The sequence below is a fragment of the Eleutherodactylus coqui genome, chromosome 3, assembly GCF_035609145.1.
Source record: "Eleutherodactylus coqui strain aEleCoq1 chromosome 3, aEleCoq1.hap1, whole genome shotgun sequence".
NCBI classification, from domain to species: Eukaryota; Metazoa; Chordata; class Amphibia; order Anura; family Eleutherodactylidae; genus Eleutherodactylus; species Eleutherodactylus coqui.
Genome location: NC_089839.1, coordinates 201,892,994 through 202,017,003, shown reverse-complemented (window position 1 = coordinate 202,017,003; position 124,010 = coordinate 201,892,994). Strand labels below are relative to the sequence as shown.

The window sequence follows — 124,010 nt, the reverse complement described above, 5'->3', positions numbered from 1 at the left end:
ACTGACTATAGAAAATTTATGTAGATTTCTTGCTGCAAAAAAAACAAAACATTTCTGCTGCCATCTTCTGACAGCCATAAGTTTATTTTTCCATCAACCTAATTGTGTGAGGGCTCCTCTTTTGCATTGGAAATGGGGTGACTAAAGAGGAGCAATTAAGAACTGTATTTTATCTTTTTTTGCGATGTTCACCGTGTGGGGTAAATACTTTGCGCTACTTTGATAGACTAGACTTTTATGAATGCAGTGATACCAAATATGTGTCTGGGTTTTTTGTATTTGGATTTTTTTTTAAATTTTTTAATGATATGGGAGGGGGCATCGGGGTATGTATGAAGAGGTCATGGGGCGATCTCTCTTCATACAGCGTGGGAGTCAGCTGTTTATTACAGCTGACACCCGCGGGCAATAGCTGCAATCGGCCGTACGGCAGATCGCGGCAATTAACCCTTTAAATGCCGCTGTCAATTCTGACAGCAGCATTTAAATTCCCCGAATGTTCGGGGGCCCCATACGGCCCTCCCTGCGGTGGGATCGGAGGAGCCGTGCAGGTGTCTTGGCTGCCGGGGGGCCTTCTGAAAGGCCCAAGGGCTGCCTTGGGAGACTGCCTATCAAGCCATTCCGTCTGCAGGTCGGTCAGCGGCAGTAGCCGCTGACCTCTCACATCAGCATGGACACTGGCAGCGCAGTGCAGAGTCTGTGACTGCTTACCTCTCCCTGCCAAGATGACAGGTCAGCGGTCACAGACTCAGCAGCAGCTGCCACCACCAACTGACCGGAGCTGTAAGCTGGGTGAGTAAAGCCTATGGAGATGCTGCCTGGCCAGAGGTCAATAGGGAGGTTGTGATTGGCCTCTGACTGCAGCATGCCTGGGACTACTCTGGCCACTATGAACTCATCCACATAAGTGTAAACGCATTTGGGTCGTGTAAATTCGCTGCGTATTCGCGTGACCAAAAATCACTTACGCCCATGTTTTTCGTTCACTCTGGTGTGTTTTAAAAAATAATGCAGACAGCAGGTTTCCTGCATATTTGCCCCCCCCCCCCCCCCCATTCACTGTAATGGCCTGTTGCCCTGTATTTTTTTCATTCAATTGCATATTATGTGCAAAAAATACACTCAGGTGAATGAACCGATTGAAATCAATGGGTTCTATTTGCTGCGTAAGGCACATGGAAAAATTGCACACGTAATAGGCTGTGCAGATATGATCATGTGAACAAGCCTTTACTATACAATTACAATCAGCAATTTAAAGTGAACCCCATAAGGCTGATGTGGCCCTCGGTGAAAATGAGTTTGACATCTCTGATCTAGATGATTGTGTAATACTCTTCTGTATTGAAGCTCAGGAATCGGATTCCTTGGTTCTGAATGATCGTCTCACTAAAAGATAAGGTTAAATTAAAGATTAGAAAATAGGTTGTCTTGTTTTATTCAAAAACGGTGCCAATCTGTTTTTAATTTCTGAGTTGTAGATTTTTCATTTATTTTTTTTTTTCTTTTCTACTTTCGGTACATGACTATGCAGCCGGCCTGAGTTGCAGCCCATTTATTTACACTGGGCCATTCAGACGTGCGTTTTTCACACACGTGTGCCGCTCAATGTACAAAAATTTGGCGCTACATCCAGCACATTGGTTGTCCCATTGCTGAAAAGTGGTACATCTGCATACAGGCCTATAATGCTTATCAGATCAGTTCCATACAACCATATTCTATTAAGATGCTCAAAGCCATGCCATTTGAATAGTCCCTACAGCTTGTGTGTGTGTGTGTGTGTGTGTGTGTGTGTGTGTGTGTGTGTGTGTGTGTGTGTGTGTGTGACCTGTCCATCACATCCATAGATGCTCCATTGGGCTCATGTCGGGTGAACGTACTAGCCGCACCATTCATAAGAACTCTTCAGAATGCTCCTCACCAATTCTGGACAACTTGGGCCTGATGGCATGATGCATTATCCTGCTGTAATATCCCATCATTGTGGGGGGACATGAAGTCCATGAAGGGCTGCAAATGGTCGTCACCAAGCAGTGAAACAGAGCGGGCATCGGTCAATGATGTGTTTAGGCAGAGCAGTACACCTAACCAATGCCATGAGTACACACCAGTATGGAGCCTCCACCAACCTCCACAGAGCCTTGTTGACAATTGAGGTCCATGACTTCATGGAATCTACACCACACACTAACACGACCAGCAGCCCGAAACAATTGGTACTGTGACTCATTGGACCATGCCACATGCTGCCAGTCCTCTAGGGTCCAGTCAGTAACCTCACAAGCCCACATGAGGCGCTGTGGAAGCTAAGGAACTCTGCACTGACCAGCGGGATATACGTGTGCCGCCTCCTGCACTGAATGTGGATGTGATTTCTGCCGGGGGCGTTTGTCTGGTCACGGTGACCACGCTAGCGTGGCGCCGCTGTTTGCGAGTATTAAGCATTCCGAGTACACACGACACTTTGGGTCAAAGAATGATAAATGCCCGCACAACTTCGCAAATGGCATTTCCCACCCGTCTGGCACCTACTATCACACCTCGTTTTAACTCCAATAATTCACGTTGCCTCGCCATGAGCCCGCTGGCCAGTGTTCAACCTCACTCACAAGATAACACCTCACATCTTATACAGGTGAGGGCGCTCCTGAGCATCACCTGAGGTAACGCCACTTCATCATCAACCTACATACTGCTATCCCAGGACTTTTGGCACGTCAGAGAGCAGAGTGTATTACGAACGCCGACCACAGTAACCCTAAATTATTACTATTTGTTCCCCTCTCTCCCTGTTGGCCCATGATGTGTGAATATATATGCAATAATAAAGCTCTTCCAATATAAGAATAAGATGTCACCTTCAGTCCGCTCCTTTATAATAACCCATTGTGCCCAGTAATTCAGGTCATCTTCGCATGGCGGTGTGCCGACAAGTTGTTGTATAAAATATTTACCCTCGGTTCTGCTTGTAGTCTACACACAAGGATATTTCTACACTTGGATGCTTACAGTGTCCAAACGGAGCTGCCAAAGTGGGCGCACAATAGTGGCTTTTGATGAAAGACTTGGTATCGCCAAGATCACTGTGAAATAATTGTTTTACAAGTGTTGGGGTTTTGGTCGCACCTGTATGGTATCTTTGTTGTGTCACAGATCAGAGGGTTGGCACGATACGTGCAATTGGGTAATAATACGGGTGGCACACTGTATAAATACCTGTGGCATGTGCTGGCGGACTTTACATAGGTGCCTCGTAGCTGGGATTACCCAACTGTAGCTGGGAAGGTCAATACGTGATGGAAATCATTTGCTGCAAGGTAAGTAAGCTTTTGTTTCAGTATATAGGAGGCTCCAGTAGGACTACAAGTAACAGCATGCACAAAATGGATGTGAGTCAATATCTCTGCGTTCTAGAGCTTTGTCAGTGTGACCTGGAATACCAGAGTAATACCCCATTTAGACACAACGATTATCACTCAAAAGCTGTCTTTTCAGCGATAATTGTTGTGTCTGAACGCGCGGCCATCGTGCAGTTTTCATTAACGATTCGCTCATCGGTGTCTTTCAGCTAGCTAAAAGGCAACGATGAGTTTTATCAGCAACGCGCGCTGAGTATTATTTTAGCTGGTATCCAGCTGAGTGCTCCGAGAACACATCAGGGGTATGCAGAAGACAGCACTCCAGCTGTGTTCTGCATACCCCACTCAGAGCTCTCAGCTGGATACCAGCTGAGCGCTCCGAGAACACAGCAATTCTTGGAGTGCGTAAATGCACACAACGATTATTGCTCAAAAGATTGCCTTTGAACAAATCTTGAGCGATAATCGTTGTGTTTAAATGGGCCTTTAATTGCGGTCTTATCTCAGTTTGTGCACTTTCACACGGCCTAGGCTAATGTTTGTGCACCCGTTCAGACGACACTGGCCCTGGCACATACACGCCAAGCCCGCGATGCCGTTGGACCTCACCCTCGCAGGCTCACCTCCTCTCCTCCCGTCCATCTGTTTGCAATGGGAGGGCGCGGAGCTAAGCTCCCGCCCCTTGTCCACAGCCAGCAATGGGAGGCAGCGGGATGGGGCAGAGCTTAGATCCGCCCCCATCCCCTTCCATTGCAAACAGACTGAGGGGAGAAGAGAGGAGGGAGAGAGTTTAGCAGTCACACTGCTAAACTCCCTCTCACCTCCCTTCTCCGGCCGCTGTCATTGGCTCCCATAGGAGCCCATGCAGCGGCCGACACATTCCGGCTCGAGTCTATCTTTGTGGGCCGGTGTGAAAGCGCTCGGCACTATATTGGCCGGCCGGGCGCTTTCACGCCGCGGGAATACGTCCATGTGATCTGATGTATTGGAATCCAATGCATCAGATTGTAGCGTATATTGGTCGGCCGTGAAAACGGCAGTGGATGTATGCTTGTGTAAAAGAGCCCTCAGAGTCTATTTACACGGGTGATTTTTTTTTATGCCTTGCGAGATGCATAGAAATCGCAAATGGGATAATATACACAAGCGATTTTCTTTCTTGCAGTGATAGACAAATTGTAGCATGTCCCATTTTTGTGTGATTCTGTTCAAGAATCATCCACTATTTCGTATGTGAGCCCAAAAAAATTGCAATGCACTCGCACGTAAATGCATTTTTTTTTAAATTTTTTTTTTCATGCAAGAGCGAAGCGTTTTTCTATTTTAACTATTGGGACAAATAATTAAACTACGCAACTTTTTTTTCACATGCATGAAAAACGTGTGCAAAACTCACAAAATGCATCACAACCACATGTAAAATCGCAGGTTTACGAGTGCAATAGGGTTCCTCCACACGGGCGTATGTGTTTTTGAGCGGTCCTCAGCGCAATGCATATGCTTTTATGCACGTGTATCAGCATATTTTACAGTCCTTTTAGCGCACACAGGGCATGTTTATTTGCGCGTGACAGATAAGCACATCTATGCGTGCATTTGCACATCTCCTATAGACTACTATGGGGAACCTTGGCACGCAAGTGCACACAACAACAGAGTAGGTCCTATTGCTTTGCATGTGCAAAATTGGTAAAACGAGAACAAACCAATTGAAATCCATGGATTCTATTTTCTGCATATTATGTGCGTAAATTTTATGCATGCAAATACGCCCACGTGAAGGAATGTTTAATGGAATGTTATGTCCACTAAAGACAGATGTTCTTGTCATCCGTGTGGCCTCCGTATTTGGTCCATGTGTCAGTTTATTTTTTGTGTGCCATTTGTTTTTTACGTCAGCAAAAAATCAACTGAAACGAGCCCAATTCTTTTTTTCTGCATCTTTTTTAAAATATGGACAGCAGAATGATTTGATTTGTGTATTTCTGTTTTTTTTCATCTTCACTGACCTAAAGGGGCAAGTTTTGTCCATAAATTGCATTAGAACAGTGCTTTTCTGCACGTGTCTGCATATTTTACTGTACATTTTCCATGCACAAGGCATGTTCTTTTGCGCACGGTACACAACCATGGCCCAATTAAATGGCTGTTTAGTCTATTGAGTTCCAGAGGTGTTATTTTTCCAGCGGAATTGGACAGCGTATTGTGCATCTTTTTGTGTATGGTGCACAAATTTTTGCACCCGCTCATATGAAGGAGCCCTTAGAGAGTGCTTTCCAAAGAAATGCTATTGATGATCCTCAGGACAGGACTTGGGACCTCAGGTGATCTGCTGATTGGACGCCTGCTTTCAGCGCCGCTATACACAGGTATATGGAGAAAAAGCTGATGCTCCGTTCCCTGTGTAGTGTCCGGCACTTGAAACTGCAGGTGCAGGTCTCATTGAAATCAATTACAGCTGCACCTGCAGTTACACGCTCTGACCAGTTTATTGTGGTGTTGACAGTGGGCGCCTGATCTGTTGGGGTCCCAAAACATGATTCTCATACGATCAACTAGTGATGACCTGACATGAGGATAGGTCATCAATAGCATTTCCCTGAAAAATCCCTTTTAACTTTCCATTGGCAAATATCCAACTTGATCTACAGTTTTATGTATACAGCTTTTATGCAGCCCTATGTGTTTCTATAGTAACAGACAACAAACAAGCTCTGTGTAGTCTGACCCTTCATCTAATTTGCTTTGTATCAGTCCCCTAATTCCTACTAACATACATTTAATAGGTTATTAAGAAGTAGGGAATAGACAGAAGGCAATATAAGTCTGCAGCATCAGCCGACACAACTTGTTTGTCGTCTGTTACCATGTAAACCCATAGGTCTGTATAAGAGCTGTATACACAAAACGGTAGATTTTTAATTTAGATAATTTTAAAATTTGCTTAGCTTCAGATGCACTATGGCAATACAAAAAACTGGTGGTGATGGTGTACAAAGCCTATAGGTTTTTCTTCGATACAGCACACTTCCTATTCATAATGGATTAATATACTAATGAGATTTTCTTTCTTCGACAGTAAAGCCATAGAGCTCGTTGTCCTTGGCTGCTCATGTCTTAAGCCTTTGCCCTATTATAGCTAGATAATGATGACAGAGGACAAGAAGTGCGCTGTGCACAGGCAATGTTACCCTGCGGAGCAGCAGGTCGTAAGTGAAGCCGACCTGGATCGAATAGCTCCAAGGACCAGTGTTGTAAGACCACCACTCTGGAGAAGATTCACGAGCCAAATACGGTGAGCAGAACACGTTATCTGTCAAGCTGTTAACATCTCTATCCATCTTTTTGGTGGAAACTACTACTACAGCTCTTATAGGATATGGCTGGCTAGGTAGTGATACATCTCCTGCCCCATATATATGTACTATGAGTATTTGCCATTCTGGGGCTCAGGAAACCTGGGTGACGAATGGCGAGGGAGCCATAATGGTGGTCACTCAGAAATTAATGTGAATATCTGTTCTGTTCTTCAGATGTTCTCAAGCCACAGCCAGGTCCTTGCTGCTGAAGTACATCCCTGTCCTGCGGTGGCTTCCGCGATATCCGATCAAGGACTGGATATTGGGGGACCTTATTTCTGGATTCAGCGTTGGGATCATTCAGTTACCGCAGGGTAATTGACCTATAAATCATAAAGACCGTTTTACTTCTGTGTATGTTTTGTGTAATTCTTGTGTGTCTTTGATAAACTGATCACTTCAAAGTCATTTCCTTAACTCCCAACCACTGCCGGCCGCCACGTACTTTTGGACCAAGGGGTGGTCAGGCTCAGTTCTGGAGATAAAGGCATGTACTACCTCTGGGACCTACACCTATCAGACTTTTATGGTTCATGATATGACATAAAAGTCCTAGTTGGGAATATTCTTTTAAACGTGGACCAACCTCTTTAAGATGGGAACAGATCTTAAACAAAAATAAAGAAAATCTTCGGGAAAACGCTTGTCTATTAGGAGCTTTGAAATATGTCCATGAGACTAAGACCTTAGACCGCACTCACATCTCTGTTCGGAGATCTGGCTCAAAATTTTGGCTAAAATAGTGCATGGTATGCTATTTTGGCCAGGAAAGTTTTAGGTGGCACGCTGGAACCCAGACAGACTTTATTATAGTTAATGAGGTCCATCTGGCGCCATTTGGGTCCAGCATGTGGCAGATTGCTTTTGGAATCTTTGTACCTGGCATTGAACAAATGGGTTAATTAGCGCTTTCGCTCCATAGGAGGATACGGGTACTCCAAACGTTACATAAACAAAAAGTCACACACCAATAACCGCTACCTCGGTCCCAGCATTCTGCAACGTGTGGTTTAATGCAGCGGGGTTCATCTCCTCTCTTCTCTCGGGGTGACAGGGCACTTTGTTCTGTACAGTGACTAACATCTTAGTAGTAAGACTCCATACTCAAACGTCGTATTCCATACTATTTTTCCAAGGTCCACACCATCACTACCTCACGTCTATCGCACCGTGGGTGCCAGAGTACATCCTAAATTTTGGAGCTCCGCCTCATTTTACATCTCTCAATGGCGCATAGCACTGTTAACCCCGAAGTCACATCACACGGCATCCGAGTACCATGATATGTTCTTTAAGGTCCCAGTGAAAACAATGGGCAAGGTGTTCCGAGGGAATGCCCACAGATAGAACGTGCTGCAATTTTTTTTTCCCTCATAGCATCGGTTGTATGGATGAATACATTCAAAAAAATACATTTCATATTAGTGTGAGTTTTGTGCTCATCGCATCACTCAAAACTTGTGCGAGAATATCGCTCGTGTGAATAAACCCTAACTCTCATCATGTGAACCTTTTAACCACATCATGTCAGTCCCAGCAATATTAAAAACTCCAGTCCATAAGCATCCATCCTAATCCCTGTTGTGTGCGCACACTAGTTGTCGTGTTGGACCGGTCATACTCCACTCCTGCAGCTTTTACTGTTTCCAGGGCCACAGTATTGTCAGTGGTTTTCAAGAACCGAGTTCTCAGCGGGAAGGGAGACTCTCTCTCCTTCCACGCAGTCTGTTTTGGCCCCCAAGTCATCAGGGCAGTTCTGGTCATCTCTGCGGCACTAGGGTCCCCCGCACTGTGTCTGACACACAGACACACCTCTTTGTCTGGGACTGAAGCTTTGGCGCAGCTCCAGCCCTTTTATATGGCCCCTGCAGAGCGCCAGAATCTCCCATGCTTGGCGCTAGGAAGAGGGCGGGGCTTCACACCTGCGAATGTTCACATGAGTGAGGGTATCTTCTCCCATGCCTTCGTATGGGCCCCTTCTACATTTTCATTGTTAGGCTCCAAGAACGGGGCCAAACAATGGAAATGAAAGCACATATGTGAAAGTGGCTTGAAAAGGACCCTCGGGGCCTGGAAGAAAAAAAGATGGCCGCACCGCTTCTTTGACTACCTGATACACACTGTGTATTAGTAAGCATCGTTAGTATGACATTACGCCTGCTTTGATTAATCAATGCTGCCCATGTGATCAGTGCCGTCTAGTCAGACCAGCGTGTAGTATCTTAGACTACCAATACATACTAATACACAGTGTGCATCAGGTAGTCAGAGAAGCGATGCGGCCATCTTTGTTTGCCCAGACCCGCAGGGTTGTTTTAACCAGAGACCTAGAGTAATGCAGACTGCTATTTCCATGTGTAACCTCTTTATACGGTATTCTCTTTTAGGTTTGGCGTACTCGCTCCTGGCTGGCCTGCCCCCCGTCTTTGGCCTGTATACATCCTTCTATCCTGTATTTATATACTTCCTCCTGGGCACCTCTAGACATATATCTGTAGGTGAGTCCTGCGCTGTGAATCAGGGTGCGACAATCCGCTAATATGACGACAATATGTATATTGTAATGGCTTGACATTGGTTATCATGTAACCGGCAGCACATTCCCCCATACGGTCAGGGAAGGTATACGGATACTTACATAATAATTTACACCAGAGATCTTGAACCTCAAGCATTCCAATTGCTGCAAAACTACAACTCCCAACAGGCACAGGGCATGCTGGGAATTTTAGTTTTCCAACAGCTTGAAGGTGAAAAGTTGAGGATGACATAAAATGACCAAAAACGTACAGTCTCATCTCTACTGTTCCCTGTTATCAGCTATGGGTGACATTCACACATAGTAGGTTTTGGTGCAGATCTGCACTACAGTATGTGTCAAAATGTGCTATTTGCGTTCACAGTTGGTGTGCGAAGGGATTTGTAAGCTAGTTAACTGAGGGATGATTTGGCAGCCAAAGGTTCCATTTGGATATAAAGGAATCGAATTTTCAAGTGTGGAAAATTTGCAGCAATTTAGCTACATGTCAACATATCTCTAGGCCGGTGTCACATGGGCGTAAGCGTATTTACACATACACTTGTGCAATGGGCGTTGCATATTAGCAAGTGCATGTTTTACGTCTACCTTTTGCGTGCCTAGTTGTGTACAATTTGACATGCAACCATGCTCCCATTCATTGAAATGGGCAATTAAGTTAATTAGTTTAATATGTGCCATTTTCATTTGCAAATGTGCTTATATGAATAAACCCATTGAAATCAATGGGTTATATTAACTGTGTATTGCACATGCAAATATTGCGCACGCAAAGCACTGCACAAAATACGTTTGTGTGATACAGGCCTAAGGGCTTATTTACGAAGCCGTAGGCGTTTTTACGCGCACAAATCTAACGTTCAAATGGCAGGGGTCCGGCGCATATTCGCCGAGGCCGCAATGCCATTGGGCGGGGGCAGACAGTTGAGCTCTGCTAAACTGTCCCCCTTCGCTGTCTCTCAGCAAGTGGAGGAGGCGTGATGGGGCAGGAGCTAGTGTGCTAAGCTCCCGCCCCTTGTCGCAGCCAACAATGGGAGGGGGAGGGATGGGGCGGATCTTAGCTCTGCCCCCTCCCAATGTAAACAGCCGGCAAAGGGCGGAGAGGCGCAGGGAGGGGGTGGGATTTTAGCAGTCACGCTGCTAAACTCCCTCCCTCCTCCCTTCTCCAGCAGCTGTCATAGGCTCCCATAGGAGTCTAATGCAGCCGCCGCTGGCGTAAAAGTGCTCGGCCGAAATGCAGTATCTTGGCCGGCCAGGTGCTTTTATGGCGTGGAAATACACCCATGTGAACTGATGCATTGTAAACCATCAGAGGGGCAGCGTATATTGGCTGGGCGTGAAAACCCAGACGATATACGCCCGTGTGAATCCAGCCTAAGACAGAGGCTGAGTGTAGCGACCCTTATAATTCAGCTGCACTTTTATAATGTGCCATTTTTAGGCTTAGTGACCCTTTAAATTATGCAGGAAGATACATTATGTTAATTGACTCTTTTATATCACCCAGGTACATTTGCGGTAGTGTGCGTCATGATCAGCAGTGTGACAGAGTCTCTTGCGCCCAATGAAAATTTTATGCTTGACAATTCAACTTATATAGACACAACTGCCAGAGACGTGATGAGGGTGGAACTCTCTATGGCTCTGGCTTTTCTTGTAGGACTGTTTCAGGTAAGATATCGCTATTCAGTTATTCTATATGCTAAATTTGCAGTTATGCATTTGAGTGTACAAGCACCACAAAGTTGATTATTTTTGTAAATACATTGCATTATTTATTATATAGTGATCCTGAGTTACATCCTGTATGTTACATCCTCCAGAGCTGCACTTGCTGTTCTGCTGGTGGTGTCACTGTGTACTTACATTAATTATCATATCCTGATCCTGAGTTACATCCTGTATTATACTCCAGAGCTGCACTCACTATTTTGCTAGTGGAGTCACTATGTACATACATTACTTAAGGCCCATTTACACACACAGATGACTTTTAAAAGATTGTACTAATAGGCACTAAAGCATAAAGTCCTAATAGGCACTAATTTCTATTAGTACTCTATTGGCTTTGTTAGCATGCAAATGAGCCTCTGGGAGCTGTTACACAACTCAGCAGGAGGTCTGAGCTCTGTAATTAGCTCCATTGTTCATCCATGGACTTCCCGTGGAGAATTCAGCACCATGGACAGCAGACACAGCATGAGGTCCTGCTTATCTAGTGTTCTGCCAGTGGGATTGAGAACTGAGAACAGCTGTAACAATATTATCAGCTGTAATCAGCTCTCCCTGGGCAGAACACATTGTGCGGTCCTGCTTATCAGCTGTTCTGCTGGTGGGGATGAGAACTGAGAACAGTTGTAACAATGTTATCAGATGTAATCAGCACTCTGCAGGCAGAACACAGCGTGCGGTCCTGCTTCAAGCAGAACTAAAAACCGTGGCTTGGACGAATAGTGAGAGATGGACACATTTAGACCCCATTTACACTTAAAGATAGTTACTCAAAATTCGCTCAAACGATAGTTTGAGTGACAGTTTTCAGTGATCATCTTTGTATACTTTATAGTAGCTAAGTAGCTACTATAGAATATGCAGCCAGAGCGGGACACAGCTGCGGCCAATAACAAAACAATACAACTGTTTTGCATAAGCAAACAGCTCAGTGTCCCTGCTGTGAATTCCTAGTGAGAAAGTAGCAGAGAGAATCTTATCAGCGCAGCCGGCTGCGAGAACAGCCTGCTCCACTGATAACAGCTGATCACTCAATTCTAGCAAACTAGAATTCAACGATCAACCACTCGTGCACAAAAACTGCACAATGTCCTTGCATTTAGACAGAACAAGAATCAAAGACAGCTTTGAGCGACTCTCATTGTGTCTAAATGGGCCCTTAGACACAATGATTATCGCTCAAAAGACGGCTTTTGAGCAAATTGTGAGCGATAATCATTGTGTCCAAATGGGCCTTTATTCTGTACTGATCCTGAGTTACATCCTGTATTATACTCCAGAGCTGGACTCACTATTCTGCTTGCAGTTATTGGAAAATAGCCAATAAGCTCATTGTCAGACATACCTCAAAGACTACGCTTCTCAAAATGTAAAAGCACTGTGCAAACATGCATCAAGAAAAAAATGCTAGATTTTAGCTCTAAAGCATGTAAGACTGTGAGTGCAGCTCTGAAGTATAATACAGCATATAATTCAGGATCAGTATAGAATAAATAATGTATGTGCACAGTGGCTCCACCAGCAGAACAGTGAGTGCAGCTCTGAAGTATAATATAGGATATAATTCAGGATCATTAACCCTTTCCAATCTAATTTGTATCCTGGTTTTCCTATGGGGCTTACTCTTTTTCTGCCATTATACAACAGCGCTATATGCTGGCTAAAGCCAGTACTGCAAGAGGTGACACGTTGGATAGGCTCCGACAGCAGAGGCTGGCAATATACAGTAAGAGAACCCCAATGGATGTCTTCCAACATCGGAGCTGTACAGCTTTAAATCATAATGTCTTAAGAGGTCAGACAGTGGATTGGAAAGGGTTAAAGGATAAGTAATGTATGTACACAGTGACTCCGCCAGCAGAATAGTGATGTATTGTGTATTGATATTCATTAATGCATATTTATACCTAAGGTCAGTACTGATTTCTTAACTTTTTTCTCCCTTCCATAGATAGCTCTGGGTGTCATTCAGTTTGGGTTTGTAGTCACCTATCTCTCGGACCCATTAATAAGCGGCTATACCACAGCGTCTGCTGTCCATGTGTTAGTGTCACAACTGAAATACCTATTTGGCATTCGCATAAGCCAGAAGACCCAGCCATTATCATTAGTCTATGTAAGTTACATGTGGGCAGCAATTTCATTTTATATGTCTACTTTTTAGCTATCTCTGTCTGTTAGATTCGCTACCCAATTCCTTGGTTAAACGGCCACTCTGGCAAAAACACATTCTTACATTCATTCTCCTTCCCAACCTCACCTGATTGCCTGTCACACTCTGGAAGTCTCCTCTGTATATTGCAGTCACTTTCATGAAGTGCAGACCCCATTTTGTGTGTGAGATTTTTTTACTTTCACTTTCAAATCTAGGAAAACTGTACCATCTCTGCCTGCTGGGGGGAAATTTAATTATCATTGCCTTCTATATTTACCTAAGTAAGCTACAGACCATAAGTCCACATTTAGAAGGCTAAACTGTGATCTCCTCAATTATACCTGTGTGATCAACATTAGTAACTGTGATAGGAGTGCTTATGTCCCTCCCTAGACAGTTGCTGTGGTAGGGTCATGTAACAGCATAATACAGATTGAGAAACTGAGTTTTTCAGACAGCATAACCCCAAGTAGATCTGAGCAGGGCAGAACTGAGGTCACATGACCATCTGATGAAAAAGAGGCTGGGAGTTTCAGATATAAAGAAATAATGAACCAAGGTAATGCTAGCTCACATATGTTCTGTGGGTCTAACTATATAATGAATGGAAATAAATTACTTTAAGTAATAGCTGTGCCACCTATGATGGAAAAGTAACACAAAAAGTCGAAGAACAACAACAAAAAATTAAGTGGGTGGAGTCTTCTAACTATTTCCTAATGCTATAGCAAGAGGGGCTGGGCTGTGACAACCTCTTGACAGATTCAATGGAGAAGACCATGGCACTGAAGTCTTATTTGTTTTCTTCCCTTGTGTCTAGACCATCATTAAGATTTGCTCAAAAATGGCAGAAACAAACATCGGCACTTTGGTCACCAGTATCGTCGCAATCATCGTTCTCCTGCTGATGAAATTCTTGAATGAGAAGTTTGCTTCCAAACTTGTGATTCCAATTCCAATTGAACTGATCATGGTAAATATAATTATATAAACCACCCAGAAATGTAAGTTGTTCTCCAGTTTGATATATTTTCATATTCCCATTTATATCTGGTTCTGGGAAAGTTGGATGACAACTCATATGGCTGTCATTGCAGCTCATTCACGCCCTAACACCCATCATTCATGAGGTGCTCAGCCAATCACAGGCAGCTCTTGCTGAATGAATGACTGGCGAGAGCTGCCTGTGATTGGCTGAGCGCCTCAGCCAATCAGAAGCAGCTCTTTCACCAGGCGGGGATTTTAATTCTCTGTCTGCTGAAAGAACTGCATTGCAGAGCCGGGGACAGTGCAGAGAGGACACGGCTGAGCCCCGGCAGCTGAAGAAAGGTGAGTATGTGTTTTTTTTTATTTTTCACACTCGTTTGCCTTGTTTTTCAGGGAAGGGCTCATATTTAAAGCCCTTCCCTGAAAAACAATTATGGGGTGCCGGCAGCTGGATCCTCTACCGCAGCTGTCATCTTTGACAACTGCAGTAGGGAATTCTTAATTCCCTGCGGGGATGAAGAAAACATCTGCCGCATGTGGCAGATGTGTTCTTTATCTCCGCGGGGGGCACGGCAGCAGCGGACAGGTAAGTATATGTATATATATATATAATTTATTTTTTTTTTACACTAAAATGGTTGTTTTTCAGGGAAGAGCTTATATTTAAAGCTCTTCCCTGAAAAACAATTAAGGGGTACTGGCAGACCATTGCCTTTAATGGAGCCACCAGCAGCAGCCGTGGCTCCTTTTGAAGGCAATGAGCGCACCTGCATACACGCGTGATTTTGCGCATACGGGGGTGCGCACCTATGTACACACCTATGTACGCACAAACACACGCTCGTGTGAAGCCTTGCTAATACTGCGCCGAATGATAACATTGCCATAGTGTGTCAAAATAATAGCACCATATAGTGACTGATATAGAATTAGCATATTGTGGCCAAAATATTGCAATATTTTCAACTACCCCCCCAAATAATACTGCCACACGGTACAATCCAGTGTCCAAAAGGCACAATACCATATCCCAAATAACAGAAATGAAACAATTCTCACCGTTGTTGAGTCTTGACGCAGCAAGGGTGACCTACAAATGCAAAAAGGGTTTTGAGGGGATCTGGTATCAGCAGATAATTGAATGATCTGTACCAAGGTTACCTGTTGCTGAGGTCACACATGTAAGAAAAAGTGCCCCATTTGCCCCTTCTATATTTTCGCATGTTGACCAGTAAACTATTGTTAGTTATCAACCGTTATTTTTTGAGAAAACAGTAGAAAACCCCGATGGATCTCCTAGTTCCTGCAATCTTATAAACTTCTCACAGAAAGATGGCTGCCATTCTGTGCAGATGCCCATGGCCCCTTAACCCCTGCGCCCTAGCTATAAACATTTTTCTATAGAGAAAACCATATAATGATCTAACTAGTAAATCTTAACATTTTCAGCTCATTGTCTCCACTGGAATATCGTACGGTGTTGGACTATATAACAAGTTCGGGATTGAGAGTGTCGGACACATCCCTGTTGGGTGAGTAATACCGTATATAAATATTACAGATAGTCACAGTTAAATATATTTTAACGGAAAGGTAGATAAATAGGCCATAACAGTCCATTGTAGGAAACCCCTTTAAGTTGTCTGTCTGCTGCCAGCACTAGGGGGAGCTCATTACATAGGGAGTAAAACAGCTACCATTGAACTCAGCTGACTACTTGGCTCAACTTAACCCCTTAAGGACCAGGGCTCCTAAAGGAATAGACACTTTTTAGGGATTTTACCCATGTAGTGGTTTTACTGACCTATTTTTTTGTGACATATAGGGCTATTTTTGTATCTTTTTTTCATTGACTTTTTATTCTGTTTTTTAGTTTTAGTTTCAACAGTTTTTATTAAGAATTTCACAAATGTCGTACAGGTGTATAACATTCTTACAACCCCACACAGGGGGCTGATTATTATTGCCATCTTAGGGTACACTGGTTTTTAACAAAACAACATACTCCTAATATGGAGTAATAGGAGGGGGTAACAAAGGTTATAAAACAGGGGGTCAGCAAGGATCCATATCAACTCTCCAGTGTATAAGGGCCTGTTTTTTAGTTTTATTAGGGGTAAAAGGCTAAAAAAAAGTGCTTTTCTTTTAAATTTATAGTTGTTTTTCTTTTTACAATTAGTATAGTTACGCTAAAATAAAGTATGGGAATGAGTTCCTTATTTTGCTTCGGACATTTTGATCTATCATTTGCATAGTTAAATTGAAGGGTGCATACGGGAACGGGTTTCGCTGGCATCGTGGCGGGTCTTTTTTTTTATGTATATATTTTTATTTTATTCAGTATTTTTTTTAAATTTATGTAGCTTTTGTAACTTTTTTTTACCATCTATGACCCCATAGCATCATATAAGACCTTTGGGGGTCATGCACATTATATTTCTTTTTTTCTTTTATTTTATACATATCCACTGTAGCTGGGGCATCCATATGAGTCCTAGTTACAGGGGAAAACATTCCCCTGTAGTGACAATAGTCAGTAACACAGCTGATACGGGTCTGCTAGGACCTACTCTGTGGTTTGTCTTTTCGTTCTTTGTTTGCATCTGCCTAGCCTTAGTTCATTATTCCGCTTGCTTGTTTAGTTTCTTGTCTGAGTTCTAGTGCCCTCTTGTCCTCAGGAATAGTGGTAGGCAGGGACGTTAGTAAGGGCAGTTGACAGACAGTGGTGTCTGGTGTTGAGGGTCAGTGGTGTCTGGTGTTGAGGGTCAGTGGTGTCTGGTGTTGAGGGTCAGTGGTGTCTGGTGTTGAGGGTCAGTGGTGTCTGGTGTTGAGGGTCAGTGGTGTCTGGTGTTGAGGGTCAGTGGTGTCTGGTGTTGAGGGTCAGTGGTGTCTGGTGTTGAGGGTCAGTGGTGTCTGGTGTTGAGGGTCAGTGGTGTCTGGTGTTGAGGGACAGAGGTGTCTGGTGTTGAGGGACAATGGCAGAGAAATACGTAGAGATGGCAATTCACTGGTTGTTGTTTTGGTTTTATTCACTTTGCCCCAATCTCCACTACCAGTTTCATCTTCATTGTCATCATTACCGTCTTTCTCATTATCTGTCTCATCACCAAATAATGAGTTACTAATGTCATTTGTGTTTATGGTGTTGATACGTGCTTCATAATATTATTTCAGGCAACGCCCAGTTGTTATGCTATTCAGCTCTACTGTAAGTCCTGGAAATACTGTACCTGAGTACTGGGAGACACAGTTAGTGCTCAGGAAAGGTGACTGCTAAAAATGAAGCCAAGTTTTGCCATTTAGCATCTAGCTGGCGTTCTTACATTTAGATTGTAACTAACAGAAGAATTTAATGAGTTGCAATTGCTTACGGTAATCACTTTCAATAGCGCCTTATCATATCATCTTCTTTAGCCTGAAGGTCCCGATGTTACCCGACTTCAGCTTGTTAGCAGATATTGTTGGAAACGCCTTCACCATTGCGGTGGTAGGCTACGCCATAACCATTTCTTTGGGGAAAGTATTTGCCTCTAAGCACGGTTACAAAGTGGACAGCAACCAGGTGAGCCATGATTGTGATTGCTGGCAAGTATGTGTCTATGAACAGCCCCACAGGTCACATTCTGGGGTGATCGTACATAGTATAATGTGCGTGGACTTTCGGCTCCCCTGTGGTAACTATGTGTTCTCTTACAGGAGCTCATTGCAATCGGCTTCAGTAATCTTATTGGCAGCTTTTTCCAGTGTTTTGCCATTAGCGCCTCTGTGTCCAGATCTCTGGTTCAAGAAAGTACCGGAGGAAACAGCCAGGTGTGTCATCTAGTTCTATCTGTCCATGGGGAAGGTGGGTGACCACCAATATGGCTGCCATTACAAATCACCCACCTGATGTAAAATTACAACTCCCAGCCTACCTTCGACAGCCGGAGGTTACTGTATCAGGACAGGCCGGGAGTGATGGTGCTGCAACAGCTGAAGGATCACAAGTTGGGGATCAACCCTTTAGGTTGGCATTACATGGGACAACTATCACCTGAATAGTCGTTGAAGTGTACGAATGACTGTTTATGTAATTTTACACAGAGCGATTGTCGTTCAATTTCCCTATCGCTGAAGAAATTTTTGGGAGAAAAAACATAATTTCTGCCATTTTTTTGCAGCATTAATCATGCAGCGTAAGTGACATAATATTTTTTTTATGCAGGCTTATACGCTTACAACGATACCAAAGTCGTCAGGTTGTTTTGCCTTTTCTATTTTCGCACAATAAAGACCCTTTTATTTTTTGGAAATATTTTTTTTTTTCACTTCGTTGCATTCAAAGTCCCATGACTTTAGATTTTTCTATGGATGAAGCTTTGTAAGGGCTTCTTTTTTGCATAACGAGCTGTCATTTTTATTGGTATCATATTAGGGTACATACGGCTTTTTTGATCAGTTTTATTGCATTCTTTTTGGGAGGCAAAATGAAAAAGAGATGCATTTTGCTTCCAGTTCTTAGGATCGTTAGGAGGTTTGTTTGTTTGATTTTTACACTTTTTTTTTTTTAATGTCCCTTCAGAGGACTTGAACAATAAAAGCTCTGATCGCTATCATAATGCATTGCAGTACCTCTGTAGTGCAATGCCTTATCTATCATAATAGCCATCATAAGCCATAACAGACCAGGACACCAGTGTCTGTCGTCCAGTTGCCATGTCAACTCAACGGCCCTCTGCAATTACATTACGGAGTGCCCTCTGCGATTACATTACGGAGTGCCCTCTGCGATTACATTACGGAGTGCCCTCTGCGATTACATTACGGAGTGCCCTCTGCGATTACATTACGGAGTGCCCTCTGCGATTACATTACGGAGTGCCCTCTGCGAATCCTTTACGTGCCGCGATGTACATTGAGCAGGGGTTAAGAACAGGGATCGATACTCTCATCGATCCCCGCTGTTGCGGTGGAAAGTCAGCTGTCAGTCACAGCCATCTCCCGCTCTGGGATGGAGCAGGCTTACTTATGACTTTTAACCCCTGTAGGGGTTAAAAGTTTGATCCTTCCCCAATACATGCTCATTGGTTGCCGAGTCCACTGAATGCACATAAATACATACAAGCGGTCTTCGACTGGTGTTGGTACAGTGAGTGTAGTTTCGCAGACCAGCATGGACTGTTCTGTCAAGGATCCCTCGCACGTATTTATGTGTTTCAGGAACCAATAAGCATTACGAGGAAAGGGAAAATATCTATAAAAATAACTGCAAGAGCCAATCAGAATTTGGTGGGAAAAGCACCCTGAACAAGCACATACCTTCATACCAAGTTGTTGGCTGGTGGTTGAAGGACAACAATTACCTATTTACACCAGATGATAATGATTAGTCTACCAGTGACTATTTTAAGTAAGCTAAAATTAAGCGACTAGTGAAAGAATTCTCGCTTGTTATCCGGTTGGTGGTCATGTTTACACAGAACCACTGTTGCTTACATTCGCTCTCTTAGGCCACATGTCCATGGGGACAGATCCGCAGCGGGATGCATTGGACACCCGCAGGTAATTAAATACCTGCGGATGTCATTTTCCCCTGAGGCGCGGACTGTGTGTGCAGGAAAACACCGGCAGCATGCTCCATTTCAGTGCGGGTCTCCCACACGGACTGCTCCTGCAGGCTTCTATTGAGGCCTATGGAAGCCATTCGGATCCGCGGCACACCCACAGCTGAATTCCTGCTCTCCGGCGCGGGAGCGTCGGAGAGCAGGAGTTAAAAAAAAAAGAGTGCACTGCGCATGCGGAAGGCACGCTGCCAGCGTGCCGAGCACATCTGCCGGGCCGAAGAAAGAAGATCCGGCCACGACGGAGAGCAGATCAGCAGCGTCCGGACAGGTAAGTAATTCTTCTTTTTAGGCCTCATGTCCGCGGGAAAGGAGGGACCCGCTGCGGGCTTCTGCATGAAGAATCCGCGGAGGGCCTGATTTTCCCCGTGGACATGAGATCTTAAACAACTATTTGAATGATAGTTGTCCCCTGTAAAGCCGCCCTTAGGCTACAATATCTTGTATTAGGTCTTAATTCTCTTCCTTATCCTCTATTATATATGTCCAGGTGGCCAGTGCTATAGCTTCTTTCGTCATCTTCATCATCATATTGCGAGCAGGGGAACTTTTTCAAGACTTGCCAAAGGTAAGAATAGTGTCACCTTACCTCAGTCTTTATAGTGAATCAACATTATAACCTCTCAGGTCCTAAGAGCCAGATAAACTAGAGTTATGGGCTCAAAACACAGGGGGCACCGAGTCTGGGGATGTGACTGTCATTATCGCCTTCCTCCCTGTTCTCTTCAATACTTGTGTGCAAATACACTGTCCTCTCATTATGGACAGTGTGTGAGGAGTCTGCTCAGTGCAGCGAGTGGACTGCAAGGGAGACAGGTGAGGCATATAAGCATAACAGTCATATCTCCGGGCTCAGTGCTCCAACTCCACCTTAGCTTATGGGGATCATAAGGCATGACAGATTCCCTTCAAATACACTGTACCACCAAAAGTAATTGGAATCTTAGCAAGAATCATAAGTAGTATTTATTTCCATATGGTAATACTTAGTGGGGCTCCTTCAGTCCTAAGGACATTGGATACTCTCAGTGGTATACTTTCTACTAACATCTGATACACTTCAGATGGTATGTCCCTCCATCCATCCTGTAAACATCTGTTGAGTTCTCTCAAAGAAGATGGATGCTGTTCATATTTCCTGACATCCCAGTTTGTCCCTAAGATATTCAGTAGGGTTCAGTTCAGGACTCTGTGCAGCCAGTCCAATCGTGGAACATCCATATCCTCAGAACCAACGGAAAACAGTGTTGGGTTTGTGACAAGGCGTGTCGTCTTATTGGAAGTATGGCTGACCATTCCCAGAGTATTGCCACATTGTTTGCAGCACATTATTGTCTAGAATGTCAGGGTACACCTCTGTGTTCATGGTTCTTGTCACTACAATCAACGGACCAAGACAATGGCATGTAATACATCCCCAGAACAATAATAGAACCTCCATCATATGTAACTGTTGGCACAACACACTCAGGCAGGTGGTGTTCTTCAGGATCCTCCACACCCAGGTACCTCCATCTGATGTAAAGATGGAGTAGAGTGATTTGCCATTCAATAGAACATTCCTCCATTGCTCGACTGTCCAATGACAACGCTCCCTGCACCATTTAGACCAGGCGTTGCATCTCTCTTCATGCTAGACTGCTTGTGTACAGCGGCATAACTCATATATCCAAAAGCACGCAGTTCCTATCACAAGCTATGGCTGACACCTCCAAGGGTCTACATCTTATGTAGCATGGTTTAGGACACGTGACATGCTAATAAGACATGATCCATTCTACTGATAGGGGTCTCCAAATACGTTTGGTAGGATAATGTACCAGTCCCCTAATTGAAAGTTATCACAAATATTCCCTACATCTATTAGAATGGTCTGATAGTAACATTCACGCTTGTACAACTGCTCAAAAAGGTAGATTTCCACGTGAAACCCCATTCCACCAGGTCACTCTTCCACAGACTGGATATAGATATTGCTGCACATATCTGTTAGTAACTAGAGATGAGCGAACGTACTCGTAGTCAGTTACTCGAAAAAAGCGGTGCTCGAGTGCGAAATCGCCCTAAACGAGTACGTTCGCTCATCTCTATTAGTAACACATTACTGTACAATTGCTTTAAAGCGTACTTGAGTTTTCAACAAGTTTTTAAAATACTCCAGGTTGTCCTTCCCTCTTATTTGCTGCTGTTTGCACCCTGTTTTATGTCTATAAGTTCTGATTTTCAGGTGATCTTTCCCCTTTTTCTTTTGCCCTGCTATTTGCAATTCACTTTCAAGAAGGGAGCGTGGAGGAAGCCTAGCATTCTCCCAGTAGTTCACTGTCATGACTTTCTTATCCTTACTTTCCATGCTGAATTGCATGGTTTCTGGTCCAATCAGCAAGGAGGCAGTTTCTGAATGCCCGCCCCTCTGCTTTTCCAGGATGATTTAGGAATTCAGAGACATTCTGGCCAAATGCTTAGTAAACCCACTATAATGTGTTTGTGGGTGTGTAATGTGTTCACACACACAGACACACATCCACATGCTGTAACAGCAAGAGAGGCAAAGATTGTGGAGTTCGTTATCACAGTGCCTACAGATCTGTCAGCCTGTGAGTGCCCGAGACCTGCATGTGAAGATAGCCCCTCCCTATGTTGCTATGGAAATGTCCTTGTGTCCTTGTTACTAAGGATGCTGTGTACCTAACAGAGTGCATTGCAGAGAAGCTGAAAGGGAGACCCCTACTGGCAGCAACCTCAAACTCAATTTACAGTGATAGAGCAACAACATTTTTAATGCAAGTATATCACAGAAATGATGAGAGTAACACAAGCTAGTAGAAGTTAGTGCCCCTTTAAATAATAAATCACATTATGGTCTGATTACAGATGTTCTCATTCAGACAAGTGCTTGCAGATTGTAGGGTTTGCAATTACCCAACTAGCAATCACCTAATATCCAGTTGTTCATGGAATCGACTACCCAAATCTGCTGCAGAGACACAGATGTTCTATTTCTCCTTTTATTTTAGGCCATTCTTGCTTCCGTCATTATAGTCAATCTGAAGGGGATGTTTAAACAGTTCTCAGAAGTCAAAGTCTTATGGAAAAGCAACAAAGTTGATCTGGTAAGTATGGAGTATGCATAAGTCAGGATTACCCAGCAAAGCCCTTGAATCCTCACCCCCTTTGTGCACTATGGAAGTTCCTGCATACCATTACCACTACTGAAAATTGGTAGTAAGTAGAGATGAGCGAACCTACTCGGCCACGTCCCTTTTTCGCCCGAGCGCCACGATTTTTGAGTACTTCCGCACTCGGGCGAAAAGATTCGGGGGGCGCCGTGGGTGAGTGGGGGGTTGCAGCGGGGAGTGGGGGGGAGAGGGAGAGAGAGAGGGCTCCCCCCTGTTCCCCGCTGCTACCCCCCACTCCGCCACGCCTCCCCCCGCCCCCCTCCGAATCTTTTCACCCGAGTACGGAAGTACTCGAAAATCCCGGTGCTCGATCGAGTAATTACTCGAAACGAGTATATTCGCTCATCTCTAGTAGTAAGGCTTAGAGAAGATTGGATAAACATGGCTGCTTTCTTGCATGTACAGCGACACTCCTGTCAATGGGTTGCATCTGGTATTGCAGCTTGGTTCTGTTCACTTCAATAAGGTTGAGCTGCAATACCAGACACAACCCATGGACATGTATGGTGCTGTTCTTGAGAGAAAGCAGCCATGTTTTTCTACTCCCAGACATCCCTTTTAATCATTCTATAGTGCAGTGGTCTTCAGCTGCTGCATAACTACAACTCCCAGCATGCCCTGACAGCTGCATTCTAGTATTCCAGCAGATAGAGAGCCACTGGATGAAGACTACTATTATAATGAAATATTATGTAACTTTGTAATCCAGTCTACTTTCAGTTTCAAACCATTATCAAGATACTGGTTTGCTGTCAGTGAATGGAAACAACGCTGACCTAAACTTTGAGGGTTTGGTACAATTATATCCAAGTCTAGATAATTCTCTGTGGTCTGAAGAGCCCGGACCCCAGACTGAAACATATTACTTGCTGTGACACATTGTTATATATCAATTTACTTACTCCTTTTTCCTTTTTGTTGTAGATTACATGGTTGGTGACATTCGCTGCCACAATTCTGTTCAATATGGACATTGGACTGGCAATCTCTGTTGCATTTTCCTTGCTGACCATTATTTTCAGGACACAGTTGTGAGTAGTCTATGATGAGCTAGCACAGTGCACATAATGAGAATGCAATTGCTATGAGGCCTTAATGACGGGGGGTTGGTACTGAATGCCTTCCCAGCTTCTCATAACTGTAACATAGTGACTTTCTACAATGACCACTAGGGGGAGTCCAGTGCATACAGACTCATACAGCTCCCATTGAGTTCAGTACCAGCTGTACAAATCCATATGCAGTGAGCTCCCCCTAGTGGTGGGTGCAAAAATAAAAAAAGCAATATATCCTTCATCAAATCATAAGGACAGAGCTTCTCCTATGTAAATACCTTATGAAATTAAGATTATAAAGGATTTTGGACCTAAGAAAAAATTATGCATTTTAACTTTTAATAAAACTATATAGTGCATTTGGTGAAGCTCTCAGGAGAGAGGCGTAGGGATCATTCTGCGTTTTGTTGTACAGTTCATCTATTATTGATCTGTCACATGGGATGAAATCATTGTTGCTGTTTCAGATCGAATTACTCCATTCTTGGCCAGGTGTATGAAACCAATGTTTACAGAGATGTGGCCAGGTGTCATCAGGTAACGGCTGCTTGTACCTTTACGTCTGTATAACTTCCCACAACTGTCATATGAGCAGATGCTGATAAGTCCTTGGCTCTGACCACAAAAAATTGACATGGAACAATGACATTTCACAGTTATTCTACATAGTCCCTGCAGATATCTATGCACTTCTGACTGCGGTGTTACAACTTTTTTAACACATGCTGATAGAATTCCTTTGATTGGGAAGCAAACCAAACGTCAACCTCTGCAATTGTGTAAGAAATGGATGCAAATTAGGTTGCCTTCAGGTGTTTCTTCAAAGTAGGAAACAAAGGATAGTCGAAGGGAGCCAGATCAGGCGAATAAGGAGGATGATCTAGCACTTAGAAGCCCAGGTCAGCTAGTTTGCTCCAGGTGATGGTCGCTGTGTGGGACATTGTACAGGAACACAATACCTTGGGTCAACTTTCCACTTCTTTTTTACTTCAGTGTCTGCTTCAATTTATCCAGAAGTGTTGTGTAAAATACAAATAGGGTAGTAGACCCTTTGGAAGATTGTCCACAAGGAGTATCCCATCTTTATCCCAGAAGACAGATGCCATCGCCTTGGATAACGACTTCTGTACTCTGAACTTCTTTGGATGCGGGGAACCATTGTGGCTCCATTCTTTTGACTCAGATACATAAAAATCCATGTTTCATCCATCGTCGTCAGTAGAAACAGGAAAGCATCCTGCCAAAATTGAGGAATTCCCCAGCAGGCTTGCACTCTGGCAGGCTTTTGGTCTGCTGACAAACATTTCAGGACCCACTTGGCAGACACCTTCTTCATGTCCAGATGATCGTGAAATATGGACACAATTCTTTCTCTGGAAATGTTTAGAGTCCTGGCTATTGTCTTAGCAGAAATTTGCCAGTCTTCCAGAATCCTGTCATGGATAGTATGGTTTCTAGAATGGTCACCACTGAAGATCTCCTGGAACGATCTTCATCATAGGTGTTGAAGTGGCCGGTTGTAAATCTGGGAACCCAATTTTTCACTGTTAAGTATGAAGGACACTTATTGTCTAATGTTTGCACCATGGTACCATGAATGTCTTTGGTCAATGTCCCTTTCAGAAACAGGAACTTCATCATCGCTCTGCTCTCCTTTGCAGTGATATCTGCTGCAGCCTCTGCCATGTTGTCTTCAGACCTGCAGAACTGAGAATGGCGCATGAGATCAGGCAAAAAATTTGCTGACAAAGTATTACAAAGATTGAGATTTCAAATACTATAGCTTTCTTTGGTGTGAAAAAATAATGCTTGGAAAGCCAAGTACTTATCAGCACCCCCTTGTAAAATACTAGTCTTATTCTTTGCTGTAAAAGCTATCGCTACAAGGAAACTGTTAGCAGGATATCAGTTGATGGATCTTAAAAATTGTCATTTTTGTTTTACTTACTGTTGGAGTAACTACCCAGAATATCCAGTCATATGAGGCCCATAAACTAAACTTATGGGCTCATAGGAGCGAAAACTCTGGTTATGGGATGTGAGTTTTATACTTACCTCCTCAGCATTCTCCCACTGCCAAGCTACTTCTGCTGCGTCTGGTGGACTATATAGGCACGTGCAAAGGATGAGAAGACTAGTGTCCACTCATGGGACAAAACCGAGACACACAAGGATAGCAGATCTGTCATCAGCTGCTTGCTGACAGTTTTCATGCAGAAAAAGTAGATTACAGCAACTGTATATACTGTCCTACCATAAATTTAGTGCAAGCTCCTGTACACTTGTAGCAGCTACAATTTATACATTTATGTTTCCATTTTACAGGCTAAGGAGATACCAAAGATAAAAATCTTCCACTCTTCCTCCACGGTCTATTATGCCAATGCAGATCAGTATCTAGAAAGCCTCTACCGGAAGGTAAAAACAGTAGGGGGTTTTAAAGGAACTTTTCAGTTTTAGGTCTATAAAGCATAAGGGTATTTTCACATGGTGGAAATTCTGTCACATATTTGACCGCATGGATTCCGCATCAAACTGCCACCAAGTCTGCGCCCTATTACTTTCAATGGGAATCCAGACCACAGTCTATATGGCACAGATTCTTTCCACATGTGGATTAGAAATCAATATGTGGAGAAAAGAAGAGTGACTTGTTACTTCTTGACATGAAATCTGTGTCTGGAATTCCGCATGTGGATTTGACCATTTGAAAGAAGCTAAATCAAATCTGCGGGTATACATGTGCATAGCCACGGCAGCAGTCCTTGACTTAACCAAAGGCTTCTTTCGGCGGTTTTAACCCTTTCCAATCCACTGTTTGACATCTTCTACATTCTGATTGAAGCTTGTACAGCTCCAATGTCAGAAGACATCCGACAGGGTATTCTTACCATCTATTGCCAGCCACTCCACTGTGGGAGCCTCTCTGGCGCACACTCACTGGCTTTAGCCAGCAGATGGCCCCGTTGTATAACAGCAAAAAGAGAAAGCCTTTTAGGAAACTCTGAATCTTAAATTGTATTGGAAAGGGTTAAAGGAAGAATCTACACAGACAAATCCAACAGATGCCATCATGTGACTGTATCCTCACAACTGTGCCATGAACAGTTTATCAATTTTCTAATATACTTTGGAGGGAAATAATAAAACAGTTTATACCAGAATTCTGACGTTCAAAGGTCACTAATTTTTGTGTGACCCCCACCCTCTTCCCAATTGTCCCACGTACGCAAAAATTTGCGACTCTTCTGCCACCCTTGCCACTTTTGTAAAACAAGAATTGGGCTTGGTAAGAGAGGCACGTCTCGTCAGATTCACTATAATTTACACCAGACTTGTCTAAGACTGGCATGTAAAAATCGGTCTTAGGGCGCATTCAGACGACCATATATCGGCCGGGTATTCACGCCGGCTGATATACGGCGTCTCTCTGCAATGAGAGGAGGCGGGATGGGGCAGGGCTACGTTCTGATAATTAGCCTCGCCCCATCTCATTGAAAATAGTGCAGAGGGGTGGAGAGGAGGCAGAGAGGGGGTGGGAGCTCAGAGCACTGCTCCTGGCTCTTCCAGCCTTCTCCCCCTGCAGAGAGGGACGCCGTATATCGGCCGGCGTAAATACGCGGCCGATATACGGTCGTCTGAATGTGCCCTTAGGCTGGCTTCACATGGTTGTATTATTGCATGCAATACACAGAGAATAGAACCCATTAATTTCAATAGGTTTGTTCACATTTTCAAAATTCCTGCGTATTTTGGTCACGCAGAAGAAAATGGAATTTGCTCTTTTTTTCGGCGTATTTGCGCATCAGAGGTCCCAATATAAGTCATTTGGGGTTGGGGGGCACAAATGCACAAAGAGATGCATGAAACACAGAGCAATTCCTCTGGAAAAAGAACACATCTGGAACTCATTAGGACTAATTAGCTAGTTCAATCAGTGCATCTTTGTTTGCAGCACACAAATGAAAATGTCTTATGGGTGCAAAAAGTACAGTAAAATTCTGTTCATTCCACAAAAACGCTACGCTCATGCACGCAAATATGCATACGCTCGTGTGAAGCCGGCCTTAGATAAATGTATCTGTTTGCTTTTTAACTCCACTCTATTTTTAAGATATATTTTGTGTCAGCGAATGGAAACATTCCTGTTTACATTAGCAGATGAAACCTCACCCTGTCCAAATGACACCAGTGCAGGGCTTGTTACAATGTATCAGAGCCCTAAGGTTGCATTCACCCCCTCTCCACCCCTCTGCACTATTGGCAATGAGAGGAGGTGGGATGGGGCGGGGCTAAGTGCTGGGAATTAGCTCCACCCCCACCCCGCCTCTCCTCATTGAAAATAGTGCAGGGGGGTGGACAGGAGGCAGAGAGGCGGGCGGGAGCTCAGTTTCTGCTCCTGGCTCTTCCATCCTCCCCCCCCCCCCTGCAGATGAGGACGACGTATATCGGGGCTGATTTGCAACAGAATATCTGCAGCAGGCGTTATGCTGCAGATCGGGAGTGGAAAGCCTGCTGTCAAACCCACACTATTTGGTGTGGATTTTGAAGCAGGTTATCACGTATTTCTGTGCGGAATACACTCCCTCCTGGAGAAGAGGTGAATTTCACAGTGGAAGCAATGATAAAATTGACATGCTGCAGAACTGAATTTCACACCGCATGTAAAACTCCGCAGCTTGTGGATAAGATTTTCCAAATGTCATGTACTTTGCTGCGACTGTAAATATTGCGGAATTGCCGTTCGGAGAGTCCGCATGGAAATTCCGCGACAAGTCCATCCCCTCTGGACCCCTCATGTAGCAGTTTGTGCCGCACATAGTTTGACCGCGAATAACTGTTTTGTGATGCTGTTTTCGATGGCGCAGCTTGTACAGGAGTAGCATACTGAAGCCGTGTGCTTCATCTACTACATACAACGAATATATTGAGGTGCACTATTAGGGCTTATTTAGACGACCGTATATCAGTACGGTTTTCACACCGAGCCGATATACGGTGTCCTTGTCTGCAGGGGGGGGGGAGATGGAAGAGCCAGCAGCAGGAACTGAGCTCCGGCCCATTGCCACTATTTGCAATGGGAGGGGCGGGGTGGAGGCGGAGCTAAGCGGCTGTACTTAGCTCCGCCTCCGTCTCGCCCCCTCCTATTGCAAATAGTGGAAGGTGGAGAGGGGGCGGGAACTCAGTTCCTGTTCCTGGCTCTTCCATCCTCCACCCCCTGCAGACAAGGACACCGTATATCGGCTCGGCGTGAAAACCGAGCCGATATACGGTCGTCTGAAATAGCCCTTAGGGACAGCATTACTGCCCTACAAAACGCAGGAGTAACTACACTGATTACAGCCAGCAACTAGACGTCTCCGTTCAGTGACTAAGACAATCAGCTACCAGCTCTAATCGGTGTAGTTCCTCCTGCGTTTTGCAGGGCAGTAATGCTGTGTGTAATAGCACCTATGTATAAAGTAAAAACACTAAAGGCTCTTTTACATGGAACTACCAACATTGAAAAAAATCGTTCAAACCAGCAAAAATGAACGATAATTGTTCAGTCTAAACGCAGCTAACGATTGAACGATGAACAGTAAATCGTTCTCTTTCCATTCATTCATTTTATGCAGGTCTAAAAACCATCGTTGGCTCGTTCACTAATTGTTTGGTTTAAATACCGATTGTTCAGTCCCTCTCAGTCACTTATACAGCGAATGTGAACGACTGAACGATTTCTCGTTTAAACGATGTATTTGTCCATATAAACAGGCTGCACGAGCGAACGCTGACATCCTTGGCTTGTTCAATTGAGAAATCTGCTTGTCTAAACGGACCCTAAAGTGTAGCAGAATTAGAAAAGTTACAAAACAATCTATATGCACAAATGGATGATGAACAGACAGGCTTAAGGACTCAACATCCATCTGCTTGCAGGCTCTAATAAAGCAAGTCATGTGACATGGCTGATGTCTGACGTGTCTCCTCTTATAGTGCGGGGTAGATGTGGAGAAGCTGATCGAGAAGAAGAGGAAAGCCATAAAGAAAAAAGAGAAAAGGGAGCTTAAAGCAATGAAAAAAGCAAAGATGGAGAATGAGCCCAGCAAGGAGGTGCAGGTGGGACCACAATGTGTATTTATCAGTCCATTGACTATTGGGGCTTATTCAGATGGGTGTTATTTCATCCATGTGCTGTCTGTGTGTCCAACCAACTACACACAGACCTGTTGCAGTCAATGTGACCATTCAGACGTGGGTGTCTTTCCAGAAAAATTACAGCTTGTCCCAGTGTTGTAACATGAAGCTCCTAATGCAAAACCTGTAACAGGGCCCCCAACTATAATGCTTTATGCATAGTACTGGGCTCTCTATATGGAGAAGGGAGGCCTTATGGGCCCCCCCAAGTGTCCTGGGCCCGGGTGCAACAGCATCCCCTATAGTTACGCCAGTGGCTTGTCCTATTTTGGTCTGATTTCTCGTATGACAGTCACTCATTCAAGTCAATGGGTATGAAAAAAAGAAGTGCACATGGAAAACTTGTTTTTCATAGATTATTGCTAAGCGGCACTAGAAAAAAATGGAACTTTTCCTGTGTGAGATGACACATGGAAGTAAAAAGAAAAAACAGATACATGCAACGTATGCAGATGACACATTAACATGTACTAAAATTACAATAGGTCCATTTTTGGCGTACCTAAATCAGACATTCTTACCTTAATATGGCCTCATATTGCAAATTAAACTAAATCTGACCATAAGTTGACTTAAGGGGTATGTATACTTTTGCAATTTTTTTTTTTTTATTGCTCTGAGTAGTCACTGATTGTTCCCCCTCACTGCTGATAAAAGCAGAAAATTGACCCAGAATGAATTACAATCCTCTGTAAAAGTAGCTTTCTCTGCTCTCTGTCCTCCAGATCTCCTCCACACTGTTCTACACCTCCCATCACTGTCATACAGCCCTCTGTAATAGTAGCTTTCTCTGCTCTCTGTCCTCCAGATCTCCTCCACACTGTCATGCTCCTCCCATCTCTGTCATACAGCCCTCTGTAATAGTAGCTTTCTTTGCTCTCTGTCCTCATTTCCTCCAAATCCCCTGGCAATTTTATACAGCCCACTGTAACAGCTCAGTAGAAAGGCAGCGAATGCACGTTCATAACAGGGTAGCCGGCTAGAGGAGGAGCTGAGAAACATCCCATCAGTTAATTCTGACAGAAGTTGCTGATATTTCTGTCCGCTGGTCTGCAGCACCTTGGAAAACAATACAAGCATAGAAATCAAACAATCTGAAATTTTTAATGAAAACCAAATACAAAACGTCTTCATTTCCAAAAACAGAGTGCAAAAGTAGCCTAAAACATCTACAATCTTATAAGGACAAGTGCATTAATCTTATAATGGCCATTCGAGGCTTCTGTATTAGCCTAGATGCATTGAAGCTATTTAAAATGGCTGCAAAAGTATTCACCCCCTTTAAAAATCAGATTGTGAACATTACCAGTGATCCAAAGCTGGTCTCCAGAAAGTACAAGCTGAGGCGGATGTTGTATGACCTGATGTTAGTCATGATGCTGCTATCAGGTTAGGACCAGATGACAATTTGTGTCACCCCCTATGTTGCAAGTCAATGGAAAATCATAGTACTGCTGCATGAGAACTGTGCAAAAGAAGTGGGAAAAATGTTAAAAATTTTAAAAAATGGGAAAAATCATTCACATTTTGTTAACATTTTCTGGTGTACATGCATCCTCTCCTATTGTTCTGTCTCCTTTCTCATAGATGAAGGGACATGACAACTTCGCCTTTGACCGCCTTGAACTTGGAAAACTTGACTATGAGATAGAAGAGGTAAAGTTAAATGGCCGGTGCTCAGTTTTGCTGAAGTCCTGTATGCTAAAAAACTAGTTTCACTCTATATTATAATATACTAGAGCAGTGCTCTCAATGTGCTGAGGAACTGCACCCCCCACCATGCTCTTCAAATGCATGCTGGGAGTTGTAGTTTCCTTTACAGTATGAAATGATGCATAGTGCCTAATCTGATGAACACCTTAAAGCCTGTTTTTTTGTTTTTTTTATACTCGTCTAGAACAAGGAGCAGGATATGACGGGTGCCATCATAGTAGTACCAGGCCATGTGGAAAATGAGGAGGGTGGTGAAAACAGTGTCCTTCGGTTGCTCGGTCTGGAGAAGCCACATTTCCATTCGTTAATACTGGATTTCTCTTCGGTGAATTTTGTAGATACGGTCTGCGTCAAAGTTTTAAGAAAAGTAAGTGCGATGAATATCGATGAGGTTGTAAAAAGAAATTGCTTAAGGGTATGTTTATATGTAGTGGAAATGATGTGGATTTTCTGTGGCCAAGTCCACTGCATTTCTGCATCCAAAACAGAGTCAAAATCCATACCATCACTGCAGATTTTGACTCAAAATCAGCTGCGCATGCGCAGCTGATTTCAGGAGATATCGCGCTCCCTCTCACCTCCGAAGTCTTTGGTGCCTGTTGAACGAAACACCAAGAGTGCAAACGGCCTGTAAAAAGGTGCGGGACCTACACCCATCTTGAGTTAGAGCCATCATCGTCACGGCCACGCTGAATGGGGTGCTTTTGAAAGAGCAGAAATAATCAAGTGCCCTATGCTATGCTTTTTCCATGTTAGGCCTCCCTCACACAGGTGTTTGCAGAAACGTAGATTTTTTCAACGCTGCATTTACTGAAGATTCCGCCCGGTTTCAGCAGCGTTTTCAGCACAGTTGAAAGCGCAGCCAAGGTAGCTGATAAAAAAAAAAAATCAATACTCACCTAGCTGGTGAAGTCACTGTCCCCGGCGCTGCTGTCGGGACCTTGTGAAGCCGGGCAATTGCTCTGATTGGCTAAGCGCCGCTGAGTGACATCTGGCTGAGCCAATCAGAGCCAGCACTGGATGTGTCTAATCACAGCCATTCAATGAATGAATGGCTGTGATTGGACGCATCCAGAGCTGGCTGTGATTGGCTGAGTGGGAAGTCAGTCAGCGCATTTTTTTTGTTGGAGGCGGGGATTTCAAATCCCCCTCACCAGAGAAAAAAATCTCCAGCGACATCACCTGTAAGGTGAGTATTGTTTTTCTTTTTTATTCAGGTAATGTAGCCAAAGATAGAACATGCAAAAGTGCAGCGTTGAAGATGCTGGGTTTTCAGCCTTGTGTGAGCAGCCCCATTGAAATCAATGGAAGCCTTGTACAGCATTTAGCGCTGTGCTGCAAAAAACATGCACTAAACGCTGTACAAAAACACCTGTGTGAGGGCTTAGTCAGACGGGCGTTTTTTGCCGCGATTTGCGCATGCGCATGCGTCCGGCGATTTTTTTAAAACCATTGCTTCGCAATGGTATCGGACACATGAGCGCTTTTTATGCGCTCGTCCGAAAAATTATAGAACAAAAAATCGCAGATCGCACCTATCTGCGATCTGCGATTCCTGTTCGCTTCTGTATATGCGCTCAATGGGGCCGGCGGCAGCAGCGCCGACCCCATTGAGAACATATAGAAGACAAATCATTCTTCTCTGCCACAGCTGTAACAGCTGTGGCAGAGAAGAACGATGTTTGCCCATTGAATTCAATGGAGCGGCAATACAGCCGCTCCATTGAAAGCAATGGGCTGCCGGCGTGCGCGGGGTTAATTGTCGGGAAGGGGTTAAATATATAAACCCTTCCCTGCAATTCATGCTAAAATGTGTTAAAATAAAAAAAAATTGTATACTCACCTTTCCGCTGCAGCCGGAGTCCAGCCGCGGCCGCTGTCAGTTCTCCTGAACTGCTTCTCGGCACTATTCAGCCGGCGGGGCTTTAAAATCCCCGCCTGCTGAATGATCTGCTCTGATTGGTCACAGCCTGACCAATCAGAGGCCGGTTTCACTCACACACCCATTCATGAATTCATGAATGGGTGAGTGACTGCTGCCTCTCAGCGCTGAGCCAATCAGGGGCAGGTCTGACTCACATCCATTCATGAATTCATGAATGGGTGTGAGTGAGGCATGCCTCTGATTGGCTCAGCGCTGAGCCAATCAGGGGGCAGGTCTGACTCACACCCCCTTCACACCCACTGCAGGACGGCTGCCCGGAGCTGCAGGCAGAAGGTGAGAATGCAATTTTTTTTTATTTGAACACATTTTAGGATGGATTGCAGGTAAGGGCTTATATATTTAAGCCCTTACCGACAATTCATCCCGGGCTCGCCCGCAGCGCATTGCTTTCAATGGAGACGGCTGTATTGCCGTCTCCATTGAATGCAATGCGCTGGACAGCTCCGGCCCGTTTCTAATGAAACGCGGCTAGGAGCAGATTTTCGGGCGATTTGCGGGCGACTTGCGCGCACCGGTCACGCGATTTGCGGATGCGCATCCGTCATGCGATCCGCAAATCGCGGCAAAAAACGCCCGTCTGACTAAGGCCTTGAGGGAGGCCTTAGTCAATGCGTGTTACACAAACAGCGTAGCACAGCAAGTTACACTGTCTCCGTAGCTCGCTGTGCTATTCTATTTGAATAAGTCCCATTGACTTTTATGTGAGCTACAGAAAAAATGTAGCACAGGGAGCTCGGCTATTTCTGTCATCCTAACCTAATCAGTGGTTTTCCTATCTTGGCTATGTTTGGCCGATATGGGAACACCCCTTCTGCACATCAGGCTTTACACTACTTGGGTCAGGGACTGCTGAGGTAGATAGGTTGTTGTCTTTCCTATAGTAACTCAAGGAGAACCAGGAGTGTCAGAACAGATGCCAGGGATTGTCAGATGCAATCCCACTGCATTTATGAAACTATACAGGACCTGGAGGATTAGGGAAAGTCCTGAAATCTTTGCTGGAAACAGAATAAGGATAAGACCTGACAACCATGTTCATACAGTCTAGAACCAGGATTTGATCTGCCAACATTATTCACACTGTGAGGACACAGGCCAAGGCTAACAATGTTATTTACATAAACCAAACTCACAGGAGGAAATACTGGCCAATTGATTACCAATAGATTCTTGTATAGCTTGTATTTTCCATATTCCCTACACGTTAGATTTTTTCTGGCGGAAAACCCCCGTTTACAGATATAAAACCATATTTGTCGGCTGCACATCTTCCCATATGAACGATTGTTTGTCATACATAGTCTGAATCAGCCTGTATAAAGGCCGGTTAGAGAAGCACTGAAGTTGTTTATCGCTGCTCATCTACCATCACAAATTGCTCCATGGAACAGGACTTTAATATACATATTTTGTTTGTGTGTTACGAGTGTATTTTTTACATTCATAATACGCAGTACTGTGACCCCGTAGACTTGCATTGGGGTATTCAGACATATGTTTCTCACTCCTGTGGGAAAAAAAATCGTAGCATGTCCTATTTTGGTCCCAATTTATTACATACTTCCAAAAAAAATATATATTCTCATATATATACAAGACCTGGGACCCTTACTCATACAGACCGGAGAAAGACCTGACAACCTTATTCATACAGAGCGAAACAAGACCTGACAACATTATTCATACAGAGCGAAACAAGACCTGACCACCTTATTCATACAGAGCGAAACAAGACCTGACAACCTTATTCATACAGAGCGAAACAAGACCTGACAACCTTATTCATACAGAGCGAAACAAGACCTGACAACATTATTCATATAGAGCGAAACAATACCTGACAACATTATTCATACAGAGCAAAACAATACCTGGCAACCTTATTCATAAGGGCTGGAACAAGACCTGACCACCTTATTCATACAGACCGGAACAAGACCCGACCACCTTATTCATACAGACCGGAACAAGACCCGACCACCTTATTCATACAGACCGGAACAAGACCCGACCACCTTATTCATACAGACCGGAACAAGACCCGACCACCTTATTCATACAGACCGGAACAAGACCCGACCACCTTATTCATACGGACCGGAGCAAGACCCGACCACCTTATTCATACGGACTGGAACAAGAGCCGACCACCATATACGGACCGGAACAAGACCCGACCACCTTATTCATACAGACCAGAACAAGACCTGACCACCTTATTCATATAGACCGGAACAAGACCTGACCACCTTATTCATACAGACCAGAACCAGACCTGACCACCTTATTCATACAGACCGGAACAAGACCTGACCACCTTATTCATACAGACCGGAACAAGACCTGACCACCTTATTCATACAGACCGGAACAAGACCTCACCACCTTATTCATACAGACCGCAACAAGACCTGACCACCTTATTCATACAGACCGGAACAAGACCTGACCACCTTTTCCATACAGACCGGAACAAGACCTGACCACCTTATTCATACAGACCGGAACAAGACCTGACCACTTTATTCATGCAGACCGGAACAAGACCTGACCACCTTATTCATACAATCCTTCCTTTTTTGCAGATCTTTAAGAACTTTGCTGAAATTGAAGTGGACGTGTACCTGGCTGGTTGCAATGGTAAAATGTTAGGGAAATAATACTAATTAAGGGTGACTACCCACTAGCGTTTTTTTTACTGCGAAATTCGCAGCGTTTTTTTTTCTGCAGGGGTCTTTGGGCTATGGGACATGTAAAGCTAAAATCGTGATCGTGCAAAATCGCGATATCGCGGTAAATCGCGATTTTAACATTACAAGTCCCATAGATCCCTGCAGAAAAAAAAAACGCTGCGAATTTCGCAGTGAAAAAAAACGCTAGTGGGCAGTCACCCTAAGGGTGCGTTCACGTGTTGCAGAAATACTGCGGATTTGTTGCGGAAAATCTCAGTGGATCCGTAGGTTACTTACAGTACAGTGACTGTAAAAACTGCAACGTCTGAATGCACCCTCAAGCTAACTTCACATAGGCAAGCGCGATACAGGGTCGTGAATCCCGTCCACATAACACGTTCTTCACCATGTGAAATGGCAAGGGATGCAAGGCGTTTTCATGTGAAAACAGCCTTGCATCACTTCGGGAATGAAGGGATCTACTATTTCGGCTGTCACAGCCGCAGGCAGAGGATCGTGGAGTTTCTCCCATTTCTTTCAATAGGGCCGGCGCTACTGCCGCTGGCCCCATTGGAGGCAATTGGGCTGCAAAGCAAGATCACGCAGCTAGATAGAACATTTTTTACACTTTTTCTAGCCTTGTGCAAATTTTAAAAAATTTAAGTTTTTAGCCATCATTCTGCACTCAGTACCACAAAATGACAAAGTGATAACAGAATGTTTGAAATCTTGGTAAATAGTTTTAAAAATGAAAAACTAACATTTTGCATTGACATAAGTATTCACACCCTGTACTCACTACTTAGGTGAAGCACCTTTGGCAGCACATTCACTTTGGTCTTCTTGGGTATGATGCCACAAGGTTTGCACACCTGGAATTGCAGATTTTCTGCCATTCTTCTCTGCAGATCCTCTGAAACTCTGTCAGATTGGTTGGGGGCCGTCTGTGGACAGCCATTTTAAGGTCTCTCCTGATATGCTCTATTGGGTTTATGTCAGAACTCTGTCTGGGCCACTCGAGGACATTCACAGAGTTGTCCGTAAGCCCCTCCTGTGTTTTCCTGGCTGTGTGCTTAAGGTCATTGTCTTGTTGGAAGGTGAACCTTCTGCCCAGTCTGAGGCCTCTTGTGTTCTGGATCAGGTTCTCATTATCTCTGTACTTCGCTCCACACAGCTTTCCATCAACCCTGACCGGTCTCCCCTCCCCCAGCATGATGCTGCCACCACTAGGCTTCACTGTAGGGATGCTATTGGGCAGGTGATGAGCGGCGCCTGGTTTCCTCCACACAGAAAGCTTAAAATTAAAGCCAAAAAGTTCCATCTCGGTGCCATCAGAGCAGAGAATCTTGTTTCTCGCAGTCTCAGAGTCCTTTAGGCTCTTTTTGGAAACTCCAGGCAGCTTTTATGTGTCTTACTGAGGAGGCTTCTTTTTGGCTGCTCTGCCATAAAGCCCAGATTGGTGGAGGCTGCAGTGATGGATGACCTTCTGGAAGTTTCTCCCATCTGTAGATAGTAGGATCTTTGGAGCTTAGTCAGAGGGACCATTAGGTTCTTGGTCTCCTCTCTTACAAAGACCCTTCTCCTCCGAATAACTTAGTTTGGTGGGTCGGCAGCTCTACGAAGAGTCCTGGTTGTTCCAAACTTCTTCCATATAAGAGATATAGAGGTCGCTGTGCTCTTAGGAACTTTCAGTGCAGCAAAAAATGTTTTTGTCACCTTCTCCAGATCTGTGCCTCCACACAATGCTGTCTCTGAGCTCTACAGGCACTTCTTTCCTCTTTGTGGCTTGGTTTTGGCTCTGATATGCATTGTGAGTGGTGAGACCTTATATAGACATTGGGGTGTCTTTTAAAATGACGTCCAGTCAACTGAATTTACTACAGGTGACTCTAATCAAGGTGTAGAAACGTCTTAATGAAGATCAAGAGAAATGGGAGTCCGAAGAGCTAAATTTCGACTGTCATACCAAAAGGTGTGAATACTTATGTCAATACAAAATTTTAGTTGTTCATTTCTTTCAATTTATAAAGATTTCTAACATTCTGTTCTCACTTGGTCATTATTGGGTATTGAGTGCAGAATGATGGGAAAAAACATGTTTTTTTCTTACATTTGCACCAGGCCACAACATAACAAAATGTAAAAAAAAAGGGAAGGTCTGAAGACTTTCTGAATGCATTGTAAATAAGTAAATCAGTGAGAATCCCTGTTGGTTCTTACATCAAAGTGCAATACTTTCTATTTATCCCAATAGCAACTGTGATAAAGGGGCTGGAGGATGGGAACCTTTTTAATGAAGACATCACCAAGTCTCAAGTCTTCCCCTCCATCCATGAAGCCGTCACCTATCTGACAACGTACCAAGATCACATCTCCATTCATGAATCCACTGTGAGTTAAACAATGATGAGGCTTAACTGGCTGTATATATGGGGTATATAACACCACTTCGTGCAGGGAAATTCAAAGAATTAATCCCAATATCCTTAAGTCACAGGAAGCTGAGATATGAGATGCTGTTTGCAAATTTGTGACAGTATAGAGTTGTTTTAGTTATTGGAGGGTAAACTGTGGTCACGGGGGATGCTCTATCCCAGACTAATAGGGACTCTGTAGGGTCAAGAACCCGTTATTTGTACTCTCACTAGACTACCTGCAGCAATCGTTCACAGAACAGTAATGGTGGGTACACAGCCACCTCGTCACTCATCGGAGTGCAGTCACATATGACCATGCCTCCCAAATGTCCTGGGTCCAGCGGGATCGTCCCAGATTTCAGGCACTGTCCCAGTAAGCATGCCACATGTCCCCATTTCAACTGTCTCTGCGTCCTTGGGAAACAAATGCAGTTGTATACAATGATGGACAAGGAAGCTCAGTTGTATTTTCTACCTGCTCATCCTAGCCAGGAATGTGGATGAAGGGTCCAGAGAGAGGAGAGGGATACACTGCACACAGAATTCACTCAGGGGCATTATTAGTGTGAGGGCAAGGCACTATTACTGGGCATGTTTGTACAGTGCCAGTGTGTAAGTCTTAGGGCTTCTTACATGGACGTATTTGGACCGCATATTATCACTACTACGTAGTGAATAGAACCTGTTGATTTCAATAGGTTAGTTCATGTGAGCATATTTTTTCATGCAATATTCGATCGCTTGAGAAAAAATGCAGCATGTCCTCTTTTGGTCCACAGCAATAGGCCATTGAAGTTTATTGGCCCAGCGCCCTTCTGTGTACTTTTTTAGCGTGCGCAAATGCACACTGTATTTGCGTGCACAAACTCACAGGAGCAGGCGTAATGCGCGGGCATTAGCAATTTTAGGTCACGTAGATACGCAGTGTATTTACGCGACATAAATATGCTTATGCCCATTTGAATGAGCCCTTATTCTGTAACGCTGCAGTGTTTTAGAATAAAAATACTTTGAAGCTCGGAGTCACAGGGGTAGCGCCATGCTGGCCTCTCCCCATCCGCATCATCTAGAGTGACAGCTCTCTCCCCATAAACAGGCTGCCACCCTAGATGATGACTGAAAGAGGCTGGCATGGCGCCACCACTGTGACTGAGCTTCATTCTTCATAGTATGTTTATTCTAAAACACCACAGCGTTACAGAATAAGGGGTCATTCACACGGGCGTAAGCATATTTTGGTCGTGTAAATCCAGTATGTTTCAGAATCGGACACAAACAAGCACAGTGTACATACCTGTCCGGGGTTTCTGCTGCCCGTGGTTCATGCAGCATGAATCTGGTGACAGATTCCCTTTACCATAAAAAAAGTGCTGCAGAGCAAACAGTTGGCCCTATTTCTTTTCATTGAAAATTGGGAGGTATGCATGACTGCTGGATTAGACTACACAAGGTGTGTTTGTTTGTTGTCTGTAACCATGGTGACACAGGTACTAGTGTAATATGTCTCCACCAAAATAATGAGTGGAGATATAGGTTGGTTAGTTGTGAGTGTAAGGAAACACCCCCTGCTGCTGATTGGCTGCCACAGACGTGCCCTCCTCAGCTCGGTCTCCTGGCAGCTGCATGCTACTAGAAGTGGCTCCGGCAGTCCAGCAGCGGCTGCTACTGGTCCTGGCATCCAGCTAATGGGCGCCTTACAAGCGGCTCCGGCAGTCCTGTACCGGCCGCTACTGCTGCTGGCTGGCGAGCTCCTGGAAGCGGCACCTCCACTGCCGCTGCAAGCGCTGCAGCTCCTCTAAATGGCTCTGGCAGTGTTGCTGCGGCCCTGGCCACCAAGCAACTGGAAGCCGCTCCGCCAGTGGCTCTGTGGCAGGTCCTGCTTCTGCCAGGCCAGCTCCTGCAAGCGGCTCCAGATGGCCTTCAGGGAGGGGAGGGAGCACTGAGCCAGCCAGCGGCTGCTGGAGGAGCTGCTGTGGACATCTTCTCCAGCCACAGGACCCCCATGGCAACAAACACACACACCCTGCAGGGAAGCTCTGGATCCTCTGTGCCCTCACTGCTACCAGACAAGGACGGCAGCCAATCCGGAGCTTTGGGGCGTTAACACGGCAGCCAATCCGGAGCTTTGGGGCGTTAACACGGCAGCCAATCCGGAGCTTTGGGGCGTTAACACAGCAGCCAATCCGGAGCTTTGGGGCGTTAACACGGCAGCCAATCCGGAGCTTTGGGGCGTTAACACGGCAGCCAATCCGGAGCTTTGGGGCGTTAACACGGCAGCCAATCCGGAGCTTTGGGGCGTTAACACGGCAGCCAATCCGGAGCTTTGGGGCGTTAATACGACAGGCAATCCGGAGCTTTGGGGCGTTAACACGGCAGCCAATCCGGAGCTTTGGGGCATTAACATGGCAGCCAATCCGAAACTTTGGGGCGTTAACACGGCAGCCAATCTGGACCTTTGGGGCGTTAACACTGCAGCCAATCCGGAGCTTTGGGGTGTTAACAGGGCGTTACCTGTCACTCTGTAGGTCTTCACCCATACTTCTGGTGTCGACATATTACACTAGTATCGGCTACACATTAGCTCTGCATAGGAGCTGTATACACAAAATAATAGAGGAGATTTTTAATAAAAACAAAGTTGCTAAATTTTTTTTTGTGCTAGATCTCTTTGTTGCAAAATAAGATAAAACCAAATGCTCCCACCGATCAGGGTCTGTGACTATTGTGAACTCCTATAAATATCAGTTTTCTGTCTTACAGGGATCCCCAGATACAAGACTATAATCCATATGACTGATTAACGAAGCAAACAACAATCACTGTGTGCTTTCAGGGATGTCTCCAGTCTACAAGGAAAAGTGCCTATAATCTATGATCCATGCATCGCGCTGCCCAATCATCTACTACTCAGAATGTTTCTGCATTACCGTAGGTGGTGATTTTGGACACATCTATCGTTTATATCAATCCTCTACTTATCCCGCCTTGTGTTACACTGATGAAATGTACAGATCTGTAAATAAAGTCTCTTATTCTTACTCTGGAGTATTGTTTTATCTTGTAATTACCCTAGAAGTCTGTGTTGTCGTTTGATGATCCTTAGCACCAAATTGAAAACTACCACTTAGAGGATGGCCCAAAAAAGCAAGTTAAGGCTGCATTCCCACGAATGTATATCGGCTCGGTTTTCACGCCGAGCCGATATACGTTGTCCTCATCTGCAGGGGGGGGGGGGGAGGATGGAAGAGCCAGGAGCAGGAACTGAGCTCCCGCCCCCTCTCTGCCTCCTCTCCGCCCCTCTGCACTATTTGCAATGGGGAGAGGCGGGACGGAGGCGGCGCTAATTCTCGCAACTTAGCCCCGCCCCGCCTCCTTTCATTGCAAATAGTGCAGAGGGGCAGAGAGGAGGCAGAGAGGGGGCGGGAGCTCAGTTCCTGCTCCTGGCTCTTCCATCCTCCCCCCCCCCCCCCCCGCAGATGAGGACGACGTATATCGGCTCGGCGTGAAAACCGAGCCGATATACGTTCGTGGCAATGCAGCCTAATGCTGCTTTTACACTGGACAATTATCGTTTGCACTAGCGAATAAGTGGGTGATGTCATCATCAGATCATTCTGCTAATGCAGCCTGTTTAGACAGGCAGATTCATCGTTGACTCGTTCATTCACATTCATTACTTTGTTAGCCTTTAGAAGGTATCGTATCTACAAGATTCCGTGGTTTCTCTTACTGAGAACAATCCCATTTTGCTCTACTGGCTAACACGGTACGAAACCCCCTTTTTTCGCATTCACTATGTGAAACCATAAACGAGAAGTGATTAAAGGGAACGACAAATGAAAGAGCAAACGATTTTTAGTCCTGCAGAAACTGCATGAAGAACGAGATGCGAACAAGTCTCGATCGTCGTTGGCTCATGTTCCATCTGAACAATTATCATCCACTTTCGTTCCTTCTGTCGAAACGCACCTGAAGGCTACATTCACACAGGAGAGTGCGCAATATTGGCCTAAGAAACTGAGTGAGTGCCATGCGATGTCTTTTAAGGTCCCATTGAAAACAATGGGCAGGCCGTTCCACGGGAGCGCCGAAAGATAGAACATGCTGTGATTGTGAATAAGTCCATTCAAAACAATGGAGTTCATATTTGTGCAAGTTTTGTGTGCCTCGCAATGCACAAAACTTGCGCAAGATTCTCGTATGAATAAGCCCAAACCCCTATCCATAGGATAGAAGATAACTTGCTGATGGTTGGGAGTCTGACTGCTGGGACCATACGGATCCCCAGAATGTAGCTGCATTGCATTATGAAGTGAGGGCAGCGATGGTCACACATGCCTGCCACCGCTCTAGTCATTTCAATGGGACTTCTGGATGTAGCCGAGCACTTGTAGTCGGTCATGTTCGGTGGTTTGATTGGAATGAATGGAGTAGTAGTACACGATTGCCATTGCCTTCACTCAGGTACCCTGTTCTCAGCAGTTGGACCTCTACTAATCAGCATGCTATCCCCTATCCTGAGATTAGGGGATAACTTGCTGTCATTGGACAACCTTTTGAAGGGGTTTTTATCTATCATGTACATTTTATGGCCTATTACTAGCATTGTAATGCTCCTTTTACACCTAAGGAGAACCTCACGATTCTTATTTGCCCCAGTGAACGAGCCGATTGACGTCAGCAGCCTGTTTAAACAGGCAAATCATCGTTAGGAATCGTGAACTTCTCGTTCATTTATCGTTCAGTGTTTCACATTCCTATGGGAAATGTAACGAGAAGCCAGCGAACCGACAATTATTTATGCCGGCTGAAACTGAACGATGAATGGGAAGCGCACTATTCTCATTTGCTGTTGGCTGCGTTTAAATTGAAAGATTATCGTTCACTTTTCTTCGTTTGACTGATTTTTGGAACAATAATTGTTCTGTCTAAATGCACCCTAAGGGCTCCTTCACATGGCCGTAGGCGTTCTTACATGTGCCCGCCGGCGCAATCCCCCTCCCCCTTGCCGGCTCACCTCCTCTCTCCTCCCCTCTGGCTGTTTGCAATGGGAGGGGCGGGGCTAAGCTCCCACCCCTTGTCTGCAGCCAGCAAATGGAGGGGGCAGAGCTTAGTTCCACTCCCTCCCATTGCAAACAGTCATGCTGCTAAACTCCCTCCCACCTCCCTTCTCCGGCCGCTGTCATTGGCTCCCATAGGAGCCTCTGCAGCGGCCGACGTATTCCAGGCAGAAAGACAGTTCCAGGACTATCTTTGCTGCCCGGAGTTATATTTTCTGTCTAGGCGCTTTTACGCTCTGCCCTGCTCACTCCAGTAACACACCGATCACCCGAATCTTTGCGGACGAGCGGGCAGGTACTCGAAAAGGACACTGCTCGCTCGAGTATCTGTCCTTAACGAGTATGTTCGCTCATCTCTAGTTATGAATCACACTGCTCATCTCTAGCGGTGAATCACACTGCTCAATCTTCACATCAGATGACTGTACTTGGGTGTGGAGGACTCCTGGGGAACACCGACTCCCTGAGTGTGTTGTGCCAACAGGTAAGTACGGCGGAGGTTCTGTTATGGTCTGGGGATGTATTACGTGGCACGGTCTCGGTCCGTTGGTTGTAGTGATAAGAACCATGACCATGGAGGCGTACCCTGACATCCTAGACAATAATGTGCTGCCAGCAATGTGGCAATACTCTGGGAATGGTCAGCCATACTTCCAATAAGATGACACGTCTTGACACAAATCCAACGCTGCTCTACATTGGTTTGAGGATATGGATGTTCCACGATTGGGCTGGCTGCACAGAGTCCCGACCCTATGGAACATCTCTGGGACGAATTGGGTCATCGGCTCAGGAAATATGAACAGCTTCCATCTTCTTTGAGAGAACTTGGCAGATATTTGCAGGATGGATGGAGGGAAATAGAAGCTGAATATCAGATGTTAGTATGCCACGGAGAGTATCTGATGTTATTTGTTATTAGGGCCAAAGGAGCCCCACTAAGTATCGTCATATGGAAATACATACTACTTTTGCTCAGGGGTCCATTTACATTAGTGATTTTTCTTCCATGGATGGGTTCTATGAAATACAATAGCTTGCAGCTTTGTGGCGGAGTTTAACAGATTGTCTATTGGAGGCTAAAAACCACCTCTTCAGAAATCCAGGCTCCTGATATGTTTTTCACCATGCTTTACACTGCTGCGCTGACTGTTCAGATTAGCTGCTGTGATCTGCAAGAAAGCACCAAAGAGTAATTATCAGGTTCCCGTCGCATAGGGAAATGAGCCTCTATAATAATAAGGGGGCAAACTTCTAATTACACAATATTACACTGCCTGACTTATAACTGCAGTCTGGTTCCTAAAGAGTCGCACTGTCACAGACAAGTCACATGGTCCAGCAGATCACGTGCTTCCAGCAGCTCATCACCTAGCAACGGCTTCCAGGCATTACTTCCGGATGTGTTACCAATCACTGCTTCCATTCCGCCTGCAGTACGGAGCGGAAACACGTGACAGATCCGGGCGGAAGTTCATCCATGGAGCGTGTGTGAGTATGACAAGCCTGGCAGTTGGTAGATAAAATGAGAATTTCATTCAGTGGCCGATAATTGCATGCCTGCAGGGGAGACCGTCTGCATGTAAAGTCAGAGGAGCTGCTCTGGGGATGTTTAGGGACAGTTCAGAGCAGATTAAGGCTGTTCATGTTTGCAGCTGGTCCCTGTGGTTAGAGCATGCTGGGACTTGTGGTTCTCCCTGTCCTAAAAGCCGCTGCAGGCTGATAAAGTTATAATGTAGCTCTATATGTTGCCCCAATGTAGTAGTGGTCAACCTGCGGCTCTAGACGCTACAAAACTATACCGCCAAGGCTGTGCTGGGGACTGTGGTATAATAATCCTCTAGAGCACATATGTCAGACGCAAGACCCGCGGGACGAATCCGGGACGCCAAAACGAGGTCTGGGTGAACAAGGACTGGCTCTCCATAGCCAGCGCTTGGCAGAGAGGGCGACACCAGCAAAGGGAGAGGGTGCCATCATGCAGGCAGTCACGCGCCATACACCTGTGTTTTTGTTTTTTTTGTATTTCCTGTGCCGTCACTTAGCGATGATCCGTAAAGCCCACAGCCCAAATGCAATGTAATTGTGTATAGGCTGCGGGTATATACGTATATAGAGAACAATGGTCTTTATTTCATGTATACACAAGGCAAAATAGAACATGCCGCGTTCTATTTTGCGCTTGCAGATTACACAATTCCGATACACTAATGTGAGCAGAACTGCGTAAGGCAGTGTAATTGCCTGTAAGCTACCGGGTATCACGCAGGCGTACAGAGCCCACGTAATACACAATTCCAATACAGTTATGGCAGCCCGGCTTAATACCGACCAAAATGGGATATGTTGTGTTTTTGTTTTTTTTCCACTTACGTAAAATACCTATGTGAAAAATCTCTGTTGGATTACCTCAATACAAATCAATGTGGATTAAGATGCACATATTATGCACGTAATGTGAGTGATACTGAGCGCAAATACGCAGTTTATAAGGTTTCATTCACACGGGCGTATTTGCTAATGTGACCATCGGTGAAAATGAGTTTGACTCCCCTGGTCTAGAGAGTCTAATGTTGATGATCACAGCTCTAGAAATGCATATTGTAAATTAATGGACATTAAAGGGGTTGACCAGGATTAGAAAAAAATGTCTGCTTCCAAAAAATGTGTCCTCAGGTTGTGTGTGGTGTTACAGCTCAGCCACGTTCACTTCAGTGGAGCTGAGCTGCAGTGCCAAACACAAACCATGGACGGGGTGGCGCTGTTTTTGGAAAGAGATCTGACTTTTTTTTTTCTAATAATCCTTCATAAGCCTTTAGGTTAGGGCTTCATGGCGATGGCCACAGCATGGATCACTGATCCCCTGACCTCACTTATTGAAGTCAAAGAGGTCGCAGAGAGACTTGCGTGTTGCCATGACTGGGAGGTGCTGATCATAAAAGATCAGCTGAGATCGATTTTTGTGTGTGATCCACGGGTCACAGTCCTATAGCTTGTGAGTCAGACTGCGACCCAGTTGACTTCAGTGAGAATGCGAGGTCGCAGGGCTACACAACAATCCATGCTGTGGTCAAAGTTGCTGTATAACCCTAGCTTAAATATACCAACAATGTGCGGTATATTCTCTTTTGGAGAAGCAACACTTCTCTGCTTCAGGTTAAGGTTTCACATCTGTATCCAGTTTTACACTATCCTACCAAAAGTAACTGGACATCTGATCAAGAATGAAAAGTAGTATTTATTTCCATATGGTAATACTTAGTGGGGCTCCTTTGGCCCTAATGACATCGGATACTCCCCGTGGCATACTTTCTACTAACATCTGATACACTTCAGCTGGTGTTTCCCTCCATTCATCCTGCAAACATCTGGCCAGGTCTCTCAAAGATGGACACTGTTCATATTTCCTGACCAGACATTCCAGTTTGTCCCAGAGATGTTCAGTAGGGTTGAGGTCAGGACTCTGTGCAGCCAGTCCTACATCCTTATCCTCCATCCAACGTAAAACAGCTTTGTATTTGTGACAGGGCGCGTTGTCTTATTGGAAGTATGGCTGACCATTCAGAGAGTATTGCCACATTGTAGGCAGCACATTATTGTCTAGAATGTCAGGGTATACCTCTGTGTGCAGGGTCCTTATCACTACAAACAACGGACTGAGACCATGCCATGTACATCCCTAGACCATAACAGAACCTCCACCGTACTTACCTGTTGGCACAACACACTCAGGCAGGCGACATTACCCAGGTGTCTTGGTAATTGCATATAGGCGCGCGTATACACTCAGCAAAATATAGCATGCTGCTTTCTTTTTTGGCTCGCGTATTACGCAATTCCAACATGCTGATGTGATCTGACCCGCGTAAGCAATGTAATTGATTGCCTGTGAGTTACTTTGTATCACACAGACGTACAGCACCCACATAATACGTGGTAATCATACACCCGTGTGAGCCCGGCTATAGTCTGTGATCTCTTGCAAACAGGGCCCTCACCTCGATTATTCAAGATGTGCATCAATTTAATAATGTATGTTAGGACTTATTTTGTGCATTTCCCTACTACTAAAGTGCTGTGGAATATGTTGGCGCTATACAAGTAGAGATGATTATTAATACTAGGTGGCGGACAATTCGTGGATACGACCATCTAGCTTCTCGAATTCCAATAATGCGCCCCGTTTTAACTGTTAACTGGGTGAAATCTTTTGGATTGAGGCCGCCTGCAGACGAGCGGAAATCCCACGGCGGGATTTCCCGCGGGATTTCCGCCGCTCAAAGCCTGCATAGGATTGCGTTAACAAACGCAATCCTATGCAGACGGCCGCGCGAAATCTCGTGCAGCAAACAAACTGCGGCATATCCTATTTTTGTGCGGGGCTTGCAGAGCCTCGCACAGAAACGTCACTCACGCAGCCGGCGACTCCGGTCTGCGCATGCGCCGGCACATGAAAGAGCCGGGGCCGCCGGGCGCGGGTGAGTACGCGCTCATTCCTGCAGGCGCTCGGGTCGGGTCCCGCGGCGAGAATTCTCGCCGACGGATCCGACCCGCTCGTCTGCAGGCGGCCTGAGGCATAGAGCAGTCAATAAGCTCTACACAAGCGGAAAAAGAGGTCCACAGTCAGGAGAGAAAGAGGGGGGACCCCGATTTGTCACGAATCGACTACTCAGAGCACTCTTACCGCTGTCACCGCTTGTCACGGCAGAGCCTCAATCGATCACTCTGGCGGATTGCAAGTGCAGAGTCATTCGAATACAGGTGGATTTGTACCCAGCTTTCCCAGGCTTCTGTACGCATGCAGAACGAAAGTTCAAATCACCCCTTGCTCGGTCTAATGTCTCCTTCACTCTGCAATACCCACACACACTCGCTACGACCACCAGCTTTTATATCACAGGGAAGCTGGAGCCCGGACTAGGAATTATAAGCACAATCTTCAGAGTTATGGTTTGTTCGTTGGTTTGACTAATAAATTGCAGATTTATAAAAAAAAACAAAAAAAAACTAGCAGTGCTAAATAAATACAGAAAAAAAACGTTACAATGGAGGTAAGGCTTACAGGCATACACAACAGACAGTATTTCAAATAAAACAAGGAGACAATATACAAAGATACCAGATTTGGGATATTCAGCCCAAGGTTCTGTTCTTGCGGAGTCACTGAAGCAAATGGGAAAAGTCTTGCGCCATAGCGTATCTCTGAAGTCTGACAATAGGGGTTTGGTGAGCCCCGAGTTATAAAGGATTCCCTAGAACACATCTCCCCCCACCCCCCGCCTCTCTGAGGTCATTTAGAGAGAGGTGGGTTAGATGCGTATGTCCTCCATTTTCTCTTAATAAAATATTGGATCCAGTGAGTCTGTGGGAGCCATCAGAGGTGTCACACCTCTCTGGCAGGGGGGTAATTAACATCTCCCTGCCACTGCCTTAACTTTATTGCCATCCAAACAAAAAAGTCCCTAAGGCCACATGGTCATCAAAGGCCTGGCAGTTGTGAGGGAGGGGGGAGAGAAGGGTTTAGGATGTCAGTTCAACTTTCCCAGTATCCTGAACAGCAGCAGGATGATACTGCATCAATCCTTATACCACATCCACTACACACAAGGAGCCTCCAAGAGCCTTTTATAGGCCAAGGGGGGGACCACTTTTAGGGCCTCAGGTGACATGACTGATCATCTAATCACCACAACTCTCATAATTTACATATCTGCCCGAGATATAACTACATGCCGGGTTTTGCTATAAAATGACAACTCCTAGGGAATGTTTTTTTTTATTTTTTGTTTTGTTTTACAAAGTGTGCTATTGGTAGGATAGTGTAGATTGTCAAATCAAGGTGATGAATCTTAATAAAATATGTATATTTTTTAACTTCTAGACTAATGGAGCAACGCAGGAAGAACCATCTGAATGTGATTCCATGTGGCTTCTCTGTATGACCAACATGGAGTCACAGTTGTTGGTGGCCCCAATTACTGCACTGGAGTTTGTGGGGGATCATCTTCTTGCTGGTAAGTGCTAGTGGATAATGTTTAGTTAATTATCTAATCTATCTGCCTATCTCCTTGTAATCTAATTATATGTAGGTAAATCTGAGTCCTTGAGTGGTCGTCTTCCATCCAGTTCCTAATTAAATGTACTCTGCCATATTTTATTACATCTGTTTATAGGAAATTTGGGTGACAACAAATATGGTTGTCACTGCAGCTTCCATGGATGTTGGCACTCAGCTTTCCCAGAGTCCTGACTGGCACATCTGCCTACTTATGTGGTTACATATCCTCATTCTGTATTGCTGCATGACTAAGGATTTCATGTCTGTGTTTCTTTCTGGATGATAGCAAATATGGCGGCCATATAGCTGAATGACAAGACTGTTTAGCTGTACAGCAGCATATCCCACTGCTGTATTGCTCTATAACTAGACAGGATTGCTATTCAGAAGCCCATAAAAGCTGACAACCCCTGTGAGCACTGTAATAATGATCATACAGTTGTACTAATAAATGACATTTTGTGTCTGATTTTCTAGGTGAAGGTCCAAATCTGACCGTGTATAGCTTAAGAAGCACTGGCTTGACCCCACCAAGGCTTAAGGAGAATGTTCTCGCAGGTTACACCATTCATGGGATAAAGACTTTCGGGTCAGCAGATTCGGACCCCTCTATCTTGGGTGTGTTTGGAAGTAAGGGTCTTATTGTCCTGAATTTCAGCAGCAGAAATCAGGAAGTAAGATTATCCAAAGTGTGTGAGCTTCGACAGCTTCATGATTGGATATGGGACGTTCAGTGGCTTGGAGATGACTCTCAGTCTACCGCTTACCTTGGCATAGCCTTGGGGCACAATTCTGTAGCTCACTATGACTATATGAAGGGTCAAGTCCTGAAGGAAATTCACTGTTCGGAAAAATGCATCTTGTACTCTGCTCATTTTGTGGGAAGAACTTGGGAAGATCTCATTCTGATCTCCGGGACTGTGTTCAACCAGCTCGTCATATGGGTAATGTCTGACCAAACCAATGAAGATGGAAGAGTAGAGCCTCGAAGGAGAATTAGCGGGCATAATGGTGTCATTTTCAGCATATGTTATGACATGCAGAGAGGTATTTTGGCTTCCGCCTCCGATGATCGCAGCCTCAGAGTGTGGAATGTGGTCAGTCTTACTGACTGCAGTCCAGATGTCCAATGTCTCCTTGTGTTGTATGGGCACCAAGCGCGCGTGTGGTCAGTCAGACTTCTCCAAGACAACATCATCAGTATTGGCGAAGACTCTTCTTGTATCGTGTGGAGCTACAATGGTGATATTATCCATAACTTTAAAGGTCACAAAGGTCGAGGCATCAGAGCTATTGCCATCCAAGACCACCTTGGTTGGGTTGCAACAGGTGGAGCAGACTCTGGTATCCGACTTTGGCAAATTAAAGAAAAGTCTTCACCCTATAGCAATCTTTCTAAACTAAATTTTGATTTCTCGAGCAACAATGGGGCCCCAAAGGCCATAATGTTAGCAGATCTCAATTGCCTTGTTATAATTACGGACTTGGGTTTTATATACACTTATAATTTTATTAGTAAGCAATGGACCTTAGTACTGGAGGATAGGAACTATAAGTCATATGGTCTCCTAGAGGTGGTCAAATTGGCTGACTCCACATTATGTGCCATCGGTAGCATAACAGGCAACATTAAGATCTTCTCTCTTTCATCTTCTCGAACTTGCAAGGAGTTCAAGCTCCATGAAGGTAAAGTGCATAGCCTGACTTGGGTGACCTCCTCTTCATGTTTGTCTTCAGACACGTGTAACCTGTTTTCTTCGGGTCCTAATGGGTTATTAGTTTGGCTTGAAGTCACATGTGTGTCTGGAGATATCATATCTGTCACAGAGAAGCGTAGGTTTCTTCTACCCACCTGTAAGCAGAGATGGCACACCTGCATAGCATTTGTGCCCGAAGAAGGTTTGGTTGTGTGTGGTGACCGCAGAGGTTCATTGGTTGTGTTTCCAATGAAGCCTTCCAGTGAACGCATGAAGGATGAATTGTCGCAAAGTGCAAACAACCCTCAAAGTTGTAATCTTTACAGCCCAGAAGAGGCAATCCATGTTCTCTTTGGCCTTCATGGCAAATTAGGTGTAACATCGGTTGCGTACCATAATGGCTTTGTGTACAGTAGTGGTCGAGATGGATTTTACCGCCAGTTGAAGGTAGAAGGACCCCAGTTGGTCGTGCTCCGCAAACTTAAGTCTTGCAAGGGGATGGAATGGATTGAAAGAGTGTCCTTCACATCTGATGGAGACTTGCACATCATTGGTTTCCACTCCACTGACTTTGTGGTGTGGAGTACGAGAACTAATGAGAAGTTACTTTGCATCCCCTGTGGTGGAGGACACCGGTCTTGGAACTACAAGAAGGAGGGTCAAACTGTAATGTTTGCCTACATCAAATCTGGTGATATATTCATCTACCACAGTCAACCGAGCGATAGATTCCAGAATGTATTAAAAGAGCCCTTGCATGGTAGAGAACTGACTTGTGTTAAATATGTGGAAACAATTAAGATGTCCAGCCAGGATCATCTTGACATCCTTATTACAAGCAGTGAAGACACCACCGTTAATGTATGGGCCTTCAGTGGAAATTCCAAACGCCTTTCTTGCCTTTCGACCATAAGTGACCATCTCTCCAGTGTGAAAACTTTGGCTTTAGCCAGGGCTAAACATCAAGATGGTGTCCTCTCCGCTCTACTGTTCACTGCTGGGGGTCGAGCTCAGATTGAGGCTTATCGGTTGTTGATCCAAGCGAAGGAGGATCATGCTGACGTTATGTGTCAAGTCATCCACTTATCTTCCCACCGACTGGATGAACACTGGGATAGATTGAAGAATAAACACCGGATGCTCAAAATGGATCCAGAAACGAGGTAACTGGCAATGAGGTGGTATCGTCCTAATAGAGGGTCTATTATCTGTACAGGGTTGTGGGTGCTATGAGCTCTACAAGCATTCAGTTAAACGAGTCACCTTCTCATTGTAATAGGTCAGTCTTGATAAACTCTAAATAAATTTGGCCCATAGCCTATTACTTTGCCAGTGTAAAGGACCCTCCCCCATCTATCAAAGGGAAAAGATAAAACATTCCCAAAAAGATGTACATTGAGTTACCAATTTATTAGAGCCCGGCCCTCTCACGATTGGCGCTTCCCTGTATGGAAATTCTACCTGTGACCCCGGAGTGCAGCATAAAATCACGTGACAAGTTTTCCACATAATATGCTATGGAAAAACTTTTTTTTTTCTGCACAAGAGTGAAAATCAATTGCGATATTTATTTATATTTTTTTCTGCTTGTGGGGGAAAAATCGCAGCAGACGACCAGTTCCAGCACCATTTAGTCTAAGAGAAAAAGAAGGGCAAAACTCCAAGGGGGCAAAAAAGCGTAAAAAATTGTATCACTGAGTAGTGGAAAAATATCACCTTGTCAAATGAAGTCAGATTTCTGTTGCAGTGTGCTAGTGGGAGGTCAGAATTTGGAGCAAGTAGTGTGAATTGATTACCCCTTTCTGTCAGACTGGTGGAGGTGGAGTAATGGTGTAGGGGGCTTTCTCTTTCTGCCATTATACAATGGTGCCATCTGCTGGCTAGAGCCAGTACTGTGGTATGGGACATGCTAGTGAGGCCCCTGATAACAGAGCGGCCAGTAATATACAGTAAGAATACCCTGCCGGACGTCTTCCGACATCAGAGCTGTACAGCCTTCAATCAGAATGTCTTTAGACGTCAGATAGTGGATTGGAAAGGGTTAATGATGCATCAGTTTTTTCCTTAATTTCCAGTTTCATGTTCTTTTATTATCTTTTTGTCAGATACTTGGCAATCACAACAGTGGATGAGATCCCAGAGACCATGAAACCTGCCTCATCTTGTGTGTATGTAGCCGCTGCCTGCAGTGATGGATCTGTAAGGTACGTATATATATATGACCCATTGTTAATTAATGATGAGACTCCCATCAGTTAAGTATTTAAAGGAACCTATCTGCAGAAAATTCAGTTTGAAACTGCCACCATAGTGTAATGCATCATGACTCAAGCAGGTCACACATGGTTGTACATAAAAGGAGCCTTTTAGCACCACCATAAATTCTTACTTTGTTTGCGTGCCTAATATGCAAATGCCCTGTCTCGAATCAAGGAGGCGGTGCCATGATCCTTCAGAGTCAGCACCTCCCTGCAGTAACGCAGCCTTTCCTCTCACTCGCCGCCTTCTCCTGTGTATTGATGTCAGTGCTGGTAGCACTAAAATCTTGCAAACACACCGTGAGCCCCTCTGGCCGCATCTTCCAGCACAGTGGTTTTAAATGAATTTTTCTGCTAGCAGGTTTCCTGCCAGGTTTCTGCCACCAGCTAAACTTTTTAAAGTACGCCTGCTGTCACCACTAGAGGGCGCTTACTGAAGACAAATTTTATTATTGAAAACAATAGAATCTATTCCAATCTACGGTCAGTGAGCTGCCACTAGTGATGACAGCAGGCAGCCGGGATATTAGCTTTTAGGCCTCCTTCACACGGGCGACAAAGTAGTGCGATTTTGTAGCATTGCTAAGATTCTACAAAACGCATGTATGAGAAGCCCGTGGTTTCCTATGGGTTCCTTCACACATGAGATGTTTTGTAGCATGCTACAAAACGACACACAAACCTCGCAGGTCTGGCGATATGCCCGCGACACGCGAGGTTTTGTAGCCCATGTTTCTCTATGGAGCCTTCCTCTCTGTTGCATCGCATCGCACGAAAACGCGGTTTGCATGCGATGCAACTTTGACAGTAGCAGATGCTACAAAGTCGCGTGATTTTGTAGCGTCACATGCGACTTTGTAGCGCTACAAAATCGTGGTATTGCTGGGAGAAAATCGCAGCGAAATCGTACGGTGGAGCGATGCGATATCGCTGCGATTTTCTCGCAGCGATGCAGTGGCGCCCGTGTGAAGGAGGCCTTATCTCTGTGACTCCTATAGATGTATAATGCCCTTTAAACACACTTTAAATGTTCAGTACAATATAAGATGCCCTAACAAAGAGAAATGCAGTAGTTGCGCCTACAGTCTGTATGGGAGAGCTCATGTTGCAGTTCTTTCTGTCCGTCTGGACTCATTACAAAATAATTACTTCAAAATAGGCGGAAGAAGCTGCCACTTTAGCCCGCATCTGATTGGCCAAGAGCACTCAGGGGGGTAATTAGCATGTTGTGTTTCTAAGTTTTCAGTCCCCAGAGTGGACAGTTGGGGGCTATGTAGCTGGTTCAGGTACCATGCTGTATTTCTGATTATTAGGGCAGAAAATCTGTATTACAGTAGACTTGTTATAATGGTTCCATATATACCAAAATATGTCATGCTGTTGTTTACTTTACTTGATGGTTTTTATGTTCCTGTAGATTCTTTGTTATGAGTGAGAGTTCCCGGCAGATGATATTGGTAGCGGAGTCCTTCTACCACCAGCGCTGTGTACTGAAAGTAGAGACATTTGTCCATACGAACGGCAATGATTCAAGGTAAAACTCCTGAGTGATTGTTTGAGTAAGGCCAGTTTCACACAGGTGCATTTATGTACCCATAATACAGACAAGTGTTCTGGTCCGACTGCAGATCTACTAATCCAGATGCAGACCATCATAGATCCTTATGGTGCTATGCATTCGGGTCAATAGACCCGCAGCCAGGCCAAGACATTTGTCCATGTTATGGACACATAAATGCGCTCGTGATTGCAGTAAATGAACTTTGCTGCGAGAATCCGCAACAAATAGAGCACATTGCAGATTTGAATATCTGCCATTTTTATGCTGTGGATTCTTTTTTTCTGCTGTAAGAGAATGGAGTTTCTTAAATTCTCATTCACTTACATCGTACTGTACATTGCGGCAGAATCTGGGGCTCACATTCTGCAACCAAAATATGCAAGCTCGCCTTAGAGGGTTGACTCATCTGGAAAACCCCTCCTCTACATGAGGACTGGCAACCGAAACCCCTAGTGATAATCAGAGAAAGCAGCAAGCGATCATACAATTCTCCTGCAGTGGCCACAACAGGTGAAATGCGGTATTACATGGTCCCAATTGAATTGAATAGGTGCCCATGTCATACAATGGTTGTTGGGTCCTCCAGAGTGGGAGCTACTCTGTACTACGGCTTTTGGCTCTGGTTAATAGACAGTGGACTCAAGCACAGATCCTCTTCCTGAAAGTTACTGATCTCCTCCTGCTTTATTCCCCATTCCTAATTTATCATGTGATGTTTGTATCACTACTATAGTGTGATGCCAGATTAATATGTTTTCCCAGAATCATGCTGTGCAGTGCTGCTACTGATGGTCGCATTGCATTATGGGATATATCGGCTACAATACCCCTTGCTGATAGAATGCTGGAGAAGGATCATCCAGATTGTCCTCTGCAAGGTGAGTCTCTATATGTGATACATACAGTGCTTTATTTATGCCAGTCATTGGCATTAAACTCCTGCATGCTGGAGTCACTTTGCAACCTGTTTTTTTTTTTTTTTGTTATTATGCATCATTTTCTCTGAATGCAGTGTAAAGCATGGAGGATTTTAGTCAGATTGCAAGTTTTCCATGATGGTTGCAGCAACCCACGCAAATCTTAGACTCATCATAAGGGCCCTTTTACACTGGATGATCTGTCGGGCACAGATATCCAACAGATCGTCCCAATGATAATCATTCCTGTGCCTTTTCACAGGAACAAGTATCAGTGAAATGGAGGTGGAGCCGCTGGGGATTGTTTCGGTCCACCTACCTCCATTCACAGTAAACAGGCAGTCGTTCATAAATGCACAACTGCCTGTTTACATGGGCCGATCCGTCGTTCAGTTTTCTGCATGCAGAAACTGAACTACAAACAGCAAGCAAGCAAATCCCTATTTGTTGTTTAGTCGGGGCATGTACACTGAATGATAATGATGGCATGTGAATGAATTATTGGCCCCTGTAAAAGGGCCCTAATAACCAGATGACGAGTTAGCTCTGATAAAGCAGATTATAAAGACAGCTGTGACAAAGGTTTATGTCTTTCTGCAGGAGATTGAATAGGGCAGTTAGGGCGCTGGTCTTAAGTAGTGTTATTGTAGTGCACACCTGTTCTCGTTGGCGAGGTAGTGCCAGCATATTTGTACCAGCGTACATTGGAGAGGCTCATTACACATTTATTAAGTGCTGAGTGATTTCCCCGGGGTTAGAACAAAGGGAACACTTGATCCATGATAGGTAAGCAACATAAGGCTATGATCAGGAGCGTTCTGTGTACCCGGCATGTACTGTGTCTGAACCCCAACTCTTAGGATCCAGACGGACCAAGAAATGCTGAAGGAATGCTGTCAGTTTACACACGCAGATTACTGGTTTAAGTTTTACATCATTCGCACGTTCACTTGATCGTTCAGTTGTTCGGTGCACTGTAACAGTGAATGTGAACAACTGGCCAATCGCTGTTTACATGAAACAACTTGCGAATGATGATTTTTATGCTTGCGTAAAAGGAACGAGAAGCGAACAAATTGGCGTTCGTCGTTCAATAATTGACCGTATTTACACTGAACGATTATCGCTCAAATTTACACGATCCAACGATTACTTTGAAGGATAATCGTTCCATGTAAAATGGCTCTTAGGCCGATTTCACATCTGTGCTGGAACCTCCATTCGGAGGCTCTATTGCAGATCTGGCACAAAATGCCAGAAGAAAAAGAGCTGCCTGCAAACGCCCTTGTGAGGGAGGCCTAAGTGTCCAATTTATCTGCAGTGCCCCCACAGGACAAATTAAGCAGTACAGTGTCCATTCACGTGGGTTGTCTGTGTAATGCAGGACAGGACAAGTCCTCCAGAATATAAGTTGCTCTTAAGGCCTCATTCGCTTGTCAGAATGACAGCATGGATTCTCTGCTAAAATCCCATATCAGAATCCGTGTGGTTTCTGCATTCCGTTATTCTCAATGGATATCTGTACCATCATTCATCTGGCGCGGATTTGAAATTCACATTGCGCAAAAATATGAATTGAAAAGCTTTCTGCATATAGATATATATTTGTCTATACTAAAATTAATATATAGACCTATGGTAGCACAGGGCACCGGCTTTTGGCTTGGGGGGGAGGGGAGGCACAGGCAAATGTAGACTGGGGACAATCACGTACCCTTTGGATCTGCATGCCCAGATGATCATCTTCTACGATGTGGCAGTGTCTTGTGTAGCTAAACGAATCCTCCTCTTCCTCCTCCTGGTTCTATCTCTTCTCCTCTTATTTAGTTCTGCTACTGTATTTATATTATGAGCTTGGTTCTGGTGCTGTATTTATGTACTGCGATTACTTCTGCTGCTGTACTTTATGGTATGAGCTTGGTTCTGGTGCTGTATTTATACCATGTGTTTAGTCCTGGTGCTGTATTTATATACTGAGCTTGGTCCTGGTGCTGTATTTCTGTTTAGAGCTTAGTTCTGGTGCTGTGTTTATATACTTAGATTGGTTCTGGTGTTGTGTTTATTTACTGTGCTTGTTTCTGGTGCTGTATTAATAATCTGTGTTTGGTTCTTGCACTGTATTGATATTATGTGTTTGGTCCTGGTGCTGTATTTACGTACTGAGGTTGGTCCTGGTGCTGTATTTATGGTATGCGCTTGGTTCTGTTACTATTTTAATTCACTGAGCTGTTTCTGTGTGAGAATGTAGTTGTCTGAGCAAGCAGAATACAGGCAGACTACATATCAGTACAATATTTATCACTTTTTTCTCTTATGACTGGGATGGGGGTCGCCGGAAAAAAATTCAGCATAGGGCAGGGTGGCATCTAGCCTAGTGCTGGCACTGTATATATTTCATAATTAATTTAGCATAAAACCCATTAGGAGATAAAGAACAGATGATGAAAAACTAATGAAACTCTTGTTCCTTACAGATCTGGGTCCGGTTTGCTTTACCATTCCTGCTCATCAATGTGGGATCAACAGCCTCTGTGTCCAGATGACTAAGGATAGGCAATACTTGGTCGCCAGCGGAGGAGATGACAATTCCATTTGCGTATATTGGTTAATATTGGACCATACATCTCAGGATGGTTCAAGAGAAGGTGTCCAACTTCTCAGGGCGGTCTCTGCCAACTCCGCTCATGCTGCACATGTCACTGGCCTGCGCTTCCTCCGAGATGACCTGTTAGTATCTGTGTCTGTGGATCAGCGTCTGACTCTCTGGAATCTTGAGGACAGTGGTCTTCAGCATGTGGGCACCAAATTCTGTCATGTGGCTGATGTGTCCGAATTGGACTGTTGGACACATGATAAAGCGCATCTATGTGTGCTCTGTGGGCAAGGCCTGGAGATTGTGAAGTGCGAACTCTAAAGATCTCTGAATTTTTACTGTTATCTCTGATTATATTTCTAAAATATGTATGATTTATAAAAGAATGAAAATGTCCGGAAGAAGAAATAGAATTTATATTTTTATGATGTTTTTGCTAAGTTTTCTATATAGTAAACTAAGAGTAATGCCCTAATCATAAAAATGTTACTAACTATTCATATTCTTGTACATAGGGGGCAGTATTATAGTAGTTATATTCTTGTACATAGGAGCAGTATTATAGTAGTTATATTCTTGTACATGGGGGGCAGTATTATAGTAGTTATATTCTTGTACATAGGGAGCAGTATTATAGTAGTTATATTCTTGTACATAGGAGGTAGTATTATAGTAGTTATATTCTTGTACATAAGGGGGCAGTATTATAGTGGTTATATTCTTGTACATAGGGGCAGTATTATAGTGGTTATATTCTTGTACATAGGGGCAGTATTATAGTGGTTATATTCTTGTACATAGGGGCAGTATTATAGTAGTTATAGTCTTGTACATAGGGGGCAGTATTATCATAATCATAAAAATGTTACTAACTTCATATTCTTGTACATAGAGGGCAGTATTATAGTACTTCTAGTTTTGTACATAGGAGGCAGTATTATAGTAGTTATATTCTTGAACATAGGGACATTATTATAGTAGTTATATTCTTGTACATAGGGGGCAGTATTATAGTAGTTATATTCTTGTACATAGGGGGCAGTATTATAGTAGTTATATTCTTGTACATAGGGGGCAGTATTATAGTAGTTCTAGTCTTGTACTTAGGGGGCAGTATTATAGTATAGTCTTGTACATGGGGGGGGGCAGTATTATAGTAGTTATAGTCTTGTACATGGGGGGCAGTATTATAGTAGTTATAGTCTTGTACATGGGGGGCAGTATTATAGTAGTTATAGTCTTGTACATGGGGGGCAGTATTATAGTAGTTATAGTCTTGTACATGGGGGGCAGTATTATAGCAGTTATAGTCTTGTACATGGGGGCAGTATTATAGTAGCTATAGTCTTGTACATGGGGGGCAGTATTATAGTAGTTCTAGTCTTGTACTTAGGGGGCAGTATTATAGTATAGTCTTGTACATGGGGGGGGCAGTATTATAGTAGTTATAGTCTTGTACATGGGGAGCAGTATTATAGTAGTTATAGTCTTGTACATGGGGGGCAGTATTATAGTAGTTATAGTCTTGTACATGGGGGGCAGTATTATAGCAGTTATAGTCTTGTACATGGGGGCAGTATTATAGTAGTTATATTCTTGTACATAGGGGGCAGTATTATAGTAGTTCTAGTCTTGTACTTAGGGGGCAGTATTATAGTATAGTCTTGTACATGGGGGCAGTATTATAGTAGTTATAGTCTTGTACATGGGGGGCAGTATTACAGCAGTTATATTCTTGTACATAGGGGACAGTATTATAGTAGCTATATTCTTGTACATAGGGGCAGTATTATAGTAGTTCTATTCTTGTACATGGGGGCAGTATTATAGTAGTTCTAGTCTTGTACATAGGGGGCAGTATTATAGTAGTTCTAGTCTTGTACATGGGGGGCAGTATTATAGTAGTTCTAGTCTTGTACATAGGGGGCAGTATTGCAGCAGTTATAGTCTTTTCCATGATATATTTCAGGATCTATGATGAAATTTGAGTCTTTAGTCCATAAAATGAACATTTACATATAGTCATATGATGAACTTGTGAAATCGGCAGTATATACTTATTGCCAAAAAAGTAATACACCAAGAAAGAATTGTTGGAATCAGATGAAACTTTCTATGAGTGGATATAATGATTATATGTAAGTGATTACAATATTACAGAGTGAAAGGATAAGGTTATCGAGAAAACGGAACAATTCAGAGGAGGCTGTAGTACCGTTGGCTGCCTCTAGCCTGGATACATGATAAGATGCAGGTTCTGTGTGTTCTCCAGTGGGACATTTGCCCATAGATATTGCAACTGAGCCTCTAGATCCTTCACACCCGTAGGTTGCTGAAAGCGGCATCCCAGCAGATTCCAAGTGCTCCATTGACGATAAATCTGGCAACCTGGCAGAGGAATTCCAGTGACACTCTTATGTGTGCGGACCTGCTGCTCCCAAACAACCTGAATTCTTTACTAAAGACAGTATGGTTCCATTCTGTAGCCGTCCAGGTTTCTCATTCACGACACCATTGTAAACAAAGACGACAGTGTTGGGCTGTTAATGGCAGAATACGTAATTGGCGCCGTGACATCAAATATCCTTCTGGCACGTGCCTGGAAATTGTCTGGCCAGAGACAGGGGCCTGCAACAATGGTGAAGCTCCCATTGATTTCAGTGAGAGCTGCACCTGTAATTATGAGCCCCTACACAGGGGTCGGAGCAGTGCTTCCACTCCGACCTCCAGTGTATCCTGGTAGGTGTTGCCTGGATAACCCTGTTAAAGAAATTGTAATCACCCCACCTATATGCAAAAAAGAATGCAGACAGGCTTCCTGCGTATTCACTGTGTATTTGCGCCTGCGCACTCACTTTAATGGCCTATTGTTGTGCGTAATACGTTTGAAAAAGTACTCATGTGAATGAACCCATTGAAATCAACGGGTTCTATTCACTGTGTATTATTCGCGTAATATGCTGCGCAAATACGCTTATGTGGACGAGCCCTTACTCTACAATTACAATAGGCCCTTTAAAGGCAACTATAAGGCTGATGTGGCCCTTGGCGAAAATTAGTTTGACACCCCTGCTGTAGAATAATTACTTGCTCTATTTTGGGCCATTTGGAGTTTTGGACCTGCTGGTGCCAGACTAGGGAATTAGTGGAGTTTTCTAGAACTTTACGCATTCAGACTCTGTATATAAAGTTGAGTTCATGAAGAAATCAGTATGACCTTTATAGCTGGAAAATCCTGAGCTGCTCCATTGTATATCGATCTGAATACGATCCTCCGCTCTCCATTCGCTGCCTGTCGCGCTCTTTGACAGGTTTTATAATAGATACAAATGTGCGTTGCCAACGCATCTCTGAATTATTGAGTATTTGTCACCCATGAAAGGCTAATCTACTCCCAACCCAAGAGTCTTGATGAATAATTCATCCTCGCTGATCTGAGCCCTCAGCGGGATCCTCCATGGTTCACCAGTGATGCTTGGACAATGAACCCATCGATGCAGAGCCTTGGACAAAGGGAAGTCATTCAATGCAATGACTTGAAAATGCTGAGAAGTTTACATGGATCTACTGAAGACCAGAAGCACCCTCTGAGATGCATCAGAATAGTGTCTGCAAGAAAGGCAGGTCTGATCGAGGGACCTCTAAGAGGGTAACTGTGATGGTACCAGCTCATGAGGCTGCAGGTGGTACACGAGTGGCATCATTGACTCCCAGGCTCTGCCAAAAGACAGAACAGTCTCCAAGAGGTCATAGTAATTGGAACGAGAGCAGAGGAAATCGGCAGGACAACTGCCTGCAGAAGGTAAGTACATTTTGCAGGATTTTCTTATATTTTGGGTACCAGGTGCCAGACTACAACCTATAGAGGAAGGGGTTGCTAATGGGGTATACGAGTTGCCCTCCATCTATCCATTGAGTGATGACCAATATGGTCGCCAATTTTTTTCAGAGGTTGTTACCCAATATTTGGGTTGAGTAGACATTGCGAGTTACTATCACCCTTCCTCCTATTGTCACCCTATTTTACCAACCATTTACATTGTGCTTATTTTTTTATGCCAGGTATCAGCCGATGCCAGATGCCCGGACAACACATTAACCGAACGGGCAGCTGAGAGAGGAAAAATGTCTGCTTTGCCATTAATCAAAAAAGCAGCAAGCAAAGTCGCAGGTACGGGCTGTAGAGGAGCCATATGGGTAGGGCGGGCACCCCTGCCTATGCCATGTTCCCTCAGGGAGACGCTGAGCTCCTAGGAACAGGTGTTAGGAGCATGGAAACGTATCCACTCAACCGTAGCTATTCGCCACTTTCAACAGACTTCTCTTGCTCCGCTCACAATTGTGCCCTCATTAGGTCTATAGCCGTTTTGAGGGTGTGCCAGGCACCACCAGCTGTAATCATCCATCTGCCATAAGAAAATCACTGGCACTTGCCAACACCCATAAATGAGGCATTCAGGTAATGAAAGGTGTGCGTCTGCCACAAAGCCTGCACTTGGCACGTTGAGGTACGCGTTGGCCCGCCCGCAGTGCGATGGTTTGCATATTATATGTCAGAGGCGTTACCTGCCCCTGAAATCTAGTGAAAATACATGAAAGGTGCGTCACCTGACACCAGTCTAATCTATAGCCACCTGCTTCTTTATATCCACAGTTGTCATGGCGAAGGCGGCAGTAATCGCGCAGCGCCTGCCAGTATCGGCTTACCAATATCATTCTATATTCTAAGAGCGGGTAATAGATAAATGTGAGAGAAACAGAAGCAGAGAATCTCAGTCCCATAGTAATTATAAGAGTGCATTCACATGAGTATATCCGCCTAATATTGTACTCCTAACTGTGCGGCCATAATACATTTTTACATAAAAATCACATTGCATCTATGGAGTTGTCCCAAAAATGGGACATCCAGCGAGTTATCAATCTTGCAGATCGTTCATGTGAATAAATAAATTGAAATCAATGTGTTATTTTCGCATGCGAGTTCTATCCATATCGCAATAACATGGAACTTGCTCGTGTGAATGCACCCTTACGGGGGTGAGAAACTTTCGTTTTCTCGCAAAATTGTGCAAAATGACGTAATTGTCGATAATTTTGCTATTTAAATCTAATACAGGGTGGGCCACGGAAAGGCAGGCCTTTGGCACACTCTCATGAAAGCTGTCTGAAAGAAAATCCATATTTGATGCCCATAACAACCAATCACAGAGTAGCTTTCATTTTACCTCAGCAGTATAAGAATTTGTTGCCCACAGCAATCAATCACAGCACCGTTTGCATTTCTTAAACTGCTGAGGTAAAATGAAAGCTGCACTGTGATTGGTTGTTGATCCAGGGATTATTCTGACTGCTATTATGGAGTCAGGAAGGAATTTTTTCCCCCCAAATGGGCTAAATTGGCTTCTGCCTCAGTGGTTTTCCTAACCTTTTATTAAGCAGTGTTGAACACTGTTAAAAGGCTCCTTGATTTTACATGTTGCTCTATACCCCATCTTTACTATTTTATGTTCTAATACTCTGTGCAGTGTAGAAACTAAAAATATCATGTTGCTACATAGAAACTGACAATATGCAGGATAGATCCACATTTGTCCAGACTCTTTACGTAAAGCGTACCTGCACTCTCACGTTTGTGCTCTTATAGTGCTTTTATAGCTTCCAGGAGGCGCTAAAGATGGCTAATAGAACACAAGTGCTCCAGTGTGAAAGTGCAGGTACTTGTTAAAGAGTTGTCTTTCATTCCGAGATCCCTCTTCACATTTTTAACTCCTTAAGGCATCAGACGGGCGTTTTTTCGCGCGTTTTGCGCATGCGTTTCGCGCATATATAGAACCAATAGTTCGCTATGATATCGGTCACATGTCCGCTTTTGCGAAAAATTATAGGACACGACGATTCGCAAATTGCGCCTATCTGCGTTCGCCGTTTTATGTGCGCACCAAAATCATTTTTTTCGCCGGTCAGACGAAGTTTTATGCGCATTTTGATGCGCACGGCGATTTTTCTCCGGTCAGACGGGCGTTTTGCAGCGACGATAAACGCGGGTAGGTGCAGATTTTTCCCGCGATTTTTCGCCTCCGGTCACGCGATTTGCGCATGCGCATCCGACATGCGATGCGCGAAAAAATGCCCATCTGACTGAGGCCTAACACTGCCCCACCCACCCTCTCCTCTGTCAAAGAAACAACTCCTTATTTATCCATCACCATAGATGTGCGAGGGCTCGTATTTTGCGGGATGAGTTGTATATTTCAATGGTGCTCTGTAATGTACCATATGATATACTGAAAAACTTTTAAAAATTTTAAAGTCAAGTAAAATAGAAAAAAAAGATGCCATTCCGCCTTTTTGGTGGTAGAGGATGAGGGTCTTGTTTTCACAGCGTACAAAGTGCAACAAAAATGACATAACTGTATTCTATTGGTCAGTAAGACCACCATAATAAACAGTTATATTTTTGTTGTACTACTAAAAAAAAAAAAAGAAATTTTTTTATTTTTCCATTGACATAGTTGTCTCAGGGCTCATTTTTTGCCGGTCCTGTATTTTCTATTGGTACAATTTTAGTACGTATGACTTTTTTAATCAATTTTTTTTTCTCTTGACCAAAACGAGTACAACCCTGACATTGTGCATTTTCTTTTTCACAGTGCAGGATAAATACATTACTTTGATATATCAAACCCCTTTAACCCCATAAGGACCAACAGCGGTAAAAATACGGCTCTTGGTTCTGTGCTTTAATCCCCTGCTGAAAGCAGATGCATGGATCGGGATTAAAGTCTCTGCTCTTGCAATCAAGCAGGAGCAGGTCGGGTTCTCAGCTATCAGACACAGCAGAGGACCCAGAGAAGGAGACGCTGTTAACTGCTTCTGCCTCCTCCTTTCCTGGCTACATATCGCTCAGTGAGCACTGTGTACTATAGAGAGGAAGTATTACTTCCACTATGCGAACTGGCGATCGCATAACCCCCAAGTGCTCCTGTCACAGCAGAGCTGCAGGGTCCTAGCAGACCCTGATCAGTTCTGTTAGTGACTGATGTCTGTATAGCTTTTTTTTTTCCTGCTAGGGGATTTTGAACTTGCAATCGTTTAAACGCTCAGATAGTATAATGCATTATCAAGCCACAGCCATGGCTTCATAGACAGTCTGCCATGGCAACTGATGAGTATTCTGTGATTGGATTCAGAGGATCAGGGCATTTCAATGCTGCTGTGAGAATTGACCATGGACTTTAAAGGGTTAATAGCTTCCTGATTGCGAGTACTGATTGCGACATCCTATGCCTATAGGGGGTGCCAGGTCTGTCCAATTGTATAGTATTGCCAAGAAAGGGCGACTTGCAAGTAACAGGCGAATTAATAAAGTAATGCATCCTACTATTTTGAATGGGCCTTCTGCTTCACCTTACTGTCTCGGTTGAGGTTTGGTACCTGTGTGTGGAGGGTTAAGGCCTGCTGCTGGTGGCCACAGGCCAGTCCCAGGAATGTTATTACCATTCGGAGGTGCTGTTTGTTCTTAGATCTAATATTACTTTATACTCCAGCTCTTAGTGTCCGAAATACTGGCAAGAATACAGACCTCTCCCCATCTCTGATGGCTTCACAGACCAGGGGGCAGCTGAAGCCCCAGTCCATCTTCACCTGTGATATGACGCCATGGGTTAGAGCTTCTCCTTCCGAGACCTCTCTGACATGTCTCCTTCGCAGCATCCCACCTCCAAAGATGGTATCTGACAACATGGCTGACACCCAACAAAGTGAAATGGAGGGCAGCTGGAATCTGAAGGCAAATCCCTCTGACCAGCCACCATCTAAAGACAAGACTAATGGCAGAGCTAAACTCAAGGGCAGAACTGGCGTGACCAAGAGACGGTCCTCTAATAAATTCCATAATTTGAAATTGCCTCCAGTCCCTGCAGTGACCGAGCTCAACTTCAGCCGCAATTTCAGCTTTTCATTCTTTGAGTTGCCTCAACACCAGAATTTGCAAAACTGGATCCAGCGTCAGAAATACATCTATATGTTAATGAGACAACTGCAATAAACTGCTGTATAAAATGAGTAACTGCAATGTATTAAAGGACAGTTATTTTTAAAATAGGGACAGTATTATAGTAGTTATATTCTTGTACATAGGGGGCAGTATTATAGTAGTTATATTCCTGTACATAGGGGGCAGTATTATAGTAGTTATATTCTTGTACATAAGGGGAAGTATTATAGTAGTTATATTCCTGTACATAGGGGGCAGTATTATAGTAGTTATATTCTTGTACTTAGAGGGCAGTATTATAGTAGTTATATTTTTTGGTTCAATAAGTTTTTATTAGGACAGATAATTTTTTAGTATAAACAGGGCATGTGCAAACATTACACTTCAATTTCAGTGCATTTTAACATAGGAACTTTTGTTTAAATCGCCCCTCCCTCGCCTGCTTGGCAAGGTAGATCGATTTGTCCTCAGTTTTAAAATAACAATTTTCTGTATTCAAGCTTGTGATCTGGTATAACTACAACATGAACTACAGGGAAGGGGGGACAACAGTTAGTAGGAAAGAGAGAGAGAAGAGGAATAGGGGGGAGGGGGGTAGGACGGGTCACCTTACCTTTCTTGTTTGGCTATCTTGTTGTTTGGGTTTGTGGGCGTTGGGGGGTCTCTGTGTGCTGGTCCCCCTGTCTCTTCGCCTGATGCTACAGACCCTCTTTCTCTGGTTTCGGCCAGGTGGTTCCCCGGTCTAGGAATCAAGTGAGAGAAGGGGCGGGCCCCTGGGGGTTCGGGGGGGCAGCGAGCCTCGGGTTACCCACTCTGTGGCCTCCGTGGTGGATCTAAACTCTAGCCAGGGGCGCCAGAGCGCGAAGTAAGCTTCTATTTTCATTATTTCGCTTGCTCTCATCTCCTCATATCTAGCTAGTTCATCGATGGCTTCGACCCAATGTATCCTGGAGGGAGCGGCATCAGACCGCCAGAACCTCGGTATGATCTGTCTGACCGCTTGTACAAAAAAGCGCAAGAGGCCTTTCTTTACCCTCGATATGGAGCCCGGAAATATGGACAGTACCCCCATCTCAAGCGTGGGTTGCACGTCCTCTCCGCTCAATTTGTTGTAAAGACTAACCACGTCTTTCCACAATGAGCCTATCGGCGGGCAGTTCCACCAAATGTGAGACATGCTTCCGATAGAGTTTGGGCATCTCCAGCACGCTGGGTTGAGTTATGGGAGCATTTTGTGCAGCCTGGCTGGGGTTCTGTACCAGCGAGAGATTATTTTAAAATTTAGTTCTTGGAGTCTGGAGTATACCGACCCCTTGTGTGTCAGGGCAAAAGCTTTGACCCAATCATTCGGCTGCAAGTGCCTTCCCAATTCCTCTTCCCACGCGTGGACAAAGTCTGGGGGACCATCCCCCATCTCCCGGTCCAGCATCATCTTATAAAGCACTGAGATTGGGTGGCTGATGGGGGCCGTGGACATGCACAATTTCTCATAGTAGTTATATTTTTGCACGTAGGGGGCAGTATTAACTAAACAGCTAAGTAGGATCTTAAACAACTTTATTGTGATTCTTTGATTTTGATTGGGTAAACAGTCCTGGTTATTAGGCAATATAAAATTGCCATTTTTTAACATTCATCTGCCAGAAGAGAAAGAAGTAAAACTACAATACACATCTGTATATTATAAAAATGCACTTTATTATTTTTAATATAAAGTACAAAATATAATTAACTTAATTAGGTGACAACATATAATAAATATGGTAAATTTTAAGTTATAAAATATGTACACTTCTCAGATTGGCCACCGTCTAGAATTGCTCCCCTTATAATAATCGCTAAATGTGTTTATAGACATTACTGTAGAGAGGTTTGTAATCTCCCCGGCCAATAGAGGAGTAAAAAAAAAAGGCCCATTTACACAGGATGAATGTCAGGCAAACGATGCCAGACACTCGTCCTTGTGTTTCCTCGCTGCCGTGCTCCTGCATGGAAGCTAGCAGAGCTGGCTCACTCACAGAGCGGCCAGCAGGTGGGTGGGTGGCTGCAGGAGATTTCCCTCCTCTTGCTCCCCCGCTCCTCTCCATTCACTTAAAGGGGTTGTCCCGCGCCGAAACGTTTTGGTTTTTTTTCAATAGCCCCCCCCGTTCGGCGCGAGACAAACCCGATGCAGGGGTTTAAAAAAAAAAAAAACGGATAGTACTTACCCGAATCCCCGCGCTCCGGTGACTTCTTACTTACCTTGTGAAGATGGCCGCCGGGATCTTCACCCACGGTGGACCGCATGTCTTCTCCCATGGTGCACCGTGGGCTCTGTGCGTTCCATTGCCGATTCCAGCCTCCTGATTGGCTGGAATTGGCACACGTGACGGGGCGGAGCTACGAGGAGCAGCTCTCCGGCACGAGCGGCCCCATTCAGAAGGGAGAAGACCGGACTGCGCAAGCGCGTCTAATCGGGCGATTAGACGCTGAAATTAGACGGCACCATGGAGACGAGGATGCTAGCAACGGAACAGGTAAGTGAATAACTTCTGTATGGCTCATAATTAATGCACGATGTACATTACAAAGTGCATTAATATGGCCATACAGAAGTGCTGAACCCCACTTGCTTTCGCGGGACAACCCCTTTAAGATAGCGTCCGTTTGGCATAAACAATGGATGATGAGCTCATTGTTCAGTGTAAATAGTAGCGGTTCAGTACTGAACGGCAACTGTGTTAAGTGAATGCAGAGGGGCAGGAGAGCGAGAGGAGAGAAGTCGCCTGCAGCCGCTCTGTGAGCCAACACTAGCTCCCGTGTGACATTGTTTGCCCGACCTTTGTCCCGTGTAAATGGAGCTTTAGTGTCTTCCTGACTGATCAGGCGCTGCTCATCTCCAGAGGGAAAACAATAGGAATAGCAAAATGGGATGAGTATCACAGTCTGCCCTTCCCCATTTATAAATGAGGCTTACTGCCTGTGTCATGTGATCCCTCTTTATCACACCAATCTCAGTCCACACGCATGTGAACAGGCCAATGCTGAGACCAGTTATAGTTCATGAAACGCTTCAGTCCCATGTTGTGTATCCTCCAGTGGACGGTGTTATATCTGAGTCAGTGGCATAATGTGCAGCGTCTTCAATGCAGAATGCAGCACACTCTGAACGCCTTTCATCAGCTGCAAGCGGGCAAACATCCGACTGAAGAGATGAGGTAGAGGCTCCTGCAAAATTCACAAAACGGGATGTTTTTTATGTAGTTGGGAGATACAAAAAAAATCATAACAATAACTAACTTTAGAAAGCCTCGTGATATAACTCACCCCTAGAATATGCACTCTGTTGTAGTAACAGCTGAAATCCATACTGAGACTGACGAGGAACTTGCATATCTGGAATAAACCTACATAATCAATGGGTATAGATAGATACATTGGACCCTACAGCAGGGAGATCTCTGCTCATCTGATGTAGCTCCAGATTGTCAGGTAATCCCTTTCAGCCAATCAGCACTTGCTTTCATCCTACTGAGGCTGCCTACACACGGGCAAGCGTGATATCAGGCCGTGAAACTCGGCCCAATATCACACTCGCCAACGTGCGATTTACCCGCAGATGCGAGGCGTTATGTCAAAAACGCCTCCCATCACTTTATTAAAGTTGCGATCTTCCAGCACGGCTTTCAGCCACATCAGAGTACCGGCAAGTGTTTCCCATTGCTTTCAATGGGAAACCTCATATCGCACTCAATGCTGAGGGTTATAAAGTGCTCTGCTGGGGAGAACAAGTCCGGAAATCATTCTGGCTGCTGATGCAAATTATACTTGCAGGTATCCCAGCCCAAGAAGAGTCGCCCTCTACTGGTTAGGTATACCCTTTATAAGTGGGGTTACATATCCATGATGATATTAGCTGCACATGACTAATAGAGCAACTTGTCCCAGCTACAATACTGCACACACCTTTCAACAAGTTCTTTTATACAGAATATTGAGATATAGCAGAATGTCATTTCAAAAGAATAGTGCAAAAATGACAAACTCAACTCTGCTACACCTGTAAACGTTTTGTAATGTACCAGTCTCTTTCCATAACATAGTAAATAGATATCTTACCACTTCGGTGTTGGCTGTGACCCGGATCCCAGGGGAGGTTGATGACATCTGTCCTGACTGGCTGAGTACCTCTGGGAGCATCATGATATAATTAAAGAGAAGCAGCCATTCTCCCTGTGTGATGGAAAAGACATTGTGAGACGGCCGTGTGCAAGCCCTAATAGGCAACCATCCAAAATAGAACACGATCTGCGCTTTTGCAAATATTTGCCATGAACATACTTCTAAATGGTTAGTAATAGCTCAAACCAGCAGGGGGCGCTGCTCTCTTTAATATGGTCTTACCTCTTCACATAGGCTGGAATAGCTGAGCTCTCTGGCTGGCGGGAACTCTGGATAGATACCTGAAGAGACAAGAATATTAGTTCACAACTAGAGATGAGCGAACGTGCTCGGCCCCGCCCCTTTTTCGCCCGAATACCGCGATTTTCGAGTACTTCCGTACTCGGGCGAAAAAATTCGGGGGTTGCAGCGGGGAGTGGGGGGGGGGGGGGGGGAGAGGGAGAGAGAGAGGGCTCCCCCCTGTTCCCCGCTGCTACCCCCCACGCCGCCACGCCTCTCCCCGCCCCCCGGCGCACCCGAGTACTTTTCACCAGAGTAGTGAAGTACTCGAAAATCGCGGTATTCGGGCGAAAAAGGGGCGGGGCCGAGCACGTTCGCTCATCTCTATTCACAACCTTACTGCTGCCCACAAGTAGCTGGCGGACTCCGTACCTTGACTGACGGCGCTGTTATAACTGTCAAACATGGTGGCGAGGCGGGCGCAGTTATACATCACAAATGCTCCACTTTTGGTCCCTTTAGTTGTGATGTTGGTCTCCTCCAAATTCAGATTCACCTTAATGGGACACAAGACAAAAAAAAAAAAAGACATTCCAGATGAGCGCCGGCGTGTTATAATGTCAGACTACGAGGACTCGTTTTTTTCAGTTTATCCTAATTCCTCACTTTATTATATCTGTTCACTTCACTCTCTTGGGACCACAACTAGAGGGCCTGCCTTGTTAAAGGGTATGAACACCTTTTTATTGCTCTGATGCATCCAAGATAAGAAATGAAGCAACTTTGCAAATAGTCTTGCTTAAAAATCTACTGTTTTGTATATACAGCTCCTATGCAAACCTCTGTGTTTCTATGGTTACAGATGTCAAACAAAGCCTGTGTGTAGTCAGTCTGATCCTGCAGTCAGGTGTTACTCCACTCCCTATGTCCCTTCTTCTAATATCTTAAAGGAGTTGTACCACAATAGACGGGATAGGTGATAAAAATCTGATTGGTGGGGGTCTCACTGCTAACCCCCACCGTTCCTGTGTCCTCCTTTCTTCATCATTGCACTCCTGCGGTGAAGAGATTGAATGGAGCGGTGGTTGTACATGTGTGGTGCTGCTCCATTCATCTTCAATGGAACTGCTGGAGATGACTGAGCACTCGTCAGCCACACTGAAATGAATGGGGCAGTGCTGAGCATGTGCGACTGTTACTCCACTCCATCTGCTCCTCACTGCAAGTGGGTGCACTAAGCCTTTTGAGGAGGAGAGGGCACATGGCCGAGACCCTCCACCAGTCAGACTTATCACCTAACCTATGGATAGGTGATAAAAGTCAATTTGGGCACACTAGTCTCAAAACTGTCCTCCAGCTGTAGAGAGACAACTCCCAGTATGCTGACAGCAGTAGAAGATATGTGAAAACCGCAACTCCCTTTAGGATGCATTTACACGGAGCTGAAATGGTGCAGATTCTGGGAACCCGGACCAAAAACTGCAGCAAAATGTGCTCTATTAGTGTGGATTTTAACGCAGATTTTGATGCAGATCTGCAGCAAACGTCACCGCTTCAATTGAAAGGGTGATATTTACTGCAGATCTGCATCAAAAAATGTACACAAAATATGCTGCGGCTTTCATTGTTTCTGCACACCAAACTATGTTATAACCCAGAGTACTATTACACGTGTTCTAGCAGCGGCCGCTCGCACATGCGTTTTCCTGATAACTGCCACACTGCGCTTGTAAGCACAGATGCACGATGGAAATGAGCATACTACACAAGCGTTAACAGCGCTCATGTAATACAATACTAAGTCCACCAGTGCGGTATATATGCTTTCCAATTGGAGAAATATATATTACCTGGGAGCGATGAGGAGTTGCCAGCAACTCGAATTTGATTGCAGCGGAGGTTAGAGAGTTAATAATTTCATCCCAGCTCTCACCTGGATGTAATAAAGCACATGATGAGATGTGATATTGTATGACATATCATCTGCCCGCCCCAACATATGACGACATGAGCCTGATGGAGCCCAAAGGCCCCTATGACAAATAAGAAGACCTCAGCAGTATAAATGGCACATGAGCCAGGGCAAGCAGGTTTTTCCCCCTGCTTGAGGTTGCACTACTGAGACATTCTGATGACACATGTCTTCCGATTTCCGGGAGGTTAGGACCTTGTGTATCCTGCACAGCTTTATATAGATTTACTAAATAAACTTTAGGGAGAGGGGAAAAGAAGTACATAATCTACAACCTTGAACACTATCCCCATATTTCATGACTGAGGCTTCCAGCATCTGAGATTTCCGCATCCTGTGGAAGAGAAAAGCGCAGAAGAGTTACCGTTAGATCCGCATTCCCATGTAAGCAAATACAGCAATGGTTCAGAAAAATGTTGGCTTCCTATTGCCACCACTAGAGGGCAATCTTTATATAACTTCCATTGATCCTAATGGAAGCCGGAAAACTTTTGCCCCTTTGTGGCAGAAATATAGAAGTCTTAAGCAGCTATTGGTAAGACTTTGAGACTGAAGTGCATCACGGCTGCTAATTAAAGTCCTCAAATTTCTTCTGGCAGGACCCCCTTTATCTTATGTAATCGGCCAGACACAGGGAGGATGAGGTAGTTACACTGTATACGTGTTGCTGACATAGTCCATAAGTACATCTAGGGATCTCTTTACATTGGCACATAAGTTGTAGGGCTCCTTTACACTGGTGATCGCGATATCACGGCAAAATCACAACTTTTTCCCCCCACGATTTTTTGAGCCTCAGCGGTTTTTCTCACAAAAACATAGCTGCCACTTGTGATTTTCTTGCACGTTTTTTTCATGCGATTTTGCTGCAATGTTTTAGCGCGAAAGTCAATAGGGCTTTCTAATGTTAAAAACGCATTGCATGAAAATTGCAAGCTCGTGCTTTGCGATGAGATAAAAAGATGGCTCCATAGGGAAACATGGGAGATAGAAAAAAAAAAACGCAAATTGCAGAAAGATAAAGCATGCAGCTATTTTTTTTCCTAACACCATCGCATGAGTGAAAACATTGCAAATGTGAGGGAAACCATTGAAAATTATTGGTTTCATAATTCTGCATTTTTACTCATTCACACATCGCACGATTTTCTCGCCAGTGTGAAGGCGCCCTTACTCAGGAGCGATAGTTGTTCAAATGAATGGAGGCGCAGCAGGCCAGGGATCAGTCCCGCCTCGCCTCCGTTCACCATAAACAGGCAGTCGCTCAAACATTGATCAAGAAGCCAAAAAGGAACGAGTAGCTACTACTGAGCAACTTCTCGTTCAGTACCCTGTCTGCTGCCCTGTGTACACGGGCCGCTCATTTGAACGACCTTAAAAAGTAACTTAAGAAGCACTTACTGAAAGTACTGAGAACAAGTCACAGCTGATGCAGAATTGACAACTTTTACACGTCCGCATACCAGATGCTTCTGCAAAACAACAGTAACATCGGATCAGTTATATACAGAGACAACTAGACCACCACCATACAGTCCGTAATAATCTGCAGTATAAAGCATGAGGGATGGACAGTGTAGCAGCTTTAAAGAGGTTAACTGGGGCTTTTACTATTGACGACTTAAGCCCCATTTACATGGGACGAATGTCGTCACACAGGAGCGAGCATTGCTGTCTCTCTGACAGAGCGGCCAGCAGGGGGCTGGAGTGGCAGAAGGAGACTTCATTGTTCAGCTCGTTGCCCATCGTTTAGGCTGCATAAAATTGCGGAGTGGTCGCAGAATCCGTGTCATTGCCTAGCGACAGCGCGGCATTTTCTGTATTGTGCACGTAAGACGGCCCGCACATTCACAGCTCAAAAAAAAAGAACCATCCAGACAGGTACGCAGGGCTCACCAGCTGGGCGCAGGGTCGGATTCTGCTGTGGGATCCCGCATGCAGAATCCAACCCGGCTGTGTGCATTCGGCCTAATTGAGTCTGTTCTAATCTGAATAAGCAGAGCTGCAGTGTAAAGCATGGAAGCGGACAGTGCAGTAGTCTGAGTCTTTGAGGTGGATTTTGGACAACCTCAGACAATGCAGCTGTGCTAGAGTCACCGATCATAGCTGTGCCCTAATAGAGCAGGGCTAACCCTTTAATCTAGAGGTGCTTGTGAAGAGGGCGCCAAGGCTATGGTAAATACAGCAATACACAGCTGCTCCATCATCCAAGTAGGGAAGGGGGTAGCTGAAAATGTTCAGTAGTGGCCGATACAAGATAGCAATACCCTGCAAGCAGCACACAATATATACCATGTATGGGTAACATATGGGAGGATGTATCTTCGCCCTTAGAATACGTATGACACATTCACGCATCTGTCTGATGGGCTGCAGTATTACACAGGGCAGGAAGCTGCGCCCCTATTATCTCCGCACAGGATCAGGAGCTGTAACTGCAGGAAGTGTCTCATCCCGCAGCTCGTATTAACCCTCTGCAGCCATCACATCTACCCCATCAGTACTGCATATATCACTGGAGGAAACTACAACTCCCAGCATGGCAATAATGGACATAACTATTGCATTTAAAGCCTGAACTTGAAGAGATTGTAGAGGATTACAAAAACATGGCTGCTCCCCTTCTGAAACAGCGCCACACCTGTCCATGAGTTTTGTCTGGTACTGCAGCTCAGCACCATTGAAGTAAATGAGGCTGAGCTGCAATACCACACATAGCCTCTGGACAGTTGAGGCGCCGTTTTCAAAGCAATCAGCCATCTTCTTCTGATCCTGGACACTCCCTTTGGGGGCTCCTTCACACAGGCGTATTGGTACGCGCTTTTGAGTGCGTAAAATTTTTATGCGTAAAATGCAGTGAATAGAACTTGGATGTCAATGGGTTCGTAGATATTTCCTGATTTTAAGCAGGCATTTTTTACATGCAAAAAAAATGGGACCTTTTCTATTTTTCTGCACCGAAGGTCCCCATAGAAGTCTATGGGAGGTGCGTAAATGCATGCACAGATGCGCAATTCTGCTGAAAAAAAGAGCACACCTGGGACTCATTAGGCTAAACAGCCATTTGAATTGGGGTGTGTTCGTCTGCTGCATGCAAATGAACATACCTGCGAGCGCACAAAATACGCTGATACACGCCGAAAATGCCTTGCCCATATCGCAAATACATTGCGCTGATGCGTGCGCAAAAACGCATACACCCATGTGAAGGAGCCCTAAACCACATATTACATTTTTCCACCATTTAATGAGGTAGAAAACAAATTAGTAACGGGATGTCCAGAGAGGGTAGTACAAGGTGGGCCTCAGAAGAGTCGTAGCTCGCCTCTAATAATACTGCGACAGGAAGAATGAGCAAGTGGATTGTTTTTTTCAAAGCTGTACCCACATGCTATACAGATGCTGGAAGTGGTACCCATTTACTTCTATGCACCTCTGGCCATGCTGGTGATGATACGGCTAGCGTTTGTGATATTTTTCTGGAGTTTATCTAGGTTATGTGGTTTATTGGTGTACGCTTTCTGCTTTAAATCTCTCCAAAGATAAAAATCACATGTGGACAAGTAAAATGTTGCATATAAAACACAGCGTTTTACAAGCGTGCAGCTGTGTAGCACCGTGTTTGTGATCGCGTATTGCTGCGCGGTGTAGCTCACACACGCTGTCATGCACTGGCTTCCTGTTTTTTTCCCTCAACAGTTAAGCCATGTTTCCTAACAATACGCGTAAAAACAGCCTTATTATACACAATGTAACTGCATATGTACATACAGCGTTTTCATATGCAGCCATAGAGAACAATAGGGCTCTACCGCATGTAATACGCAGTAAAATAGAACGCGCTGCGTTCTTTTTCATGAGCGTATTATATGCAATGAATGTATCAAGTGTAAACGGATCAATGAACGTCAATGTACCCTCATGGATTCCATTCCCCGCATATTATGAGCGTGTTATACGCAATTAAATTACACTCATGTGAGCCCGGCCTAACACTGAGCACCAAACACCAGTTTTCTGGTCCTGCGGTGGCGTTTTGTGATTCAGGTGGAGATTTTCAGTAAACCAGTACATCATATTCTGTGAATTCACGTGACCTGATAAATTAAACCACGATTCGGCCATCATAAAGTACAGCAGAGGGTCCAGATGTTCTCTAGCAGTCATGGCGACCACATCCAGTGATTACGTGTTTAGCTTCGTCGCGCTCTTTCAGTTCCTGCATGTCATCCGGTATGGATTCAGAGGTTTCGGCGCTCTCCGACACGTTCTAGATGCACCAACTGGCTGGACGGTCTCCGAGTTGATTTTCGAGGGGTGTTTGTGACATTCAGCAGCGGATTGCAGACGACTTTGGATGTCCGGACTGACAATGGCCTCAGTTTCTTCATGTTTGTGACAGACCTTGTTTGGTGCCATTTCTGAACCAGCTGGTTTTGCACCCGGGTACTTGTCAGTGAAGGCCTCTTGCCTTTCCTTAATTGATCCGCTTCACACATAGCCTTCCATAATAACTATTCACTGTTACAGGAAGACCAGCGGGGGGCAGATTTATGAGAGAGGTCTAGAAGAAAATCTATCTTTGTTGCCCATATCAACCAATCATGGCGCAGCATTCATTTCTTGTGGTGCTGAGGTAACATGAAAGCTGTGCTGTGATTGGTTGCTATGGGCAACAAAGACAGATTTTCTTCTAGATAGTTTTGATAAGAGTGCTGGGATCTACTTTTTTGTGGACCACCCTGTATATAAAACACCACATGAGCCTCTCACTCCCTTACTTTGTAATCCAGACTTCCCCCCCCGGGATGGACACGTCTCAATTCACATGGTGGCAAGCAAGAGGTATGTCGTCACTATATGACTTTCAAAGGTTTTTTGAGGAGGGGGTAATGAACAAAGTCTGTTGTAGCTTCCATGTTGTATGTCTTGGGGTGTACTTATTTTTCACATCCTGGATTTTGTTAGTACCTGAGCAACATCTCCAGTGCTGGGGAGCACCAACCTCCAGAGAAGGTCCAGCTTCTGCTGATGGAACTCTTCTTCACAGCTGACGATATGTAAGACAGTACAGGGGGACGTCTGCTGCAAATGCAAACAAATCCCGGTTATAAGGATACTCAGAGGAAACAACAAGAACACTGCGTGTATAAGAAGCTTACATCATCACTTACCGCCGCCTGGACCGATCTCTGAAGCCTTGCTATGTGTCTCAGATCATCTTCATTCACTGCATAAAAAGATTTATGAAGGGTCTCACACACACAAAATATATCTCACCTGGAACTCGAAAATCTAATTTTTAACCTATAATAGGGCTACACTGACTGGTCCCTTAATTGGAGACCCCGGCCCTTCCATGATTGGAGCTTCCCTGTATGGAAATTCTCCCTGTGCCCCGGAGTGCAGCATAAAATCACGTGACAAGTTTTCCGTGGATCAGTTTTAGTGTAAATCCACATTAGATGGAAAAATCCAGCAATCTGAGCGACTTCCAAAGAGGCTTGGTCACCAGTGCTAGACTAGCCAGAGCCACGATGTCACTGACAACCTTGTGGGATTTTCTCAAGAAATGGTGTGGGGAGTATATTATGAATGGTGTGATCGAGAAAAAAAAAAAACTTTCAGTGAAAGGGAATTATGTGGATGGAAGTAACTCATCACTGAAAGGGGTCAGAGGAGGATGTCAGGAATCAGTCTGATAAACAGGCGCTGCACAAGGAAAAGCAGTGGAAAACAACGCTGGTGCTCCAAACACACAACTCATCATTCCTTAGCACGGATGGGCTATAACAGCAGACAACCATTTCTTGTGCAAGAGAAATACAAAGGCGAAACTCCAGGGGGCAAAAGAGTGCAAAAAAATGTATCACTGAGCAGCGGAAAACAACTCCTGGTCAGATGGATCCAGATTTCTATTGCACAGTGAAAAAGACTTGGGTATACTAATAGATCACAGACTGAACATGAGTCAACAATGTGATGCAGCAACCAAAAAGGTAAACACAATTCTGGGATGTATTAAGAGAAGCATAGAGTCTAGATCACGTGAGGTAATTATCCCCCTCTACTCTTCCTTAGTTAGACCTCATCTGGAATACTGTGTCCAGTTCTGGGCACCCCACTTTAAAAAAGACATAGACAAACTGGAGCAAGTTCAGAGAAGAGTTACCAAGATGGTGAGCGGTCTGCAAATCATGTCCTATGAAGAATGGTTAAAGGATCTAGGAATGTTTAGCTTGCAAAAAAGAAGGCCGAGAAGAGGCTTAATAGCTGTCTACAAATATCTGAAGGGCTGTCACAGTGCAGAGGGATCAGCCCTATTCTCATTTGCACAAGGAAGGACTAGAAGCAATGGGATGAAACTGAAAGGGAGGAAACACAAATTAGATATTAGACAGTGAGGGTGATCAATGAGTGGAACAGGTTACCACAGGAGGTGGTGAGTTCTCCTTCAATGGAAGTGTTCAAACAAAGGCCGGACAAATATCTTTCTGGGATGATTTAGTGATCCTGCACTGAGCAGGGGGTTAGACCCGATGACCCTGGAGTTCCCTTCCAACTCTACCAGTCTATGATGGGAGGTTAGAATTTGGTACAAGCAGCATGAATCAACGACCCCTTCCTGTCAGCTGGTCAAAACCTGTCAGCATCAACATCTAATTTGCGGCAAAATAAGAAGATTCAGGTCTGCAGGGACCGATACTCCTGCAGAGCGATTTTTTCACCTAGTGGATTCTATGCTAAGATGAATTATTACAGTTCTCCAAGCCAAGGGAGATCTAATGCACCACTAGATGGGGGTCTCTAATAAAATGGCCATCCAGCATATATTTCAACAATGATGACGACTGATCTTGACAGTTGGGGTTGCAGTACTATCATTTAACCAGCAGATGTCCCCAGTTCTCAAAACTCAATACAGGATGCTTAAAAACAGCGACATCTGCTGGCAGTGATGTGTACTGCACCCATAAGTCGAGAAATCATTACCAGTGAATGAATACAGACAAACGATGGCCGATAATTAGTTATTAAACTAAAATATAAATATAATATTGGCCACTGATTTACGGATTTACCGAGAAAGAAGTCTAGATTCGGGTCATATCCCTGCAGGCATATGTTGTGCTTCTCTGCAGATGTTTTAAGTTGCACACGGATTGCACCCGGGGACTGTGCAGAATCCACATCTCCGGTATCTTCATCACAGTCCCTGAGAAGGTCCTTAAAACATGAAACAGTCTCTTCCAGAGCTGGGGCGTCAGCTGAAGAAGGCCAGGAGATTCCAAGCTGACTCAAGAATCCTTCCACCTCTGTACAGAAGGCGGCAGGGACCCGGTATACGTGTTTTCTAGTGAAACAAAAAATAAAATGCAAACTGAGTAAATAATTTTGCAAATCAATTGCTTCTCTCAGAGTTGAATCATGTCTTATACTCCATTCACATCCAAAGCTGCATTCAGAATGCCATTGGCTGTCATTGAAATCTGCCAATAGCCTGCAGTCAGACACATGAATTGCATTATTGGAGATTTAGATATTCTATATCAGACTACTGAGCAGTTCCTTGTGAATACACTACATCTCCCACAGTGCAACACAGCAGAGAATGAACCAGTGGGAAAAACTATTCTGAATGCAGCTCTGGTTGTGATTGGAGTATAAGGATACGCTGACACGTAGTGGAAATGCTGCAGAATTTCTGCACGGCCGCAACGGAAAAAAAAGTTACAAATTGACATGCTGTAGCTGGGGAATCCGCACTGCAGCGCCGGCTTCACCGCAACGGATTGGCCATCCCGTGTGGACGAGATTTTTGACAAATCTCGTCCACATGGCTGGCTAATCACAGGATTAGCGTCCGCAGGTGGATTTGCTGCAGCATAATTCCGTACGGAATTTCCGCGGCTAATTTGCCCTGCGTGAACCCAGCCTAATGGTGCAGATTTTGACGAGTTTTTGATGCAGAAATGCTGTAGAATTTTCCATGGATTTTTCGGTTGCATTATCGCTATGTGTGAACAGACCTTATGGAGATACTGACCCCTGCAACGTGAGAACTTCAGCCAGGTGATCCGCTATCAGCACGGCCCTCAGGTGACTCAGTCGCAGCGCCTCCAGCGCCTTGTTGCTGTGCAGCGGAGCGCAGTTCAGGATGACGACGTCCGGTCCGCTGTCCGCAGATGAAGGAGGTCTCAGATACGGAGTGAAGTCTTTCAGCACTTGACGGAAAACCGCTGGTCTGTCCAACTGAACGAGGAGTCCGGCCTCAGACTGCAGGCAGTTCTTTATCGGTGGGAGGCCCGGCGCGGCCAGCGAGCGCAGCTTCTCTATGACATCTGCAGGGACCTGGAAGAGCCGCCAAAGTAAATGACTGAGCCAAGAAAATACAGAAGCTGTACCGAATTATGAAGGCTTAGATACACAGATTCAGCAGTGAACAGTATCACACATGACAAGCTCGGATACACTGGGTCCACAGGAAGTATCACACATGATAGCCTGAGATACACTGGGTCAGTATTAGACAGGACTATATATGATAGACTTCGGTACAGCGGCTCAGCAGTAGATGGTATTATATGGTGGGATTAGATACATCAGCTCAGCAGCAGACAGTATCACATACGATGGGCTTAGATACACGGCTCTCCAGCAGACATATAACAGGTATAGATATAGTGGCTTTGTAGCAGAAAGCATGACATGACAGCATCACATATAATGCGCTTAGATACAGCGAATTAGTAGCAGAAACTATGACATAATGGGCTTAGATACAACAGCTCAGTAGCAGAAACTATGACATGATAGGCGTAGATACAGCAGCTTGGCAGCATCACATATAATGCGCTTAGATACAGCGAATTAGTAGCAGAAACTATGACATGATAGGCTTAGATACAACAGCTCAGTAGCAGAAAATTATGACATGATGGGCTTAGATACAGCAGTTCAGCAGCAGACAGTAACATATATAATGTACTTAGATAAAGCGTCTCAGTAGCAGAAAGTAGGGCACGATGGGCTTAGCTTGGCAGAAGGCAGAATCACATTGAATGGGCTTAGATACAGCACCTCAGCAGCCGGCAATATTACATATGACGGGCTTAGATACAAAGGCTTGGCAGCAGATAGTATCTCATATAATGAGCTTAGATACAGCATCTCAGTTGCAGATAGGCTTACATACAGCATTCTGGCAGCAGCAGTATCATGTTAGGCTTAGATACAGCAGTCTGGCAGCAGGGAGTATCACGTAATTAGATACAGCGGATTGCAGAACATCTGGAAATGTATTTACATGACATGTTGGGAAATGCAGCGCGCCATTGTGGTGACCACAATCTGATGCAATCACATGGCTGTCACCCTCCACAGAAACAGAAAGTCCCGCTGACAGTGCAAAACATTGCACTACTTTTATGGTAAAAAGCGCAACTTGGATGGTGCAAAGGTTGCATCACGTGACACTGAACTCTAATGCAGAGCTTCATTTACCAATGACTCAAAAGCAGTCAAAGAACTGCAAGCATGCTGGGACTTGCAGTTCTTTAGTGATTTCACGGCCACCAAATGCAATCAACCCCTGTGCCCTGCATGCACCTCTCCATCCGGAAAGCTGTTCTTCAGGGTCCCCCTGGGCACCAGGAAGTCTCTGCTCCTCAGGTTCTTCTGGCTGCTTTCTTTAAACCATACAGTAGAGGGCGCAGATGAGCTCTGCAGTGCGGTGCCCAGGAGCCGCAGAGCCTCAAACACCCGCAGTGGTGCGGCACACCGTGCTTCAGCCTCCATACCGGAATGAACCGCAGGGGAACCTTTCTGCTTTACCTCGTTGGCAGACGGAAGAAAATATCTAAAGAACCAAGGGAGCTTGTCGCAGGATATGACGTCAGAAGGTCGTGGGCTGTTTAAGATGCCATTTTGGTCGTGGCAAGTTGTTTTTTGTTGTTTTTTTTTAACTTGCTTAGTGAAATCTGCTGAAAAATGAGTAAACTGGGGCAGTAATTGTTGGTGTGTATGGAGCCACAGCTGCATGGTGTAAAAATTCTGGACCTGATACATTTTCATTATAAATATGGACTCTACAGTGTTTTTAATAACTAGGTAACCTGTTGCTATAGAAACATATGCCATGAATGTTTAGTTGGAGGGGTTCCAATGACTGGGACCACCACGAACTGGGAAAATAGAGGGGCACAGGCAGCAAGTACGCACAGTAAATCTCTGTTAAGAAGTAACGCCAGACATTCCGAAACGCAATGTACTTAGGGTTGCCACCTTTGTCACCAAAAATACGGTCCAAGGTAAAAGGGGCGTGGCTTATGGAGTATGATGTTACCTCCATCATTCCATGTGTCAATGTATGAATAAACTGACAACTGGCTGTCACCATTCTTATATTGTGGCGCTGTGCCCGACAGTCCTTGTACTAAGGTGCCAGCCGCCAAAACCTCCTGTATTGTACACCAGCTGGCGATGGCCTCTAATGAGACCTCAGCGACAGGCACCCTACATTGGATCACTGGCTGCTGATGCCTTCATTAATATGCACAGATGGGCTAGGGCTACTCACTGCCTACTATAGCCAGGGACGTGCATAGAAGTCAGGGGCTTCAGAGCAAAACTCAGAACTTCTCCACCAAGAAAATATATATATACACAGTGTATTCTGTAAGACGACCCTTATACCATGATGGGCTCAGATACAGCGTGGTAAGATAAAGCGTCTCAGCTCTAGTATATAAAGAAATAATGCAGTCACCATGTTGTAGACACCACCTCTACACAGTGATAGTGATTACAGTGCAGTTACCTCCAGTGATCCACGTGATGTTACCTCTGATTGGTGATGTACACTTTCATTTTTCTAGGTACAGACTGCTATGAAGACTTCTTGCCGCCATGACTTGCACCTCCCCACCTGCTACCCACAATGAACCTCTCTGTAATCACTGAGACCCCCACCAATTTCAAGAATGGGGGTCCCATGTCCCCCTCTGCCTGTCACTGTGGGAGTTGCTTCTCCCTCCCCTGTGATGTCAGAATGAATGGAGTGCAGGCCAAGCATGCACGGTCATCGCTCCATTCATTTCAGTGGGACTAATGGTAATACGCAAGCGCTTGCTGCTGCGGTATCTCTGTAGTCCAACTGAAAGTGAATGCAGCATCAGTGCTCCTGCATGACCAGCACTCCATTCAGTCTCCACCTCACTGCGGGGGTGCAGTAACCCTACAGTGAGGGGTACATAGGACCACCGTTCTGGTGATCTGTGGGTGTCTCAGCGATGATATCTTCACCAATCAGCAAGTTGGATAGGGAATAACTTGTTATCTTAGTACAACCCATTAAGGCCAGGCTCAAACGGCTGTATGATTACCTTGTATTACGCGGCTCTGCATGCCCATGTGGTAACTTGCAGGCAATCAATTACATTGCCTTATGCAATTTCGATCACATTAGTGTGCCGGAATTTTTATAATACGCAGTCGCAAAAAAGGACGCATTATGTTCTATTTTGCTGCGTATATATACGAAAGATAGAGCCCATTATTGTCTACAGGCGTGTATATACAATTACATTACAACGGGAAATTAACACATCAGGAAAACAGGTGTACTGCGCATGACAGCCCACGTGAGTACACTGCCATGCGCAGTACAATCTCACCGCTATACGAAGCAGTACACAGAGTCATGGTCAGGTCCACAGCTGGAAAAACGCTGCAGGACACCTGCAGCGTTTTACGCTTACGCCCGTGTGAATCCAGCCTTAGGGCTCCTGCGTATATACGCTTGTGAGAGTATGATGTGATTGCGCTGTGAATGGAGCGATATCACATGTCCAAGTGAGCGTATACGCACTGCTTACTGTACTTTTGTGTGCTGTTGCACCCATTCAGATTGGCACAGGATATATCCGCGCCATTATTGAACCGGCTGAGCAGCCTAATTAGTTCGCAAAGATGTTGAATGTGAAGGAATCCATTAAAATCAATGGTTTCTACTGTCAGCAGTTTGCGCAAGGAAAACATGCACAAATCGCCCCTGGTGCAGGAGCCCTTAGGCTGTATTTATACGGGCGAGTGGGATATCGGTCTGAGTTTCTTTTAAACTTGCGATTTCTGTGTTCGTACAATACAATTTTCAACTTGCCCATAGCAAATAACGGGTGCGTTTTTATCGATCTTGCTGAAAATGGAACATGCTGCAGTCTTCCCATTTCGCAGCATCGCTAAAGAAAGAAAAATCCATTGGAGACAATGGGTTAATACATCACATGAGTTATTTGTGTTGCGCAAACGCACAGAACGCGTACAATTTTCTCGCCCATGTAAATAAGCCCTTATGCAGTGTGGTGGTCGGAGAATATGTGACCTACCTGTCTGTGCATTCTTTTAGGGAGTGCCTAGACACCGGGTAAGTGTGTCTACCTTCCTTTTTGACTATAGCATCTTGGTCTTTTCGGGGGGCTGCCCTTTTTCACACCTACATTGGAACAGCTGATCGTTTAGAATCCTGAGCAACGGACCCCCGCTGATCAGCTTCCTGAGAAACCCCTTTAAAGCAGTGCCAAAGGGCCAGAGGAGACCCACAGCTCCTGGCTAGATGCATTAAAGTGGAAGTCCAAAAAATGAGATAAATGCTGCTCAAAATCATTATATTAACCTGGCTCCATTGCATTATAACTATGGTAGCCCGGACCATTCTTAGTCCGCCCCTGCTAAGCACACTCACTTAGAAGGACAGTAAATCATGCCAGCCAGATGTGACACCACAAGTGCTAGAAAGGCAATCACCTCTACAACTCTTGCAGAAATAGTTAATTGCGAGTCAGGGCAGTTTAAAGATGGACACATATATTTCTCCGTCTTCATCCATCTTTTCCATCTGCCTTTTCACCAGTTATCTGCCCCTTCTTATTTCTTTATTTGCTGCCATATATTACACAGAACTCAGTGCATATAATTATGGAATTAGCAGACAGTCAGTCGCCAGAATTTGTAATTAGACGGCTCCAGGTCTGCATCAAGTGTGTGTACGGTTCTGTTCATGTTTGCCAGATCAGCCATACAGGGGGGCAGTTGAATGTAATTAACCCCTGGCTGTGTGCAGTGATCTCCAAGCACAGGATTTCGGCCTTAGGCCAGCTTCATACGGTCAAGAAAATCGTATGAGATTGGTGCGTTGCGAGATGCACAAATTTCGTACAAATATGAATATGAACCCCTTTCTTTTGGATGCGGTCATACATATGAGCAATGTTTTACCTATGTGAAGTTAGACTAAGGCCTAAGGTGGGAATAACGCTTCAGGGTATATTCACACAAACTATTTTTCCATGTGATTTTTGGCCCAAAAAATCGGTGTAAAATTTGACGGACAGAACATATTGATTTCAATATAAATATCCACATGGGCTTTTTTTACTTGTGCGAACAGTCTTAGAAAAAAATAAATTGCAGCATATCCTATTTTGGTGTGATTTCTCCAAGAAAATCAATTCAAGTTTATGGGTGCGTTTTAACCCTTAGTGACAAAGCCTGTTTACGCCTTAGTGCTGAAGACAAATTTAGCTAATCTGACGTGTCACTTTTACATAGAATAACTCCGTAAAGGTTTTGCATATCCAAGTCATTCTGACATTGTTTTTTCGCCACGTATTGCACATCATTTTGGTAGTAAAAATAGATCTATAGAATTTGTGTATATTTATTAGAAGTGCCAAAATTGAGAAAATTTTGAAAGAATTGTCATTGTTTTTCACATTTTCAACTGCAATATGTCAAATATGTGCAAACATACGGTACAAAGTTTATATTTCCATCTGTTTACTTTATTCTGGAAGCACATTGGAAAAACTTTAGTTTTTTTAACCAATTAGGAGACGTACAAATTTAACATTGATTACATTGCGAGGAACATTTTGTTTTCCTATACCAAGCCAAGATTGTAAAGGCTCATAGGTGTCAGAATGACAGATACCCCCTACAAATGACCCCATTTTAAAAACTACACCCCTTAATGTATTTTTTCAGGAGTTAATGCAATTTAGAGGAGAAAAAATAAAATGACATATTTTTGTAAATATGTCATTTTAAAGACAGGTTTTTTTTTCTATAGTACACATGATAATGAGGATTTGCACCCCAAAATGGATACCACTGTTTGTCCTGTGTTCAGAAACATACCCATTGTGGCCCTAATCTTATGTCTGTATGCACAACGGGGCCAAAACCGAAAAGAACAGCGGGTGGCTTTCAAAACAGAAATTTTGCTTGAAGGCGTTTTAGGCCCCACAACACACTTGTAGAGCCCTTGAGCTTCCAAACGACAGTAAACTTTCAGCTCCCCCCATCGATTATTTATCTGGACCTGGGGTCGCACACCGCACCCCCCTTCCCCATGACAGCCCCAGGTAGTTGGCTGCCTCCGGCAGTCGACAGCATATAGCTGTCACATCCACAGGCTTCGCGGCCTTAATCCTCAGAGCATGTTTTTACGGCCCTGAGGATTAAAGCACAAGCCAGGGCGTGAAAAGGCAATGGGCTGGTCACTAAGGGGTTAAGTAACAGATTACAGCTGCATCTTGTGAGTGGGATTTTTTTTTTCAAATGTATGTAACCATTGCAACCATAAATTTAAAAAATTATATTAGGAAGTCATGTTTTAAAAACGAAGGGTTCCTACACGGCTGAGCGCAATACTGGGCCGTGAAGCTGAGCCCCATATTGCGTTTGTGTACATGTGAGGTACCCGCAGATGCGAGGCGTTTTTCTTTAAATTCCCGCGTAAATATACTCATAGGATATGTTTACATGGCGGATCTTGCTGCAGAATTTTCAGCTCGGCATGCACCTGTAGACCCGTAGGAGAAATATGCAGCTATTTTGCCACATTTTTTTCTGTAAACACGTTCGCGTGTTTTACTGTATTTTTTGCATGCAAATGTGCATATTTATGTGTGCAAAAAAACACGCGAACGTATTTCCATTTATTTCAATGAGCAATTAGCATAATACGTGCTATGTTTGTGCGCAATATGCACGAAAATAGAACATTTTGTGTATTTTTTGTGTGAATGAAATGCGCGCTCAAAATATGGTCATGTGAGCAAACTATCGAAATGGCTTCTATTCACTGCAAATTATGCATGAAAAATTTGCGCGAGCAATCCGCTGCACAAACTTGTTTGTGTGAATAAGCTCTAAGGCCAGCCTCACATGGACATAAGCACATTTGCGTGTGTCTTAGTGCAACCTTTCTGCGTTATGAGGCTTTTTTGTCGACATATTGCACTGTACATTTTCTGACCGCAGGAAATAATGATCATTTGTGTCCAGCAAATAAACACACCAATTGAAATGGCTAATTAGTTCCAAACGTATTCTATACGCATTTCCTTGCGAATTTTCCACTACGCAAATTCTGCAGCATTACAGCTATGTGTGTCTTAACAGTTTCAGAGTAGATGTGTCAGTGATGCTGTAGTAATGCCCACTATTAACTGTTGAGTAGTGTATATATTAGGCGTACCGCAGTACTTGCTGGTACAGTGCAATGTACAGTACAACGTACGTGTTATTTCAGCTCCGCCATTGTCTTTATTTCTCCTAGTTCTAGCTATGTGCATATGAGTGGCACGTAGGGCCCAGCCGCCTCCATCACCCCAAGCTATTTAGATGAAAATGGAATTATTTTTCTATGCAGATTTGAGTCACAGCTATAACATTAAGCTGACATAATGATATTAGTTTGCTCATAGTGTCTTGTGGTTCCTCATGTGATAACCGTAAATTCAACAAATAATTGTCTAACCGGCGGTAGGGGAGAGAAAAGTAAATTCTTCTTATTCTCCCAACGATTTCATTATACTTGTATTATTCACAGTTGTCAAGAATGTGACATGGCAATATAGACGGTTACAAGGTTGTTCCCCCAATGATCGAATTAAAAGGGGTGCCTCATCAGTCGTGTTAAAGGGGTTTCCGGGTATTTACCATTAATGACCTGTCCTTAGGATAGCTCATTAATAGTTGATTGGCAGGGGTCCACCACTCAGGATCCCCACCAATCAGCTGATCCTATGTACCGCTGTCAGTGCATCGGGCCGCATTTTGATGCCGTATTTTTGTCGGAGCTCGAAGTGTAATAGAAGGCTTCACTGAAATCAATGGGAGTAATGCCTTCTATTACACTTCCAGGTCCGACCTCAAAGTGGACGTCTGGCCAAGTAGGGGGCATAGAATCTGCTGATCCACAGGGATCCCGAGTGGCAGACCCCCGCTGATTGACTATTGGTGGCATATACTGGGGATTTCCCATAACATAAAATTGCTTCCCAACAACTCATTGCTTCTGACCAGGACATGTGACTGCTGCAGCCAATCACTGGCTATAGAAGGTTAATGCTGAGTGCAGTGATTGGCTGCAGCAGTCACATGTCATAGTCAGTAGCAACCAGGAAGGACAGAGTGGTTGTGCATCAATTTTAAAGGGAGCCCGTGTTGTCCCAGGAGCACCATAAACTACGTCACGGTGCTGTTAAGGAACGTGGCCGGGTGATGTATTTTTTATACTCACTTGCTCTCTTAATACAGCGCTGTCATCTGCTTAAATCTGCACTGTGCACGGAAATCTGACTGTTTTCAAGAGTCCCATGCGCACGTTCTCCCATACAAGTCTATGGAAGTGTGTACATGGGAGTCTAAAAACAGTCAGATTTCCGTGCGCAGACTTAATTGGATTTGCGCGGTGCATGGAAAACCCCTTTAAGGTCCCAATTTACCTTAACAACTGTTGGATGAATGATTGCCACCAGCTTTCCCCATACACATGAACATTTGGCTTGGTTGCACATTGCATGTTTAGGGAGGTAAGCCCCAGTCAGACAACTTTCCAGGGAAGCTAAAAGCTCTGGCGTTGACATTCCACATCCCCAGATCCTCCCCGAGATAATCTAGTTTGGAGAAAGTTAAGCCGCTCTCATACACATTACAGAGTCGTCTGACCCCGCCGTTATCAGCAATTCAGACAACTACACTCTGATGTGTATGGGGTCTTTTTTGCTGTAGCAATCAAAATGTAGCTTACCTTTTATTACATATGGACATGGGATGACATGGTGAGAAAACCTTCTTTTAAAGGGCTAATCCAGCCTTAAACTAGTGATGGCCCATCCTTTGGATAGGCCATCCACAGATCATCACTGCTTGTCCTGAGCACTGACCATAATTAGATTCAAGTTCGAAGCCCCTAGTGCTATCTTCCCTTCTCAAATTGTCATCAACCCGTCCAAATAAATAAACCCAGCATGATATTTTAGATTTCCTTTATTTTTTGTCTTTTTTATCAGCCACCTAATAACACTGAGAGCCTCAGTACAGAGTAATTTGCTGGTAGAAGGAACCTAAAAAATGTGAGTGGAGGCATGAATTATAAATCAAGGAGATACACGTTGCCTTCCCTAGATGCTGCGCACAGCCAAGAGGTGATCTGAGAATTTATGTTCACGCCAGACCAACTTCTGACTGTCTACAGCAATAGGACTGTGATAATCCTAAACAGAGGTATATCAACAGAAAAAAAAGGTGTAAAAAAGTCCAGGAGTAGTGGTTATTACACTACAGTGTTGTAATAGTTATATTCTTGTACGTAGGGGGCAGTATTATAGTAGTTATATACTTGTACGTAGGGGGCAGTATTATAGTAGTTATATTCTTGTATATAGGGGGCAGTATTATTGAGGTTATATACTTGTACATAGGGGGCAGTATTATTGAGGTTATATACTTGTACATAGGGGGCAGTATTATAGTAGTTATATTCTTGTACATAGGGGCAGTATTATAGTAGTTATATTATTGTACATAGGGTCAGTATTATAGTAGTTATATTCTTGTACACAGGGGGCAGTATTATAGTAGTTATATTCTTGTACATAGTGGGCAGTATTATAGAAGTTATATTCTTGTACATAGGGGCAGTATTATAGTAGCTATATTCTTGTACATAGGGTACAGTATTATAGTAGTTATATTCTTGTACATAGGGGACAGTATTATAGTAGTTATATTCTTGTACATAGGGGACAGTATTATAGTAGTTATATTCTTGTACATAGGAGGCAGTATTATAGTAGTTATATTCTTGTACATAGGAGGCAGCATTATAGTACGGTAGTTATATTCTAGTACATAGGGGGCAGTATTATAGTAGTTATGTTCTTGTACATAAGAGGCAGTATTACAGTAGTTATATTCTTGTCTATAGTGGGCAGTATTATAGTAGTTATATTCTTGTACATAGAGGGCAGTATTATAGTAGTTATATTCTTGTGCATAGGGGGCAGTATTATAGTAGTTATATTCTTGTACATAGGAGGCAGTATTATAGAAGTTATATTCTTGTACATAGGGGCAGTATTATAGTAGTTATATTCTTGTACATAGGGTACAGTATTATAGTAGTTATATTCTTGTACATAGGGGACAGTATTATAGTAATTATATTCTTGTACATAGGAGGCAGTATTATAATAGTTATATTCTTGTACATAGGAGCAGTATTATAGTAGTTATATTCTTGTACATAGGGGGCAGTTATATAGTAGTTATATTCTTGTACATAGGAGGTAGTATTATAGTAGTTATATTCTTGTACATAGGAGGCAGTATTATAGTAGTTATATTCTTGTACATAGGGGGCAGTATTATAGTAGTTATATTCTTGTACATGGGGGACAGTATTCTAGTAGTTATATTCTTGTACATGGGGGACAGTATTATAGTAGTTATATTCTTGTACATAGGGGGCAGTATTATAGTAGTTATGTTCTTGTACATAAGAGGCAGTATTACAGTAGTTATATTCTTGTATATAGTGGGCAGTATTATAGAAGTTATATTCTTGTACATAGGGGCAGTATTATAGTAGTTATATTCTTGTACATAGGGGACAGTATTATAGTAGTTATATTCTTGTACATAGGGGACAGTATTATAGTAGTTATATTCTTGTATATAGGAGGCAGTATTATAATAGTTATATTCTTGTACATAGGAGCAGTATTATAGTAGTTATATTCTTGTACATAGGAGGCAGCATTATAGTATGGTAGTTATATTCTTGTACATAGGGGGCAGTATTATAGTAGTTATGTTCTTGTACATAAGAGGCAGTATTACAGTAGTTATATTCTTGTCTATAGTGGGCAGTATTATAGTAGTTATATTCTTGTACATAGGAGGCAGTATTATAATAGTTATAGTCTTGTACATAGGAGGCAGTATTATAGAAGTTATATTCTTGTACATAGGGGCAGTATTATAGTAGTTATATTCTTGTACATAGGGTACAGTATTATAGTAGTTATATTCTTGTACATAGGGGACAGTATTAAAGTATTTATATTCTTGTACATAGGGGGCAGTTATATAGTAGTTATATTCTTGTACATAGGAGGTAGTATTATAGTAGTTATATTCTTGTACATAGGAGGCAGTATTATAGTACGGTAGTTACATTCTTGTACATAGGGGGCAGTTATATAGTAGTTATATTCTTGTACATAGGAGGCAGTATTATAATAGTTATATTCTTGTACATAGGAGCAGTATTATAGTAGTTATATTCTTGTACATAGGGGGCAGTTATACAGTAGTTATATTCTTGTACATAGGAGGTAGTATAATAGTAGTTATATTCTTGTACATAGGAGGCAGTATTATAGTACGGTAGTTGCATTCTTGTACATAGCGGGCAGTATTATAGTAGTTATATTCTTGTACATAGGGGCAGTATTATAGTAGTTATATTCTTGTACATGGGGGACAGTATTCTAGTAGTTATATTCTTGTACATAGGGGATAGTATTATAGTAGTTATATTCTTGTACATGGGGGACAGTATTATAGTAGTTATATTCTTGTACATAGGGGGCAGTTATATGGTAGTTACATTCTTGTACATAGGGGGCAGTATTATAATAGTTATATTCTTGTACATAGGAGGCAGTATTATAGTAGTTATATTCTTGTACATAGGGGGCAGTATTATAGTAGTTATATTCTTGTACATAGGAGGCAGTATATTAGTACGGTAGTTATATTCTTGTACTTAGGGGACAGTATTATAGTAGTTATATTCTTGTACATAGAGGGCAGTATTATAGTAGTTATATTCAAGTATTCAGCAAAAACTATTTTTGTGTTTTGTTACCGGCAACATAAAGGGCAGGTGTCATCAAAAATTACCTATTTGTTTAAGTTAATTTTATGTTTAACAAATTCCTTAATTTTTTGTGACTTTTGAGAATTTTTCTATCTCTTTATATATTTAAAAAAATCCTAATATCTTGCAGTTTTCACACTGACCACTAAGTTTAATAATAGTATAATACTTCCTCTTCAATAGAGGAAACTTCTCGGCATTCATCCTATAACCATCCTAGGCAGGATTACAATGAAAGGTAACTTATATATACATAGCACAGGATCCACCAGTCACAATATGTTAGTCACGGTACACCTCCTCCCCCTCCCTGCACAGATCACAGAGCATGCTCACAACAGTTTCCCATAGAGTCCCCTCCTGTCGATTCTGTCAATTTTCTGAAAATCTGATGTTGCTAAGACACATTATATAGAGATTGCAGTAAATTTTATTGTGTAATTCCCACACCATCGTGGTCTATAAAACACCTAAGCCATTTTCACTGGAGTGGAAGAGAGAGCTTTGGAGCGACACGATATTCCCGATGGCGAGTATGTGCTTGGGCTCAACGGGAGTGATCGTGTCATTCCAGGGCAGAGTCTCTCTAAGGAGGCATCCATGGCTCTTAGGGGAAAGGATCAATCATCTCAGTCACTTATTGGTTCTGTCATTGTGGTCTGTCGTATGCTGCCAGGTACTGTGACATAGAGCCATCGGTGGCCTTCAAGGCGGACTCTAGAAAGACAGAAAGAATCATTAGTATAGTTCATTATGGCTTCCTCTGTGTCTGGCTACACTCTACGACCAACTGCAGGAGTGTTCATGTCTTGTGTGTGAAGGAAAGGACTGCAGTGACAATCTGGTGTCAAGGTGGAAGGATGAGTAATTTGGTACAGATTGGTTGCTAAGGAAGGACTGCCTAGCAACCGCAGCATGTCCATATTAACCTGTTTGTTTCATGTTAATCAGGTTTTGATCATAAGAACCCATTGGCACTGCAATCGGGCACAGGAGGGCTGGGGAGGGTCGGTGGTGATGAAACCACGCGTATCTCTGGCATTTACTTTCCTTTTTAATCAGATTTTTGTAATTGCTTATTCACATGGGCGAGACTATGTTCTGTCCACAAAGTGAGACGCAAGAGACATTATACGGCATACGGATGTCATCCATGTGCGCTCTCATTCTCATGGATGTTAACCTTGAATGGTCTGTTGTCATCCGTCAAAAAGGACTAGAATAGCACATGCTACAATTAGGGATGAGCGAGCATAGCAAGTATGTTCGCTCATCTCTAGCTACTATGTTATTTATATGGACCATTGGTTCGTATGACAAACGCACATGTGAATCATCTAATTGGTTATAATTATGAAGGGTTTGTATGTGAAGTCCGGACAGCACTCAGATGGGAGTCACATCTTTCTGAATAAGCCATAACGGCCCATTGACAGGGGCTTATTTTCTGTCCCTGTCTTTTACTGACTGAATACGGAGATCTCACCGGCGCATTGAATTAAATTGGTGTATACAGACGTGTTTTAGGGTGACTGATGTTGCACTGAAAAAATAAGTCGCTGCATGTCTTATTCAATATTCATGGAGTAAGATTGCCCATTAAAGTCTATGAGTGTATAAAAAAACAGCACCCGTGATCAGTGCGTTTTTCTTGTGCAGCCTGTTTTCTGTGGGTTGTCACAAAACTGACATCACTTGCACTTTCTTGTGGTTTTTTTGTGCACGTGAAAAACTTATGACACACAGATACAACACAGATGTACAAAACACATATACACAGCAGAAACTCATGTAACACGTATGTACACATGCATTTTTTACAGCATGGAAATTGCATATGATCGTATGAATGAGCCCTTACAGCACATTTATGTAGAAAAAATCTTTTAATAGCTTCAGGATTTTTTTTTTTTTTTTAACTTTTTGTTTCTTTTTGCCACTTAAAAAAAAAATCATAACTTTTTTATTTTACCTTTAATGTAGCTGTCTGTGGGCTACGCAATTGTGCCATTTTTAGCAGTCTTGTTTCAACTGTATACACACTGTGGCAATAATGACATCATAACTTTATTCTTTGGGTCGGTACAATTACGATGATACCAAATTTATACAGTTTTTTTTGTTGTAGTACTTTTAAAAAAACAATTCTCTTTAAAAATATATATTTTCTGGTGCCATCTTCTGACCGCCATAACTTTTTGATTTTCTCAATGCAGATGTGTGAAGGCTTGTTATTGGGGGTGTGACCTGTGGTTTCTTTTGGTACCATTTCAGGATACATATGAGCTTTTAATCGCTTTTTATTAAGTCTTTTTCTTAGAAATATGGTGACCAAAAAAACTGCAATCCTGGAATTGTTTATTTTTCAGACAATGTTCACCATGCAAGAGAAATGCATTATTATGATAGGTCAGACTTTTACAGATGCAGCAATACAAATTATATAGTATTTTTGTCTAGAATTTTTATTATAAATATCGAAAATGTTTTGTTTTTTTAATGTTTATTATTCTTAATTGTTTAGAATAATTAATTTTTTTCACATCCTTTATTATATTTCTACAGGAATCCTAAAGGAATCTGTCAACTGGAACACGCTGTCCCAAATGCAGGCATCATGTTATAAAGCAGGAGGAGCTGAGCAGATTGGTTTGTAGTTTTATCGGGAAAGATTCAGTGTGGCGCATTTTATTCATTTATGTCTCTGCTTATTCTGAGCTGTACAGTCCAATGGGCGGTGCTACCAGTGACTGACAGCTACCTCTGTATGTTCAGCCATATACAGATAGATGTCAGTCACCGATAGGACCGCCCATTGGACTCCCTCCTCACTGTGGCCTCAATGCATTGCCTGCAGTAATAAAAATATTGAATGGAGCCACTCCTTTTTCAGTAGGATTGCAGGAGATAGCTGAGTGCAAACGCTCAGCTACTTCTGCCTGCCCCAGTAAAATGACTGATGCGAAAGCCACTCATGCATGCCCATTAATAAAAGGTAATCCTGGTACAACCCATTTAAAGGGAACCTGTCACCTCCCTACAGCACCATAAAGTAAGTTATGGTGCTATGAGGGCTCAGTCACACGGGCACCCGTGTTACTGCACGAAGCCGGTCATGTGTTCTTTCTTCCGGCGGTGCGGAGAGTCGTCTGCACCTGCAATGCGGCCGTCTTATCCTGCAGTAACACAGACGCATCGGCGCCTGGATGCGCCCGTGTGACTGAGCCCTTAGGGGAACGAGATAGCATGGAACCGGGTGATCTATTTTTTAGTCTCACCCGTTCCCTCGTTCCAGAAGTGTCACCTGATGAAGATTGCGACGCGCACAGATGACTGTGTGCACACTCTCCAACAAACTGGTATGGGATAGCGCACACATGGCAATCTGAAAAGAGTAAGATTTCCATGCAGCATGCGAACTTCAGCCATGGACACGGCGGGAATGAGAGAATGGTGTGTATAAAAACTACATCACCCGGTTCCCTGTCACCCCTCCTAACAGCCCTTAGTTTATGGTTCCCTTTAAAGGGAACCTGTCATGTTGTATATCGTGTATATGGTGTTTGATTTTTAGGCAGCAGGTTATAGAACAGGAAGAGCGGACCAGATTTATATAATTTTGTAGCATAAGATTTTGTGTAACTTGTATTTATTTCCTTTTAATCCCCACTCCTTTTTGTGCTTAAGAGTCCAGTGGGCGGTACTATTTAGTGATTGACAGCTTTTTCTGTACGACTGCATATGGAGATTGCTGTGAATCACTTAGTGAGACCGCCTACTTGACTCCTAAACATAGAAAGAGGGAGGATTTAAATTTATGAAATACAAGACAGACCTCTTGTGCCAAGTATGACAACTCAATTGACGATCACTTACTGCAGAAAGTCCAGGACAACTATCCAGCAATGAACCGCCCATCGGACCACTGTGGTATGACTAAAGGCTAGGGATGAGCGAACGTGTCCGTTACGGACACATCCGCACCCGGACACCGGCTTTGCCGAACACTGCAGTGTTCGCGCGTAAGTGTCCGGGTGCCGCCGGGGGGCGGGGAGATGCGCGGCGGCGCGGGCGACAGTAGCGGGGAACAGGGGGGAGCCCTCTCTCTCTCCCTCTCCCCCCCACTCCCCGCCGCACCCCCCCGCGCTGCCACGGCGGCCCCCGAACTTTTTCGCCCGAACACTGAAGTGTTCGCTAAGTTCGGTGTTCGGGCGAAAAAGGGGCGGAGCCGAACGTGTTCGCTCATCTCTACTAAAGGCCCATTTACACGAGCAGATAATCGCTCAAACTGACGTTTGCATTTTTTATTTTGCATAAAATATAATTGGCATTTAAGTAGCTACTCAGCTACTTAAATACCAATTATGTATGCAAATGAAGCCTTCCCTGAATGCAGGCTAATAGCCCAAGGCTATTATCTTCGCTCAGATCCTTTGTTCTCCATGGGGAAACTATGCTATCAGCACTCCCCCCTGGAGAACGACTGATAAAAGTGAGAGATGATTTTTAGGTGAGTTTGATTTTAAAGATCACCTGAAAGTGCCCAAAATGCAGGTGCCCCGTGCCCATTTACACGCACCGATTATCGGTAAAACGATCGCCGATTAGTGAATTTTTAGCAATAATTGTCCAGTGTAAATGGGCTTTTACACATGGGTTTCAGAAATTGATTTTAGGACTCCTGAGACAAGCTAAGCAGCGAGGGACTGTTGTATTTCACCTCTGTTTTACATACAGAATACAATAGCATGTCCCTCCCTGACCGTGGGTCTCCTGACCTGAACTTCGAGCATACGCTCATATCATGCTCGGAGTTCGGGTCAGGAGATTCATGGTCAGGCGGGAACATGATACTGTATTCCATATGTAAAATGTAGACAAAATAAGGCAGCATAGTTAACCCCTTAAGATATAATAAATGATATGAGTTGTTCTTGGAGTGTTCCTTTAGGGCCCTTTCACATGGGGTGGAGTTATGCTGCAGGATGTAGCCAAATTCACAGCTGTGGAATTCTGGAGGTCTAACTGCAAATTTTGCTGCAGAATTTCAGGCAGGTCTTGGGTTCACACAGAGCAAAAATGCTGCAGAATTTCCGCCCCCATGTGAATAAACCCGAAGGAATCTTTCACACAGGACAGAATAAGCTGCACGATGCAGCACTGATGCAGGTTTTGCTGCAGAGCTGTTTGCGAGATCAAGATCATTAGAATAAAGCAGAGCATTTAAAAAGGAGGGTAGGACTTGTTGGCAGCTTATGATTGGCATTGCCCTATGAAAACTGGAGAAGCACTTGGTGTAAACTTATGATAAAACTTCTGAGTGGGCATCAAACATAACCTGTTTGAGTTGACCAAGAGAGGATGCCCATGCTTAGCACATCTGGCATCGCCCATATAAGATGGCAAGACGTACCATGGTCAGTCTGTTGTATAGGGACCAATTAGTAATGTGCGGTTATTCTACTCAGAACAGTTTATGTTAATGGGAAATGAAAGGACAACTGGTTACAATGTGTCACTTTTTCCCCTCAAGCAGCCCAATGGTGAGTTGTCCCGCCCACCAAGCAGCCCAAGACTGTTAAAGGAATGGCGGCCCACATCTCTGTAACCGCAGTCATATCAGACGCCACGTCTTCCTGTATCCTCAACTTACACAGATGCCCACTTATATGAGCAGCCTGATGCACGCTGATGCTATTTGGTTTTTTTCTTGTAACGGCAATTGTGGTTTCAGGCAGGAAATCAGTAATTATCTTTAGATTTATCTCCCTCCAGAAGAGAAGGAAGGAAAATCGTACAAGTCATTTCAATCAATTCTTCAATTACACATAAACATGTATTGAATAAATAGTTTGCAGTGACAGATCAGAGGGGATATGTAATTTGACAATTACATGTTGCATAAGGCCGACATCACACGGGTATTATAGCAGTATTATAGTAGTTATATTCTTGTACATAGGGGGCAGTATTATAGTAGTTATATTCTTGTACAGAGATGGCAGTATTATAGTAGTTATATTCTTGTACGTAGGGGGCAGTATTATAGTAGTTATATTCTTGTACATAGGGGACAGTATTATAGTAGCTATATTCTTGTACATAGGGGGCAGTATTATAGTAGTTATAGTCTTATACATAGGAGGTAGTATTATAGTAGTTATATTCTTGTACATAGGGAGCAGTATTATAGTAGTTATAGTCTTATACATAGGAGGTAGTATTATAGTAGTTATATTCCTGTACATAGGAGCTGTATTATAGTAGTTATATTCTTGTACATAGGGGGCAGTATTATAGTAGTTATAGTCTTATACATAGGAGGTAGTATTATAGTAGTTATATTCCTGTACATAGGAGCTGTATTATAGTAGTTATATTCTTGTACATAGGAGCAGTAGTATAGTAGCTTTATTCTTGTACATAGGGGGCAGTATTATAGTAGTTATATTCTTCTACATAGGAGGTAGTATTATAATAGTTATATTCTTGTACATAGAGGGCAGTATTATAGTAGTTATATTCTTGTACATAGAGGGCAGTATTATAGTAGTTATATTCTTGTACATAGGAGGCAGTATTACAGTAGTTATATTCTTGTACATAGGGGGCAGTATTATAGTAGTTATATTCTCGTACGTAGGGAGCAGTATTATAGTAGTTATATTCTTGTACATAGGGGACAGTATTATAGTAGTTATATTCTTGTACATAGGAGCAGTATTATAGTAGTTATATTCTTGTATAGAGGGGGCAGCATTATAGTAGTTATATTCTTGTACATAGGTGGCAGTATTATAGTAGTTATATTCTTGTACATAGGTGGCAGTATTATAGTAGTTATATTCTTCTATATAGGGTGCAGTATTATAGTAGTTATATCCTTGTACAAAGGGGGTAGTATTATAGTAGTTATATTTTTGAACATAGGGAGCAGTATTATAGTAGTTATATTCTTGAACATAGGGGTCGTATTATAGTAGTTACATTCTTATACATAGGGAGCAGTATTATAGTAGTTATATTCTTGTACATAGGGGGCAATATTATAGTAGTCATATTCTTGTGCATAGAAGGTACATAGCTCTTGGGCCTTGATGCTAAATCTGTAACTGTGCTTTCACAAAGGAATGCATATTCTTCAGGATGCTACAGAATATTCGGCCATGCAGAAAAAATCTGAACCATAATCTGCATGTCTACCGTGGATTTTGATGTGGAATTGAAAATGGCAGAGTTGTGATGCCATTTCAAGGTCAAAATCCGTCTTTACACCTGCAGATTTTGGCAGTCGAATATCCCACGGCTTCATGCAGAATATTCTTACATGGAAAAAGGGCCACTAGGACCTGCAACATGTACACCACCTGTAGTTACACCCCTAGAAACTAGTGTGGTTGGTGCCATACCTACTAATGTCAGACATTCCACAGATCGTCCTCTTCACCTTCGATGTGTAGAACTTCTTCCTTTCGTCTTCCTCAAAAATTGGTAAGGGCACTTCTTTGTCACATTCTTCGTTGATCATTAAGCCATTACAGTTAGGGAAGTTCTGGACAGTCTGTTAGTTCAGGGTCATATTGCAAGACCGTGCCTTCTCTACTGAAAACATCTTGGAAAAACAACTACAGAGTTGCCGAATTTACAAGAGATCGGCTAACGGATCCCAACTGCAGCTGAACCGTTCACAACAGCTGCTTTTGGGATTCCGTTGTCCAATCTCTCGTCTCTGATAGAGAATTAAAGTACCGAAGATCATTCAGAAGGTCCTGCAAAAACAGAAGAGCAAGTCAGGAAGTTCATTCAGAACAACAGGCCAGACAAGAGCGCTCTTGTAATGTAATGTAAACTGCATAGCCATAAGTTACCTATTAATGCATAGCGGGAGGACAAGGTCAATATGTCCACTGAGGTATGCCCACATTCCCAAAGGCATATTGCATATTCTTGCCTATAGTGGTCAGTATAATAGTAAATATATTCTTGGATATAGAAGCAGTATTATAGTAGTTATATTCTTGTACATAGGGGGCAGTATTATAGTAGTTATATTCTTGTACATAGGGGGCAGTATTATAGTAGTTATATTCTTGTACATAGGGGGCAGTATTATAGTAGTTATATTCTTGTACATAGGGGGCAGTATTATAGTAGTCATATTCTTGTACATAGGGGCAGTATTATAGTAGTTATATTCTTGTACATAGGAGCAGTATTATAGTAGTTATATTCTTGTACATAGGGGGCAGTATTATAGTAGTTATATTCTTGTACATAGGGGGCAGTATTATAGTAGTCATATTCTTGTACATAGGGGGCAGTATTATAGTAGTTATATTCTTGTACATAGGAGGCAGTATTATAGTAGTTATATTCCTGTACGTGGGGAGCAGTATTATAGTAGCTATATTCTTGTACATAGTGAGCAGTATTATAGTAGTTATATTCTTGTACATAGGAGCAGTATTATAGTATTTATATTCTTGTACATAGGGGGCAGTATTATAGTAGGTATATTCTTGTACATAGGAGGCAGTATTATAGTATTTATATTCTTGTACATAGGGGGCAGTATTATAGTAGTTATATTCTTGTACATAGGAGCAGTATTATAGTAGTTTTATTCTTGTACATAGGAGCAGTATTATATTAGTTATATTCTTGTACATAGAGGGCAGTATTATAGTAGTTATATTCTTGTACATAGGGAGCAGTATTATAGTAATTATATTCTTGTATATAGGAGGCAGTATTATAGTAGTTATATTCTTGTACATAAGGGGCAGTATTATAGTAGTTATATTCTTGTACATAGGGAGCAGTATTATAGTAGTTATATTCTTGTACATAAAAGCAGTATTATAGTAGTTATATTCTTGTAGATAGGGGCAGTATTATAGTAGTTATATTCTTGTACATAGGGGGCAGTATTATAGTAGTTATAGTCTTATACATAAGAGAGGTATTATGGTAGTTACATTCTTATACATTGGGAGCAGTATTATAGTAGTTATATTCTTGTACATGGGGGGCAGTATTATAGTAGTTATATTACTGTACATAAGATAAGTATTATGGTAGTTACATTCTTGTACACAGGGAGCAGTATTATAGTAGTTACATTTTTGTATATAGGGAGCAGTATTATAGTAGTTATATTCTTATGCATAGCGAGCAGTATTATAGTGATCACATTCTTGTACACAGGGAGCAGTATTATAAGTTACATTTTTGTACATAGGGGGCGTTATTATAGTAGTTATCTTCTTCTACATAGGGACAGTATTGTTGCATTCGTCTACATAGTGAGCAATATTATAGTAGTTATATTCTTGTACATAGGGGCAGTATTATAGTAGTTATATTCTTGTCCATAGGGAGCAGTATTATAGTAGTTATATTCTTGTACATAGGTGGTAGTATTATAGTAGTTTTAGTCCTGTACATAGGCGGCAGTATTATAGTAGTTATATTCTTGTACATATGGGCAGTATTTTAGTAGTTATATTCTTGTACATAGGGGGCAGTATTATAGTAGTTATATTCTTGTACAGAGGAGGCAGTATTATAGTAGTTATATTCTTGTACATAGGCGGCAGTATTATAGTAGTTATATTCTTGTACATATGGGCAGTATTTTAGTAGTTATATTCTTGTACATAGGGGGCAGTATTATAGTAGTTATATTCTTGTACAGAGGAGGCAGTATTATAGTAGTTATATTCTTTTACACAGGAAACAGTATTATAGTAGTTATATTCTTGTACACAGGGAACTGTATAATGGCTCATTTAGACGGTCATATATCAGTCAGGTTTTCACACCCAGCGGATATACGCTGCCCTTCTCTGCACGGGGAGGAGGCGGGATGTTACGGGAGCTAGTGCACTGTGCTTCTGCCCCCTTTCCGCCCCTCGCCACTGTTTGCAATGGATGGGGGCAGAACTTAGCTCCGCCTCATCCCGCCCTCCCATTGTAAACAGTGGCGAGGGGCGGAGAGGGGGCGGGAGCTCAGTGCACTGGCTCCCGTCCCGCCTCCTCCCCTTGCATAGAGCGGTAACATATATCGGCCCGGGCGTGAAAACCCGACCGTACATAGAGGACAGTATTGTAGTAGCTATATTTTTTTTTACATAGGAGCAGTATTATAGTAGTTATATTCCTCTACATGGGGAGCTGTATAATAGTAGTTGTGTTCTTGTACATATAGGACAGTGTTATAGTAGTAGTAGTTCTATTCATTCAATGCATCCATATCAGCTTCTCATAAGCTAATTATCAGGGGCCTTGAGTAGCAGACCCCACCTAAGGAAGGTCATCAATAATGTTCTCCCAGAAAAGCCCGTTAAAGCATTTTACTACTAATTTCTGTCTACAAAAACGCTTTAGGTTTTTTTTTAAGGAGTTGTCCAGTTGCAAACTGTTGCTGGCGTATCCTAATGATAAGATATCAATAGTAGATTGGCTGGAGCTTATCACCAAAGATGTTCTCTGTTCTCCGAGCTGATTTGCTTGTGTATTGAACTGATTGCTGCAGAAAGCAGAGAGCTCTGTTCTTACTGCAGTGGCTAGGCTTGGTATTGCACACAAACTTCTCACTCATTTCAATGGAAAATTAGGCTACAATACCAATCCGGGCCACTGCAGTGGGAATGCAGCTGTCACCTTCCTGCAAGAATTAGCTCAGTGCACAAGTGTATCAGCCCAAAGAACAGCTGATCGTTGGGGGTTCCTGGTGACAGAACCCCACCAGTCTGCTGCTGAGGACCAATTCTCAGGATAGGCCATCAATAGTTTACAGTCAGACAACATTGCAAAGACGATTGCACATCATATAAACACAAATAATCAACATTTCCCATTACTGCAATAACATAAAACATATTTTTCCAATTCAACATTTTAGTTTTAGGGCCCAAGCAGACGGCCGGGTCAGATCCTGCTGTGAATTTACACCCATGTGCATTCACCCTTATTCTGACTTGCATTATCTACAACTTCTTATTTTTCCAAGCTCTTCTCCCTTTCAAAATTTACACAAGAATTTAGGAACACATAGTCATCTTAAATGTGCAGAGGATGCTGTGTCTCCCGGGCCCTGTTGGAATCCAGAGAAGACACCAGAAGTATGACAGCCACAGGGTCAGCATTTGGGCAGATTTTGCATTGGGGTACAGTGAGGCATCTTGTTTAATTGTGCAATGTAGGAAGGGGAATAAAACGTAAGGACATAAGGGCCTGTAGGGTGCCATATTACAGCTCTGTACAACTTCAAGTTTCTATGGAGCCATAATACACTTTGGTGCATGAATTTGCATTCATAAAATGACATAAGATTCATCAGAACAGCTATGAGAAAAAAGTAGAGCAGTTGCTCACAGTGACCAATCAGATTGCAGGTCTTATCTGGCGGAGACTCTACTGATAATGAAAGCTGCGATCTAATTGGTCACTACTGGCAACTGCTCTACTCTTCTCTTGCAGAGTTGGGTCAGAGAGTAATCTGTTACACAATTGCATGGCCAACCTTTGCTATGGTTTACCAATGTGCTCGCACAGGGCGCTGGCCACCACCTTATAGCGAGAACCAGGTGGATGTAGGCAGAGGGCAATCACCCTCCTTAAGTCTCCTTGGTCAGATAATCACCCTTCCTTGTGTGGCAGCATCTTGTGAAGCTGCATGAATCATTCTCCTTGATGTTCCAATGTACTACTGTCAACACATCGGCACCCCTGCAACACAGTCTCTTTGTTCTGAACCTGTATCTATGCACTGAGCTTGGATCTAGTGCTGTAGCTATATACTGAGCTTCCTCCTGGTGCTGTACTTATGGTATGAGTTTGGTTCTGGTGCTCTATTTATGTACTGAGATTGGTTTTGCTGCTGTATTTATGCTATGAGTTTGGTTCTGGGGGGTGCATTTATGTACTGAGCTTAGTCATGCTTCTGTATTTATGTTATGAGCTTGTTCTGGTGCTCTATCTATATTGAGCTTGGTTCTGGTGCTGTATTTATGTTATCAGCTTGGTTCTGGTACAGTATGTATTTACTGAGGCTTTTTGTTCAATGCCGATCAGTGCAATATATATATTTTATTTTTTCTTATAATGGGTGGCACCTAAAAAAATTACGCACAGGGTGCCATTTAACCTAAGCCTGGCACTGCACAATCCTATATGGCTCCCCCTCCCCAGCTAATTTCCTCACAGATGTGGCAGCTGTTCATGGCCATTAGAGATCAAAAGGGTTAATATTAGAGGTTGAGTGACCGCCATACTTTACTTGGATCCCAATTTCTAAGGGCTTCAAATGGGTTCAGTGAAGTGATTAGTAATGACGAACAAAACAATCATAAAAGGGGGAAACCGGACACCACAGAAGGGTGTAATGAGGGAGGTAAAGTGCCTTGTCCGGTGTTCTCAGCTTTGTTCCTCACCTGTGGGGTGAAATTACATACAACAGAATGGTGCGAAGGAATAGATCATAGCAGAACAGCCTAAAATGAAAAAACTGCAGTACTTGAGTCGTCTTTTTCTGTCCAATTATAAAAATTTTACTTGGTACTTTCTGTGTGACTTCCAATATGGATGCCCTCACAGCTTTCCCTATTGTTACTCAGCTTTCCTAGAGATCAGACTGGTAACTCAACCTAATTATGGTTAAATGGTTGTCCTAATATTTAGACGAGTATGATCACTGTGGTCCAGCTATTGTATTCGGCTACTCTCCAGCAGTCCCACAAAGATGTATGGAGAGGCAGTATGCATGCTCGACTGCAACTCCATTCACACATGGGGACATAGGACCCCCTTTCTCATGGTAGAGGGTGAGCGTTTGATCAATGGGGGTCCAACCGCTGTACTCAGCTACTCTTCGGCAGTCACATAGGGATGTATGGGTTGGCAGCTTACATGCTCAGATATTACTCCATTTATAAAGAGGGGGCGCGGGACCCTTGCTCTCATGGTAGGGGGTAAATTTCTGGTCGTTGGGATTCCAACCTATTCCCTATCCAGTACATAGGGGATAAGTTAAACCTTGGTACAACCCCTTTAAATAGACAGTTCGGCTGTTCAGGACTCCACAAAATCTGAGTTACAACCTCATTAATAATGTAATTTAATATTGGTTGTCACCCAGCTTTCCCAGGAACAGATGAAACTAAGAAACAGCTCCATGATTTTTTGACAACTTGGTAGACGAGAATAACTTAACTCAATATCTGCAGGTGAATTTCCTTAATTTTACTCATAACTATAGTAGACAGCTTCAGCAAGTGTGCCCCCCCTGTTCTGGAGGACTAACTGCCATCCATTAAAAATCTGCATACTCATAATAACTTCAATGGACACCATGTAATGCGTATTCACTTTAGGTCCCTTGAAAATAAGAGCTACAGGTTCCTTAAATGTCATGGCAAGCATACTTCTCTATCATTACGTGTTTGGATGTACTGTATAATGAGTGTGCCTGCAGGAAAGACAACCTGGGAAGAGCATACAAACTGAAGTTTGCAAATGTGGTCTTGGTTGTCACTGACTCATTACCGCAGGGCATTTGTTTAGTTTATACAGTATATAAGGTATAAGGATGGCTGGGAGCAGATATCACAAGACCTTGATGGTTGACATCTCCTCATTCCCTCAGTGGTGATTGTCATCCTTTAGGACAGGCAACTAGTCCTTGGATTTAGACAAAAGACATAAGGTTAGGGTGTTTTAATGGCGTGTGCCGACTTTCTCTGTCACATCCGTATGCCTTAAAAGGCAAACAGTTGCATATTTTTGTCAGGACCATTTCAAGTGCGCACCTAACCTTAAAGGGGTTTTCCAGTCCTACATTATTGATGATCTATCCTCAGGATAAGTCATCAAAAGTTGATCAGTGGAGGTTTGCGCCACTTGGGATCCCTGACAATCAGCTGATTGAAATGACAGCAGTGCCCACCTGACCGTCTCTGTCATTTCAGTGTATACCAGGCACAGTGCTGTACATTGTAAAGTGGCTGTGCCCGGTATTGCAGTTTGGTCCCCTTCACTTGAATGAGACTGAGCTGTTAGCAGGCCATGTGATCGATGGACGTAACTTCGCAGGCCTGAGTAGAGACCGCAATACTCACCCAAGCACCACAGCCTCTTCAATCAGCTGATCGGCTGAATCCCAAACTATGGATGACCTAAACTCAAGATAGGCCACCAATAAATCTCGGAAAACTCCTTTAGGTCTCATTTAGGGCGGGTAAACCAACCATGATGTCAATTGAGGTCTAGTTAAACTGTGATCAGCTATTGAACTTGGTTTAAGGAGAATGTGTTGCACCAACAGTTTTTAATCCAAGACTTGCAAAACCAAGTTCACTTGATCTGCTATCAAAGATTGAACCTAGAAGAAATGTTTTGCGCGTGGTGATCGATGACTGCGGTCAGGTAAACTTCCCAGCATTCATAGCGATTGTAAAACAATAGCCACTACCAAACATGGGTGTAATTCCACCACCCAGGAGAAGCTTATCAGGCTGTCAGTGTAGTCTGCCATCTTGGTATCAGGTTATCAGCCTAGCCCGCCATCTTGGATTTCTGCTGCTAAACTAAATTCAACATGGTTGATCTGCTAAATCTGGGATTCAAATTGAACCTAGATTTGAACCAAGATTGCGGGCTTAACCGTGTTAGTGCAACATTTTCTACTTGATCTTAGACCAACTCTAAATGATTTCAGATCAAATCTTTGTTGCAACTAGCCCTTAGGCCAACGTCACGAGTGTAGCACATTTGCAGAATAAACTATGCTTTTTTGTGCATGCATCGGCGCATGTGAACAAACCCATTGAAATTAATTAATTAATGAGGTCTATTCTCTGCATATTGCATGCTCAAATTTCGCATATGCAATATGCGTGCAAATACACACATGTGACTCCGGTCTTAGGCGGTCTATAATGCAGCCACCTTTTAGCTTCCACATTACACCCACTGACTGCAGGTCTAATGCTCCTAATGAGCATAATCGGGACTTGTGGCCATAAGGGCTCCTTCACACGGGCGCTGCAATTTTCTGTCGGACGCGTCATGGCCACATTGCGGCCGAAAATCGCATGAACGAGAGGCAGCCGTGACCAATCTCCCATGTATGCGCCCGTTCAGACGGCCCGGATGTGGCAAGTATACGACGCACCCAGAATACGATCGGGCGCGTGAAGAATTTAGCTCTGCCTACCCCTACCCCTTTCCGCCTCTTGCCATTCTGTATACAATGTGAGGGGGTGGGTTGACGCGGGAGTTGGTGTGCTAATCTCCCGCCTCAACCACTTGCCAACAGCCGGCAAGTGGCGGAGAGGGGAAGGGAGTTTAGCAGAGACACTGCTAAACTCCCTCCCACCTCCCCTTTCCGGCAGCTCTCATAGCAGTCCATGGGACCTGCCGCCGTACTCTGGCTGAAAAGATAGGTCCAGAACTATCTTTTCCGGACTGTGTATAAACAGCTGACGGAATGCGCACCGTATACGCTATCTTTTCGGGACGGCCATTTTTACGCACTGGAAAATTGGCCATCTGAACTGTTGCATTGGAATCCAATGCATCAGATAGTCGCGTATATCGGCTGCCCATTAATAACGCGGCTGATATACGCTCTTGTGAATAAGCCCTATGGGCTCTTTCACACGACAGTAAGCATTTTTATGTTTTCTTGTCCGCATTGTGAATTTGCATGACTGGCCGATTTTCTCCGATCACGGACATAGTTAATTAGCATTTTCTCGTCCATTCACATGACCGTGAGCAACGTTTTTAGCTAAAAATACGCAGCATCCCAGAAAACCCTCGCTCTATCAAAATCCTCAGATGCCTTCCACTGCCTATATGGAGGCACCTGTAAGCTTTTCGCAGCGTTGATCGCTGCTAAAATGCCTTCCCCTCCCTTTTTTTTCCAGCTCCCATAGGAGTCTATGGCAGCTGCCGCCACATATCGGTCAAAAGATAGTTCCAGAACCATCTTTTTGCCTACTGTTGCCGCATATTTCAATCACGTATGTTCCATTTTCCACGGTCCAACGTTTTTACGTGCTGTATATTCGCCGGTGTGAACGGATGCACTGGAAACCAATGCCTCAGATGGTGGCGTATATCGGTCGGACGCTCGTGGGAATGAAGCCTGATACTGATGCTACAATGTGGTGCCCTTTGCAGAATATGTTTTTGATACCCCAAGTGACATGTAGCCATGCATCTCCTGCACCATGGCCCATGCAGCCGTCACTTCCTGCTGTGTGTAATCACATTGTATATAGTCTATATACATTACATCAGTGGAGAACTAGTTATGTATATGAACATTACTATCATTATTATCTTTGCACAGGTCTTCTCTTTAGCTGTTGGGTCCTTCATTGCAACTACAACATCTGTCCCCCCAGGGCTACATCGCTGCTCACATGATCCTCCGTCACACAATGTGATAGTATTAACCATCTGGAGGAAACCAAAAATGAGGTTAACAGGGGAATTCCATGTACCGCTGCCAGAGCTACCAGCTGGCACAGCAGAGGGGCCAGGTTCTACGCTTTGTCTGCACCATGAGAACATGGCGGCCATAGCGAACAGGTAACAATTTTATTTCATGCCTTGCATGCCTTTTTATTCCTTTCACCTAAACAAAACTTTAATAGAAACAGGATTATTTCATACTAATTTTATCAATTAGTTTGCTTTTGTGGAAGTGACTGGATTTCGTAAGAGGAAAAAAATCTGAGTCACTGGGTAGATTGAGCAAGACGTTCTAGCCCAAGCAAGTGTAGGAAAACGAAACGACAACAGTAAAGCTAGAGGGGCTGTCCAGGGCTAGAAAACATGGCTGCTGATTTCTTTCAGAAACAGCGCCACTTCTGTGCAGGGGATGTCTCTGGTATTGCAGCTCAGCTTCATTAAAGTAAACGGGGATGAGCTGCAATAGCGCACACAATCCACGGAAGGGGCAGCACTGCATTTGGGAGAGTGCAGCCATGTCTTTCTAATCTTAGGCAACCCCTTTAAGAGAAGTGGTTACTAATGATCAGTTATATTCGTTATTGATCGTGTCCCACTGAGATTCAGACTGCGGCCATACAGCGTCATTTCGTTGCGAATGAGGGGTAAGTCGGGATGTAACCTCAGCACTTCACTATGGCAGACAAGGACATGAGCGATATTGCAACCATAGTCTAAAGCTCTGTTCACATGGGCCTCAGAGGTTCCGTTCAGGGCCTCCGTCGCAGATCGATACAAACATCCCAGAGAACATAGCGCATCATGCTGCACTAGTTTGTCCGGAGAAATGCTGGACGGCAGGACGGAAGGCGGCTGCATCCATTCTAGTCATCGGGGTCTGTCTGGTGCAGTGTGCTTCCATCATACGGTGGATCTAGTTACTGCAGGGGGTCCGTCTTTCTGCTCCCAGGATGGAGCAAACGGAAACCCTGAACAGAAGGGTGAACAGAGCCCAGAAGTTAAAGGGGTTTTCGAAGCAAATACTATTGATGACCTTTGCTATGGATAGGTCATCAGGTTAATTGGCTTGGGTCCACCAAAACACATGGGTATGGAGCAGAAGCAGATGGCGCCTACTGCAGTGTAGTGGCCAGCAGTAGTAGTCGGAGACACAGCTCCCATTTACATCAGTAATAGCTGTGCCAGAAACTACGAGCGCCGGCCACTACGTAGGAGTAAGAGCTGTCTGCTTCTGCTCCAGACCCTGGGCTTTTCCAGTGACAGCAAGTGCCCAGGTCAGTCAGGGTCTCGAGCGGTGGACTCCAGCAGATCAACTACTGATCACCTATCCTGAATATTGGTCATCAATAGTATTTGCCTGGAAAAGACCTTTAAAAGGGAACCTGTCACCTACTTTTACCTCTATCAGCTAAACTTTTGGGCTGAAAGTAGATGACTGTCTGAATCCGGGGATGTAAGTGTTATACTTCCCTCCCCCATCGGTCTCTGGTGTGAGCGCTGCAAGCCGCCACTCAATGCATTGAGTGGCTCGCTAATAGTCCGCCGGTTCTAATTGTGTAATCCAATGTATTTGATTGATCTGCAGTTTTAGGGCTTATTCAGACTGGTGCATATCGGTAGGGTTTTCACGCCCGGCAGATATAAGCTGTCTCTCTCTGCAAGGGGAGGAGGCAGGCCTGGCTGGGAGCAGTGCACGGAGCTCCCGCCAGCCCTCTGCGCACCTTGCCACTGTTTGCAATGGGAGGGCCTGGACAGGGGCGGAGCTAACTAACTCCCAGCCAGGCCCGACTTCTCCCCTTGCAGAGAGGGATAGCGTATATCAGCCGGGCGTGAAAACTCGACCGATATACGCCTGTCTGAATAAGCCTTACCGTGAATCCAACGCTTGCGGAATCCGCAATTCCTATCCGGTCGTGTGAGACGGGCCTTAGTGTTATGGAATATGAGGCTGTGTTCAAGTCGGCATTTTTGCTGCTTTTTTGAACTGCAGCAAAAAAAAAAAACTGCATGCATTAAAAAAACAAAAAAAACAAACAAACACATGCATTGCTAAGAACTGCACAAGGCTTCTAACAATGCATACAGTTTGTAAATACCACATGCAATTTTTTGAAAAACACATGTTTCTTTTTCTGCAGTTCAAAAATACAGCAAAAAACACCCAGTGTAAACACAGCCATATAACCAGCTCTCCCCTGATACCCTGTTGTGCTCTCTTGGAGACCCCTCACCGCTCTGCGCTGTCTTCCTAAGCAGACAACGCTATTAGGCCGGCTTCACATGGGCGTGTTTACAGTTACTTGCGCGCGCAATATGCAGAAAAAAGAACCCATTGAATTCAATGGGTCCGTTCACATTTTTGTATTTTGTGCATGTATTTTGGTCCCCACAGTAATGGAACATGTTCTGCGTAGTCGCGCACCAAAGGTCACCACAGAAGTCAATGGGAGGCTGTGTAAATGTGCACACAAGGAGATGCGTGAAACACTGCGTAAGCGCCGTGCGCAAATGAACGTGCCCTGCAGGGATAAAAAGTACAGTAAAATACACCGATGCGGCGCAGATAACCATTGCGCTTACGTACGTGTGAAACCAGTCTTAGGCCTCACATCCACGGGCGGGTCCGATTCCGCGCGAGTAATCCAGGAAAACAAATCCGCATATGTAAATTGAAGTGTGGTCGCCCATGCTTCCCTATGGGCGGCTTGAACTGCACATCCTCCGCATGGGGCGATTCCGTAAATCAAATCTGCCCGTGGACATGAGGCCTTGGTTTCCACATTACTGCGGCATGCTGTACGGCTGAAAATATCAGCTATAACATGCGTGCAGGTTTTCTGCATGGTAATTGTGAAATGGAGACCCAGCTTACAAGTGAATCTCCATCGTTAATGCCATGCCATTTTCAGGTCCAACAATCTGCTGTGCTGATTAATATCTTAAAGGGGCAAGAGCACAACCCCTGTTCATTTGGCCTGTTAGGGTATATAGATGTCATAGAGCGGGATCCCCTGCTCATCATCCCCTCATGTCACCGAGAATGGACAGCCGCTCAATAACAGTGGCTTCTGTTTTAGCGCACCTTGTGCCGACCTGGTATTACAGGATGACTATTCATGTGGTTGGCAGCGGCTTCTCCACCATAAATTCAGCTGATTGCTGGAAGTGCTGAGAACAGGACCTGGAGCGTTCCGCTGTGCGCCCCAAGACCCACATTCTGGGAAGGTGGGGGATTCTGCATGTTAGTGCTACCCCTTTAATATGTGTCTTTACAGTGGTCAGAGCTCAGTGCTCCTAATACAGAGACAGTTAAAGGGGTATTCCAGGACTTTAAAAATAAATTTCTATTGTTGACCGACAGGTCATCCATAGATGATCAGCAGGGATGCACTGCTTGGACCCCTGCTGATCAGCTAATTCCCGCAGCTGCTGTCATTGAAAGCAGAAAGCGCAGTGGCCGGTATTGCTGGCACTGCGCCCGTTGAATTCAATACAGTATCAACCCAGGCCACTGCGCAGTTTCTGATACCTGACCACAGTGACAGTGGCCCCTGATCAGCTTGGATACGAGCGATGAGCCCGCGCTGATCATGTATTGATGACCTGTTGGGAAAAAGTCCCAGAATAAAATCATTTCTTTCTTCAGCCACCAGTAGGGGGAGCTCATTGAATACAGTTATATTACTATTTTTGAGGCCAATGTATGCAGTAAGTGGGAATTCACTCATCCAGTCTTTGTGTTTCACATAGATAAGTGGCCTCAGTTGTATCTAGAAGCTGCTTATCTCTGTTGAAATAACATGCGCATTCAGTAGAGATCATTCAGCAAACATTTCTCTTATGTCTACGCCCAGCTTACTATAATAGCGCTTATAAGTAGTGTTGCCCCCACTTCACATTATGGCTGCCCTTTAAATACCAAAGCCTTCTTTTCATTTGATCCATTTGCTCTTGTCTCTTCTTGAGCTGATCACTGAGCCCCATTATCTCCTCGCCCCTATTCCACTCCCTGTTGCTGGGCATGATATACAAGGCACCTGTATCCACATACGTATATATAATATTGATTTATGAGTGTATAACATGTAGCATAAAAAGGGGAAACACCACAACTTCCTGTTTTACACCCTACAGTTAATAGTCAGTTACTATTTGCCTCATAGACTTTTTCCGAAGTCTATAGATATCTGGACATTTTCAATTCTAAAATAGGGGACAAGAGCCGGAGTGCGGGGGTGGATTCCACTGATATATGTACATCTAAAAAAGCACTGCTATTTTGTGACTTTCCACTTAGACTCATGTGGCGGGTCCTGAACATAGAACCCATTCAGTGAAGTCCAGGACATGTGGAGTGGATTTGTCTTGTGCAACAACCCCACTTTAAAGGGTTATTCCCATTTCAGACTTTCATAGCATATGCCATAAATGTCTGCTAGATGCGGGTCCCACCACTAGGACCTGTACCTGTCTCTAGATATGGCCCCCAACCCTACTGAATGCAATGATTGGTTGTGATTGGGAGTTATGGATGCACCCTAGCTGGCTATATTACACTGTTTCCATAACTCCCATTCACTTCTATAAGAGTTAGGGAAACAGCACAGCCTACTTCCACATTCAATTTCAGGTTGTAAACTATTGATGGTCTATCCTCAGGATAGGTAATCAACAGTTAATCTGCTGGGCTGTGTTGCCTGGAACCTCTGCCATTCAATTGTTCTCCATATTGGTGTGCTCATGCACTGAGCTGATTTCTGCAGGAAGCAGACAGCTCCGTTCCCACTGCAGTGGCCAGGATTGGTATTGCAGGCCAAGTTCCCATTGAAATGAATGGAAACTTAGCCTGCAGTACCAAGCTTGGTCACAGCTGTGGGGACAGAGCTGTCTGCTTCCTGCAGAAATTAGCTCAGTGTGTGAATACACTGATTGGTGAACAGCTGATTGGTAGAGGTCTCTAGCGATGGACCCCCATCAATCTACTAGTGATGACCTATCCTGGGAATAGGTCATCAGTAGTAAATGCCCCACTTTTAAGTTTTAAGAGGTCAAGGCTAGGGCTACATAGCAACTTTGGCTACAACACATTGCAGTGTTGTGCTGCCTTCCATGCATGTAATGTAAGTGAATGTAGTTCTCAAGTTGACCTGACAGTCGTAAAAACATCCAAACCTCCTGGACTTTTTACTGTTGTCACGCCGTGGCATATTGCAAGTCACAATCCAACCACATTTGTATGCCATTGTATGGTGTGATTTTTTTGAGCTCAGGATGGTACTTTTAGGCCGGTGGCACACAAATGGATTAGTGTTACGGAATCTGCGGTCAGCGTCTGCACCATGGATCCACAGCAAATACTGTTTGTTAAAAGCGCTTTTTCGTACACACTAGCGGAATTGAATTGTGATTTCCGCAAGTGGAGGAAAAATCGCAGAATGCTCTATTTTCATGGAGATTCCGCACGCACAGCTTCCCTTGAAATCAGCGGAAGCCGTTTGACCTGTGGCCCTTCCGCAATTGACATGGGAAAGGTCATGGATTCTGTTCCATCGCCTAGCTGCGTCGCGGGAAAAAGAAACTGTAAAAAGAACGTATACTGCGCATATCTGCCGGTGAGCCATCCGGACCATCCACAAGACAGAGAATGACAAGTATGCATGGACGCTGGCCAGTGCCAGCTGCGGGCTCCCATATGCAGAATCTGACCCATTCGTGTGCCGTCAGCCTTATTTGAATAGTGTGGTTGTATTATCTAGACACTATATGGCGCTATTATCTGGGGGGGAATAACTATTGTATAATCCATCTCCCACTGTAGAGTGTTTTTCTCTAAACTGTTTTCTCTTTGTGGGCCGCACTATATATTGCTCAGGGCTTTCACAATCTTTGATCCGGACCTGTCTGAGGCGGATGTAGAAATTCAGCAGTTTAACTCCCAAACACATTACATAGCTGGAGGGTTGTATTGTGTATAAAACCAACATCCCCGGGTATGTGTATATGTGTGTATGAGGCATGTGAACAGGACAAGATGGTGTATGCAAACAGCGCTGATGAGATCCACTGGTTAAACAATATGACTTCTGAAGTTCTGCCACTCACACGGGCATAGCCCCCCTCACTGCGTTAGCCCCCTGGACGGTTGAACACATTCACTTATCAGTTAGGTAGTTTTGCATATTATTAAACGCACTGACAACCACATTCATTTAGCGATAATGAAGATATAACACCTGTCCCCTGTTACTAGTGTCACCTTATGTGGTGCTGTGTAGGCACTGTGTGCAGAAGTACAGGACGCCCACACTCACATCGCACCTGGTAGTGGGGACGGCCAGGTTGATAGATAGATGTATAGATGTATAGATAGGTAGATAGGCAGGCAGATAGATAGATAGATAGATAGATAGATAGATAGATAGATATGTAATATGAGATGGATGGACAGATAGATATGAGGAGTATTATATGAGATAGGTAGATAGTATGAAATGGATAGATAAATAGATAGTATGAGTTGGATGGATGGATTAGGGGATAGGACAGGAGATCGAAACAGACAGTGCTCGAAAATCGTAGCGTTAGGAACGCCGAGTTCGCTCACAGGTCTGAGAATTCCCATTAAAATCAATGGGAGTGTTGTTCCACGGTTAGCACGGTCCTCGGGACGCCATGTTCATCACAATAAAAAGCAATGTATATGTGCATCCTGGGTGTGCAGGGTTTGTATGGAGAGGGATTGGAAGATAGATAGATATGAAATAAGGCCCATTTAGACACAACGATTATTGCTTAAAATTCGCTCAAAACTCATCTTTTGAGCGTTAATCGTTGTGTCTAACTGCACTGACATTGTGCAGTTTTCGTTAATCCGTTGCTCATCGTTGTCTTTTAGTGTGCTGAAAGACAACCATGAGCCTTATCAGGGATTCACAGCGAGATACAGCTGATACTATTGTTTCAGCTGTATCCCGCTCACTGATGACAGGCTGGGTATGAAGAACAGAGTGGTCCAGCTGTATAACAGCCGGGCGCTCGGAGCGGGGAACAGCTTGAGCGCAAGGTGATCGCTCAAGTTTGAGCAATCATCTTGCGCTGTAAATGACACAACGATTATCACTTCAAAGTCGCTCAAAAGACATCTTTTGAGCGATAATCGTTGTGTCTAAATGGGACAGATAGATAGATAGATAGATAGATAGATAGATAGATAGATAGATAGATAGATAGATAGATAGATACACTGTTTCCCTGCAAATAAGACGTATGAGATAGACATACAGAGATAGATAGATAGATAGATAGATAGATAGATAGATAGATAGATAGATAGATAGATAGATAGATAGATAGATAGATAGATAGATAGATAGATAGATATGCGGTAGATAGATAGATATGAGATAGATAGATAGATAGATAGATAGATAGATAGATAGATAGATAGATACGAGGTAGATAGATAGATAGATAGATAGATAGATAGAGAGATAGATAGAGAGAGATAGATAGAATATATAATACGGGATAGATGTTCACTCATTAAAATGCAACCATTAAAAAAAAAAGTCAAGAAAAGCAGAGGACACAACAGGCTCGGCGCTCACACTTAGGATCAATGACTCCTTCAGACCTCTTCACCTCTACAAATTCTTCTAGAATTCTTAAGATGAAAGTTTAACCAAGAAGTACTCAAGTGTTCAACCAGAAATATTACATTAACCCTTCAGTGGCTAGCTGCAGTTATCATTTTGGCATCTCTCCCTCCAACAAGAACCCAATTCTCTGTTAACAAGGAGCAAGAACTCTAAAACTGTGTGCTGACTACAGATGGTGGCTCTGGTTTGGCTGATGTATTTTCATTTTTTCAAGGCTCAATTATAGGCCGGACATTGACTTACATGTTACTTACCAATAGAAGTCAAAAGAGAGATTTTTGGAGAAGAGCTAATTTGCATACTATTTCCCAGGAAATATGGAAACATTGCTTGCAAGATTCTCTACCATCCAAGAATTAAAATAGTCCCATGGATTGTCTTCCATATTGCAACTCAGTTATTTTAAAGTGAATGGGGCTGAGCTGTAATATCATACACAACCTGAGGATTGGTCTGTGGAAGTTTCTGGAAGAAAGCCACCATGTTTTCCTAATCTTGGACAATTCCTTTAAGCGGTTGTCTGGGATATTAACTCTTGATGATCTATTGTTGATTGGCAGGGGTTTGCTGCTCAAAATCCTAGCTGATCAGCTGATGGACAAGCCTGCTGTCAGTGTGTCCACTCTATGTCTTTCCCTAGGTGAAAGTGTACCTATACACCAAGGCAATAAATGCTGCATAAACGATGGACGATCAGCGGATCGCTCATTCTTCAGTTTAAATAGCGGCTGTTCAGTAGTGAATGGCCGCTGTGTTATCTCAATGGAGAGGGGCCGTGGAGCGAGAGAGGAGAAATCTCCTGCACTGCCCCGCCCCCCTGCTGGCCGCTCCGTGAGTGAGTTAGCTCTGCTGGCTCCCATGCTGTTGCACGGGAGTGAGGAAACACTGGGTGGAGTGTCGTGCATCGTTTGCCCGACATTCGTCCCGTGTGAATGGACTTTTAGAGAATTTTTGCTCAAAGACGAATATTCTCTATTAGAGAGAGACACCGTCTGGGGGAACAAATGAATTCCCACCCTTCCGATGACTTAAAAGGTAATAATCTCCCCCTCAGTCATCTAATTCAATAGATAAGGAACTACAGAGCAAATAATTGTTCTTAGTGGTGGTAGGATGGTGGTAATGGTTCACTGGTTACCACTGTTTGAGTATTACTGGACCAGATTGTGACCCTAAAGGCCTATTTAGATGGAACGAATGTTGGGCAAATGATGCCCAACTCTCATCCCCGCACATACTCGCTCTCGTGCTGCTCCACAGAGCGGCAGGAGATTTCTCTCCTCGCGCTACCCCTCCATCGTGCTGGCTCACAGCAGGGCGGCAGGAGGAGATTTCTCTTCTCGTGCTCCCCCATCCCTCTCCATTGACTTAACATAGCGGCCTTTTACTACCGAACAGCCGCTATTTACACTGAACGATGGTCATTCAACTCATCGTCCATCGTTTATGCAGCATAAACGATGGAGGATGAGCTAAACGATCATCGTTCAGTGTAAATAGCAGCTGTTCAGTAGTGAACGGACACTATGTTAAGTCAATGGAGAGGGGCGGTGGAGCGAAAGGAGAGAAATCTGCAGCCTTCCAGCCCCCCTGCTGGCCACTCTGTGAGGGAGCCAGCAATACTAGCTCCCGTGCTGTCGTGAGTGTATGTGGGGACAAGTATCGGGCAGTATTCTTTTATTTGAATAATAATAAAAGTTATGTTTTAGGGATCAGCCCAGTGAAAGATTTGGCAATTTAACTGTGATTCCTCTGCCTCTGTGAAACCGAGATAGGTACGAGGATAGAGCAAATATGATAGATAGATATGTAATATGAGATGGACGGATAGATAGATATGAGATGTATTATATGAGATAGGTAGATAGTATAAAATGGATAGATAAATAGATAGAGCCGGTAGTATGAGTTGAATGGATGGATAGGTACAAGGATAGAGTGAATATAATAGATAGATATGAAATAGATAGATATGAAACAGTTACATAAATAAATAGACATGAGATAGATAGATATGTAATATGAGATGGACAGACATATAGACATGAGACATATTATATAAGATAGGTAGATAGTATGAAATAAATAGATAGATCCGGTAGGATGGGTTGAATGGATGGATAGGTACCAGGATAGAGTGAATATGATAAATAGATATGAAATAGATAGATATGAGATAGATATATAATATGAGATTGACGGATAGATAAGAGACATTTTATATGAGATAGATAGTATGAAATGAATAGATAAATGGATGGATAGGTACGAGGATAGAGCGAATATCATAGATAAATATGAAATAGATAGATAGAAAGATATATATGAGATAGATAGATAAATAGATAGAGCCGGTAGTATGAGTTGAATGGACAGATAGGTACGAGAATGAAGCGAATATGATAGATAGATATGAAATAGATAGATATGAGACAGATAGATAGATATAAAGATAGATATGAAACTGATAGATAAATAGATATGTAATATGAGATGGACAGACATATAGATATGAGACGTACGAATTATATGAGATAGGTAGATAGTATGAAATGAATAGATAAATAAATAGATATATCCGGAAGTATGGGTTGAATGGATGGATAGGTACAAGGATAGAGCGAATATGATAGATTTGAAATGGATAGATAGATAGATAGATAGATAGATAGATAGAAGACAGATAGATATATTTAAGATAGATAGATTTGAGATAGATATTAGATAGATAGATAGATGATAGATAGGAGACAGATAGATATATTTAAGATAGATAGATAGATATGAGATAGATATTAGATAGATAGATAAATGATAGATAGATATGAGATAGATATTAGATAGATAGATGGATAGATGATAGATATTACTGTAGATATAACAGATTATGTATTTTGGTACAATCTTTATTCAGAAAAATGATCAGTATAAAAGTTCCTTTTTTTGTCTGTGAGTTTTCAGTTTCCCTCCTGGTAATACAGGCCTGCCCTCAACGGTAGTTTTGAGAAGTACCAGGCATAAACTATTGTTTGCCTGCCACACCCCTGTGACAAGCCTGCTTCCCTCTGCCCGCACATGGCATTGCCAGCCATGATGAATCCTTCCTAAACGGAATCCTGGGCACAGAAGAACTGTAGGAAGAAAACACCTGGATGTTGGGAGCGTTGAATCATGACAAAGTAATGGGATTGTCCCCGGGTTTCACCTTACATGATCTTCCCACACAAAGCACAACACCTCTCTGCAATTACCCTGGTTTATCAGGGAGAAGAAGGGGGGCAAAGTCCTGTCCTTTAGGTAAATTCACACAGGTTCCAGTGCATATCTATCTATCTATCTATCTATCTATCTATCTATCTATCTATCTATCTATCTATCTATCTATCTATCTATCTATCTATCTATCTATCTATCTATCTATCTATCTATCTATCTATCTATCTATCTATCTATCTATCTATCTATCTATCTATCTATCTATCTATCTATCTATCTATCTACCTATCATCTTGCAATTCCAAAAATCCAGAACTTGATAGTCCAGAATTTCTGAAATGCCAGATGACCAGGAAGTGGTTGCTGGATCAGCATTGCACCATATAGCCTATTGTGTACATAGATTATGCTACATATGGAATAAACAACACCAGATACTGTTACTATACATTGGCATTGCACTACTGAACTTGCCCATAAAGGGTTAAGCACAAATGCGCCACCAGCTGCCCTCCTGCTCTTTATTATAACTTTCACTAGCAGATAAGGAACATCTGTCCCACCTGTTCACCTAGTGCCCCATTGTCCGCAGGTCTCAAGTGCCAGCTCTCTGTGCACAGGGCATTGCCACACGGAACTGGTTACTTGAACTATTATACCAGGCCCAACATGCCCTGGCACCAACACAGGGCAAGCTGGTACTTCTGGTTCTGTAACCTTTGATGGCGCACATTTTTATACATGTATGTCTCATAAAGCCACACTCACACCGGGAATTTCTTGGGCATTCTTGGTGCATTTTTAACCCTCATTGACTTCAAAACTCTCAATATTGAAATCTATTACATGTACAGTTTTGGCATGCAGTACCCTACGTGTGCCAGCATGTGTACCTGGCCTAATGATGGCAAAACAAAGAAATCATTTATAAAACTGTACCCAACTGCCAATGAACTGCAGGTAAAATCAGCAAGGAAAGTGTTAATCTGCAGTGGTTACAAAGCAGCACATGGCAGTGTGTGAAAGGGTTAAATGCGTTTAAAAGCGATGGCTTCTACTCACCCGTCCCGGGCTCCGTCTGATACCTGTTGGGACGCATTGTGTCTTTATATTGCCTCTCGCCCACACCCCTCCTCCCACACCTCCTGCCCTCTACAAATTTATCTTCCTCCAATCACACTCACATCAACTTCCCCTTTTACTGTGTGGTGACAAAAAAAAAATCACTTTTTCTTTGAGAGCAGGAAAGTTTGAATGACTTGTAGAACTCGGTAAGGACTCAGTCACACTTGCGCTAAATTGGCGAATGGCGGAATTGAAATACTGGTGCCTCTCTTAGATCAGTTATATAGTCTGCTTTCTTCTCCCTATAGAGCAGCGGTCCGCAACCTGTGAGCCTTGAGCTGTTACAAAACTACAACTCCCAGCATGCCCTGTAAGTTGTAGTCTTGTAACAACTGGAGGGGGACCACCGACATGGAGTAGAATATAAGAAACAGTATCAGCCAGAGAGTTTTCCAACAAAGAGTGTTTATTAGAGAGAACCTCCAAAAACATTCTCAGACAGAGAGTACCCCCATAAACAGTGTGAAATAGAGAGTACCCCATAAACAGTGTCAGAGAGTAGCCCCATAAACAGTGTCAAATGGTGGTAGAGAGGCAGCACAATGGAATAGAGCTTCTTACCAGATAGAATTCATATAAGGACTTTTATTCGTAATCCACAATACAGAGACGCAACGTTAAACAGTGTCAGACAGAGAGTAGCCCCATAAGCAGTGTAAAATAGAGAGTACCCCCATAAACATTGTCAGAGAGTAGCCCCGTAAACAGTGTGAAATAGAGAGTACCCCCATAAACAGTGTCAGAGAGTAGCCCCATAAACAGTGTAAAATAGAGAGTACCCCCATAAACATTGTCAGAGAGTAGCCCTCTAAACAGTGTCAGACAGAGAGTAGCCCCATAAACAGTGTAAAATAGAGAGTACCCCATAAAAAGTGTTACACAGAGAGAGAATATGTCTATAAACAATGTGAAACAGAGAGTTCTCCCATAAACAGTGTCAGAAAATAGCCCCATAAACAGTGTGAACCAGAGAGTCCCAACAAATAGTGTCTATTAAAGAGAACCCCCAAAAAGTGTCAACCACAAAATACCCCCCAAATTAGTGTCAGACAGAGTTACCTAACAAATAGTGTCTACTAGAGAGTACCCCCCAAAACAGCGTCAGCTAGAGAGTGTCCCAACAAATACTGTCTACTAGAAAGTACCCCCATAAATAGTGTCAGTCAGTGAATACCCCCACAAACAGTGTCAGCCAGAGACTGTCCCAACAAATAGTGTCTACTAGAGAGTACCCTCCTAAATAGTGTCAGACAGTGTCCCAACAAATAGTGTTTACTAAAGAGTATCCCCATGAATAGTGTCAGTCAGCGAGTACCCCCCAAAACAGTGTCAACCAGAGAGTCTCCCAACAAATAGTGTCTACTAGAGAGAACCCTCCTAAATAGTGTCAGTCAGCGAGTACCCCCAACAGTGTCAACCAGAGTGTCCGAACAAATAGTGTCTACTAGAAAGTACCCTCCTAAATAGTGTCAGCCAGAATGTCCCAACAAATAGTGTCAGCTAAAGAGTGTACCAACAAATATTGTCTACTAGAGAGTACCCCCATAAATAGTGTCAGTCAGTGAATACCCCCACAAACCTTGTCAGCCAGAGACTGTCCCAACAAATAGTGTCTACTGGAGAGTACCCTCCTAAATAGTATCAGCCAAAGTGTCCCAACAAATAGTGTTTACTGGTGCGTACTCCCTAAGTAGTGTCAGCAAGATTGTCCCAAAAAATAGTGTCTACTAGAGAGTACCCCCAAACACAGTGTCAGCCAGATAGTGTCCCAATAAATGGTATCTAATAGACAGTACCCTCCTAAATAGTGTCAGCCAAAATGTCCCAACAGATACTGTTTACTAGAGAGTACCATCCTAAATAGTGTTAGCCAGAGTGTCTCAACAAATAGTGTTTACTAAAGA

General features: G+C 43.7%; 4 protein-coding genes across 6 annotated transcripts; 3 read left to right on the top strand and 1 right to left on the bottom strand.

The window, feature by feature from the left end:
* The first annotated feature begins 3,253 nt into the window (after positions 1-3,253).
* On the top strand, positions 3,254-41,929 carry LOC136621348 (solute carrier family 26 member 6-like). 2 transcript variants are annotated; one of them, XM_066596801.1, is made up of 21 exons: positions 3,254-3,320; positions 6,442-6,657; positions 6,896-7,035; positions 9,109-9,219; positions 10,768-10,931; positions 12,943-13,107; positions 13,967-14,119; positions 15,583-15,665; positions 17,548-17,695; positions 17,830-17,943; positions 20,224-20,301; positions 22,748-22,843; positions 23,834-23,940; positions 24,432-24,501; positions 26,290-26,382; positions 29,944-30,066; positions 31,732-31,800; positions 32,042-32,224; positions 36,388-36,442; positions 38,729-38,865; positions 41,652-41,929. In XM_066596801.1, exons 2-21 carry the CDS (start codon positions 6,509-6,511, stop codon positions 41,673-41,675), a joined length of 2,262 nt encoding a protein of 753 aa, XP_066452898.1. In that variant the 5' UTR covers positions 3,254-3,320; positions 6,442-6,508; the 3' UTR covers positions 41,676-41,929. The 2 variants fall into 2 exon arrangements, with proteins under 2 accessions (XP_066452898.1, XP_066452899.1); XM_066596802.1 differs by having other exon boundaries at positions 3,260-3,320; positions 6,502-6,657.
* A 3,493-nt stretch (positions 41,930-45,422) lies between these two features.
* On the top strand, positions 45,423-59,466 carry WDR6 (WD repeat domain 6). Its single transcript, XM_066596799.1, has 7 exons — positions 45,423-45,442; positions 49,833-49,965; positions 50,487-52,869; positions 53,812-53,910; positions 55,382-55,498; positions 56,288-56,403; positions 58,917-59,466. Exons 2-7 carry the CDS (start codon positions 49,875-49,877, stop codon positions 59,354-59,356), a joined length of 3,246 nt encoding a protein of 1,081 aa, XP_066452896.1. The 5' UTR covers positions 45,423-45,442; positions 49,833-49,874; the 3' UTR covers positions 59,357-59,466.
* A 1,426-nt stretch (positions 59,467-60,892) lies between these two features.
* Positions 60,893-67,094, top strand: LOC136621346 (uncharacterized). Its single transcript, XM_066596798.1, has 3 exons — positions 60,893-62,837; positions 63,098-63,206; positions 66,586-67,094. Exons 1-3 carry the CDS (start codon positions 62,628-62,630, stop codon positions 67,083-67,085), a joined length of 819 nt encoding a protein of 272 aa, XP_066452895.1. The 5' UTR covers positions 60,893-62,627; the 3' UTR covers positions 67,086-67,094.
* Positions 67,095-68,711: 1,617 nt separating this feature from the next.
* Positions 68,712-83,221, bottom strand: DALRD3 (DALR anticodon binding domain containing 3). Of its 2 annotated transcripts, none has more exons than XM_066596796.1 (13): positions 82,996-83,221; positions 81,434-81,738; positions 80,469-80,740; positions 78,561-78,616; positions 78,358-78,471; positions 74,788-74,858; positions 73,662-73,720; positions 73,265-73,347; positions 71,847-71,970; positions 71,418-71,476; positions 71,133-71,246; positions 70,341-70,409; positions 68,712-70,241 (listed from the first exon to the last, which is right to left on the bottom strand). In XM_066596796.1, exons 1-13 carry the CDS (start codon positions 83,182-83,184, stop codon positions 70,122-70,124), a joined length of 1,635 nt encoding a protein of 544 aa, XP_066452893.1. In that variant the 5' UTR covers positions 83,185-83,221; the 3' UTR covers positions 68,712-70,121. The 2 variants fall into 2 exon arrangements, with proteins under 2 accessions (XP_066452893.1, XP_066452894.1); XM_066596797.1 differs by having other exon boundaries at positions 78,358-78,468.
* Positions 83,222-124,010: the final 40,789 nt, after the last annotated feature.

What these genes read in the sequence shown, in the direction of transcription:
- DALRD3 (XM_066596796.1), bottom strand. Translation starts at nt 83,184, where the DNA reads ATGGAGGCTGAAGCACGGTGTGCCGCACCACTGCGGGTGTTTGAGGCT. An exon ending in ACTTGTTCTCAGTACTTTCA is followed by an intron (nt 73,721 to 74,787) that starts GTAAGTGCTTCT and finishes TCTCTTCCACAG; the next exon opens with GATGCGGAAATCTCAGATGC. An exon ending in CAACTCCTCATCGCTCCCAG is followed by an intron (nt 71,971 to 73,264) that starts GTAATATATATT and finishes TGTCCCATTAAG; the next exon opens with GTGAATCTGAATTTGGAGGA.
- LOC136621348 (XM_066596801.1), top strand. Translation starts at nt 6,509, where the DNA reads ATGATGACAGAGGACAAGAAGTGCGCTGTGCACAGGCAATGTTACCCT. An exon ending in TTCCAATTGAACTGATCATG is followed by an intron (nt 14,120 to 15,582) that starts GTAAATATAATT and finishes TAACATTTTCAG; the next exon opens with CTCATTGTCTCCACTGGAAT. An exon ending in ATTATTTTCAGGACACAGTT is followed by an intron (nt 23,941 to 24,431) that starts GTGAGTAGTCTA and finishes TTGCTGTTTCAG; the next exon opens with ATCGAATTACTCCATTCTTG.
- WDR6 (XM_066596799.1), top strand. Translation starts at nt 49,875, where the DNA reads ATGTGGCTTCTCTGTATGACCAACATGGAGTCACAGTTGTTGGTGGCC. An exon ending in TGCAGTGATGGATCTGTAAG is followed by an intron (nt 53,911 to 55,381) that starts GTACGTATATAT and finishes ATGTTCCTGTAG; the next exon opens with ATTCTTTGTTATGAGTGAGA. An exon ending in ACGAACGGCAATGATTCAAG is followed by an intron (nt 55,499 to 56,287) that starts GTAAAACTCCTG and finishes ATGTTTTCCCAG; the next exon opens with AATCATGCTGTGCAGTGCTG.
- LOC136621346 (XM_066596798.1), top strand. Translation starts at nt 62,628, where the DNA reads ATGCATCAGAATAGTGTCTGCAAGAAAGGCAGGTCTGATCGAGGGACC. An exon ending in AGGACAACTGCCTGCAGAAG is followed by an intron (nt 62,838 to 63,097) that starts GTAAGTACATTT and finishes TTTTTATGCCAG; the next exon opens with GTATCAGCCGATGCCAGATG. An exon ending in AGCAGCAAGCAAAGTCGCAG is followed by an intron (nt 63,207 to 66,585) that starts GTACGGGCTGTA and finishes TTTATACTCCAG; the next exon opens with CTCTTAGTGTCCGAAATACT.